Source organism: Pleurodeles waltl, chromosome 5 (genome assembly GCF_031143425.1).
Source record: "Pleurodeles waltl isolate 20211129_DDA chromosome 5, aPleWal1.hap1.20221129, whole genome shotgun sequence".
Classification (NCBI taxonomy): domain Eukaryota; kingdom Metazoa; phylum Chordata; class Amphibia; order Caudata; family Salamandridae; genus Pleurodeles; species Pleurodeles waltl.
Window position 1 is genome coordinate 354923847 of NC_090444.1, and position 144179 is coordinate 355068025.

General features: G+C 47.7%; 1 long non-coding RNA gene across 1 annotated transcript; it reads right to left on the reverse strand.

Moving 5' to 3' along the window:
- Positions 1 to 50447: 50447 nt before the first annotated feature.
- LOC138297254 (uncharacterized) lies at positions 50448 to 113404 on the reverse strand. The gene is made up of 2 exons (XR_011203975.1): positions 113308 to 113404; positions 50448 to 51524 (listed from the first exon to the last, which is right to left on the reverse strand). It is a non-coding gene; the product is annotated as an uncharacterized lncRNA (long non-coding RNA).
- Between the last annotated feature and the right edge of the window lie 30775 nt (positions 113405 to 144179).

A 144179-nucleotide genomic window follows, 5' to 3' on the forward strand; every position in this document is an offset into this window, starting at 1 on the left:
TGCCTTGTTTGTAGTGACCCAGTCTGAATCAGTTCACCCTCGGTCTGAATAAGTGCACCCCTGTTGACAAATCATTGCTACCGCATGCTGCAGTGGAGAAGCTAGAGGTGGAGGTAGACCTTACTGCTCTCAGCAGGTCAGGAGAGCCAGCAACAACAATGCCTGGCCTTCCTTGCAGTGATACGGGCCAGGCTCACTAATCTACTCGAGCACAGCCAAGCAATGAAACCAAAGGCACCCAAACAAACAGGCAGCAAGCACTGTTAGTCAACCTGCAAGCCTATTGAAGGCATGAATAGAACTATGTTCTGCGCACGCCCCCCAGCAGCTGTCTGATGCCACTGCAAGCTGAGATGCAGGCATACAAAAAGCCAGCCACAAATACAACCCTATCACTGAATGGCCATCCTTGTCCCATCCAGTCACAAGAGAAGGATAAGGAGATGCAGGAACAGGCCCAAGAGGACAACAATAAGTTGATCTAACATAACCTAAGGATAACCGCACTTGAGGGGGCCATGTTGGTAGCAAGCATGCAAATGCCACCATTCATGAAGGGATCTCCACCACAGGACCCCCGCAGGATTGCAAAATGGCTTCAGCGATGGAAACCAGGGTGGTTTGTAGCAGCAAACCCCATACAATGCTATAGTTTCCATAGAATGGATGGCATGGCCAATAGATGTTGACTAAGGGCCCACCACGTGCATAAATCAATGAGCCAAGAACTCTAATCCACAGAATCAGGCCCAGGGAAATGTAATGGCACCTTATACTCAGCCTAATGGAAATGAGTCCACTCCCACACTATCGAAGCTGGGTTCAGGTAGTTGGACCGGCGCATGGCATCAGCAGCCGCAACCGGAAAACTAGGCCCATCATGAATTGGGGACACAGCCATGACAGGGAGGGGTAGCTGTTTGGGAAGCAGTGCTTTCACGCAGACACAGAACGCAAATGTGCAGTAAGCCTTAGCACCCCTGGTACAAAGTATACATTTGAGCACACCTTAAAATTCAAATTAAAAAGCAAACGAGGATAACATTAGGGACTTCAACCTTTTACTTGTAATTGGGACATTCAGGGCTGTTGTGTGGCTATCTACTGGATGTCCTTGCTAGAGTCTGGAATCTAGGGTTGCCGTGTAGCTGTGGATCGGGAATCCTGGCCAAAGTTCATCATTTAGGGTGCCTGCCCAAGCCTAGGCCCCACTCCACTGCTGGTTCCCTAGGACAGGGCTAGTCATCTACACCCTGTGCTTTTGTCACATAGACCCAGCAGCAATATTGCCCTCAATGGCCCGAGCCAAATGTGGTCCCCATTTTTGTTCCTAAACTAAGCTGTCCTCCAGTGTTGGAAGCCAGGCCTCCTGTGCACTCGGGGTAGCGAAGACCACATAACGTTCACAATGCACACATGTATTCCAACGAGGCACCATATGGCGTTGAGTCAGTAGAAAGGGGGTTCACAAGGAAATCCAGTCACCCTAGTACATATTCATAAAGCTGGCAGAACTCCGACCTGGTCCTGGACTAGTTCCAGATCCTCCATGCTGCAATGTCTTTTGCCTCCTCATTTCCCTCACGGCTTCCTAACAGCAGCCTGTAACCGTAGGACCAGCGCCTTGAGACCCTCACGGGTGAGTAGTTGCGCTTTATAAATAGTGATTGGTTGATTGATTTATTGAAAAAGCTATGGTCCGAGGGAGAGCGGGGTGCTAGGGAAGGGAGTCCAAACATCCATTGCAGCCCCGAGCAGAATAGGATGCAGTAGTAAGTTTATCCCAGCAAAAGGTTCCGCAATAGGGTGAAACTCCAAACCTCACACCATTTCAAGAGAGCAACGATCCCAATATTGTGAAACACAGGGGCCACTGAACCACACTCCAACCCCCACCAGTACATGACAAGTAAATTCAGAGGTCCGGGGAAATGCCTAAGAACAAAACAGAGTGGGCCAAAGTTGGCCTAGAGGAAGCTGTGAGAGAAAGGATGTAGACAGAACAACAGACACAGAATGCACCAAGTGCTGGAACCAGAGGGGTGCACACGTGACCTCAAAGCATGTTGTGATTGCCAGCCAACGCCCAGCATCCAGTGTGAGGTGTCTCCTCTTTTATATCCTCCCACATGTGTAGGCCAGAAAACACCACCTGGCAAAGATGACCCCTCGGGCACATGCAAGAGCGCCAAAGGGCTAGCAAACAGAGCACCAACTAAAATTTAAAAACTACAATATGGAGCAATAATCACCCCATACAGCATTTTTACAAACATATACTTAGTTGAGCACGGAGAGGGGGGAGACCCAACAGGTGTAAAAATTAAATGCTTATAAAAAAATAACCTATATCTTTTAGGACCAGGTAGTCCAACTGGGGGCCACCGTCCGGTGCCTCACCAAAGCTCATGAAAACACAGAAATCTTCTAGGATGAATTGGCGACATACATATATACAATATTTTTCTTTCATAACGACCAAACATAGCTCTTGCTAAACAGCTCTGCAGTCAATTCGTTAAGTGCTCCACCTCTACAGTGGACCATCATCTTCTTGGCTGCTGCACCAGAATCCCCAGCAGGATCAAGAGCCAAAGTTTATTCCAAAGAACTCTTGTATCCACAGGATCAAGAGCCACAACAAACCCCAAGGACATTTACATCCATACCCTCAACAGAATCCTGTACCACACCTTGCTTCAAAAACCCCTTCCAAACTGTCTCCCAACAGCTTTACTCATCCACCAAGAAAACTACAAGACATCACAGCTGAAATCACCACAATAATTACAATAAAGTATAAGTTATGTGTTTTTTTTGCATTTATACATTCTCTCGTTGCATCCATGTATTTCCAAATAACAGTGTAATCTAGTGGAGTCTATTCGAGAATTGTCATGCTTGACAAGTCACCTTTAAATACATTGCACCCAACAATAGCATCCCACACGCACTACACAACGCCCTCTAACACAACACATGGTATCAGCACATGACCAACGTGGACTCTAAGACATCAGCTGGGTCATATTATGTCTGTTCCCTGATCCCACATGCAGTAGACATGTGTAGATTGTACTTATCCCAAGAGGTAGCTCCAGAAAAAGCAAAATGCCTCCCCTATCTGTACCTGTGTAGAATTAGGGCTACAATGCAACCTAATAGAGTAGAGCCCCATAGGGTAGTAGTAATTATGATCATTTATGAGATCAGCCCTACAGTACTGTACCTTGTCACTGAGTCTAACAACATCCAAACTGAGTTAGACAGGATGCGTAGGAAGGGAGCTATGAGGAGGATACCGTTTGTCCCTGGGATTTGTATGGTAGGCGAATCTTGGTGGATCCAGTGTTCACTGTGCCACTTGATTCAAGCTAGCCTGGCTTATGAGGGTTGATACTTCAAAATATGTCCCAGGATGCTTGTTTCTGATCTAGGGAGGACTTGGCCTAGCAATTCAGGCTGGACTGTTCCCATGGACAGCAGGGTAAAAACTGATCTGAATATGACATGGTGCAAATTAAGATGGTGACGTGAGCAAACAAAATGGATTAAATCCAGCTCTGTGATTGGGGGTGAATGTTTGCATTGTTCAGCATTCCAACCATCATCTGTTCTTTTTGTTTTTTTTACCATAAGTGAGAACGATATGCCCAGACCTGGGACCGGTGCTCACTGTGCTACTGGATTCAAGCTAGCCTGGCTGGTGAGGGGTGATACCCTGAAACAGTTCCCAGGATGCTTGTTTCCGGTCCAGGGAGGGCCTGGCCTGGCAGTTCGGGCTGGACTGTTCCCATGGGGAGCAGTGTCAAGACTGATTTGCATATGGGGTGGCATGGTGAGAAAAAAAAATAATGGATAGATCTGTAACTGCAGGTGAATGTTTGCATTGTTCAGCATTCCCCCCCATCATCTGTTCTTAAGGCTTCTATCTGCCAGTCCAAGCACAGCTTTTGACTCTGAAGATCCCCAGGTGGTCTTCCAACTGCGAGTGGTTGTAGTCCAATAGTGGGTGGTTGAGGAAGTGCGCAAGAGGATGGAGACCATAGCGGCCACCCTAGATGGTGTCTAAGTCCCAATAAGGGTATGGCTAAGGCTATTACAGACACCTAAACTTGGCTCCATTCGATTGATGAGTCCCTAGCTGACATTGCTGGTGTCATAATAAAGAGGGAACTACACCAGCCCTCCGCTTCTGACACCAGTGAAGTAACCATGCAGCTGGGGGCCATCCGTAACACCATGGAATCCATGGAGCACAAGTTGGACTCCTATATAACAACAATAGGTGACCTCAATTGCAATGTTGTTGCTTAGATGGCAAGCCGCCAGACCCTTGTCAGAGATTTTCTGGCTGTCTTAATGCCACAGACAAGTGCTGATGGGGAAAAGGGAACCACATCTTCTGCTTAACTTCCCTAATGGCAATTTGTATATTCTCACTGAAATTCTCAACACCTCTACATGTCTCATGACATGTCTCCCAAATGGACTCAGTGTGGACATTCTTTGTTGACTATCAATTTTTGTGTTGTTGCCTCAAACACATGTAAAAATGCTCATGGTGAACAAATCACACATGTAAATACATTCACTCATATAAACTTGAGTTTTTGATGTCTGTTCCTGAAATTACTACTCATACCATGGTACATGTGTACATACACAAGCTACGTTTTAGCATCTCAAGGAGATTGAGCTACAGACACTATCATCTGCCCTTGCTGTATTTGTCCAAACATATTGCACATCCACTGCAACTGCATTATATGGAATGTCTTGCCTACCAATTGAAAGTCATGGTCTGAAAAAAAGCCTGATTTACAGGACTGGCACACAGTGAAAAGGCCTGACTAAATGAAACAAATGTGTACATGGTGAAAATGGGGCCTGTGAGGGATGTAAGCCATTGAAAATGTCTATCTCATCCATACATTTTATAGCTATGTGAACATTACAACGTCAACAAGCACATATGATAGCCTCAATGCTTACCATGAAGAGATCCTAAAGAACTTTAAATATTTTTGCACTGATAATATGCAGATACTCATGGCCAAACTCCTTCTGAATTAGCTTCATACCAATGATGCACAAGGATGTACAAGTTAAGTCCAACATCTTGTATGCCAGTATACATGAAATGCAAAATCATGTCATGAGATGTCCATTTACTAATAATAAATGGTATTCAAAGGTCCACTGGATATGTAAGAGAAATATGTTCCTCTGTCCCTGAGAGGACTCACATGTATTGAGTGTGAGAGTAATCACACATGACATCAGTAGTACAATATAGACACATATTACTGCTTTGGAGACCCAGAAAAAAGCAACACCTCCCCAGTCTAAGAGGAAATGGTGTACTTATGAGTTCAAAATATTGCAAATAATTGCACAAAGTTAATGCATGCAGTGCCATACTAAGCAAGTACTCAATGCCAAGGATTATTGCGGTTCTCCAGGCATCTGGAGGCCACATATATGTTTTTAACCAGCTACCAACAAGTACCTATGTGCTGAATGGTTCAACGGGGTGTGTGTGTTAGTAGCAAGCACTAGTGTGTCCCAGCACAGCCCGTATTCTATATTATGTTCTCACAAAACCATCCAAATTATACATGGTGAATCTCTTTCACACACAGTGCTACAGTGGGTGAGTATCTGTGTTGAGCTGTGTGTCAAATCACACTAAGAAGACCAGTCCAGGCAGTGTGGCTTAGTATCGCATATCCCATCTGGAGTATCACAAGGCTGCACTCATTGCTGGCTTCACTTACTCTGTGTCATATAGTTAATAAATGGATAAGGGGTTGTTGTGTACCTCCTGTAGCCCATGATTGATGAACATTACTAACATTTACCCTAAGAAATTGTACAGAAATATAACAATTATCTCTTGCTTTAGACTTGTAGAGAAAATCATGAGGAGTCATACTTAAACACACACATCATCCCAAGGCTGAATTCAGATGCATACATCATAAATTGTACATACCATCTCAGCAGTGTGTGTATGCCTGCCTGACTACTCATCTGGCCTAAAAACTGTTTGGGTATGATGCATGGACGACTGCACCATGACTCTGAGGGAGGCTCAATTATGACTGAGCTGGATTACAACAGACATGCCTCGTGGTAGACTAACACATAGAAGATCTAAGGCCCTCATTATAAGATTGGTGGCAAATGCCGTCTACCACCACGGTGACAGCCGCCAACATACCGTCGCCGTGGCTACCAGCCATCCATGGCATTATGACTGTAGCTGGAATTCCGCCAGAAGGCTGGCGGAATTTGGGCTACGGACATGGCGGTGGACGGCGGTAAGGTGGTGCTGCTGCTACCACACCAGCAAAACACCGCCTACCGTATCATGTTTCATGATACGGCCTTGCGGTGTTTTGCTGATAGACGCTGCTGCTGGCAGCAGCGCTGTGTCCAATCTCCTGCTGGAGGACCCCCTGCAAGCAGTTAAGTCGGGTTCTCCGACAGCAGAGGGGGTGGAGGGTGTTGTGTGCATGTGTGGGAGTGTGTGTGACTGTGTTTGAATGGGTGCATGCATGTGTAATGCATGTGTGCATGAGTGGGTGTGTATGTACGTGCATGTTGTGTGATGTGATTGCGTGTGAGCCTGGATGTATGTTTGTGATTGTTGCTGTGAGTGTGTATGAATGTATGCATGCGTGGGTGAATGTGTATATGTGTGTGTGTGTATGGGTGTGTATGTATGTACGTGTATGTGTGTATATGGGGGGTCGGGAGGGGAGGGGGAGAGTGGGGGTGGAATATGGTGCGGGGAAGTGGGAGGGTGGCAGGAGACCCCTATCAGTGCCAGGGAAGAAATTCCCTGGCACTGATAGTTCCTACCGCCTTGGGTTCCGTGGCGGTAAAAGAAACCACGGAAACCATGTTGGTGGGCAGGGTCACAATTCCATGGGCGGCCTAGTGACGGCTGCCAGGCTAGAGACTGTGGTCTCCAGCCCGGCAGTCGTTACCACCTTGGCGGTCAGTGTGCTAACTTGGTGGTTTGGCTTTGGAGGTATGACCGCCAGCCTGTTGGCAGTAATACCGCCACTATTACACCGACCGCCGGGGTCATAATGACCCTCTATATGTCTATCCAATAATGAACAAACACATGAACAGACACACATGTAGACATGTCATTGGTTGTTTGTCATGGCCCAAAGGCATTATTTATGAAGATATAGGTCCATCACAAAAAACATATGCTGCAACTATTATTTTGAAATTTGGTTAGATTGTAATGGAAACCCGGATGCCACTGTCATAAATGATTAGACATTTCTGCTTTAGTTGTGTCATACTGATACAGGGACATTTCTGTTTTCAACAAACATATTATATTTCCCCCCTTTGTGGTCAGTAAAACTGAAATGTCTTATCTGGAGAGAGCTAAACCACGCAACATGTCTGAACCCATTATGCTGCATGTTGATAGAACATACGTTATATACTCACACAGTGTGTGAATCTGATTCCATGATACCTATCATGTCCATGCTTGGTAACACTGCCTGTGTATAGATATTGCACATCATCTTCCCCTGCATCATGCTCAAATTTGGACATATGCAACTGATTTCTGCCCAGACATGCTTAGCAACACACAAGTCACTGTGCTATGGCACTGTGCTACGGCATACATTGACTCAAGATTTGTTGTACAAGTAGAACTGGGCTCCTGGAAGGATTCCACCTCTGCCGTTGTCAATGGAAGATGTCTGCCTAGGAGACATGAATGAGAACATAGCATTGTAAATATTGCTTTCCCATATGTTTGCATTTTACAAACCAAACTATGCTATCCCAGTATTTCAGAAGTACACAACAGTTTAAACACACATATATCAATATGACCAGATTATATCATGCATCTAGTCCACTTGCAAGCCTCAGCTGGCTGGATGCTGAAGTTCAGATGTACCTATCATGACATGCCTGAAGCATGCCTCAAGTATGTGATCTATTTAGTAATACAATGCTTGGTAGCATATTTGCCAGATTCCAGTGTACCATGACAAATGGGCAACATGATTGCCCCTCAGAGTAACTAAGTGTAGTTCGATGAAAAAGGACAGGCATACACCATATGTAACATCATAGAAGCCACATAAGGGTGTACTGGCACAAAAAGTGCTGGGTAGTGTTAAGCTGTTGCATCTTCCAAATTTGTGTAAGGCTGGGTGGCTTGTCAGCATGTATAATGTTGTTTATTTGCACTGAAAAACAGAGTTCTGCAGATGTAGAGATGCATAAGGCATATCAATCTGTGTATATGTACAGTACAATGCAGCACGCATTGAGGAGTACACATACAAGCTTTACAGAAATAAATCTGCAGCTTAGCCTTCAACATTGGGTGTTCTGGGAATTGTAGGCATCCCCTGGATATTTCAGTAGGTTACCTAAGGAAATACCCTTAAATCTTGGTATTTCAGTTATATGTACAACCCACTAACTATTGTATAGCCCCTTGTGGAAGGTTATGGGAATTGTGCAATTTAACCTGTGCTTGCATTACGTTTGATTGATGTAGGCACTCTGAGGCTCACTAAGTTCCCTTAAGTTACATAATATCCTTATTCAAACTTATCCTGATATACATCTTACACATTACAATATGGAAACAAAATCGCAAATGAACTGCAATCCATGTTAATTTTTAGGCATTACTCATAAAGATACATCACAAAATGCAGATAGAACGTGCATACATACCTACGGGTTCACCGATCTCTAGTCCAAGGAAGTCCATAACATAGGCCTCCCGCGCTATCACATTAGCTCATCAGTGCTTCATCTGTACAGTGGTTCTGGCAATTTTAAAGTTTTTCTGAAGGTGCCAGCGCACACGCTCCCATCTATCATTAGTCCCCCTGTCAGGGTAGCCCTGGTTCACCCTGTTGCCAGCCAACAGCATCATTGGCAGATAAGGAACTATCAGCCATATCTAACCTCCCAGTTCGGGCTCTGAGACATTCCTACCCCTCCCAGACACTTTACAAACCCTCCCAAAATACTACACCCAAAAATAACCCCCTACAAACTCTAACTACCCCAACAAACAAACCCTAAAATGACCAAGTCCCAACAATACAATGACAACAATTTCTGTTAAACAAAGATAGAGGACCAAATATGTATGGCATAGGGACAAAATATCGACAGAACACTCACTAACAAGACTGACATGCTAGATAATCTCTTACACACTCTCCAAACACCTCCAACACCAAGGGCAGACTAACAGAGAGTAGGAGAAAGTAGCTTCACACTTCCTAGTTTGCAGCCTGCCACACCCATTCCGTCACTTCTGTTTGTTTGTTTTACAAATACTTTGTTTTTTTACGATGCATCAGTACAGAAATTGCCACTGCATGATTAACGTACATCACATTAGCCACAATGCATTGTTCTCAAAGCATTGGAGTCGAGGTGCACCTTACAACCTGTGCAACGGGTGTAACACGACTCGCAAATGGGTGTATGCGTGGGTTCTGACCCACACAACTGGCCTGTTGTATGGGATACACTGTAGGCAACTATGCAAAGCAGGAAAACACATCTTGGCCTCACTTTCCTTGCTCCTCTTTTCTCACCTGACAGGTTTAAAGTTTTCAGATGTGTGATTTTTGAGGGGTCATAGTGTGCCTATAGGAGAGTTTTTACCTCCTTAGCGGTGACATATGTAGTGACAAATTAGTTATTTGTAAAACCTGTGGTCATTGAAATGTGTAGAGACATTTCCAAGTTTGTGTTAATGTGGCTGTTTGCAGTATGCATGGGCCAACAGTAGGCATATTTTTGTCAAATATATTATGTTACTATGCCTCTGAGCAACACTTTTGTATTCCCTATTTTGCACAATGTCTACATTCAGGCCATGTGTCTAGATTTCTGCCATAAGATGTGTTATGAACCAATACACACTCAGGGAAGCACTGAGACTAGCTGGTTCAGCCAGTCTACAGTTCATGTGGCATCCAGCTTACAGATTAACTAGATGAATATGAAAGATGTGGTGTAAGACCAATATGACTCCTGTGATTGTCTGGCAGCTATTTATTTTCACCCTAACAAAGCAATTTCCACCATGTAATGTTGTGGTACAGCCCCATCTGCAGTCTGGGCTATACGTCTGAAACAATATGCATGGGGCATGTGTGCTGCTTTACTCTTCAGAATATTAAAACTATGCACTTCAGGATATTTTAAGGCACAATGTAAAGCAATCACTCTCAAACACCTTCGTAAGTAGAATAATCAAGTTTATTTAAGGGGCAAGTTCTCAGCTAGCAAAACTAAACCACACTAATATATATATATATACATCAGGAGAATAACATGAGAATAATGATAAAGATATAAGCACTCTGTGAATAATTGCAAGAGTAAGTGCATATAATACAAGCACACACAATATACCTCAATGCTCAATAGCATGAAAATGACTGCAAGAATAAGTGCATATTATGCGCGCACACACAATATACTTCAATGCTCAATAGCATGAAAATGACTGCAAGAATAAGTACACATTACGCGCGCACACACAATACACTTAATAAATTGAAAAGCTTCACCGAAAAGAGCGCCTGCATCCCTCCGCCGTACACAAAGCTGGGGAACCCAAATCAGCTAGCACAGGGAGCCTCTGTTCGGGACAATCAGTCCTCCTGGCGTTGCGTCCAACCCAGAAGAGAGTTCCTAAACCAGCCCATCCAGGCCCCCAACTTTTATAGTATTTACTAACGCCCAGGAGTCTTTTCTAGAAAAAGACCCCCTCCTTTACAAATTGTGCAATCGGCGGTACCTTGTTCACCCTTCGAGACGTCTCCTCAGAACGGGCCAAGTTCCCAGGAGAGGACTCCAAGGTGAAGCTTGCATTCCTCCTTGTGTACAGGCGCATCCCCCTGTTGTTCTAACTGATAGCTCGTGGAATGTAAATAGCGCCCTTCGTACCAGGCAGATGGAGCGAAGTTGAGCAGAAAAACACCCCACCCTTCAGCTTGCCGAAGCTTGTGGAAAAACACAGAACAGTGCCTTACGCACCGAACCAGACTCGACAAAATGGAGTCGTGAACCAAAATGGAAGCGAAGGCCAATGAAAGCAGAGGCCAATGGTCCACACTCTGCACCACTGTTTACCTTGCACGTAGTGCTGCCGCATGCACGTAGTGTATGTAGCAATACATTTCCACCCTTGGACCATTTGGCCAACTTACAACTAAGTATATCCTATAAGCTGAAATGGCAATGCTCTTGGGCGAAACTGAGATAGAAGGTTAGGCACACACTGAATACAACAACATAATGAAATTAAAATAACGGTTATGATAATGATTACACCAAAGATATAACGCAGTTGGCCTAAATTAGGCAGCCATCCAAAAGCCCAATCCCACCACCCCTTGTCAACATCCTGCTGTACCCCCTTCACCAACTTATGCAGGGCCTCTATGTGGGAGTTGATTGATATGGAGTGGTCGGATAAATTGAAGCAACATAATCCTTCAAAATCACTGCAGCCATGGTTGTATTTAAGCAGTAAATAATCAATAGCAGCGCGATTCTGCAAAGCAGCTCTTCTAATTCCTTGTACATCTAATAACAGCTCAGCTAAGGCAGCTGATGTATAGTTAATATTCTTGACTACTAAACATGCAAGTTTATTAATAACTCTGGTATTATATACTGCAAGTCCTGGCACCCCTACGATAGAACCAGCTAAACTAACATATTCTGTTTTGGACAGCAATGAAATTTCAGAATCACAGTCCGTAGGTAATTGAATAGTGTCTCTGGTATAGCGAGGGTGTAGAGCAGTATCCATAGGAAACATGAGAAAGCCTAAGCGTGACCAGGCACAAGGCCCTCCGGTTAGATTGGCTGGAATATAAGTAAAAGAAAGATTACCACAAGAAAAGAGCCAACCTTTAGGCAACTTAACATTTTGAATGTGGCTGGCAGCAGGCACCACATGTTGGCAAAACATCGAATTATTTACATTCAAACAGGTTAGGTCAGTCCGTGAGTGGCACAACGTCCGTTGTGCAGCAGTTAAGTTTTTGTCTCTTTTCTCCAATTTGAGCTGAGCACATTTACCTATTTTCATAGGATCACAGGTCAATGAATAGCACACATCCCCATTTGAGATGTTAAACGTGAGTATAGATGTCATGTTCCTCCACAACCGCCTGCCCACCTCCGGGCAATGACGGCAGTACTCATAGAGTGACAGATGGGAGCGAACGTCACTCACATCCACCATTCCATCCTGGTTTGTATTGTTAAAGATGTGTAATAATACAGCAGCAGGAGTGGGCACTGCCACTAGACAAGTGGTAATCAAATCTTGAACGCTTTGCATGTTACTCATACAGAAGTGAGATATATTCAGCACTTTCTGCGCTAGATGAATCCAAACATTGTTCGGTTGATGCAGCAGCGTTGGCATCTGCGGCTGACGGTTGAATTTTTGGGCTATGAGCCCCTCCCGCTCCCCGGTGGAGTCTCCCGAACGGGCTCCATACACCACACTCATGGCACAGGCACTCCACAGGATGATCTGAAAAGAACAAAGGACAAAACACGTATTATCATTCTCGCAGATAGCATTTGTCAGCGGGAACATGTTCCCATTTGTCTTGACCAGGTCGCATAACTACCAGGACATTGTCTGGTCCAGTGGCGATGACATCAGCGGGTTGAGGAGGGTTATTTGGGGATTCAATCCACACCTTGGCCCCTGGGTTCTTGTCAGTAGATCCGAACCCTCCTTTGCCTCTCACAGTGAGAAGAGCTGGGGTGCTCCCCTTCTTAACAACACCTCCATAAACCGGCATAATGACAATTTGGGCAACGCGATCACCAGGTTGCACCACTAGGTCTGTGTCACCACTGTTCAAGAGAATGACTTTCAACTCGCCTTGGTAGTCTGCATCTATCACGCCTCCTAAAACTTGGATGCCCCTCAAGGCAAGCCCAGATCGAGGGGCGATCAGACCGTAATGCTCAGGGGGAATCTGAATTCCCACCCCAGTTTCAATCAGAGTGATGTCTCTAGGTTTCAATCGATGCATGTGTAAAGCATGTAAGTCAAGTCCTGCAGATTCTGGTGTAGCTCGATATGGGGCCAAAGCTCCTGGAGCTGTTTCCCAATACACAATGGTATTGCTCGTTGTAAACGGATTAATCTGTAAAGCAGGTGTCAGCATTCTCATGAGAGGTGTCTCGGCATTTGTTAGGGGTCGGTTGTTCAAAATTTGCAAAGCATCATACAAATTATCCCTCCACCCCTTCAGTGTCCCATCATTCAGTTTACGCAATTGTTCTTTTAGCAACCCATTCATTCTCTCAATCAGTCCCGCTGCTTGTGGGTAGTAAGGTATGTGAAAAATCCACTCAATATTGCGTTGTGCACAATACTCCTGCACTAGTCTGCCCTTGAAGTGGCTGGCGTTATCACTTTGAATCTGGAGTGGCACCCCATAGTACAGAATCAACAGATCTAGTGTTTTCAGGGTGCTCTGCTGAGTTGCGCGCTTGCAGGGAAAGGCTATGAGATAACCAGAGTAAGTGTCTACCACAGTGCAGGCATACTGACACCCTCTGCTCACTGGCATTGGTCCAATGTAATCAATCTGCCAAATCTGTCCTGGCAATTTACCTCTACCTAGCTGGCCTCTCACCACCTGTGGGACCGGTCTGTGCTGTGCATGCTGACAAATGGGACATTCAATGATCGCTGTTTTAATCAAATCTAGGGGAAGATGCATCCCTCTAATCTCAGCCCACCTGTGAGTAGCCTTTTCTCCAAGATGTCCGCATTTCTGGTGTGCCCATTTAGCCATTCCCACCAAATCAGAACTCTGCGCCTCCACTTCAGCCTCTTGAATCTTGGCTCGATCGTCTGCAAGACAATTGAACCATCGGTCTAATGAATCAGTTGGACAGTGAGCGTCCACATGATAGACAGTCACGGTGCTTTGAGGTAACATTTCCCAGATCTCCTGCCATAACTCCTTCCCCCATACCTCTTTGTTATGGATTTTGTACTGATGTGCATGCCATGTGGGAAGCCAAGTAGCGAACCCATTGGCGGTAGACCAGGAATCTGTATAAATGTGACATTTTCCGGGTAGCTCCTGTTTTAAAGCCTGATACACGGCATAAAGCTCTGCATACTGGCTACTTTTTCCCTGTCCTGTAGTTGTCAAAAGCTTCTTGGTAACAGGATTATAGGACACTGCCTTCCAGTGCCTTTTCGCTCCAACATATTTTGCTGAACCATCTGTGAACCACACATGTTTTTTGTCATCTGCAGACAAGTCTGCGAACGGCTGGCCCCACCCTACTGGGGATTCACACACTGAAGGTACATCATGCAACATTTCGGAATTCTCCACTGGAGCCTGCGCTACCTGCTCATGCAAAACGGCGGTCCCTTTTGGACCCGCTCGTGCCCTGTCCTGGACATACCATTTCCATTTTATAATGCTGGCTTCTTGCGCATGTCCAATTCTATGAGTTTTTGGGGAACTCATCACCCACTGCATGATGGGAATTTCAGGCCTTAAAATCATGTTGTGTCCCAGTGTAATTTGCTCAGTATCAACCAGGGCCCAATAGCAGGCCAGCAGCTGCTTCTCAAAGGGAGTATACCGCTCTCCTGCCTCAGGTAACTTCTTTGTCCAAAATCCCAGGGGCACCCTCTTTCTTCCTTGTTTTTGCCATAAACTCCAATTGGCATACTGCCCCTGGACTGTCACATTCAACTCAATGTCTCCCTCTCGAATCGAAAAGTGGGGCTATGTAAATACCCCATGGGTAATCTACAGAAGGTGTACTGATGCCCCGCCCACTGGAATGCCAGCTGAGGCTGGCTCTCAGTAGCTATTGGTATCGTAAAGAAGGCATTGGCAATATCAATGGTTGCATACCAAGTCCCACTGTGTTTCTGTATGTTCTCAATCAAGGTAATGGTGTCTGGGACCGCTGCAGTCAGAGGAGGTGTATGTTTATTCAATTGGCGATAATCAATGCAAATCCTCCAACTGTTATCGCTTTTACGAACAGGCCAGATGGCATTATTCCACGCAGTGGTGATGGGAACTATTACCCCGGCCTCTAGTAAATCATGTATAGTCTGGCTAATCTCCTCATGTCCTCCCGTTATTCTGTACTGTTTCATTTGAATCACCTTAGTAGCTTGGGGAAGTGTTACCGGAGGAATCTTCAACAGCCCCACCCTTGCGGCGGCTATTGATATAAATCTTTTGGAACCAAATTGATAACATCCATCTTCCAAATGTAGGGTCATCCCTTTCAAAATGTCAATTCCAATAATGTATTCGGGAATGGGCACAATCAGGACAGTGTATTCTCTCTTTGGAAGTGCCCCTATTTTCATGGGAACCACTATCTGCACTGCCGGGGTTTCTTTTCCGCCCAATCCCGTAATGGTGAAGTACTGTCCCCTGAATTTTCTTGGATTACCATGAATCAAAGTGGCCTCCGCTCCGGTGTCAACGAGGGCTCGAACCTTTTGAACATTTCCACGTTTCCAATAAATTTCTACTTTGACATGAGGTCTGTTATCTTTGCGAGCCCATCCCTGCACCGGAGTTTGGCCTGTTTCCTAATCTATTTTCACTCTGCGCACATCAGAGTCTGCCCAAGTCAAATCTGGATACAGTTTGCGGTAATTCTCAGGGAACTCCTCCTCCCTGTCTCTGCTTCGCAACCTCTCTGAGCTTACCAGCTCCCTCTCCCACTCTCTTCCTCGAGTTTTCCCAGAACCTGTCAGTTCCCGGTCTCTCTCCCTGCTCCGGGTTCCCTCTGCGCTTCGGTGCTCTTCCTCCCAATTTCCGTCCTCTGGGGATCTCTCTCTACGGTGGGGTTCTCTCCCTCTCTCTCCCTTTTCACCCTCACGCTCCTCCCCTCCTGCCTTTCTCTGATTCACCACTTTGTTATCCTTCTTGTTCCCTTTCCTGCTCCCCTCCTTTTTATCCAAACCGCGTTTGCGGTACATTTCCCACAGGTCCTTGGTGCTTATCCCATCAATTTCATTCCTGGTCACCCCATCTCGCATCAAGGCCTGAAACATGTCTCGTCTTGTCACCCTGTTGTTATCAGTACGATTCTCAGACCGTGAATTCCTCTCTGGCTTAGCCCATTCTCCTAAATCACTTAACTCACGCACCGCTTCTACCACCTGAGACAATGGGTTACCCGTCTGATTAATTAACAAAGTCATGATGACATGCTTATATGCAGGAGGAGCGGCCCTAATCAGCCGGTTTCGCACAGACACACTTAAAATTCCATTCATCAAATCATGGGCATTACCCATAAAGATAGCTGTTTTCATCCCTTCTTCCTTCAATCTCTGTACTGCATCTCTCAAAGTATACCAAGGTTTATCATTAGGCGGCCAGTCTGACTCTGTCGGATACTTCTGAGCACACCCTTGCGCAGCTAGCTCTAACAAATTGGTCATGGGACCATTCCCTGGATAGGTTCTAAACTCATTTTGAATAACCGGGTCCGTACTTAACATACAAAGCCTCGGGGCGTCGCCGTGATCCAATTGGACCCCCTGGCCCCCCATATCGTGCACCCGCACCAACCACGTAAGCAATGTTTCCCCAGACCTCTGTCGAAATCTGTCTATCACATCACTTAGTTCTTGCTGTGTATAATCCTCCAGGGCATCCAACATCACCCCTCCAGGATTAGCTGGGCTATGCTGTAACTTTCGCCGATATATGGGCTGCGCACGGACAACATTCCTGCGCTCTGTCTTCTCCTGTCTAACATCTTGGCAGTCATCGCCCCCGGACCCATCTGAAAAATCAGATGTATCCCAGATGTTTCCATCCCAAAATTCAGGGTCAAAGGCTAATCCTGCCTGAGAGATAGCTAAATGCACCTTCTTTTTATTAACTTTCCCTCTTCGTTTCTTGTGTTTATATTTAGCTACGCTAACGGCCGTTCTCTCTGCAACCAGTTGGTACATTTCCAACTTATCACTTAATAATTTATTTTGACAAGCTAGCATGGTAGAGGAATTTCGGGCTTCTACTAACTCCTTCCCCAGCTGCTCGTGGTCTTTTTGTAACTGTAAACATTTTTCATACAACTTTCGGTACGCAGAAAGCAAGATCCAGCCTCGCCTCCCCAACGCACAAACCTCCCTTCCCTTGTCAATTGAAACTTTCCGTAAACATATAAGAAGATCTTCAGGTTCCACATTCAACATACACGCATTCCAATTTTCACACAAACCAGCACAACGTGACCATTCCTGAGCTAAAAGTTTATACGGGGCAGTTTCCCATCCCGGTATTTCTATGTCTGGATTTGCTACATGAGAACCTGCTTTTGAGCTCGCTTTGATCTTATTAAGCATTTTCCCTTTTTTTTTTTTTTCGAATCCTGCAAACGACTACGCCAATTTGTGCTGCTTTACTCTTCAGAATATTAAAACTATGCACTTCAGGATATTTTAAGGCACAATGTAAAGCAATCACTCTCAAACACCTTCGTAAGTAGAATAATCAAGTTTATTTAAGGGGCAAGTTCTCAGCTAGCAAAACTAAACCACACTAATATATATATATATACATCAGGAGAATAACATGAGAATAATGATAAAGATATAAGCACTCTGTGAATAATTGCAAGAGTAAGTGCATATAATACAAGCACACACAATATACCTCAATGCTCAATAGCATGAAAATGACTGCAAGAATAAGTGCATATTACGCGCGCACACACAATATACTTCAATGCTCAATAGCATGAAAATGACTGCAAGAATAAGTACACATTACGCGCGCACACACAATACACTTAATAAATTGAAAAGCTTCACCGAAAAGAGCGTCTGCATCCCTCCGCCGTACACAAAGCTGGGGAACCCAAATCAGCTAGCACAGGGAGCCTCTGTTCGGGACAATCAGTCCTCCTGGCGTTGCGTCCAACCCAGAAGAGAGTTCCTAAACCAGCCCATCCAGGCCCCCAACTTTTATAGTATTTACTAACGCCCAGGAGTCTTTTCTAGAAAAAGACCCCCTCCTTTACAAATTGTGCAATCGGCGGTACCTTGTTCACCCTTCGAGACGTCTCCTCAGAACGGGCCAAGTTCCCAGGAGAGGACTCCAAGGTGAAGCTTGCATTCCTCCTTGTGTACAGGCGCATCCCCCTGTTGTTCTAACTGATAGCTCGTGGAATGTAAATAGCGCCCTTCATACCAGGCAGATGGAGCGAAGTTGAGCAGAAAAACACCCCACCCTTCAGCTTGCCGAAGCTTGTGGAAAATCACAGAACAGTGCCTTACGCACCGAACCAGACTCGACAAAATGGAGTCGTGAACCAAAATGGAAGCGAAGGCCAATGAAAGCAGAGGCCAATGGTCCACACTCTGCACCACTGTTTACCTTGCACGTAGTGCTGCCGCATGCACGTAGTGTATGTAGCAATACAGCATGCAATATGCACTTTGGTAAATATGTTTAGCAAATTTGTTTGCTTATAGTTTGAACATAACAAGTCCAGCTTGAGTAGACCAGACAAGTGTGATTAATCACGAGTCCCACAATATATAGCAAACCACTACATAGCATTACTCTGCACCAGACAGAAGTTCCATAACCTTTGCATGTGGGTAGCCATTCACATTAGAAGGTAATATATGGATTTAGAAACAGACGACACCAGGCAAACCTGCAAATGCGTCTGTAAGTAGTACCTTCCCAGGAGTGACATTACATGGAGTTAGACCTTAACATCTTCTCGTTACTTTAACTTTCTTTGTATCATGTGTACAGCAGCGCACATAGATGGAGCACTATGGCTCACAGCATCTATTGTTTAGCAGTGAGATGCATCATCACAGTTACATACATTCCTGCATGTAAGAGTTGCTTCCTTGCCTCATGGTGCAAGTGTGCCTGCATTTGGTTTAAGCAGCCAATCCAGCACCATCACTGTGCAATAAGCAAGATTCTGAAGTGTTTTGTTAGGTGCAGTAAATTTCTTGTAATTTGTTTGCAAACATAGCTGTGACGGAGGGGGACTATGGCCCTCATTACAACCCTGGCAGTCGGTGATAAAGCGCCGGTAACACCGCCAACAGGCCGGCGGTAAAAAAGAATGGAATTATGACCACGGCGGAAACCGCTCACACAGACAGCCACTTTAACACACCAACCGCCACGGCGTTAGCAACAAGCACCACGGCGGTAACCGCCACCAGCCAGGCGTAAGACAATGTACCACCCACAAGAATATGACACATCTATCTGCCACCTTTTCCGGGGCAGTACCAATGACATCAAAAGCACGGCGGAAACAAAACACAGAAGGGAAACAACTCACTTCTGGACACTGACCAGGGAAGAACCACGCCGCCATGGAGCCTGAGTTTCAGGTGTTCCCCATGCTGGTCTACCTCCTTCTTTACCATGAAGACCAACGCCGGCAAAGACGACCACGGTGAGTACTGCCACCTAGCACACAAGGGAGGGGAGAGGAAAAAGAGAGTGACACACACAAGCAACACCCCCACCACCATGCACACAGACAGATGCAATAACATTACATATCCACCCTGTCCCCATCATGAATAATGCAAGGACAAAAGGAATTGATTAAAGTGAGTGTAATAAGATAAAATACTAGAAAAACGTCCTTCAAAATCAAAACAGTATATACATATATACAAATGGAGGGACATTGCCCAGTCCACAATGTCCGTGGGCCACAGGGCCAAATCACAGAGGCCAAGGCCCCACTTGACTCCAGCATCAACACGGAGAGAACACTGCAGCGGCATCAGGTAAAAAAATATGCAGGCACCTCAGGGGACAGGGAATGGGGGGGCACCTCAGCCGGAAGATGTTACAACAACACTGATCCTTGAGGGGCCATCATGCCCGTTACTCTGTCCTGGGGAGTGCAAAGCCACAGTCTCTTAAGTGGGTGGTTTGCCCACTGCTTGGGCCTGGGGAGTGCAAAGCCACAGTCTCTCAAGTGGGCCGTCTGCCCACTGCTTGGTCCTGGGGAGTGCAAGGCCACAGTTCTCCACTGGTTCTGGAGGGGGCATAGTGCCAAGTGAGCTTCATCCTGTAGAGGATGGGGTGAGTGGATGCCTTCTTCCACTGGTTCTGGAGGGGGCTTAGTGCCCAGTGTGCTTCATCCTGGCGAGGAGGGGGTGAGTGGATGCCTCCTTCCACTGGTTCTGGAGGGGGCTTTGGGCCCAGTGTGCTTCATCCAGTAGAGGATGGGGTGAGTGGATGCCTCCTTCCACTGGTTCTGGGGGTGCTTTGTGCCCAGTGTGCTTCATTCTGTAGGGGATGGGGTGAGTGGATGCCTTCTTCCACTGGTTCTGGAGGGGGCTTTGTGCCCAGTGTGCTTCATCCTGGCAAGGAGGGGGTGAGTGGATGCCTTCTTCCACTCGTTCTGGAGGGGGTTTTGTGCCCAGTGTGCTTCATCCTGGCAAGGAGGGGGTGAGTGGATGACTTCTTCCACTGGTTCTGGAGGGGGCATTGTGCCCTGTGATGCAGATCTTGGGGAATGCAAGGTCACAGTCTCTCACCTGGGTGTCAGACCCACAGGTTTTGCAGGGGTCATACAGTCCATGAAGGCAGGACTACACACTGCCTGCCGGCAGCGACGGCTGCTCAGTGATAGCAGTAGCAGTGCTGGTGTCGGGATTGTCAGTGGTGGGGGGAGGCTCTAGCCCATCCCCTGCAGCCTCAGATGGCTGCCCACTGGGGCTGCTGCTGCTGGCAGTGGTGTTGGTGGTGGTGCAGGTGGTGGTGCTGGTGGTTGTGCTAGCAGTGGTAGGGGAAGCTCCAGCCCACCCCCTGCAGCCTTGGACAGCTGCCCACTGGGGCTGCTGCTGCTGGCACTGCTGCAGGCAGTGATGTTGGTGATGGTGCTGGTGGCAGGGGGAGGCTACAGCCCTTCCCCTGCAGCCTCGGACGGCTGCCCACTTGGGCTGCTGCTACTGGCACTGCTGCAGGCAGTGATGCTGGTGGCGGTGCTGGTGGCAGGGATGCCAGTGGGTGGGGAGGCTCCAGCCCTTCCCCTGCAGCCTCGGATGGCTTAACCGCCATAGTTGGTGGTGGGGGCTCTGAATCAGTCCAGCACCAGGCCTCCTGTCCTTTCTGCCTGCAGGTGCAGGCCCTTTGCCCCTCCCCTTGGCAGCTGGTGGTGCCTCCTTGCCCTTCCCCTTGGCAGCTGGTGGTGCCTCCTTGCCCTAGCTAGCCTGGGTTCTGACCACCCTGGCCCGACGGGAAGCACGGGGGAGGGATCAACAGTGGAGAGGAAAAGCTTTGTAGAGACACTGGGGCGGTAAGAGGGTGAAGGTTTGGGAGTGGAGGAAGAGGGAGTGGTTGTTGGAGGTGTCTGTCTGCTGTCTTTGGGTGCAGGTGCATGGGCTGGATGCTGTTGTGAGGTGGATGGCTGTTGGGTGTCTGAGTGCCTGCATTTGTGTACTTTGGGAGTAGGGGGCACAGACACAGTGGGAGAGGACACAGGGGACGTGTGCATGGATGTGGGGCTGGTGACTGCCAGTGAGGGGTGTGTACTGATCGGCGTGCTGGTGCTGGAGGTAGTGGATGAGGATGTAGTGCATGCAGGTGTGAGTGAAGACACTACTGGGATGGAGGTGGACGATGAGGAGGAGGGGGACACAGTGGAGTCAGTGGATGCTGATGTGTCTGCATCTGGATAGCATTTGTGTGAGTACCTGTGGGATGATGTGTGGTGCTTGTGTTTGCCTGAGCCACTCCTGTGTGTTGTCTTGGGTGCATGCTGGTCTGAATGTGTGCTTGAGATAGGTTGGGGTTCAGAGGAATGGGACTTACAGAGGAGATGCCCACCCTCCTGGGTGAGCAGGCACGGGAAACTCGCTGAGGGGCTGCTGGGAGGGCGGTGCTGATACCGGGGGTGGTGGCTGTACTTGTAGTTGGGGTGGGCACAGAGGTGTCCACCACCACCAGGGAGCTTCCATCGGAGGAGGTATCACTGTCATAACTGTCCCCTCCTGTCTCTGCTGTGGTGCTCGCCTCACCCTCCATCCCACTGGTGCCCTCACTGTCGGTGGATTCGGCTTCCTGGGCCCTGTGGGATGCAGCTCCCTCCATCGCCGGTACCTCTGCTCCTCTGCCAGATTATGCTAATGCACATAAGAACAGGGTGACAAAAAAAAAGGGAGGGGGAGAGGCAGAGGATACACTTGGTCAATGGCAGCAACAACACCACCGTTGGCCTACATGACACACACACACACAGGGAACATCCCTACACACTAGGCAATGCACTACCAGTCACAATGCTAGTCGCCAGGCCATGGACAGGAATACCTAACGCCAATTGCAGCATACCTGAGACCCACAGAGCCCTTCCAGAGTAGTGGATGCCTACTAGCTTGTTTGGAGGTGGTGTTCATCAGCCCCTGCCCAACATGGAACCTACCCTGCAATGTCCGACCTGGCCTAGGGGTACCCACAGGCCCACATCCCCCACCTGAAGACCACTCCACCATGCACAAGTAGTATAATGTGAAACTGTACTCACCCCAGTGTGGCTGCTGTGATGCCCTCAAGCGTCCATCCATCTCCGGATAGGCCACCACCAGTGTGCGCAACATCAGGGTGGTCAGGGTTCGACGGGCACCCCTTCCTCGTTGGGAGTCCATCCCCAGCTGGGCCTCCACTGTTTTCCGTGCCCAGCGTCTCAGGTCCTCCCACCGTTTGCAACAGTGGGTGCTCTGCCAGCCATAGACCCTCAGGGTCTGCACATCCTTGGCGATGGCACACCATATACTCTTTATCTGATGGGCGCTGACCTGCAGAGAAATAAACATAGAAAAAAGGTATCAGTCATACCGTCCGGCCTGTTACACTCATGGCCCACTATATCCCTCACATTACGCACAGACATTGCCCACCATACATGCAGCATGCTGCCCAGGACCCTTCCACCCCCCCTTAAACGAGGCCCTCACACACAGCACTGCATGCATTCATGCCCCATCCATCGTGCTCACAGTGTACTCACCTGTTGGTCTGGAGGCCCATACAGCATTAGGTACTGGCATAGGACCCCATCCACCAGTCTCTCCAACTCCGCAACGGTGAAGGCAGGGGCCCTTTCTCCAGTGACACGAGCCATGGTCAGTTCCAGACATAGGTCACAGCAGCACTTGCAGTGTAGGTCCTCTCCTGTTGAAGGTCAGGTAGCAAGTGAGTGAACAGATAGAAAATAGCAGTCACGTCCACGGCGGTGCGTAACGTCACTGCCGACGCACATCACCATTGACCATTGTAACCCATAGGGCCCAATGACCACCAATGAGGACTTGAATGGCGGTACTTGATCGCCTCCTGCAACAGTGCACAACGTCAGCGGCATTACCTCATTTCCACCTGTCCATCCACACGGGACAGGCAGACGCCATCTCGGGGGGGGGGGGCAGGCGATGGCACCTAACTGGGTCACAGCACACATAGGCACCATATGGGCATATCCAACAACATACTGTTTCAGTCACAACATGCAATGCAGTGTACATTCTGAAATGTGGAATACTGACAAGATGCTCATCATTTTGTCCCCTAGATTGCAACCGCTGTAAATGCATAGGAGATGGAGGCATCCTGCCGTGTACAGGCCCCTGGTAGACTTGGCAACAATGGAGGACAGGCACATCATCCTCACCTCCAGACTTGACAGGGCCACAATACAAGAGTTGTGTGCTCAATTGGAGCCAGACCTGATCTCTGCTATCGGTCACCCCACTGGGATCCCCCTCTCGTGCAAGTGCTATCTGTGCTCCATTTTTTGGCAACTGGTTCTTTCCAAGTGACAGTGGGCTTGGCAGCAGGAATGTCACAACCAATGTTCTCAATAGTGCTAACAAGAGTGTTGTTGACCCTGATGAAACACATGCGCAGCTACATTGTTTTCCCCCAGGTAGAGGATTTGGCCACAGTGAAAGCTGTCTTCTATGCAATGGGACATATCCCCAACATTATTGGGGCAATTGATGGTACACAGATTGCCTTTGTTCCTCCCCCCCCGGAGAAATGAACAGGTGTTCAGAAATCGAAAGCGCTTTCATTCTATGCATGATCAGATAGTGTGCCTGGCAGACCAGGTCATCTCCCATGTCAATGCTAAGTATTCTGGCTCTGTGCATGATGCCTTTATCCTGAGGAATAGCAGCATCCCATATGTGATGGCTCAACTCCAGAGGCACTGGGTGTGGCTAATAGGTGAGCCCATGGTTCCCACACAATATATGTTGGTGTATGGGTATGGGGTTGGTCCTAAGGGTTAGTGTTTGGCTAACAGGTATCCCTCGATTTTGCAGGTGACTCTGGTTACTCCAACCTCTCATGGCTACTGATCCCAGTGAGGAATCTCAGGATGAGGGCAGAGGAACGTTACAATGAGGCACATGGGCGAACAAGAAGAATTATAGAGAGGTAATTCGGCCTCCTGAAGGCCAAGTTTCGGTGCCTCCATCTAACAGGTGGGGTTCCCTGTGCTACTCACCCAAGAAGGTCTGTCAGATCATCGTGGCATGTTGTATATTGCACAACCTTGCCTTATGTCGCCAGGTGCCTTTTCTGCAGGAGGATGAGGCTGGAGATGGGAGTGTGGCAGAGGTGGAGCCTGTGGAGCCTGTGGACAGTGACGAAGAGGAGGCAGAGGAAGAGGATGTGGACAATAGAACAGCAATCATACGACAGTACTTCCAGTGACACACAGGTAAGACACTGTAACTTCACCTTCCGTTGACAGTTTTGTATTGGATATTGTCACTGGCAAGCTGATATTCCCACTACTATGGCCACTTACTGTACCCTTTGGCATGTCTATTTACAGATATATGTGCCCCACTCTGGCTCCTGGTGTGTTGTCTGCAGCAAACTACAGGTCACACCTTTGTATACATTACTGTACAGTTGAATTGCAATGTTTACAGCTTTTTAAACAAATACATAGTTCAATCAATTAACAGACTCAATACTTGTATTTTTTACAAGGGTGTTTATTTATGTGCTAAAAAGTGGATGGGGTATTGCTATGGGTTGGGGTGGTGGTGGAGGAGAGTCCAGGTTAAAGTTCCAGTCTATTTGTATCACAGGTGCAGTGTACAAGGGGGCATAGGAAGTGAAGCAATGGCAGTTCAAGGTGAACAGGGTGACATAGTGGGACACAAGGGTGACATTCAGGAGAGTCTTATTTCCTGGCGGGGGTCTTGGCAATAGTCCTTAGCTTCTGCCTGGATTGCAGGGACCGTTCACGTGGTGGTTCTCCTTCTGCAGGGGGAGGGGGGCTGATGGCCTGTTGTTCCTTTGGCGGGGCCAACTGTCCACTACCGTCAGCAGAGGTGGAAGGATGTTTATCGGTGTGGCTAGTGTCAGGGGCCCGGTGGTGTGCTACTGCGTCCCTCATGGGGTTGGCTATGTCTGCCAACACCCCTGCAATGGTGACCAGGGTGGTGTCCCTGATCCCCAGGTACAGTCCCTCCTGCAGCCATTGGGTCTCCTGTATTTTGGCCAGTATCTGGCCCATCGTGTCCTGGGATTGGTTGTATGCTCCCAGGATGTTGGTGAATGCCTCGTGGAGATTCGGTTCCCTGGGCCTGTCCTCCCCCTGTCGCACAGCAGTCCTCCCAGTTTCCCTGTTGTCCTTTGCCTCTGTCCCCTGAACCGTGTGCCCACTGCCACTTACCCCAGGTCCCTGATCATCCTGTGTTTGTTGGGTTGCCTGGGGTCCATGTAGTGGTGGACACACTGCTGATTGACGTGTTCTGGGGACAGAGGGATGGGCCCGCTGGGTGGGTGCTGTGGTGGTATTTCCTGTGGGGGGAGGCTCTGTGGTGGTATGGGACTGTGCCTGGGTAACCGACTGTCCGGAGGTTCCTGATTGGCCAGGTTGGTCATCCTGATCCAGGCATGCAGAGCTGCTGTCATCACTGTGGGCCTCTTTTGGGGGCGGGGACTGGATGTTGCTGGCACCTCCTCCCAGGTGACATTGTGTGGGTGACCTGTGGGGATGTAAATGCAGTGTTATTGTTTCTGCGTGTGCCATCTTGTGCATGGGTGTGTTTCCCTGTATGGTTGTTATTGCCCTGGCATCTTAGGCTTATGTGAGTGGTGATTTGGTGGGCTAGGTGATTGTCTCAAGTGTGCATGCTTTGGTGATGGGTATCCATGCAGGTCTGTGATGGGTGTCCATGCATTAGTGTTGCAAGCAGGGCTTGGTTGTGGGAGGGGTGGGTTGTGATGGTGGGGTGTGTGGGAGGTGGTGGAGTGATGGGAGTGAGGGTGAGGTTGAGGGTGGGTGATGGCATGCAGGGAGGGGGTGATAGTTATGGAGAGTTGACTTACCAGAGTCCAGTCCTCCTGCTACTTCTGCCAGGCCCTCAGGATGCATGATTGCCAAGACTTGCTCCTCCCATGTTGTCAGTTGTGGGGGAGGAGGTGGGGGCCCACCGCCAGTCCTCTGTACTGCTATCTGGTGTCTTGCTACCACAGAACGTACCTTCCCCTTTAGGTTGTTCCACCTCTTCCTGATGTCATCCCTTGTTCTTGGGTGCTGTCCCACGGCATTGACCCTGTTAACGTTCTTCCGCCATAGCTCCATCTTTCTGGCAATGGATGTCTGCTGCACCTGTGATCCAAATAGCTGTGACTCTACCCAAATTATTTCCTCAACCATGACCCTTAGCTCCTCCTCAGAGAATCTGGGGTGTCTTTGTGGTGCTATGGGTGTAGTGTGAGTGGTGTGTGTGAGGGTGTGTGGGGAGATGTGTTGGGGTGTGTGCTCTGAGGTGCGTGGATGGTGGTGGTATTCTGTGGCTCTGGTTCTGTGGGTGCTCTTGGTGTGTCTCTCCCTCAGTTGTCTCTTTTCTTGAGTCGTAAAGGTTTGTGGGTAGTGTGGGTGTGTGTTTTATAGTGGTGTGGCTATGTGGGTATGTGGGTATGGTGTGTGTATGTGTGTCAGGTGTGTGTAGTTTGAATTGTCCAAAGTGGTTTTGTTTTCTTTGAGTGTGTGACTTGTGGGTCATAATGCCATGGGCGTAGTTCTGCTGGCGCAACAGTGTGGGTTTTGCTACCGTCAGTTTTTCACTGACCTTTGGGCTGGCGGACTTGTGTGTGTGTCTGTATAGTGACGGATTGCTATGTGTGTCATAATATGGGTAGCAGTAAAGCGCTCCGGCGGCGGTATATTGGCGGCAGTCAGCATGGCGGTTAGCGGGACTTACCGCCAATGTCATAATGAGGGCCTATCTGTGGTGCACAGTGTAGCCATGCCTATTATATGCCCCTCTGTTTACAGACCCAGGACATTATGTAAACTATACTGTGATCCACATATGTAAGACGGAAACAAACATCATGACATGATGCACACACATTCAGTTATCGCACACTGTTTGGAACTACACTCCCTTTGGACTATGGTAGAGTGTCTGAAGCAGAACACACTGTAGCAGTGCACACACTCTCAGCATGTGCACACTGTTACACCTTGCAAACTTTATGTTGTGTATGTCTTGCACCGGCACATGTACCCTGCACATATTTCAGGAAACATGATGTAGGTCCGGGGTGAGTGTGTCACACAGCAACATATCTTTGGAATTAGCTGAATGAGACATTAGGCATCCCTGCAGTGAAACATGGTAAAATAGTCAATTTAACTTGTGATGTTCAATTAACATAATGCTGCCATACACACATGATCTCCATCTTACGCCTGTCAATGTTAGGAGCAGTACATCTACTCTGACAGCAGGACTTTGTATGTGCCCCGGTCCAAAGATACTGCATTCTCTGGCACAGGCATATGTAATGGCACATACTCAACTTACATTTCCCCTTTGGGATAAAGCAAGATTTGTGATCCACTCAACTATGCACTTCTACACTCAGGTGAGAGGTAAATAACTCTTGCAATGCAAAGGTTCATATTCAACTTCCTCCATCCGACCATGTGCAATGAGTGAGTGTCTATTGACATGCAGTTTTGTCTGGCTGTGGATCCAAGTGAAATCACACTCTTGACATCAACTGTTCAGATGTTAGCATAAAACATCTCCATTTTCATATTTCTCTGGCTAGTTACTCACTGTACAATGTAATGTGCTCATATTATTTTTTTTACTAGCCGTTGTTCCTAATTTTATTGCTGTGCAATGCATGATTATTGTGTCAATTATCTACTGTAGCATGAGGTGGTATTTGTAGCATTGTAGCCCGGGGTCACATGTGCTGTGTTCTGTGGAAAGCCACACATGCATGTATACATTCTTTACAAGTGAAAGACTATACATGTTCAGATGACACTAAGACTTTGCCCATGACAACTGTCACTCATTGTATCTGGTGGTATCTGCAACATCATCAGTTCATGCAAAATGAGCCATTCTGCATGCTGCTGTATTGGTGAAACACACTACAATGTGAGGTTTGTATCAGGTATGGTACTTGGTTTGTGCTCCAGACTTCACTGAGTGCCATCTGTAACGAACTTTGCTGATGCCGAACACTGCACAACTGCTAGCTCGGCACTGCATAAGTGCGTGAGGAACTATATATCTATTTGGTTTTAGTAATGTACCATTCCTGGCCTGTCCCTTTAATGCGCCCATCACACGCCATCACATTGCATTTCTGTTTGGATGGAATTGATTAATGAGAGGCATTGCCCCATGTTACTCAACGGGTCTGATGACCTGTTGAGCCCTAGTTGTAGATGATGAGATGTGCATGCTTTGATTTTTACTGTGACTGTAACATAAAAGCATACACAAAAATTGGCTTTTTTTTTTTTTTTCATGTTGAACATTTATCTTACTTTCAGATTTTTCGTCTGTCAAAGTTCAAGTATGTTATGAAAAAAAGCTTTTGCACTATGTGGTTGCATCACCGACTACCAGCCACTGTGTGTAGGATCTCCCCTCCATCATCCTCATTCTCATCCTCCTCCACTGGGTCCTGCTCATCAGGGTTGACATTCCATAAGACATTTGTCTTTACACAGATGATTTGGAGAATGGCACATGCTCGTATCATCTTGCAGACCATAGATGGTGAGTATAGAAATCTGCCCCCAGAAATGTGCAGACATCTGAACTGGGACTTCATCACACCAAAATTGTGCTCCACGATATCAGGGGTCTTGAACAGTGCTTGGTTGTGTCAAGCACTAACCTGTTCATCCCACAGAGACACAATGTTGACCAAGCTGCTTGTTCCCAATTCCACCTAAACGTTACATGCCTCCCACTTAAATACACATGATCGGCACCATCACGTCCTGGGGAAAGAGGATGGATGAGATAAGGAGAGAGACAATGGAGTCGCAGAGCTGGATTTGGACACTTAGGGGGTCATTCTGACCTCGGAGGTAAAAGGCTCTTACCGCCGGTCAGAAGACCGCCATCATACCGCCGCGGCCGCGGTAAACCACCACGGTCATTCTGACCCACAACTGCCAAATCGCCAAAAACCCGACATCCACTGAAGGCCGCCTCATCAGCGGTCAGCGATAAACTGGAGATGACCAAACCTCCACCGTCACGCCAACACAAACACGCCCATGCCATTACGACCCACGAATCCACGCGGCGGTCTTTCAACCGCGGTATTCCATTGGCGGTACACACCGCCGCGGTCAAAATACACACACATTTACAAAACACAACCACATTGGACAACTCGAAATACACACACCTGATACACATACATACACCACTCCCACACACCCATCACTATATAAAACACACACCCACAACACCCACAAACCCCCACAACTCGAAATTCAGAGACAAGGCGCAAAACAGAGAGAGAGAGCACAGGGAACGCAAAGCACAACACACACAGGAACCCAACATCATCACCCACACCACATCTACGCACAAAACACCACACACCACCACACTCATCACCACAAACACCACCCCACACCTCATCCACACCACCCCATGGCACCCCAAAGACACCCCAGGTTCTCGGACCAAGAACTCAGGGTCATGGTGGAGGAAATAATGAGGGTAGAGCCCCAGCTCTTCGGCACACAGGTGCAGCACACCACAATAGCCAGGAAGGCGGAGCTATGGCAAAGGATCGTCGACAGGATCAACGCTGTGGGACAGCATCCCAGAAATCAGGAAGACATCCGAAAGCGCTGGAACGACCTACGGGGGAAGGTGCGGTCGATGGTGTCAAGACACAACATCGCTGTGCAGAAGACTGGCGGCGGACCCCCACCCACTCCTCCCGAATTCACAGCATGGGAGCAAGAGGTCTTGAACATCCTGCATCCTGAGGGCCTCGCTGGAGTAGGCGGAGGAATGGACTCTGGTAAGTCTAATCTCAACTACTTCCCCCCCCAACCACCAGCATGCCAACCCACACCCCCACCCCCCCAGCACACATCCTCCCTGTTAATGTCTCACCAGCACAACCCACCCAACCCAACACCAACCCCTGAATGCCAACACAAACCATTGACACCCATCACCTAAGCATGACCACTGCACATACCCATCCCCCCCCCAAACCACCCTCACAACTCCTCCCACAAGGGACTGCCAGCACTGGGGGACAAGGGCACCCACAAATCGCACGCCATGGCACACACAAAAGCAATAACCATACTCTTTTACCCCTGCAGGGCCCGAACGCCAACACACCAGCCAGGAGGGTCCAGATTTGTACATCCCACCCCCAGAACAGGCCCCCAGTGATGACAGCAGCTCTGTCGACCTAGAACCTGATGACCAGCCCGGACCATCGGGGACTTCTGGACAGTCGGTTACCCTCAGTCAGCCACAGGCCACAGCAGACCTACCCCCCTCTGGAAACACCAGCACAGCACCCACCCAGCGGGCCCATGCTCCTGTCTCCAGGACAGGTCAAGCAGCGGTGTGTCTACCAGTACAGGGCACCCAGGGTAACCCAAAACCCCAACAACAACAACAGGGACCTGGGGGGCAGTGGTAGTGGGCACACCGTCCAGGGGACAGAGGCCCAGGAACAAAGGGGAACTGGGAGGGCTGCTGTGCGACAGAGGGAGGACAGGCCTAGGGAACCCACTGTCCAAGAGGCCCTCACCACCATCATGGGAGCGTACCACCACTCCCAAGAGACGATGGCGACGGTCCTGGCCAGGTTCCAGGAGATCCAGGCCATGCAGGAGGGCCAGTACATGGGGTTCCGGGAAGAAATGCGCAGCATCAGTTCCGCAATGGGTACAATCGTGGTGGCACTCAACCAGATTGTCACCACATTGCGGGACCATGTGGCCCCCCAAAGGGCCCCTGCCACTAGCATGGAGGAAGAACAGCCCACCACCTCCGCCGGCGCTAGTGGTCAGGAGGCCCGACACAACAGCAACGGCCCACCCGGACCCCACCCCCTGCAGAACAAGAATCACCCGCAAGAAAGGCCTGAGATCTAGGAAGAAGACAGAGTAGGATGTCAAGACCCCCGCCATGCACGAAATCCCCCGGATGTCATCCCACTGTCCCACTTGTTCACCCTGTCCAACCTTGAACTGCCCCTGCCCCTGCTCCACCTTCCACAGGCATATGGACAATGGACCTGTAGGAACGACAGTCTGGACACTGCCATGGACATGCCTCCACCATCACCCATCACCCTTTTAGAACTATACACCTATTTGAAAACTACAATAAACACATTTTTTGCACAAAAACAAACTGGATTCTGCTATCTATTTATTTAAACCAAATGTATTCGAGATAACCAACAAAACATTTCTATTAACATTGTGATGACAACATACCAGTGTCACACAGCGGTAGTCCATGGGGAAAAAAACCAGAGGGCACTCCGTGGGGATCAGATCACTGAAATAGGAAGTGAAATACACAACTAAGTTACCATACATTGGGGTGAAAGGTCAGACAGTAGAGAGCCTCTACAGTTACAGATATAATACAATGCAGGAGTTGACTCTTACCTGTGTGTCACTGGAAATACTGCAGTATCACTCTGTCCCTGTTGTCTGTGTCGTCCTCTTCGTCTTCCTCCTCTTCACTCTCCGCAGGCTCCACAGCGGCCACAACACCACCATCTGGACCATCCTCCTGCAGGAAAGGCACCTGGCGTCGCAAAGCCAGGTTGTGAAGCATGCAGCAGGCCACGATGATATGACACACCTTCTTTGGTGAGTACATTAGGGATCCACCAGTCATATGCAGGCACCTAAACCTGGCCTTCAGGAGGCCGAAGGTACGCTCAATCACCCTCCTAGTACGCCCATGGGCCTCATTGTACTGTTCCTCTGCCCAGGTCCTGGGATTCCTCACTGGGGTCAATAGCCAAGGCAGGTTAGGGTAATCAGAGTCACCAATTAGCCACACACGGTGTCTCTGTAGCTGTTCCATCACATAAGGGATGCTGCTATTTCGCATGATGTACGCGTCATGCACTGACCCTGGGAACTTGGCATTTAAATGGGAGATGTACTGGTCAGCCAAACAGACCACCTGGACATTCATCGAATGAATTTTTTTTCGGTTCCTGTACACCTGTTCATTGTCTTTTGGGGGAACCAAAGCCACATGGGTACCATCAATGGCACCAATGATATTGGGAATGTGTCCAAGGGCATAGAAATCACCCTTCACTGTAGGCAAGTCACCCACCTCAGGGAAAATGATGTAGCTCCGCATGTATTTCATCAGGGCAGACAACACTCTGGACAACACCTTTGAAAACATAGGCTGAGACATCCCAGATGAAATGGACTCTGTAGTTTGAAATGATCCACTGGCAAAAAAATGCAGTACTGACAGCACCTGCACTAGAGGCGGAATCCCTGTGGGTTGGCGGATGGGTGACATCAGGTCTGGCTCCAGCTGGGCACACAGTTCCTGTATAGTGGCACGGTTGAGTCTGTAGGTGAGTATGACGTGTCTTTCTTCCATTGTCGATAGGTCCACCAGCGGTCTGTACACGGGAGGATTCCTCCATCTCCTCGCAAGTCCCAGCGGACGGTGCCTAGGAAGGACAACATGGAGCACCGAGTCATGCAACCCACAGGTAAGTGCCCACAGCATGCACAGTACACGAATCTCTCGGGATTGAATGGCTAGTATGAATGTCGGTGCAAGGCTTAGCCATGTGTGACGCAGTAGGAATTAAGCCATTTGGGCCCTGGAAATGGCGGCTGCCTGACCTGTGAAGTGTGACAATGTGAAGTGAGGTCATTGCGCAAGCGTGGCACACCGTGGCTGTAGGCGGTCGCAGTCCGCGGCGCAAAGCCGCATTGGACAACATTGAACCCTATGGGTTTCAGGAGCCAATGGCGGTGAGCGCCGGCGGTCGCGGTACGCACCGCCGCGGCCGTAACCGCCATTTTCTCTATGCTTATTCACACGAGACCTGATCATCCACAGGAGAGGACCTATACTGCAAGTGCTGCTGTGACCTCGGTCTGGAAGTGACAATGGCTGCTGCGACTGGGGAAAGGGCCCCCGCCTTCAGTTCCGAGGAGTTGGAGAAGCTCGTGGACGGGGTCCTCCCCCAGTATGTGCTACTCTACGGGCCTCCAGACCAACAGGTGAGTACACGGGGGCAATGCATAGTGCCCAATGCCTGGGTTGAGTGGGGAGGATGTACGATTGAGGCGAGGGCAGCGAATGACGAATGCATGGCACAACAGATGAGAGCATGTGCCACATGGCAAGGTTGGGGAGGGGGGGCCACTCACATCGAGCATGCAGAAAAGTGATGATGTTTCTCTTCCCCCCCTGTACATGTCACATAGGTCAGCGCCCATCAGAAGATCGACATTTGGCGTGCCATCGCCAAGGACGTCCGGGCCCTGGGGGTCCACAACAGAAGGGGCACCCACTGCCGCAAAAGGTGGGAGGACATCCGCCGCGGGAGCAGGAAGACCGCGGAGGCTCTGCTGGGGATGGCCTTCCAACCTAGGAGGGGTGCCAGTCGTACCTTGACCCCCCTGATGTCCCGGATCCTGGCGGTGGCCTACCCCGATTTAGATGGGCGCTTGAGGACATCACAGCAGACACAAGGGGGTGAGTACCAGCACATTCGGCTATTTAGCGCGCAGTGGAGGTGCCTGGGGGGGGGGGGAGGGCTGTGGGTATCCCTAGGCCAGGGCGATTTCTGTAGGATAGGCCCGTCCGTGAGGTATGGTCCTGTGCCCCTGCCCCCCACCTCTGTAGGGTGCCTAGTAATGCGAATTATGGACCAGTGTATACTGTGTGGGCAGTTGTCGCCCATAGGCTTGTAGGGCATGTCCCAGTGAATGAGTAGTGTACCCCAAGTGCGCAGCGTAGTGCAGGGGGCTTCTGTGTCTGTCCTCTCCGCCAACGGTGTCCCCAATGCATGCACTCAACTTATCTTTATGTTTTCCACCACCCCCCCATTTTCTTAGTTTTTCTGTGAATGTGTGCATTAGCATCATCTGGCGGAGGAGAAGTGGCATCGGCGCAAGAGGGAGCTGCATCTCACATGGCCCCGGAGGGCCATGCAACTGACTTCGACATGACCAGTGAGACGGAGGGCGAGGGGGGCTCCACCACGGGGACCCGTGGAGACGTCAGCGACACCGACACGTCCTCGGAAGGGAGCTCCCTTGCGGTGGCAGAAACATCCGTGCCCACCGATCCTACAGGTACAGCCGCCACCCAGCGCACCAGCTCCGCCCTCCCAGCAGCCCCTCGGCCTTCGGCCCGTGCCCACAAGGCCAGGAAGCCGGCCATCTCCTTCGCCCCAGGCACCTCAGGCCCTGCCCCAGTCACCCCTGCTGCCCTCAGTGAGGAGGTCATTGACCTCCTGAGGACCATCATTGTTGGGCAGTCTACCATTTTGAATGGCAACCAGGGTGTGGAGAGGGAGGTGCATCAAAGCAATGCATACCTGGAGGGCCTTCATTCGGGTCAGGCTGCCCATCAACGATCGTTCAACGCTCTGGCCTCAGCACTGACGGCAGTGATTGTCCCTGTCTCCAGCCTCCCTCTTCTGACTCCCTCCACCCAGTCCCACTCCCCTGTTCCTCTGCCTATCCCAACCACACCTACAGACCAGCCTGCACACACCTCAACACCCAAGGGCAGCTCATCCAAACATAAGCACCACAGAACACACAAGCATTCACCTAAGCAACATCCAGATGCAGACATGCCAACAGTCACTACTTCCTCTGTGTCCCCCACCTCCTCGTCTCCCTCCTCCCTCCCTGTGACATCTCCACACACACCTGCAAGCACACCACCATCAGCCATTGCACCCATCACCAGCACACCCTCCAGTACAGTCCGCATACGTGCAGTCACCACCCCCACTGCCATGTACACGTCCCCTGTGTCCTCTCCCAGTGTGTCTGTCACCCCCGCTTCCCAACCACACAAACGCAGGCAGGCAGGCACCCAAACAACAGCCATCCACCTCACGTCAGCCTCCAGCCCAAGCACCTGCACCCAAAGACAGCACACTTGACTCTCCTACAACCACATCCTCTTCCTCCACTCCCATACCCACTCCAGCTACCCTTCCCATGGCTCCAAAGAAAATTTTCCTCTCTAAACATGACCTCTTTTCCTCACCTGACCCACCCCCTCCATCCCGTAAGAGTTCCACAAACACCTCAGCCACCACCAGCCCAGCAACTCCCAAGAACGTCGTGCCTGGTTTTTGGAGTCCGCCCTTTCCTTGGTCTGGGACATCGTCCAGCAGCAAAGGCACAGCCAGCCCCCCCCCCCTGGGAAGAGGAGCAAAAAACTCAAGGGCAGGCGCGACAGGCCTGATACGCCTGCCCCCAAGGAGGGTAGCCTTACACCGTCACCTGCCACATCGGGTAAGGGAGCCAAGGGCCACGGACAGTCTGCCAAGGAGGGCAAGGGCAGCAAGGAGCAAAAGGCAGGGAGCAGCCGACCTGGCCATGAGGGCCCCACCAGCCACATTCCGGGGGTATCGGAGGAGACACAGGGCCCGAGGGCTCCATCACAGGAGGGCCCCGCAACGGAGAGGTCCGATGCAGACTGAGCGGCAAGTATTGGCCAGGTGTGGTTCACTGGAAACACAAGACAGGCACCGCTGAACAGGGCACCGCCGTGAGAAGCACCGCTGAACAGGGCCCTGCCGTCTCAAGCACCGCTGAACAGGGCCCCGCCGTGAGAAGCACCGCTGAACAGGGCCCCGCCGTCTCAAGCACCGCTGAACAGGGCACCGCCGTCTCAAGCACCGCTGAACAGGGCACCGTCGTCTCAAGCACCGCTGAACTGGGCCCTTCCTGTCAAGCACCGCTGAACTGGGCCCTTCCTGTCAAGCACCGCTCCGCTGGGCCCTTCCTGTCAAGCACCGCTGAACTGGGCCCTTCCTGTCAAGCACCGCTCCGCTGGGCCCTTCCTGTCAAGCACCGCTCCGCTGGGCCCTTCTTGTCAAGCACCGCTCCGCTGGGCCCTTCCTGTCAAGCACCGCTCCACTGGGCCCTTCCTGTCAAGCACCGCTCCGCTGGGCCCTTCCTGTCAAGCACCGCTGGCCCATTGGCAGTCCCGGTTCTGTGTCGGGCAGGCCTTCACGACGCACTCTGCCCACCATGCCTCCTCCATGACCAGTGGTCTCTGTAATCCACCTGATGGACTGTGGCTTTGCACTCCCCAGGATGTAACAGTGGGCAAGCCACCCACTGTAGAGACTTGAGAGACTGTGGCTTTGCACTCCCCAGGATGTAACAGTGGGCAAGCCACCCACTGTAGAGACTTGAGAGACTGTGGCTTTGCACTCCCCAGGATGGCACAGTGGGCAAGCCACCCACTGTAGAGACTTGAGAGACTGTGGCTTTGCACTCCCCAGGATGGCACAGTGGGCAATCCACCCACTGTAGAGACTTGAGAGACTGTGGCTTTGCACTCCCCAGGATGGCACAGTGGGCAATCCACCCACTGTAGAGACTTGAGAGACTGTGGCTTTGCACTCCCCAGGATGGCACAGTGGGCATGGAGGCCCTTCGTGGATCTGGTGTCGTGGATTCATGTGGCTGAGGTGCCCCCCCTTCCCTTCCCCCTGAGGTGCCTGTTTTATCTTTTTGTGATGCCCCAGCAGTGTTCTCTCCAATGGACTCGTTCTCGTGTGTGGGCTTTGCCCATGTGTTGCTGCACATTGGCCCACGGACATTTGGACTTTGAAAGACTGGGCTGGACTTTTGCTACTTGTATGTATATAGTTCTAGATGTGTATTTATTATTCATATATTGCTAAGATTGCTATACTTTATTGTTGCAATAATATAGTTCTGCTTTTACATTCATTGCCTTTTGTCTTAGCTTTTGGGGGGGGGGTTTGGGGGTGTCACTCTGACTTTTTATATGCATAGGTGTGTAGGTATTTCGGTCAGGGTGAGGGTGGGGGTGGGTGTGTCGCGTATGTGTGTGCCCGTAACCTTTCCTCCTCCCCCCTCCCCTGTGTTGTAGGTGCAGTACTCACCGTTGTCGTCTGCGGCGAGGTTCGTGATCCTGGAAGAAGAGCAGGAAGGCAATGGCTGGGAGGATGTGGAGTTCGGGTTCCATGCTGTTCCGATTCCTCGTGGAGTGTGTCGAGGTAAGCGTTTTCCTTTTGAAATGTCTGTTTCCGCCGTGTTTTTATCGGCGGGGCTCCCGCCCCGGAAAAGGTGGCGTCTTGGTGAGTCGTGATAGGGTGGGCGGTACATTGTCTGCCGCCTGCCTGTTGGCGGTGACCGCCGCGCTGTTTGTTTGTACCGCTGTGGCGGTCGGAGTGTTAATGCGGCGGCCTGTGTTGGCGGTTCCCACCAGGGTCAGAATTCAATATTTTTCGCCGCCAGCCTGTTGGCGGGTTGGCCGCCGCTTTAACACTGACCGCCAGGGTCAGAATGACCCCCTTAGTGATGGTTCTTGAAGAGCCGGTCCTTCCTATGATAAATTACACATCCGTCAATAACTAGTATCTCACAACCCATGTTTTGGAAATGGCCTCTCTGCAGAGTCACCCCCAAATGTTTTTGCCTTCCTCCTCTACTTTTTCTGACCTAATTTTTGCTGGCTTTAGGACTCTCGACAATTAACTACACCTAACCAGTACTAAAGTGCATGTGCTCTCTCCCTTGAAACATGGTAACATTGGCTCATACCCAATTGGCATATGTAATTTACTTTTGTAAATCCCTAGCAAAGTGTACTATGTATGCACAGTGCCTGTCAAATGAATGCTACTAGTGGGCCTGCAGCACTGGTTGTGCCCCCCACATAAGCAGCCCCTTAACTATGTCCCAGGCCTGCCATTGCAAGACCAGTGTGTGCAGTTTCACTGCCAGTTTAACTTGACTTTTAAAAGTACTTGCCAAGCCTTAAACTCCCCTTTTTCCCCATATAAGTCACCCCTAAGGTAGGCCCTCGGCAACCCATAGGGCAGGGTGGTATGTAGATAAAAGTCAAGACCTATACCTGTGTTTTTAATATATATGTCCTGGTACTGGAAAACTCCCAAATTTATTTTTCACTAGAGCGACACCTGCTACTTTCATAAGCTAGCATAAGGGCTATCCTTATATACTGTTTGAGTGGTAGATTCTGATCAGAAAGGGGTAAACAGGTATATTTAGTATGGCCAGAATTGTAATAGAAAATCCTGCGTATTGGTGAGGTTGGATTTTATATTACTATTTTAGAAATTCCACTTTTAGAAAGTGAGCATTCCTCTGCATTTAAAATCCATCTGTGCCTTACAGTCTGTCTCCAATCAAAGTCTGGTCTGGGCTGATTGAAATCTTTCTTGTGCATTTCACCCAGACAACCACAAACACAGGATACTCAGTCACACCTGCACTCATCTGCATGCTGAATGGGGTTTTCTGGGCTGGAAGGGTGGAAGGCCCTGACACATTTCAAAGGCTAGTGGCCTGCCCTCACACAATGGACTGCCAAACCCCCTACTGGGACCTTGCAGACAGACCTGTACTTAAAGGAGACCTTGTGCACTTCAACACCACTCTTAGAAGTTTTTCACACTTAAAAGGCATTTTTGGGTATAAACTGGGTCACTGATCCCACCAAATCAGACACTTCTGGACCTGAACCTGCAACCTGTCAATAGGAACTGTCTGGCTGCCCAAAGGGCTCATCTGGACTGCTTTGCTGTGAAGGACTGCTGCCTTGCTGTTGCCCTGCTGCCTCGCTGGCTTCTGATTGTGCTGAGAAGTGTTCTTCAAGTGCTTGGATTGAGCTTGCCTCCTGTTTTCTGAAGTCTCAGGGACAAAAAGAATTATTTTCTTCAAGGAAATTCCTTGTGCGCCGAAAATCGCAACAGAGCCTGCAGGAAACAACGCACAGCCTGCCTTGCAATGAGAAAATCGCCGCACAGCTGAACCAGAACGGCGCAGCCCGACTTCCCGACTAATGATCCACGCAGCAGCTGCGCTGCACCCATTCGACACACATCCCTACCAGATCGATGCACAGCCGAGCCGGAACGACGCACCCCGACTTCCTGAGTGAAGAATCAATGCAGTGCCTGCCGTGCATCAGAAAATTCGATGCATCGCCTACCGGATCGACGCAACATCTGTGACTTCGTCCCGCACGCCCAAGATTTCCACGCATCGTCCCTGGGCATCAAAAGATCCCCGCACTGGGGTGAGGAACCAAGCCTGTGCACCAGAAATCCACAGAAGGCCTCTTGCGGCATGGAAAGAAAGAACACATTGTCTGTACCGCGTTGGAAAATCCAATCCACACCCTAGTTTTGGGCACATTTCCTCCTCTGCAGTCTCCGTGCATGTAATTTTTTTACCAGGAGACAACTGTTGATTTCTAAGATTTAAGACTCTTTTTAGTCACTAAGTTACTGTATGATTTATTGCACAAATACTTTACATATTGCCTTCTATGTTCAGCCTGACTGCTCAGTGTCAAGCTACCAGAGGGTGGGCACAGGATAATTTGGAATGTATGTGACTTACCCCAACTAGGATGGTGGTCCCTATTTGGACAAAGGTGAATACCTCTGCCAACTAGAGACACCATTTCTCACACCATGTATACTCTACTATTAAACTAAGATGTTCAAGCTAGCAGTACTTGTTGGGGTACTCTTTCCGGCTTTTGGTGTCTCTCCCTCCCTCTAAGAATTTATGGAAACAATATGGGTTACCTGTCATTAAATAAGAGCCTTGAACAGCCTATACTGCCTATAACTACTCCCACTGTGATCCCAGATTAGTCCCTCGTCACCTCAATTAGGCATACTTAGATGTTGCTTGACGTTCAGTGGATATCTTGATGTTTCACCTTGATGAGATTTCCCAAGATGCTGACTCACTCGACTCACAGGCATTTACGTAGGCAACAATAATAACAAACTTTCAGGGAATTCGATTTTTCAGATTTTCATGGGTTAATCGTGGTCTTATGCTAGAATTGCGAGGAACGCAACTCAGTGTTGAAATTACTGAAAACATAGGGTTAATATCAAGAATTATGGTTCATGTTATATTACTATGAAAACTTAGGGGTAAATCAATAGCATTCAACTCCATGAACAACCAACTTATCACTGTTACATCAAAGCGTAATTTTGAGCATGGCAAAGATAATCTTCAACTTTGTTTAAGTACCAAACAGAATGTTCAGCATCACCAGCAACAATTTGAAATAATGGAAATGCCACTTTGAACTCGGCGATAATAACCGTATTCACAGTACATCACATCGCTAACAACAACAGTAATGCCACATTAAACTCAGCAATAAGAAACGTATTCAAAGTATATCATTTTCATAATAATTGTTCAATAGAAACTCTTTTCAGTGCCTTGAGACCCTCACGGGTGAGTAGTGCACTTTATAAATGCTTTGATTGATTGATTGATTTCTTTGGTATAATGCAAGCAACTACAATAAGTGTTATAGCATGGCAAGCAGGGAACATCAGAATTACATTAAAACCTAAAGATGGCCCCTTTCAGGTGAACTGCATCCTGGAACAGTCGCTTATCATTTTTCAAACCAGCAAGTATCAAGTTTTAGCAATACATGTTCTTAAATCACGTGCAACACTTTACTGCCTTTTTAAGGGTTAATTCCCTCAGACTCTTCTTCTTCCAGAAGCGGCCTCCAAGATGCTGGACAGAACAGAACATGAAGATCAAAAGCGGAGGAGCAGAAATTCCTTCTCTGCACCTGGTCACCTTTACAGCAAGCAACTCACTCAGGCCGGGTGTGGTTTAAATACCTGCTGCATCCAGCCACACCCAGTCTGAGTCATAGGGAGCCACACCTAGTCTGTCATAGGGATGCTGGAGGCTTGTACAACACGTGTTCCAAAACAAGAACTGGTCTCTAACAAGCATTAATTCCAACAATCATTGGTTTCTGAAGACAAGCGTTGGTCTCTGTAAACAAGCATTTGTCCCTGCAAAGGCAAATGATCAACTCAGAAGTTTTGTACTGGGGCATATCCGGGTTTGCAGACCCGCAGTACACTTCTCCCAAGGCCCTACCAACTGGTTTCAGTTTGTCGTGGTATTGATGGTGGAATTGACAAACTTCCATCTGGAACTTCCATCTGGAACAAAACAACGACCCCAACACCGCCACCCTGCTCGATAACCTCGCCAACCTCGGCCTCAAACAACTGGTGAACACCGCCACCCACATCGCCGGACACACGCTTGACCCTATCTTCTCCGCCAGCAAACATGTCTTCTTCAGCCACACCTCCGCTCTACACTGGACTGACCACAGCTGTGTCCACTTCAAATTCCGACGCGACACCCGCCACCTCCGCACTCAACCCATCCCTCGTCGACAGTGGAACAAGATCCCCGAAGAGCAACTCTTCTCAGCACTCGCCGCCAACCAACCCACCCTCACCACCGACCCCAACGACGCAGCCCTCAGCCTCACAAACTGGATCTCCAACTGCGCAGACAACCTTGCTTCCCTCAAACGCACGCATCGACAGACCAACACCAAAAAACCTCTCTGGTTCTCTGACACCCTCAAAGAATCAAAGAAAACTAGTCGCGCCCTCGAGAAGGCCTGGCGCAAGGACCACACCGCTGACAACATGACCGCCCTCAAGAACGCTACCCGCGAACACCACCGCCTGATCCGCGCTGCTAAAAAGACCTTTTTCACCGACAGACTGGACAAAAACAGCCACAACAGCAAAGAACTCTTCAGCATCGTCAAGGAGTTCTCCAACCCCAAAGCCAACGCCAACGCCATCACGCCCTCAAAGGATTTGTGCGAATCCCTCGCCACTTTCTTCCATCGCAAGATCAGCGACCGCCACAACAGCTTCGGACACCAGACCCAACATAACACCACCGAACCCGCACCCCCGGCCATCACCCTCAACAACTGGACCCACATCAACACTGAATAAACCAAATCCATCATGAACTCTATCCACTCCGGCGCCCCTTCGGACCCCTGCCCTCACTTCATCTTTAACAAAGCCGACTACATCATCGCCCCGCACCTCCAGACCATCATCAACTCTTCTTTCTCTTCTGCTACCTTCCCCGAATGCTGGAAACACGCCAAAGTCAACGCCCTACTAAAGAAACCTACGGCTGACCCGACCGACCTGAAAAACTTCCGCCCCATCTCTCTTCTGCCTTTCCCAGCCAAGGTAATAGAGAAGACCGTCAACAAACAGCTGACCACCTTCCTGGAAAACAACAACCTGCTCGACCCTTCACAAACCGGGTTCAGAACCAACCACAGCACGGAAACCGCCCTCATCTCAGTCACTGACGACATCAGAACCCTGATGGACAACGGTGAAACAGTCGCCCTCATTCTCCTCGACCTATCGGCTGCTTTCGACACCGTCTGTCACTGCACCCTAATCACCCGCCTCCGCTCCACCGGGATCCAAGGCCAGGCCCTGGACTGGATCGCCTCCTTCCTCTCAAACCGTTCCCAAAGAGTTTACCTCCCTCCGTTTCGCTCAGAACCCACAAGATCATCTGCGGCGTACATCAAGGCTCATCGCTCAGCCCGACACTCTTCAATGTCTACATGAGCCCCCTCACCAACATCGTTCGCAAGCACGACATCATCATCACCTCCTACGCCGACGACACCCAACTTATACTCTCCCCCCCAAGACCAACCTACAAGAGGGTATGAAGGACGTCGCAGATTGGATGAGGCTCAGCCGCCTAAAGCTGAACTCTGAAAAAACGGAAGTCCTCATCCTCGGCAACACCCCGTCCGCCTGGGACGACTCCTGGTGGCCCACGGCCCTCGGCACCGCACCAACCCCCACAAACCACACCTGCAACCTCAGCTTCATCTTGGACCCTCTTCTCACCATGACCAAGCAAGTCAACGCCGTGTCCTCCGCCTGCTTCCTCACCCTCCGCATGCTCCGCAAGATCTTCCGCTGGATCCACGCCGACACTAGAAAAACCGTGACCCACGCCCTCGTCACGAGCCGCCTGGACTACGGCAACACCCTCTACGCCGGGACCACAGCCAAACTCCAAAATCGCCTGCAACGCATTCAAAACGCATCGGCACGCCTAATCCTCGACGTACCCCGCAACAGCCACATCTCCGCACACCTGAGACACCTGCATGTCATGACACCTGCACCTGCATGGCTCCCAGTCAGCAAAAGGATCACCTTTCGACTTCTCACCCAGGCACACAAAGCCCTCCACAACAAGGGACCGGAATACCTCAACCGACTCCTCAGCTTCTACGTCCCCACCCGCCTCCTCCGTTCCTCTGGTCTCGCACTCGCTGCCGTCCCTCGCATCCGCCGCTCCACGGCGGGTGGGAGATCTTTCTCCTTCCTGGCGGCCAAGACCTGGAACTCCCTCCCCACCAGCCTCAGGACCACCCAGGACCACTCCGCTTTCCGGAGACTCCTAAAAACCTGGCTATTCGAGCAGCAGTAACCCCCCTTTTCCCTAGCGCCTTCAGACCCGCACGGGTGAGTAGCGCGCTTTATAAATGTTAATGATTTGATTTGATTTGATTTGACAAACAAATCGGGGAGAGTGTATATGTGTCCTGCCATTTCCCATAAACTATCTTCCGGCCCATTACCTTTCCACTCCAATAAATATTAAAGTTTGTTACCTATTCATTTAGAGTCTAGTATGGCCCTGACCTTATACTCTGGTTGACCAGGGTTGGAAGAGGTCTTTTTGGGCAATGCATAGAGTCTGCTACCAGTTTTAATCAGGAGACGTGGAAAACTGGATGAATTGGTAGAGAAGTGGGAAGTTCTAGGACCCACAAACCTTAGACGAAACTTTCATGCACCTTGCAAATGTAAGTGTTTACTTGATAACCAAACCTTTTATCCTTCTTCATACTTTGGTCCCTGGCATCTTTTTTGTCTGCATATATTTTGTATGTTTGCTTTGCTAATTTTAGATTGTCTTGAGAATTTTTTTGAATGTCACTCAATTGTTGAAAAACTGTTGCACCATGTGAGTGGTTAACTAAGGTACTGCACTCAATTCCAACATTCGAGGGTGATATCCATAAGAACAGTAAAAAGATGAATATTCAGTGGATACATGGGTTATATTGTTATACACAAATTAAGATGCCCACAAGCACTCAGCCCAATCCACTTCTGAGCTTAGGAGATAACAACGTAAGTATTGTTCCATACACTAGTTAACTCTTTCGGTTTCTCCATCTGATTGTTGATGATGACTTGATGACAGTCAGACATCCATATCCAATTCCTGACAAACACATTTCCAAAATTTGGACACAAATTGTGGTCCTCTGTCGGACATGACTACAAAAGGAAGGCCATGTAAACGTACTATTGGTTGTAGGAATACATGGGCTAATTTTATAGCTGAAGGTAAGGCTTTTAGAGGACTAAAGTATGCCATCTTGGTCAAATGATCTACCACAAATTGAACAGTGGTGAACCCAGCTTGAAATTGTGGTAATTCTACTATGAATTCTAAAGATACCGTGTGCCACGGTGCAGGTGGTGTAATTAAGAGTTGCAAAAGACCAGCGGGCCTTGATGAGAATTCTTCTCTTGGGCACAGGTCACACAATTTGCTACAAAGGTCTTTGCTTCTTTGGATATGGATGGCCACCAAAAGTGTTGTTGAGGGATTTCTAGAGTTTTTTCTCCCCTGGGTGACCAGCAAGTTTACTAACATGGCACCACTCACAAGCTTTGTCTTCTAGTGTTTTTGTGGGCAGCTATAACTTTTGTGCTAGATACTTTAATCCCCCACAGCTAGTAATGTCAGTAGTGTGGTGTTGTAGAGTTTCTATGGCTACTGTACTTTCTTGCTCTTATTGCACTTCTTGCAAGAAGTTTGAATCAAGATTAGTTTCCCCAACTATCTTGTCTGATGAAATAATAAAGGGTGGCTCTTCGACTTGTTCTGTAATGGTGTTAGCTAGCCTAGAAAGTGTGTCAGCTTTTCGCTTCTTACAACCTGGTTAGAACTGGATAAGGAAGTCATAGTTATTAAAAAATTGGGACCATCTCAGCTGTCACGTAGACAAAGCATGTGTGGGCCTATGGAATTGTAAGTTCCTGTGATCTGTTAAAATGATGACTGTGTGTAAACCCTCTAAAAGGTAATGTATCCATTGTTCAAAGGCCTGTTTTATTGCTAGTAATTCTCGGTCTGCTACTGAGTAGTTAGTTTCAGCTGGGTTCAATTTGTGGGAGAAGTAAGCCACTGGTTGATGCTTGCAATATCCAGGGTCACTTTGAGACAAGACCCCACCCACTGCTACTTGAGAAGCATCCGCTTCTACCATAAATGGTTATGTAGGATCTGGGGGTCATAAAATGGGGATGGTACTAAACTTGTCTTTCAATTGATGAAAAGCCTTATCTGCGTCTTCTCCCCACTGAACTTTATTCCTTTACAAAGTAACTTCGTGATGGGAGCTACAATGGTGGAAAAGTGGTCAATAAAACATCCATGGAAGTTGGCAAACCCTAGGAAGCTTTGTTCCTCTTTGACACTTTCTGGAGCCTTCCACTGAGCGATGGCTTCAACCTTTCTAGGGTCCATTTGTACCCCATTTGGAGTTAAGATATACCTGAGGAATTATACTTCTTGAACATGGAAGCTACACATTTCTAGTTTTGCGAAGAGATGATTTTGTCACAAGGTTTGTAAAATGACCTAGACATGAGCCACATGTTCTTCACAGGAGTTGGAATAGATTAAAATGTCCTAAATATAGACAACATCACACTGATCTATAAAATCACGAAGTGCCTCCTTGATAAAATATTATAAGGCAGCAGGGGCATTGCAGAGTCCAAAAGGCATGACAAGGTACTCATATAAACCAAATTTGGTCCATAAAGCTGTTTTCCACTCGTCACCCTCTTGGACTCTCACAAGATGGTATGTCCCACGCAAATCCAATTTCATAGATATGCATGCATTTTTTACCTGATCTACAAGGGTTGAAATCAAAGCTAACAGATATCTGTTTTTGATCATAATCTTGTTTAGGGCTCTATAATCAATACAGAGCCTAAGTTCCCCTTCCTTCTTAGGAATGAAAAATAGTGGGGAAGAATGTCAGGAATCCCCAAGGTGCCTCCTGCTTTATCTGTCAGCATCCCCAGGGATCAGGGTTAAATCATATCTCTGTTCTTGGTTAAACCTTCATGTTTCTAAGTAAACATAATGTGCTGTGTTACACAATTGGTTTTATCAATGCTTGTTGTACCAATGCTTGTTTGCTAATGTGAGCAGGTGTAGACATGTGCTTCTAAATTGGGTGTGGTGTAGACATGTGCTTCTAATTGGGTGCGGTGGCTCATCCACACGTGGAAACTCAACTGATTTCCTGATTGGCTATAAATAGCAGCGTTTAGCATGCCTTCCTGTTTGGCTTTGTTTTGCTTCCTGATCTAAGCATCTGATTTGGCAGCCCAGTGCCTGCTGTCATCCTCGTATTCAGGACTTTTGAGGCAATTCTTTTCTTTGTTCCTGTACCAGCTGACACCAGGCATTCCTCCAGCGCTCCGGAAAAGACTGCAGCTAAGTGACTAGTATTCTCCAGGGAGTTTGTTCTTTGAGAACCGCGCTTTCCTAGAACAGCTGGTGTATTTCAGACCTCGTATTTTGGCAGAGTGCTTATCTTGAAGAGTCAAATGCATTTTTTAACATTCTACATTATTATTGTAGTTACTTGCATACATGTGCTTCAGGAATTCTGCTTGAGCTCAAGTACTACAAAAAGTGACAGTACAATTTTAAAAGAACATTTACGTGACTTTTCTTTCTCTAATAGCATAACTCTTGGATTTAATTTGTGTCATTTATGCCTGTGTTTCAGACTTGAAGAATTTGTTTTTGAAGGGTTTTTCACACACACAGTGAAACCAAACTGTGTCACCCTAACTGTTTAAACCCAGAGTGGACATTTGTATTTCTTGGATTGTTTTTGTTCCTTTTAGTTTAACCCTATGCATGCAGGAAAGTTATATGTGATATAATTAATGCCCTTTGTTTGTCTTTCTTGTGGATGATAAGTGCAACCACAGTTCCAATTGTAGAGTGCAACAGTGAATTTCTGTGAAGCCAGCCCTAGTGTTGCAGTACTTATTGTTACAGTACTCAGTTTGAGTTTTTGGTAATGCAGTGTTAGTAATTGTGCCAACAGTTATTATTATCCAAGAAAAGTGCTGGAGCATCCTGGTGTTCTTCTACCGCTCCTGTTCCCATATCAGAAAGAGAGATTCAGTTTCAAGGAAGTTGAGTGCACTAACTCTACTACACTAACTCTACTATCACTCTGTCAACAATGACCTGCCCCCCGAAGATACAGGGTGCCTGGCTGAACCGGCAAGACATGGCAGTGTTTTGTCTCTTTCTCTTCCACTCCCCCTTTCCTTTTGGGACACCTGCTAGGGTTTCCGTGTCTACCAGGAAGTGCCGAGAGGTGTTCCAGGAGGTCGTGGGCATACCATCGCCCCTGCAGACATCCTGCTTTTAAGGTGAGTGGCCCCGTCTTGACAAAGAATCTGGGTACCTAGAGAGTCTTATAAATCCTATGGGCATCATCTCATCTAAGCATTGGCGCAAATGGGAATTTTCTCTTTCTGTTAGAACGTAAATTCTACTACAAGGAATTTTGAACATGGCTGTATATCTATCCAACAGTCAAAGGGATGATGCAGTGGCAATGTAGTGGCCTTCCCTTTATCAGAGACATCTGCAAAATCTTGGTATACAAAATGTAACTCATGTTCTCCTTTTTCTGCATTAGATACGCTTAAAGCAATACCTTTATCTGGTAGGGCCTCCGCCCAATAGTGGTCTTTACAGAATTGAGACTGTAAGGTAACACTTTGTGTAACCCAGTTTATGGTGGGTTAATATTACTTTGATTTGAGGGGCACATATCAAATCGAATTGTATGATTTTACGATGATTGGAGTATAAGCACATTGTTAACTCACAAGTGGTTTTGGTAATGGGGCCTGAGCACAAAAGGCTACCATCGATAGTTTTAACTACCTCAGGACTGGTATTAAGCAGAAGCGGTATCCCAAGTTGTTTTGCAAAGGCAATATCCATGAAATTCCTGGTGACCCCTAAATCCTCCGAGAGGTTGAGTAGAACTGGGCAGTCTGAAGATAGCCATTCCATCTGTGCAGATATATATAAGTGATAACATTCTTTCTAGGAGCTAATTTGAAGCAAAACAATGGGAGACTTCCTGTTTTTTCAGACCCGAACAACTAGTCTCCACAGTAGTTGGGTGTTTCCCTCAAACTTTTCACTTTCAGAACTATTGACCCCTACGGACTGTTTCTTAGGCTTAACAGTACAATCCTTCAAAATGTGACCCTTTTTCCTCAATACAGACACAACATTTGGTTGTGGCTTCACTGTTGTTCTTCTTTAGTAAGTGGGCCCCTAATGGTACCTATTTGCATTGATTCACCTTCATTAGTGCCTTTGTTGGTGTCTTGCTTCTTATCACTAATCACCAACAACCTGTGGTAAGTGTGACCCTTGTCAATCTGTCTCTCCGACAACTGGTGAACCAATTTGGCCACTGAATCAATTAGTTCTTTGCAAGAGTTGGGTGGAATAACTACTTGAGTTAGAAGATCCTTAAGTTCATCTTTTAACCCTCTATAAAACAAGGACCCCCTCTTCTCTGTCGGACAATCAGCCTCAGCCACCAGTCTATTAAAGGCAGTTATGTATGTCTCCAAATCCCTATTACCTAGCTTTAGATTGAGCAGTTCTGAGTCTACTGCTTGGATAAATGTATGCTTAGTGAAAAAACAAATTCATTTCTGTTTTAAAGGCCTGATAGTCATACAATAATGGATCATCCTGTTCTACTAACAGAATAGACTATGAGACAGCAGTGCCAGCCAAACACAAGAGAACAAATGTCACCTTAGACTGCTCACCGGGAAAAGAGGTTGGTTGACATAAAACATGAAGGTGACATTGATTTAAAAATATAGCAAACTTAGCAGGATCCCCTGTATAGCACTCTGGGAGAGCTAATGGCACCAGAAATGGTGTAGTGACCTGAATTACTGCTGTATAATTCGGTGATTGTTCTCGAGCAGCCCCCACTTGAAATGGTTGAGGCCTTTCTCCAAAGAACACAGGTTTACTTAAAGGAGCGGTTTGGCTGCAAGTGTGGGCTGAGGAGCATCTAACTGCTGTGGCAATACCTGGGTTTTGCATTGCAAACTTCCTAGCATGTGGGCCAACTCAGCTAGTGAGACCTCTTGAGCCTCCATTGTGTCTGGGTGGGAACTTAAATGTGGGCTTTCTGTACTGTTAAGCTCTAATCTGTTTGTCCCACAATTTTGACCAAGCTGCTTGTTCTCAATTCCACCTAGAGGTTGCATGACTCCCACTTAAAGACACATGATCAGCACTGCAACGTCCAGAGGGAGAGGGGATGGATGAGAGAAAGAAAGATACACTGGAGTTGCAGGGCTGGATCCGGACGTCCAGTAATGGTTCTTGAAGAGCTGGTCTTTCCTATGATAAATTACACATTAGTCAATAACTAATATCTCATAACCCATATATTCTCTACTGTTAAACTATGATGTGCAAGCTAGATGTACCTGTTGGGGTCCCCTTTCCCGCTTTTGATGGCTCTCCCTCTCTCTAGGGATTTTCAGAAACAATGTGGATTACCTGTAATTAAATAAGAGCCTTGAACCTCTTATATTGTCTAACTACTCCAACTGTGATCCCAGATTAGTCCCTCATCACCACAATGAAGCCTACCTAGATGTTCCCTGATGTTCAGTGGATATCTTGCATGTTTCACCAAGATGCTGACTCACTCGACTCACAGACATTTACATAGGTAACAATTATAAAAATAAACTCTTAAGGAATAACATTCTCCAGATTTTTATGAGTTAATCATTGTACTGTGCTAGTATTGCGAGGAACACAATTCGGTGTTTAAATCACACTGAAAACATAAAGTTATTATCAAGGATTACAGTTCACGTTGTATTACTATGGAAAAATAGGGTTAATCAATAGCATTCAACTCCATGAACGACTGGATTATCACTGTTACATCACGGCTTAATTTTGAAAATGGCAAAGATAAGCTTCAACCTAATTTAAGCACCAAACACAAAATGTTCCTCATCACCAGCAACAATTTGAAATAATGCAAATGTCGCTTTGAACTCAGCGATAATAACCGTATTCACAGCGCATTGTATCGCTAACAACAAAAGTAATGTCACATTAAACTCAGCGACAAGAAACTTAGCATACTGTTTTCTTAATAATGTGATATAATGCAAGCAACTACAATAAGCATTATAGCATGACAAGCGGCGAACATCCCAATGACCTTAAAACCCAAAGATGTACCCTTTTAGGTGCATCTCATCCTGGAACATTTGCTTATCAAGTTTTAAGTGAGCAAGTATCAAGTTTTAGCAATAAATGTTCTTAAATCCCACTCAGAGCGTTACTCCTTTTTAAGGGTTAATTTCCTTGTTCTCTTCTTCTTCCAGTAGTGGCCTCCAAGATGCTGGTCAGAATAAAACGTGAAGATCAAAAGTGTAGGAGCAGAGATTCCTTTTCTGCAGCTGGTGACATGTAGAGCAGGCAATTAACTCAGGCCGAGTGTGGTTTAAATATCTGCTGCATCCAGCCACACCCAGTCTAAGTTATAGGGAGCCACACCCAGTCTGAGTCATCGGGCTGCTGGAGGTATGTGAAACATGTGTTCCTAAACAATCATTGGTCTCTAACAAGCATGAATTCCAAAAGCATTGGGGTCTGTAAACAAGCATTGGTCCCTGCAAAGGTAAATGATCAACTCAGAAGTTTTTCACTGGGGCATATCCAGGTTTGCAGGCACGACAGGTTGTACTGTTGTTCTGGATCAGTCTGGGAATGTGCTATTGGAGACACTGCCCATGGCTAAAGGCCATATCCTTGGTCAGCTGAAATTTAAAAAAAGAAATTACATATGTCAATTATATTGCTCTTGGTTTCAGCGACATTCCTGTCCATGTGTTTTCTGTGTATTGAATAACTGAGACATATTTCTTACAGTATTCCACAATAAGTGTTACATACAAAGTTGGACATAGGTTTACACATGTATGTTCTAGTCCTCTGTGTGATAACAAATGATGACCATGGCCTGATACTTGGGACACTTCTACATCCTTCATTTCATGTTTCTCAGTAGCTTAATGTGATGGATATTTAGAGATGTTCTTGATGACTCCATGTTATGTGCACACCCTACATGTGTTAACTGACAGACTATTGATCCGAGTTTTTGGACATTTGGTCTTCCCTAGGTAGGTGGTGACATCATCAACATGTTATACACTCACACATACATATGTCCACATCAAAAAAATTATGATGTTGGTGACCTACATGACATTGACACAGCAGTTTAATAGTTCACTTACTCTAACATGATTTTGGGGCATACATGTGGTGCAGTTCAAAAATGTAACACGTATTGTTATCCAATCTCTTGTCAGCCTTCTGCTATAGTTTTTGACTAAGAAGTTGTCATGGTGCACTTTTATTGACACATATGTCTTACAATGTGGGCCATCTTTATTTGGGACACAGTGATGTTACAAGTACCTGTCTACTACAAACCTAGACACAATACTTTGGTTTTCAATATGTTTGTGTATGACTCCAACTTGTAGGGGAATCTACACTTCTATGCTTTAACTCTGTTATCATTGCTGTGACCACTGAATGTTGACATTGGTATCCTAAGTACACTGTAATGCAGTTAACAGGTTGCATTTTAATCTATGTTCATGAATGATATATGACATTTTTGACAGCACTGTGTTAGACGTTGTGAGTTTCACATTGCTGTATTGATATGCAATAAATTTGGGCGACTTATACCACAAAACTGATGAAGTATCATGTTGCTCACATATGTCAATGAGGCTTAATCCCTATGTATTTGTGTGTGTGCCTGTATTGTCAGTAATGACGAGACATGGGTTAATTTAGTACGGTCGGTGTCACAAAGCTACACAGTATTTACATATAAACCTTTTTGTGGCCTACACTTATATTGCATGCCACACATGGACTTTGCACACACTTCTTCCAGTGTTGGTCCTGTAACTGTGGACAACATACAAGTATACTTGCATGTGTGACACATTTGTTCATTACTACAGTGTTTGCTATCACACCATTCAAAACATGGACATTTGACTGATACCAAGAGTAGGTTCATCATTGAGGAGACACTCATTGCACAGTTATCTATTGTGTAGCCTTTGTACTCATATGGACCTATGTGGCATACACATGATTCCTTAACTAGTGGTCAGTTCATTCACACAGAGTGGAGTGACACATTACTGTTCACAGATGTTCTGTAGCTACTGACAATGACAGATTAGTGTAGGAACGTCAGTATGTGAAATCATCAGCTACATGTTGCTGTACATTGTTCCCACTATGTGCACATAATACTAGGGGCCAGAAATTTAGGAAGGTGGCACAGTGCAGCGCATCAAGTCACCTATCTACACTGCACTGTGTCACTGGGATAGGGCAGTGTTGCACAGTATTTTGCCCAACACGCACTTTCCAGTCCTTTCACCCTGCACTGGCACACAATGGACTGCCTAGCACAAACATAGGCACCCTTGCACCATGGTGGCTGTGTTGCATTCAGGTTACTCTTTGTGCAGCAAAATACATGTTCCTGCACATATATAAGCCTTAGAGGCATAGTCAATGCGTGCCAGAGAATGCAGCACACATCTGAAGTGATATAGTGACTTCAGGAGCTACAGTTATTTATCCTTCTTGCACATCAGCTGGGGGACAATATTTTTGTACGCATTCCCTGGTTTCCCTTGTTTGGTATACATGACATATGTCATCAACCACGGTAGTTTAATGGAAACACCCACACAACACAAATGGGACATTTCCCTTGCTTACAGTGATGCAACACAGCATTTTGCACAGGGTTGCATTAGTCTTACATGCTTTGACATTGAACACCATCCAAAGGTGCTTTGTGTGCCTTCACATATTAGAGTTAGCGATTTACATTACACAAGTACCCTCATGCATGGTGCAAGTTTAAGGCACACCCCTCATACAGATGGCCCTAGCTCCATCAACAGACATAGAGATAGCTATTCTGTCATAGATTTCTACATTTTAGTTGATGTATTATACAATTCAGAATTACTTACCAACAGGTAGGCCATTCCCATAGAGCCTATTCTGAAAGCGCTCATTTATGATGCTGTGCCTGAAAATGTATGCATCATGTGCGTGCCCTGGTCATTTTGCTAGCACACTGGTGAACCTCCTCAGATAATCCACGATGTCCTGGACGTTGATGGAATGTGTGTGTTTCCTATTGGGGAATAGATGTGCTCTTTCTGCTGGGGGAACCAATCGCGCATGTGTCCAATCCGTAGCCCCAAGACATGTAAACACCCTGTTATGGCATAAAAGACTTACTTGGTCTTTATCTGTTGTTGTTCTGTATTAGGAAAGAGGAGGTACTGTGGTGTCAGGCGAATTATGACACTGAGTACAGTGAAACAAAAAAGCAGAAAAATATGCCTGTGATATTCCTACCACTCCTGCTGTTGTGACCTGGAATGTCCCAGAGGCCAGCATGTGTAGCACAGCCATCGGTTTCACCTTGTGAAGAATGTTGGTGGGCCTGGCAGTTGGTGGCAGCTTGCTTGGCCCAATCTTCTGCAGCAATTCTATAATGGACTCCCTCCTGAGACTATGGAATTTGAACACACGCTCCCTCTTCCTTTGCTGCCTATGTGGTGGACTCTTCACTACTCCTAGTTGCAGAATGACAACCGCCACAATGTAGCTGAGCTTGCCACTGTGTTTTTGGATTTTCAGGTTTATATATCACAGTCACTGTGTCATTTCCTATGCCTGAGTTAATGATGGTAAGAACATTCTGGTGCATTTGGGCTTTGCGTGCCGCTTCCATACGATGTGTTGTATATTGTCAAAGCCATAAATATTACTGTGTTAGTTTTCTGTGACTTTTTGCAGGGGAAACCCCTACTTTGCACATATTTATTTCTGCATGGCGCAGCCGGTTGAGATGCAGCTTTTAGACAATGTAACTCTAAAAAAGCAACACAATTGGGCCAATGCATTGTCTCATAGATTTGAAGTAGTGCTTGCACCGCCAATAAGTAGAAAAGTTTGCTGCAACAGTGACACAAGCATCTCATAAACATGCCTCTAAATCCCAAGGTAAAATTCCAGGCCAGGTTGAACTTGATTGGTGTATCTCACCTGCACTCCATTCTGGTAGGCATGAAATCATGCTGAGGTTCTGGACAACCACGGCCAGGTGACCCACTGTGGCACTTAGTGCTTTCTGAGCCTATTTTTACCTACATCTTCTAAAATTCATACCTCTGCTTCACCCTTTTAGATTTGTATTGTTTTGGTGTCATTTTGCTCATTAAATATCTGCTTTGTGCCATTGTTATCAGGGGTTGACGTTAGGTTTAAATTACTGAAACCTTTAACTGTATTTAACAAGATAGTACCTTTGTTACTTGTGGTAGAAGATAATGCCTTTTTTTACTTGTGGTAGACTTCAGTCCACCCCAGATAATAAACCAATTTCTTACACCGGCAATAATCCATGTCAGTGTTGTACAGTCATATGTCCATGATTAATTTATTTCAAATCATAGTTATTGTTTTTTAGTACATTGATTGTACAGTAATCATGTAGAGCAGCACAATACAGGAGTAAAGGAACAGTAGTATTTAACACAAATGTTCAATGTTAATGTAGCCCTGTGCATCTATATGGTATAACAGCTTTAAAACAAGAATATAAAACAACGGCCCTGAGCCTATCCTCCTCTAACACGAGAAAACGTGGGGGTGATCAAAGCACCCCCTTTAGCCATATAGAACTAAGGACGTGCCAGTCCACCATCCTGCAGCTATCTGACCACGGTATGCTAATAATACATCTTCTGGAATGAAGGTGCCCAACCACTACAGTGTAGGAGAGAACCTACTCCCAGGATACACTCAGAAGGACTTGGGGGAAGGAGGCAGGTTGAGGGGGCGATGCATCTATCCCCCTGGAGGAGGCCACCCACTACGTAGAGCTAACGTCACTCTCCACAGTTCTTTGTAGCTTCACTAGGAGCTAGTCCCCCTTGGAGGCAATGGGGTGTCTCCTCAGTCGCTCCACCTTTACCAGACGAAGTGCTGCCACTTCTACCTCACCCGATCCAGCCACTAACCCCACCACTGTACCATGTTCTGTTACGTAGTGGCTTTCAAATGCATCACAATTGTCCATCCGACAACTATCAATGCAATATCTATGAAGTGGTTAATGGCACTGGCCATATTTTTATGTGTGTAAAGGCCCAGGATCCAACTGGCCATGCTGTCTTAGGGCCAGCACTCTGGCGCTGATGGGGGATATATTCTCTGTAATCTGGCTGGTGTTATATAGGCTCTGTGCAATAAACTATACTGAATATATTGGAACTGGGCACTACAAGACAACTTACGTGGGTAGCCAAGTGCTCTGCTCCACTCCTTTGCGGAGAGTGCACAGCCAACATGCCATTCCCAGGTGTGCCATAGTGATGCCAGTGGATTGTGTGCTTTAAAGGAAATGGCTTTTGAGAGCCAGGAGATCAGTTGGCCTCCTTTTTACATGGTGTACAGTGTCTGTATCAGGGGTTGTGGGGTCGATTCTGTGTCCGTAATGCCCCACAGACACTCCATATCTGCCATGAGGGCCTATGTGTTAGGAACTGACCCTCCAGGATGTTTGTTTGCTCCAACAGTAAGTCAAACAGGATAATTGCTCCACCTTGGAAAAGACTGCACGCATACCCACCCCTACTCTCTCCCAAAGTTCTGCTCCCACTTGGCCCACTGCAGCCCAAAAGGCACACATCAAGTTAAGGGGTATTTTGATGGGCATACCCAGGAATCCCAGGTGACATCCTCAGTGCTCTGCTATGACTCCCGTGTGCCAGTGGGAGGAGGCAGTTTGAAATGACCAGCAATGGTGCACTGGGGAGAAAGAGTTCCTATATCTGGGTAAGCACCTCAACCTCTGTCTCTTCACCCTCCTCCCCTAGATTGGTGCATGCAAGCCTTCAGGACTCCCACTGGTGCTGGGCCACAAGGTAATAGTGCTCAAACACTGGACCACCAGTCCACCGTGCTCAGGCGGTAGTTGCAGTATGGAGAGAGCCATTCTGCACCTCCCCTTCTTCCAGCTCAATCTACTCAGCATCACATTAAAAATTCGGAAGGTGCCGTTGGAGATATGGAGCAGCAGATTCACAAAGTTATAGAAGAGGCTGGGTAACATCCCCATTTTTGCAAGCACCACCCGACCCTGTACTGTTAGGGGAAGGGCAATAGTGACCCAGCTCCTCAATGTCTGACTCGTTCTTCAAGGATTAAGATATGTACCCTGGAATGATGGATAAAGCTCGGGTCGAGGGTCTTCAGGTTGTCTTCCCTGTGGTTGCCTTTCCTGCTGTTGAACTTTAAAGAAATTAGCTGGTTACTATGGTGATCAGATGTAATGTTAACAAACTCCCCACCCTCTGTGATCTGTGTTTCCACCCCGAGGAGTACCTCTGATCAACCGGAAAGATCACTTCTAGAAGAATCAGATAAATCCTCTGAGTCCTTCTTGATTGGAAATGGTTTTCAAAAGAAATAGTCTACAAAGAAACACACACAAAAGTTACAACCTTGTACACACTTCCTATATTATACAAACACCGTTCAGTTTCATAAGCTTGCCTGAATATCTCACTTACAAGTAATTATATATGGTTGATGCTTTATTGCACCTGCCTTGGATGCTCTGATTACAGTTATAAACGTAACTGCCACAATGGTCTCTCGAAAAGTCACTGTCCTGATAACAGTATAAAACAACTGTTGCTGTGCTTTGTCAGTCGCCTTTTCTGATTCTGATGCAGTTTTTATGCTTGAAGAACACTCGTAAAGTTACCTTGTGTCAGTGTTTGTCTGAGTGCTGGTAAGCGCTTACTATTTTTTTTGTCTTTGTTTTTTCCTTTCCTCAGGATATCATGGACGAGGGAGCAGAGTTCAGGATGTCGTGTATGATGGAGCAGAGTTCCTGATGTGACAAGCACCAAACCCAAATGAGGCCCAATGAAGAACTACAACAGGAAACGAAGGTAGGTGTCTGTCCTTAGAGAGTCTTTACCACAAAGCACATATAGCTGCTTGGGAGCAGCTTAAAAAGGACTTGCCCAATATGGCCATCGGAATTTGCTGAAATCTCGCAGGACGTTGGTAAATCTTGCTGCAACAGTCCAGAAAGCGGTAACATTCCACATGCTTGCCACAAGTTCAAATAATTCCCAAAACAAGGTGATAATGTACTGAAGGTGGGGTGAGTTATGGGCTGTGATGAAAACCTGATATCATGGGTTGGGTAAGAATATGCAAATCATGTCACAATGCTGGAGGCTGATATATGTAAAACATGCCCATCAGGGCTGACAACTGTGCTGGGGGCTGAGATATGCCCAACATGCCCATCAGGGCAACAACTGGGGATTGACAACTAGATCACTGATACTTGTGCAGGGCATTCAGGATGTAACAGGAAAAGGAAGGTCTTGGCCCACTTAATGCCCAGCCCCCCAAGGCGGCTCGGGGGATATGTGCGATTTTGGCAATGCCTACACCCACATTCCCTGATGTGCACAAGGACATTGTCCATATATTGTGATATAGTGTGAAGCTGGCGTCCAACCAGTGTACACTAGGTGTGCCCAGACTGCCAAACCATTGCGCTAGTGCCTCCATCACCAGTGTGAAGAGCAGGACTAAGAGGAGGCAGCCCTGGCATGTGCCCTTACATATCGGAAATGGCTGTGAAATCCGTCGTCCTATCCTGACTCTTGCTGTTGGCTCGGTACAAAGGAGTTTAATCAACCAGTCACCTGCCTGGAATATCCATCCTCTGCAGCACCCCAAACCAGCAGTCCCAGTCCAGAGTGTTGAACACCTCCTCAATATCCAGGACGAGGCATGCTGAGTTGGGCAAGTGCAAAGAAGTCCCCTGCAGCAGCCTATACAATATCCAGATATTGAGTGTAGAAGACCTGTCCAGTATAAAACCGCTCTGGGTGTACCAATGGGGGTATGTGCTCCAGGAGACGTGCCACTAACATTTTGCTGAGGACTTTATAACCACTGCTCAACATGGAATGCTGTCTGTAAGAGGCAACCTCTGCTGGGCCACACTCGGGTTTCAGGAGCAACACTAGGAGCATCTCCCTCTTGTATGGTGCCAGATGCCCCACTGCTAGAGAGGTCAAGTAAAGTTCAGACAGCTTGTGGACTAGAAGGGACTCGTACGTTTTGTAGAATTTGATGGGAAGGCCATCAAGGTCCGGGGTTTTACAGGTAAGGAAGGCATAAGTGGCCTATCGTACCTCCTGCTCCATTGTGGGCCATCCAGGTTTTCCTTATGTTAGGCAGGGGTCCTTGGCAATGTTAACTTGGGTTAAAATTCACCTATTGCAGACCCACCGCTGAACAGGCACAGGGTTGTAGATGGCCTAATAGCTCATGGAAGGTGGAAGGTATCACCTTCTGACTAGTGGCGACTGAATCAGGGGAGATATGGATGCAGGTAATTGGGCTGATGTCCAAAGTACACCTTAACAGCCACACCAGCTGCAAGCCTGGTTCGTCTACCTCTGCATGCAACTTGGTTTGGTATGCCCTGTATTTTAGGCAGTACAATGACTCGAGCAGCTGGCTGTGGTGATCTTGTGTATTCAACAGTGCCACTTGCGTATTGCCATCTGACAGCAACACCCTCTCGAGGCCACCCAAAGAAATGTCTTAATAAGTTCCTGGCTGATGTTGCCCCGTATGCCAATAACTGAGTGAATGCAATGGCTGTGGATCACTGCTTTTAGTGCCTCCCACTCCACCAGGCATGTGGAGCTGTGTTACTATTGTCAGTAATGATTTACTGAATGTCTTACAAACGATTTCACAGAAAACCTGGTCCTCAAGGCTGGGCTGCAGGCACCATGTAGGCAGCAGCGGGACAAGGTCCCCTCATGCAGTGTATAGTAATAGTGGGTTGTGATCCAACAGAGATTTGCCTAGTTATTCTGCCCCTGTTACCTTAAGCTGCTTTGCAGGATGGCAAAGGATGCGGTCGAGCTGGACATAAAGGTCATGGGTCAGGGAATAGTAATAGTGGGTTGTGATCCAACAGGGTCTTGCCTAGTTATTCTGCCCCTGTTACCTTAAACTGCTTTGCAGGACGGCAAAGGATGCGGTCAAGCTGGACATAAAGGTCATGGGTAAGGGAATAAGAAAGATTATTCTTTGGTAATCGGATTCAAGGTTCTCTAGCTACCCACCAGTGATTATTGTGTAATCCATTGTGTAAAGTGTGCTGCTGCGTGTGCTATGGGGGAAACGGGAGAAGGGGTAGGACCAATCAAGGACTGGGCCCAATACGCAGATAAAGTCTCCCCCCAGTGATTCATGGCAGGTGGGACCACATTGTCAGCAGTGATGAAAATGCATGACGGGAACTGTGATTGGGACACATTGGCTGCATACATTCTGCCCAGTAACACCGCCCATCCATCCAGCTTCCCTTCCACAAAGACATAGGCCCTCATTTCAACCCTACAGTCTGTGACCTCCAGGGCAATAGTGGCGATAGTACCGCCAACAGGCTGGCAGTACTCATCACCTTATTTGGACCGTGGCTGTTCGGCTACGGTAACACTGCCGGCACCGGCGGTATACCGCCATGGCCGTCCCGGTGGTCGTAATCACCCAGGGAAGCGCTGCAAGCAGTGCTGCCCTGGGGATTTCGGCTCCCCTTACCGCCAGCCTGTCCGTGGCGGTAAACACCGTCATGGAAAAGCTGTCGGGAAGGGAACTCGGGGTGCCCCTGGGGGCCCCTGCACTGCCCATGCACTCGGCATGGGCAGTGCAGGGGCCCCCAGGCACAGCCCCATCACGCATTTCACTGCCTGATGTTTGAGCAGTGAAATGCGCGAAGGGTGGCACGGCACCCGCTGCACATCAACAGTGCTCTATTACGAGCTGGGTGCAATGTGGATGTGACTTTTCCGCTGGGCCAGCGGACGGTAACCGTCCGCTGGCCCAGAGGAAAGGTCGAAATAGGGAGCCAGTCATACCACCAGCACTGGCTGTATACTGGCACCCGCAGCCTCAGCGGTCTCTGGGAAAGACTGCCAAGGTTGTAATGAGGCCCACAGTAGCCCTTTGGGTCCACCTCCATCCCCATCCTTTGGAAAGGCACCAAAGGCCATATCCTCATTAACACTCCCCGGGGAAAGCCCAAATAGGTTGTGGCAATGCATATTATCCCTTCTACACTTCTGCAGTCGCTGATCCACCGCTGAAGCAATGTGTGTTTCTTTCAAAAACACTATGGGCATCATTTCGACCTCAGTGGTCTTTTTACAAGACCACCGAGGTACCGCCGTGCTGAGACGGCCAGTGCAGGCGGTTTTCCGCACAGCGTTTTATGACTGCTCGCAGCCCTCCACCCTTTTTTGGACTAGAGCCGCCAGCAGCCATACTGGCGGTCGGCGATGAAGTGGAGGCTGCTCCACCTCCACCACCTCCACCACCATGTCATCAGAACACCGCCCACCGAATCACAACCCATGATTCCGCGTGGCGGTGTTCTGGTGACGGGGTGCTGGAGGCGGAGCAGCCCCCATGGATCCCGTTCCCTCCCGCAGGATCACCGGAACAGGTAAGGTGATTGTCCGTTAGGGGAGGGGGTGGAGGGGTGTTGTGTGCGTGCATGAGGGTGTGTGTGTGACTGTGTAGAGGGGGTGTCTGAGTGCGTGTATGCATGCGGGGTGTGTTGTGTGTATGGGAAATGTGTGTGCATATGTCTGTGTGTATGTCTGCGTGTATGTGTGCATGTTTGTGGAGTTGATGTGTGAGTGTGCATGTAGGGGGTGGGGGAGGTGTGTATGTCAATGTGGGGGGAGGTGTGTATGTCAATGTGGGGGGGTTGGGGAGGGGGTCCTGCCACCTTTGGGGGGTGGTAGAGGGGATGTGAGTGTGGGAGGAGGACTCTGGGGAGGGGGGGAAGGGAGACCCCCATCAGTGCCAGGGAAGGAATTCCCTGGCACTGATAGTGCCTAGCGCCATGGATTGCGTGGTGGTACAGAACCCCACGAAATCCATGGCGGTATGCAGGATCATGATACTGCCCGCAGTGTAGTCACGGCCGCCGGGCTGGAGACCGAAGTCTCCAGCCCAGTGGTCGTTACCACCCTGGCGGTCGGAGTGGAGAAGTGGCCGTTTGGCATGGCGGTCACCGCCATGCTTGTAATGTCATTTTTTTTTACCGCCGGCCTATTGCCGGTATTACAGCCACTTCTCTGCCGACTGCCAGGGTTGTAATGAGGGCCTATGTGGGCCCATTGTCACCAAATGTATTGGTGGACAGCTTGGAGCCTCCTGGCAGTGCCCATGCCCTGCATATTCTGGAAATTATACTCTACACATAGTGATGTACCCAGTAATGGGAGGGGCAGAGGGCAGAAGGTGGAACCCTGACCCCTATTAGCTGTGGGCTGGAGGGCAGTCACAGATATAACAATAAAACAACTTTCCCATCTCCTGACCCCAGGGCGGTAGAGCAACATCTGGCTGCCCAAACAATTAACATAATACATCAGGATTATGGGACCTGTGCAATGGCAGATCAAAAGCCAGACGCTTCCCAAAGTGTGGGGCATAAGCTAACCAGAACAGTCAGGCCCATATTTATACTTTTTTAGCTCCGCATCTGTGTCATTTTTTGACACAAAAGCGGCGCAAACTTACAAAATACAATTGTATTTTGTAAGTTTGCGACGCTTTTGCATTGAAAAGTGGTGCAAATGCAGCACTAAAAAAGTATAAATATGGGCCTCAGTGTTTAAGCATGGCAATGTCTATTGGGGGGGCAACTACAGTGGAGTGCAGTGGCTTTCCTCAGCTTTGATCTCACCATCTTTACCCCTGGTAGCCCCACCAACTCGTACGGGGAAGGGTCAAGGTGTCCTCACCCTTTAGGGGAGGAAAACGTGAATGAACCTGAATCAGACCCACCATTTCCAAGTGCCGTGCACCATACAGATGAGCCAGGAAGGCATGAGCAGCCTTGTGTAATCCTGTTGTGGCAATCCTTGCAAGCGTCGGTCTCACAGGTCCTCCGTCCACAGGACTGGCTGGCTGCTAGGACTGTCTGTTGATGCAGGTGACTGGTCAGGGCCAAGTCGCTGTAGTGCACACTCACTGACCTTGGCCCAGGATGCACCCTCGCTGTATATGTGTGGGCCCACCCCTCTTGCCCACGATTTCCCCACTATTACGGAGACAGAGGGGTACCCCCTTCCTCTGTAGCCCCAACACCAATTACTGGCTCCACTGTGCATTGGGAGGGGCAGGGCTTGGCCCACAGCGTCAACTACCCTCAGGGATGGCTGCCTTCCAGGTCCTCCACGGCTCTCCCCCTGTGCACTGTTCTGACAGCCCCAGACTTACCTGTCACCAAATGTGTGGAAAGACAGAGAAGATGGATCCCTTGCCATCAGCCTGCTCTTGTGTAGGCCAGGGGCTGGTACGTTTCAGGTCAGTGATAAGGACCTCTCCAGTGCGGCATGCAGTCCTCGGTGCTGCCTAAGCACTCCTGCTGCTTCAGAGGGCACCCCCATGGCTGCTGACAGCCCCAGGCAGACACAGGGCTCAACGATGCCAATGGATTAATGGGCTCCCTATTCTGGACCCTTGGTCATGTCGGCCATCTTCTAGCACATAGCCACACCATGACATGTGTCCATGATAGTATCAATATCAATGTCTGTTTCACTATGTCAGTGTCTTTATCAGTGTCCTAATATCAATATCCCAGTGTTATAGTTTCTTTATCAATAACCACAGCCCAGTAGCCCAGTACTCTGTCTTCCAATGAGTGTCCTTTTGTTACCGTGCCTATGTTATGCCACTGTTCTAATATTATGTCCAAGCATCAGATCTATTAGATCTTAAAACCATAATTGTTGCAGCCATTTTCTTCTCAATGCCAGGCAGGTATTTAAGTTGTCCTATCTACAGCTTCTATAGTCCTATTTCAGGACTGTCACTGGACAATAGAAATGTATGATAGGTTGCTCATTGGCTGGAGCTTACAAAATTGTATTTAAAGATTAAGAAAGAGTTTCTCATGACTTACGAACCCTGCACATGTGTAATTCCTTTGTTTCCGTTTCATCACATGACCTCCACTGGAGACTGTGTATAAAAATGTATAAACATATATCTTATATTTACTGGTGCAACTGATGCTCTGTTAGGATGTCGGATGACCCCTCGTCACTTACATATTTTTAATTTGTAAACATTTGTTAAACATTTTTAAACTTTGCATTGGCAAGTGGGCAGATTTTCTTTAACAGACCTGACATGTTTGACTGAGAAGTGCCGCCCCTTGACCAGAAGACAAGAGTGGAGCTGGACCAGACTTCACATGACAACCCATGGCGCTAAAATTAAGTCAAAGGACTTTCCAAGGGGAATTTGGGTGGAGAACAGTCCAGCGTTCAAGTTACTGATCTAGCCCAAACAGCTCTAGTGCACTTCTAATAATTAATGTAATGCAAAGTCTATACTAACTGTAAGGGTTGAAGAGAATTTTGAGAACTGTCATCTGGGTGGGTGAGGATGGGAAAAAACAGACAGGCAAGGTATGGTGATTCCAAGGATACTAGGAGTTAGATGTGTGTGTGTGTGAACTCCACACATAGAGCAGAAGGCTCTAAAAAGGGTACAAAAATGGAGCATAGGTAAATGCAAGGCTAGAACACCCTAGCACAGTTCCTATTGGATGATTGTGTGAATGATAGAGTGATGCTAATCCAACTACATTAGAACCCCTGTAATCCTTCACAGGCCATGACTAGGGCATTCTAAAAGCATGGGGGTTCACGTATAATAATGTGTGCAATGGAAAGTCCATACTACTTGTAAGGGTTGAAGAGAATTTTGAGAACTGTCATCTGGGTGGGTGATGATGGGAGAAACCAGTCTGGTTAGATGCAGCAAGTCCTAGGATACTAAGAGATGGAAGTGTGCTTAAACTCCACATATAGATCAGGAGGCTCTTAAAAGAGTGCAGAATGGGAGCAGAGCCAAAGGCATGTCTAGAGCTCCTAGCATGATATCTATTGGATGAATGCGTAAAAGATAGAGGGATTCTGATCTAACCACATTGGAATCCCTGTTAACCTTCATAGGCCATGACTAGGGCATTTTGAAAGCAAGAGGGGCAGCAGACAAACATAAAAGAACTCTCCTACCTCCCTCCATAAGAGCAGACAGTCAAGAGCTGTTAGTCCCACCCTGACTTTTTTCCCTCTACTCCACACTCTCTACAGCCTGATCTGAAGCGCAAGACTTGCAGACGCCTTAATGTTTTCCTGCTTGTGAATAAGTGTATAGTCAAGGAAATGGGGCAGACAAGCCCTAGTTAAAGGGACCCCCCGCAATGTAACCCTAACATCATTTAATCATCTGTAAGCAACAATGGGTAAGGCTCACTAATGAGGATGGAACTTGGTACCTTTAACGTAGAACATTTAACAAATCTTTGTTTTAAAAGATTTAAGAGAACCTAAAAGCAAGACAGATGTCAACCAATAGTTGATTTTCCTAAATTGTTATGAGGAAACTAGCAGACATAAACAAGAGTCTTAGATGTGGGCCATGAAACAAAAAGCATGAGAGTCTGAAATGCCAAATTACTCACTTGATAGATAGGGTCAAAGCTTGAGTATCAACTGCTCCATTTCCTAATTTATTTTCCAAAATGACATCATCGAAAGCAGAGTTAGCAGAAGGAAAGGAGGAGAAAATATTAGATGTTTTGTATCTATGCATTCAGGCTGATGACATGGGGATACACCAGTGGTAGTACATGGAAATGGAACAGTGCCAACAAGTCGGCTGATGGAAGAGGTAACAGAAAAATTGTGCAAGCGGATGAAGCAATTATGCAAAAAGTAGAGAAGCACAAGACGATGATGCAGCATACACAAGAATACTGACTGCATTTACAACATCGCCTCCACCTCTAGAGCTCATTTTCACTCTGTGCCTTATCGTTCTGATGCTCAGCATAGTAGCCATACGGCACAGCGCACAATTAGAGTCCATGATAGTGTGGGGTGTACAACTGAACAAAGAGCAAAAGAAATTTAAAGAAATTCCCACAACATTACCAAACCCATAATCAAGTGATATAAACATTGGCAATTACCAGAATGCACAATTTCATCCTACAGATACCCTCCGCCCCTTGAGAAAATGCCTCACTGATGATATCCTGTTTCTGTGAGAGTACTCTGACCCAGTGACAGAGGTATTATCACTATCCATGCCACAAACAATAGTTTCCTACTATTCACAATAACCCTCAGCAGTTCCAAAAAGAAGTACAAACTGCATTTGAATGTTATAACCCTAACTGGGATAAGGTGAATCAATTGCTACTTCTCATTGTGCCAAGTGAAGTCAAAGATTCCCTGCTGGAAAAGAGTGATAGATTTGACAGGCCTTGACTGTTTAAAAGCTGTGTTTGAATCATTCTGTTGTTTTCTGGGCTAATGAACCTGCTTAGGAAGGTGTTGGTCTCCACTGTGTGTATCCCAAAAGTGCAAGAACAGATTCACGCTATTTGCATTAGATAGCAAACCAAGGGGGTGATTCTGACCTCGGCGGTAAAATGCCCTTACCGCCGGTCATAAGACCGCCATAACACCGCCGCGGCCGCGGTCAACCGCCACGGTCATTCTGACCCACAACGGCCAAACCTCCAAAAATCCGTCCTCCACTGCAGCCCGCCACATCGGCGGGCAGCGATAAACTGGAGATGACCAAACCTCCACCGTCACGCCAACAGAAATACGCCCATGCCATTACGACCCACGAATCCACACGGCGGTCATTCAAACGCGGTATTCCACTGGCGGTACACACCGCCGCTGTCAGAATACACACACATCACCAAAACACAGCCACATTGGACAATTTGAAATACACACACCTGATACACATACACACACCACTCCCACACAATCAACCAACTATAAAACACACACCCACATCACCCACAAACCCCTGCGACCATAATTACTGAGAGAAGGAGAGAGAGACACAGCAGACAATCCATAGCAAGACACACTGAGGCACACTACACCATCACACACACCACATAGTAGCACAAAGGACCACACACCAACATACTCATCATCACATACACCACCCCACACCTCACCCACACCACCCCATGGCACCCCAAAGGCACCCACGCTTTTCGGACCAAGAACTCCGGGTCATGGTGGAGGAAATCCTAAGAGTGGAACCCCAGCTCTTCGGCTCGCAGGTGCAGCACACCAGTATAGCCAGGAAGGCGGAGCTATGGCAGCGGATCGTGGACAGGGTCAACGCGGTGGGACAGCATCCCAGGAATAGGGAGGACATCCGCAAAAGATGGAACGACCTACGGGGGAAGGTCCGATCGATGGTCTCCAGGCACAACATCGCGGTCCAGAAGACTGGCGGCGGACCCCCACCCACCCCTCCCGAATTTACATCGTGGGAGCAAGAGGTCTTGACCATCCTGCATCCTCAGGGCCTCGCTGGAGTAGCCGGAGGAATGGACTCTGGTAAGTCCCATCTCAACTACTATATCCCCCCCACCCCACCAGCATGCCAACCCACACCCCCACCCTCACCCCCAACCCCCCAGCACATATCCTCCCTGACAATGTCTCACCAGCACAACCCACCCATCCCAACACCAACTCCTGCATGCCAACACAAATCATGGGCACCCATCACCTATGCATGACCACTGCACTAACCCCTCCCCCCCACTAAATACCCTCACAACACCTCCCTCAAGGGAATGCCTGCACTGGGGAACAAGGGCACCCATAACACGCACGCTATTGCACACACAGAAACAATAACCAAACTCTCTTACCACATGCAGGACCCGAACGACAACACACCAGCCAGGAGGGTCCAGAAGTGTCCATCCCACCACCGGAACAGGCCCACACTGAGGATAGCAGCTCTGTCGACAGTGAACCTGATGACCAGCCCGGACCATCGGGGACCTCTGGGCAGTCGGTTCCCCTCAGGCAGCTACAGGCCACACCAGACCCGACCCCCTCTGCCGACACCAGCACAGCTCCCACCCAGCGGGCCCATGCCTCTGTCTCTAGGACAGCTCAATCAGCGGTGTGTCCGCCACTACAGGGCACCCAGGCTAACCCAACACCCCAACAACAACAGGGACCTGGGGGCAGTGGGAGCGGGCACACCGGCCAGGGGACAGAGGCCGGGGAAAACCGGGCAGCTCGGAGGGCTGCTGTGCGACAGGGGGGGGAGGAGAGGCCCAGGGAACCCACTCTCCAAGAGGCCCTCACCACCATCATGGCAGCCTACCACCACTCCCAAGAAACGATGGCGACGGTACTGGTCAGGTTCACTGGGATCCAGGCACAGCAGGAAGAACGCTACATGGGGTTCAGGGAGGAGCTGAGAATCATCGGGACCGCAATGGGGACCATCGTCCTGGCCCTCCACAGGATAGAGGACGCGTTGCGGGACCATGGTGCACCACACAGGGCCCCTGTCACTAGGCCGGACCAGGAACAGCCTACCACCTCCGCCGGCGCTAGTGGACAGGAGGTCCCAACACCTCGACAGCCCCCCAGAACCCCACCTCCTGCTGAAGAACAACCACCCCGTAAGAGGAGCCTGAGACCAAAGAAAAAGACAGAGTAGGATGTCAAGACCCCCGCCAGCAGGACATACCCCCTGAACTCTTCCCACTGTCCCACATTGCCACCATGTCCAACCATGAACTGCCTATGCTCCATCCTTCCCCAGGCAAAAGAACAATGCACCTGTGAGACTGAGAACTGGACTCTGCCATGGATATTCCTCCACCCCCACCCATCACCCTTAGAATCACATGTACCGATATCTAGCACTGTAAATAAATCACATTTTGCACAATAATCTGTTTTGAGTCATGCTGTCTTATTAACAAATGTATTACATATTACTGTTCAATTTCTGTTCTGTCAATTAGTCATGACAACATACCAATGTCAATACGCTGTATTTCATGGGCGAACCAAGCAGAAGTCAGGTACTGAGTCAGACAGCACTGAGAAGGGAAGGGAAGGGAAAGGCAAAAATTACTGAAAAACATCTGTGGGGAACTACAGAAAGTACAGATGCAGGAGGCTAGAAGCAATTGGGAAATGGCGTGGGTGATTCTTACCTGGGTGTCACTGGAAATACTGTTGTATCACTCTATCCCTATTGTCTGTGTCGTCCTCTGAGTCTTCCTCCTCTTCACTCTCCACAGGCTCCACGGCTTCTACAACACCACCATCTGGACCATCCTCCTGCAGGAAAGGCACCTGGCGTCGCAAAGCCAGGTTGTGAAGCATACAGCAGGCCACGATGATATGGCACACCTTCTTTGGTGAGTACATTAGGGATCCACCAGTCATATGCAGGCACCTAAACCTGGCCTTCAGGAGTCCAAAGGTTCGCTCAATCACCCTCCTAGTACGCCCATGGGCCTCATTGTAGCGTTCCTCTGCCCTTGTCCGGGGATTCCTTACTGGGGTCAGTAGCCACGGCAGGTTGGGGTAACCAGAGTCACCTATTAGCCACACACGTTGTCTCTGTAGCTGCTCCATCACATAGGGGATGCTGCTATTTCGCATCACATACGCGTCATGCACTGACCCTGGGAACTTGGCATTTACATGGGAGATGTACTGGTCAGCCAAACAGACCACCTGGATATTCATTGAATGGTAATTCTTCCTGTTCCTGTACACCTGTTCATCGTCATTTGGGGGGACTAAAGCCACATGGGTCCCATCAATTGCACCAATGATGTTGGGGATGTGTCCAAGGGCATAGAAATCACCCTTCACTGTAGGCAAGTCACCCTCCTCAGGGAAAATGATGTAGCTCCGCATGAGTTTCATCAGGGCAGACAACACTCTGCTCAAAATCTTAGAAAACATAGGCTGAGACATTCCAGATGACATGGCCACTGTGGTCTGGAATGACCCACTGGCCAAAAAATGGAGGACTGACAAAACCTGCACCAGAGGGGGAATCCCTGTGGGTTGGCGGATGGGGGACATCAGGGCTGGCTCCAGCTGGGCACACAGTTCATGGATAGTGGCACGGTCAAGTCTGTATCGAAGTATTATATGGCGTTCTTCCATTGTCGACAGGTCCACCAGCGGTCGGTACACGCGAGGATTCCTCCTTCTCATCGCAAGTCCCAGCGGACGGTGCCTAGGAAGGACAACATGGAGCACAGAGTCAGCCAAAACACAGGTACGTACAGACAGCTTGCACAGTTAAAGAATGGCAATGGGTTGAAAGGCGTGTATGTGTGGCAATGCAAGGCCTAGGCCTGTGTGTCGCAGTCAAAATTAAGCCATGTGGGCCCTTGAAATGGCGGCTGCCTGACCTGTGAAGTGGGACAATGGGATGTGAGGTCAATGCGCTGGCGGGGCACACCGTGGCGGTAGGCGGTCGCAGACCGCGGCGCAAAGCCGCATTGGTTAACATTGAAGCCTATGGGTTTCAGGAGCCAATAAAGAAGTGCGCCGGCGGTCGCGGTACGCACCGCCGCGGACGTGACCGCCATTTTCTATCTGCTTAATCACTCGAGACCTGATCATCCACAGGAGAGGACCTATACTGCAAGTGCTGCTGTGACCTCGGTCTGGAAGATACAATGGCTGCTGCGACTGGGGAAAGGGCCCCTGCCTTCACGTCTGAAGAGTTGGACAAGCTCGTGGATGGGGTCCTACCCCAGTATGCGCTACTCTACGGTCCTCCAGACCAACAAGTGAGTACACCGGGTGCTAATGGAATGGGCTATGCCTGTGTGGATTGGGGTGGATGTAAGTTGGTGGGGTGGGGGGCGAATGAGGAGTGCAACGCCCGACAGATGAGAGCATGTGCCATATGGCAAAGTGGGTGGGGGGGGCCAATTACATCTAACATGCAGGTCATTGATGAGTTCCTCCTTTCCACCCTGTACATGTCTAATAGGTCAGCGCCCATCAGAAGATCGACATTTGGCGTGCCATCGCCAAGGAAGTCCGGACCTTGGGGGTCCACAACAGACGGGGCACCCACTGCCGCAAGAGGTGGGAGGACATCCGCCGCGGAACAAGGAAGACCGCAGAAACACTGCTGGGGATGGCCTCCCAACCTAGGAGGGGTGCCAGTCGCACCATGACCCCCCTGATGTCCCGGATCCTAGCGGTGGCCTACCCTGAATTGGATGGGCGCTTTAAGACATCACAGCAGACACAAGGGGGTGAGTATCAGCACATTCTCCTATCTTTCTGCGCAGTGGAGGCGTCTGGGTGGGGGAGGAGGGCTGTGGGTGACATTAGGCCAGGGCGCTTTCTGTAGTGTAGTCCTCTCCCTTAGGCATGGCCCTGTGCCCCCGGCCCCCACCTCGGTAGGGTGACAAGTACAGCCATTGAAGGTCCAGCATCTCCCATGTGCGCGTTTGACGTCTCTTGGCCTGTTGTCTTAGTCAGTAGTACTGAGTAGTGTACCCCAAATGCGCGGCTTAGCGCATTAGGCACCTGTGTCTGTCCTCTCCGCCAACGGTGTTGACATTGCATGCACTCAACCTGGTCTTCTTTTTTCTCCCCCCACCCTTTCTCTTCATCTTCTTGTGCATGTGTGCATTAGCATCATCAGGCGAAGGAGATATGGCATCGGAGCACGAGGGAGCTGCAGGACACAAGTCCCCGGTGGGCCCAGGAACAGACACCGAGGGCACCAGTGATCCGGAGGGCGAGGGGAGCACCACGACGGGGGCCGCTGGTGAGAGCAGCGAAAGCGACACGTCCTCGGATGGGAGCTCCCTAGGGGTGGCGGCAACATCCGTGCCCCCCGCCTCTACAGGTACAGCCGCCACCCAGCGCACCAGCCCCGCCCTCCCAGCAGCCCCTCAGTCTTCGCTCCGTGCCGGTTCGCCCAGGAAGGCGCGCGTCTCCTTCGCCCCAGGCACCTCAGCCCCTGCCCCTGTTGCCCCTGCTGCCCTCAGTGCGGAGCTCATTGACCTGGTAAGGACGCTCATTGTTGGGCAGACGACCCTTTTGAATGCCATCCAGGGTGTGCAAAGGGAGGTGCAACAGAGCAATGCGTACCTGGAGGGCATTCATTCGGGTCAGGCTGCCCATCAACGAGCGTTCACTGCTCTGGCCTCAGCACTGACGGCAGCCATTGTCCCTGTTTCCAGCCTCCCTCATCTGACTGCCTCCAGCCTGTCTCTGTCTCCTGTTCCTCAGCCTATCCCATCCACACCATCAGACCAGCCTGCACACACCTCAACACCCAAGAGCAGCTCATCCAAACACAAGCACCACAGATCCCGCAAACACTCACCCGAGCAACACCCAGATGCAGACATGCCAACAGCCACTGCCACCCCTGTGTCCCCCTCCTCCTCGTCTCCCTCCTCCCTCCCTGTGACGTCTACACTCACACCTGCATGCACCCCAACATCAGCCAGTGCTTCCATCACCACCTCACCCTCCAGTACAGTCCACACTCGTGCAGTCACCACCCCCACTGCCATGTACACGTCCCCTGTGTCCTCTCCCACTGTGTCTGTCACCCCCTCTTCCAAGACACACAAACGCAGGCAGCCACCCACCCAACAGCCATCCACCTCACGACAGCCTACAGCACCAGCACCTTCACCCAATGACAGCACACCTGACTCTCCTACAACCACCTCCTCTACCTCCACTTCCATCTCCACTTCTCCTACCCTTTACCTTGGCCCTAAAACACTTTTCCTGGCTAACCTTAACCTCTTTCCCCCCGATGACCTCCCCCATCCATCTTCAAAGAGTCCCAAGAGCACCGCAGCCACCACCAGCCCAGCTTCGGGTGTCACTGTTGTGCCTGGGTTCTGGAGCCCACCCTTTGCCAGCAGTGACACATCGAGCTGCAGCAAGGACACGTCCAGCCCCCCCCCCGGCAAGAGGACCCGCAAAACCAAGGACCGCCGTGCGAGGACCGACAGGGCTGCCCCCAAGGAGCAATGTGCGGCCACTTCACCACCCACACCATCTGGGGGAGGCAAGGGCCCGAGAGCCCCATCAAAGGAGCGGAAGGGCAGCAGGAGCGCGGAGAAGGTGGACCCCACATGCCACATCCCAGCTGGGAAGGAGGACACTAAGGAGGCCAGGAGTCCGTCCCCGAAGGGTCCAGAAACGTCACGGTCCGAGGGCGACTGAGCAGGGAGTCGAGGCCAGGTCTGGCTCCCTTGACCTGCTGGATGAGCACCGCTGAACAGGGCCCGCGGTGCAGAAGAGCACCGCTGAACAGGGCCCCGCCGTGGAGAAGAGCACCGCTGAACAGGGCCCGCCGTGGAGAAGAGCACCGCTGAACAGGGCCCGCCGTGGAGAAGAGCACCTCTGAACAGGGCCCGCCGTGGAGAAGAGCACCGCTGAACAGGGCCCGCGGTGCAGAAGAGCACCGCTGAACAGGGCCCCGCCGTGGAGATAGGCACCGCTGAACAGGGCCCGCGGTGGAGAAGAGCACCGCTGAACAGGGCCCGCCGTGGAGAAGAGCACCGCTGAACAGGGCCCGCCGTGGAGAAGAGCACCGCTGAACAGGGCCCGCCGTGGAGAAGAGCACCGCTGAACAGGGCCCGCCGTGGAGAAGAGCACCGCTGAACAGGGCCCCGCCGTGGAGAAGAGCACAGCTGAACAGGGCCCGCCGTGGAGAAGAGCACCGCTGAACAGGGCCCGCCGTGGAGAAGAGCACTGCTGAACAGGGCCCGCGGTGCAGAAGAGCACCGCTGAACAGGGCCCGCCGTGGAGAAGAGCACCGCTGAACAGGGGCCGCCGTGGAGAAGAGCACCGCTGAACAGGGCCCGCCGTGGAGAAGAGCACCGCTGAACAGGGCCCGCGGTGCAGAAGAGCACCGCTGAACAGGGCCCCGCCGTGGAGATAGGCACCGCTGAACAGGGCCCGCGGTGGAGAAGAGCACCGCTGAACAGGGCCCGCCGTGGAGAAGAGCACCGCTGAACAGGGCCCCGCCGTCTCAAGCACTGCTCCGCTGGGCACCGCCATCTCAAGCACCGCTCCGCTGGGCCCTTCTTCTCAAGCACCGCTCCGCTGGGCCCCGCCGTCTCAAGCACCGCTCCGCTGGGCCCTTCTTCTCAAGCACCGCTCCGCTGGGCCCCGCCGTCTCAAGCACCGCTCCGCTGGGCCCTTCTTCTCAAGCACCGCTCCGCTGGGCCCTTCTTCTCAAGCACCGCTCTGCTGGGCCCCGCCGTCTCAAGCACCGCTCCGCTGGGCCCTTCTTCTCAAGCACCGCTCCGCTGGGCCCCGCCGTCTCAAGCACCGCTCCGCTGGGCCCTTCTTCTCAAGCACCGCTCCGCTGGGCCCTTCATCTCAAGCACCGCTCCGCTGGGCCCTTCTTCTCAAGCACCGCTCCGCTGGGCCCTTCTTCTCAAGCACCGCTCCGCTGGGCCCCGCCGTCTCAAGCGCCGCTCCGCTGGGCCCTTCTTCTCAAGCACCGCTCCGCTGGGCCCCGCCGTCTCAAGCACCGCTCCGCTGGGCCCTTCTTCTCAAGCACCGCTCCGCTGGGCCCTTCTTCTCAAGCACCGCTCCGCTGGGCCCTTCTTCTCAAGCACCGCTCCGCTGGGCCCTTCTTCTCAAGCACCGCTCCGCTGGGCCCTTCCTCTCAAGCACCGCTCCGCTGGGCACCGCCGTCGCAAGCACCGTTTATGGTTCACTGTGCCCACCATGCCTCCTCCTTGACCAGTGGAGACTGTCATCCACCTGATGGACTGTGGCTTTGCACTCCCCAGGATGGTCCAGTGGGCAGCCCACCCACTGTAGAGACATTGAGAGACTGTGGCTTTGCACTCCCCAGGATGGCCCAGTGGGCAGCCCACCCACTGTAGAGACATTGAGAGACTGTGGCTTTGCACTCCCCAGGATGGCCCAGTGGGCAGCCCACCCACTGTAGAGACATTGAGAGACTGTGGCTTTGCACTCCCCAGGATGGCCCAGTGGGCAGCCCACCCACTGTAGAGACATTGAGAGACTGTGGCTTTGCACTCCCCAGGATGGTCCAGTGGGCAATCCACCCACTGCAGAGACTTGAGAGACTGTGGCTTTGCACTCCCCAGGATGGTCCAGTGGGCATGGTGGCTCCTCGTGGATCTGGCGTCGTGGACTCATGTGGCTGTGGTGCCCCCCCTTCCCTTCTCCCTGAGGTGCCTGTAGTTTTTACATCTGATGCCCCTGCAGTGTTCTCTCCAAAGGACTCAGGTCTCCTGTGTGGGCTTTGCCCTTGTTTCTCAAGACTTTGGCCCACGGACATGCTGAAATCGTAGGTTGTGCAGGACTTGGTACTTCAGTTATACACTGATGTGTGTGTCATTAGTTTTGTTGTGGATATCTTTCATGGTTGTACGCTAATTTTCTGGAGCTTTTTGGTACATAAATATTTATTCAAAATATGATTATGTCCTAGCATTTTTCAGGGGTGTTTGGGTGGTGTCACTGTGACTTGGTGCGCTGCATTGGTGAGTACATAGTTGGGGGGGGGGTGTCGCATATGTGTGTGCCCGTAACCTTTCGTCCTCCCCCTCCCGTGTGTCGTAGGTGCAGTACTCACCGTTGTCGTCTGCGCCGGACTTCGTACTCGTGGTAGATGAGAAGGTAGACGAGAGCAGGTAGGATGTTTAATTCGGATTCCATGCTGTCCTCCTTCCTCCTGGAGTGCGTAGTGGTGAGCGTTTTCCCGTCCGTAGTCTGTTTCCGCCGTGTTTTTATCGGCGGTGCTCCCGCCCCGGAAAAGGTGGCGGATTGGTGAGTTGGAATAGTGTGGGCGGTACATTGTCTGCCGCCTGTCTGTTGGCGGTGACCGCCGCGCTGTTTGTTTGTACCGCCGTGGCGGTCGGAGTGTTAAGGTGGCTGTCTGTGTTGGCGGTTCCCGCCAGGCTCAGAATCCCATATTTTTTACCGCCAGCCTGTTGGCGGGTTGGCCGCCGCTTTAACACCGACCGCCAGGGTTAGAATCACCCCCCAAGTGTCTTGAAAAAATAGCTGACACTGCTAATCACTGTGCTGCAGTGTGGGAAATACAAAGAAGTCAAATTAACTAAATTTTATGCCTTTATGAAAGTATCTGTTTGAAGAAACTGTCAAACGGAAGGACAGGGGAGGAATGGGGAGAAAGGACTTTCAGATAGGCCGAGAAGAAGGGCATGTACTTCAGGCCCAAGGCACAGAGTTTCTGTTTAACCTCCATATACAATTTTCCTTTGCGCTTGGACCATTTGAATATGGGTTTAGCATGATTGTGTGATTTTTTAACTGTTTCTGCATGGCTGATCTTGCTACCTTGAGAATGTCATCTCTGTTTCTGTAGTAAAGACTATGAGCAACCAGAGCTCTCAGCTGGGTGCTGGGGAAAGTGGTGGGTGCCACGAGTGTTTGGTGCGCTATTCCCACCGCAAATAGGGCCAGTAAGCCCGGGTGACTGAGTTCACATTTAATCCAGTCCTCAAGAAACTTTTCAACAGCAGCTCCCTCAACTTGCTCCAGGAACCAAAACAGTCAAAGATTGTTCTGCCAGAAGCATGTTTCACAATCATCGGATTAGTCTTTAAGAGCTGTGGCAGCCATAGTGAGGCATGCGACCTGCCCCCTCAAGGTTTTCATTTCAGCTTGCAGCTCTGTCACTGAGCTCTCCACCACCTTCACCCTTTCAACCATCTGGTAGCTTGGTACAGAGCAGGCAGGCTTAACTTAAGGGGCAATGTGTAAAGTATTTGTGCAACACTTAAAACAGTAAAACAGTGAAAACACCACATAAAAATAATCCAAAACATGTAAGAACAATGATCTTAATTTAATGAAAAAAAAGACCAAACTAACGAAACTCCAATAGGTAGAAGTCTAGATATGATTTTTTAAAGAATACCTGCCAAGGTAGTGTTCAGAAACTTAAAGTGCCAACTGGGGCTATCTGGTCACGCTTTACTGATGTAAATCCATTGTTCAGGCCAAACGTGATGGAGTGCAGGCAAGCTACAGGGACCAACCGTGTCCCACTGAAACAGTACCTTGTGTGAAGGGTTGTGTTGACAACGAGGATCTGATGCGGGGAGCAGAGGAGACGATGAGGAGGCGATGCGGCGGTTTGGATCCACTGAGTTGGGGAGGCTTATTCGTATAGCTGTGCAGTCATCAATGTTCTCAGTGCGGCCTCAAACTCCTCTGCAATTAAATCGATGCATCATCGTCAAGCTGCACAGCCGAGGATGCAAAAGTGATGATCTAGGGCTGATGGTGATGCGTCGATCCTGTGCCATGCAACTGGCGATACAAAGTCCTTGTCCTCAGCGGCAGGGGTGATGTGTGGGCGGAGAGGCGAGATGCAGCAGTTCCGTGCCAGAAATTGTAGCAGAGGTGAGTGAAGTCTTTGATGTTCCTGAGACTAAGAGAGCAGGAAGCAAGCCTTTGGAGTCATTTTGATTCTAGGGATGTATAGAATCAGGCCTAGTCTTTCTCACTCCCAGGCAAGGAGGGCAGCAGGGCAGGCACAACAAAGCAGGAGTCCAGCAAAGTCCAGCAAAGTCCAGCAGAATTCCAGCAGAATGACAGTTCATTTAGCAGCACAAAAGTCCTTCTTCTTGGCAGGATGTCGTCCAGAAGTGTACTGATTTGGTGGGGTTTGGTGTCCAGTACTTATACCTAGTTATGCCTTAGAAGTGGGGAAAGCTTCAAAGAGAGGCTTTTGAAGTGCACAAATTCCCTGTATCCTTTCCTGGCTTCAGACACACTACCAGGGGTTATACAGCCTCATGTGAAGCCTCAGGACCCAGCCTATTCAGGTGTGTCAGTTCCTTCCTCCCACCCTACCCAGGATGACCCATCAAGATGTTAATGGCCCATCAAGATGTGGATGGTCCATCAGGAACACCTATGCTCCCTTTGTGTGTGACTGTCCAGAGGGAATGCACAAGAGCCTAGCTGTCACTTACCCAGATGTGTATTCTGATACAGGAAGAGCCACAGAATGGTTAAGGTGGCATTTTCATACTTGCAATCCGACTTTACCATAAGTTGTGATTTTAAATTGTGAGTCCAGAGATACCAAACTTGGAACACCTATCTGGTCCCAATTGGAAATTACACTTATAAAATGTAATAAGACAATCCTAATGTTAACCTATGGGAGCAATAGGTCTTGCAGTAGTGAAAAATGAATTTAAGAGTTTTTCACTACCAGGACATGTAAAACTTAAAGTATATGCCCAACTATTAAATACACAGCACCCATTCTTGGGGCTGTCTAGGGCCTATCTTAGGGGTGGCTTATATGTATTAAAAAAAGTTTAGGCCTGTCAAGAGGGTTAAACTGGCCAGGTCGACATGGCCTGCAAAACTGCACACACAGGCTCCACAATGTCAGGCCTGAGCCATGTTTGATGGGCTACCGAAGTAGGTGGCACAATCAGTGCTGCAGGCCCACCATTAGCATTTAATATACAGGACCTGGGCACATGTAGTGCAGTTTACTAGGGACCTATAAGTAAATTAAATATGCCAATTGTGGATAAGCCAATATTACCATGTTTAGGGAAAAGCACTTGTACTTTAGCATTGGTCAGCGGGGGTAAAATGTCCAGAATCCTAAAGCCAGCAAAAATGAAGTCAGCAAAACAGGAGGTCAGAAGGCAACAAACTGAGGGATAACCAAGGATGCCAGGTCTAACATCTGCCCAGGATGGCCAGCACGAGCTTTGCCCTGGAGGGATCGCCACGTGTTATTCATGCTCCGGTTCCATTTGCGACTCTGTGTGCTATTTGGTTTACTGGGGGAGAGCCTCGGAAGGGGTATATTGTGTTATGGTGCTCTCCTATGGTCCTGGCACATTCTTCTGGGCCCGGAGAGGGTGTTTGAAAGATGTGTTTGCCCAGTCCTTGCCTTTATCAAACGACTTCATCAATGCAGGCCAGTTCGAGGGTGACACAGTCCTGTGGTCTCTACCACAGCAAGCTGCTACATGGGACTCCCCCGATCTGGAGAGGCTTTGTCCTCAGAGCCCAGGGTCTCAGGACCCTGGGCCTCATTACAACCCTGGTGGCCGGCGGTAAGCTGGCGGTAACACCGCAAACAGGCTGGCGGTGTTCCGCCAGCTATTATGATCGTGGTGCTATAGCCACGGCCATACCGCTGGCCCCTCCACTATACCGCAAGGCTTTTGTCTGGCATTCATAATCCCCAACCGCCAGCCTGGCCACAGCAGTAAATACCGCCATGGAAAGGCTGGTGGTAAGGGGGACTTGGAGTGCCCCTGGGGGCCCCTGCACTGCCCATGCATTTGGCATAGCCCCATCACGCATTTCACTGCCCAAATTTCGGGCAGTGAAATGCGCGACAGGTGCTACTGCACCCGCTGCACATCAGCATTGCTGCTGGCTCTATTACGAGCCGGCAGCAGTGTTGATGTGACTTTTCCGCTGGCGCACCAGAAAAGTCAAAATAGGGAGCCAGGAATACCACCAGCACTGGCGGTATTCTGGCGCCCAATGCCTCGGCGGTCTTCTAAGAAGACCGCCAAAGTAGAAATGAGGGCCTCAGACTCCTCCAACTGGCCACACACCGAACTTCAGCTGGCAACATCCAGTCAGGGCCAATCCATTATGCACCTTCAGACTCCACTGTATCACTGCAGGAGGCCTTACCAGGTCAGCATGGTGTCCCGTTTTTGTTCCCTGACCACTTTCCTAAGCCGGCCTGGGCCTGCTGCCTCTCCTCCATGAGATGGGTCCCCCACGCCTCAGCCATACCAGGCTCCACTTATCGGCTGCTTCACTGGCACTGAAGTGCTCAAATGTTGCATCTGTTGCCAAAATTTGCGTGTGAAACAAACTCACAATTTTTCACTGCTGAGGGGGACCTGTAGGCATGATATAAGCCATACTCGTCCTGGTGTCTTCTACCTTTATGATCACCCTGCAGAAGGGTGTCTGCCAGGCCTCTCATATCAACAGTTCAGCATCTACTTTCTCCAGTTCTCAGCTGTAGTTTTGCTGGGACTCCGCGGGCAGGCAGTAAAATAGTATAAGCTGCATCCAAAGAATCGCATGTACCCAGCTCTCCTCCTCAGTCAACACACTGTACAACTGGACCACTGGCTTAAGCCAGGGCAATTATTGCCTCCTGATGCGCGCAACTGATGGAGACATGGAGTCCCCCAGGATGTTTCACAGCAAAGGGGGCTCTCAGGAAACAGCAGAGCTTGTCGCCAGCTGAGAAGAGGGATTTGAAGCAAAGATGATGGTGTTTGCAGTGCTGTGAGAACTCTGGATGATATGGGGCTCACCCCACAGCAGTTCTGGCAACCCCACAACAGGTTTTTGGGGCAGCCACAGAGGTCTGCCTCCTACTTTTACAGCACCCCCACTGTACCAATGTCAGGCTGGTTCTTTCATTGCCACAGCCTGTGGGTGGGCACCTGGGACATGCCTACCTCTTTTGAAGGGAGACCTTCTAATACTAAATAGCCTGGTCTCAGCAGCTCCTCATGGCCCATCAGCTAATCTCAGTTGTGGCCTGCTCCTGGCTGCAACAATATGACTACAGGCTTCTCCCCCTAGCAGGGCTCAATTTGGCCGGTAGAGAGTAACTTCCTCAGACTCATGTCTAGAGCCCTTCAAGAGGGCTGATTGGCCCCAATCTCATCACTGAGCAGTTGTACCACCATTTTGGGTCTACCTTCCTACAGGATGCCGTGTGGTATAGTCTGGGGCTGGCGGAGCTTTGTGCATTACCACCATACGCCATCATGCCTCTTGACAATATTTTCATCTGCAACTTTTTGTCACAATTGCAGATTTACAAAAGCAATATACCATTACGTCCGCTAGTCCCTTTTGGCTGCAGGGATATATAGGGTTTGTAGATTATTCAAGAACCTGAGGTACCCAGAGCTAACAGCTCAGCTACAGCTTACCATGGTTTACCTTGTGAACCAAGTACAGACCTATTTCTGTGAGGAAAAATCTGGAATCTCTGATAATCCACAAATTTCCTAAAACTCCCAAGTGTCCCAATAAAACTGCAACCTCACTTGTATGGGTAGGCCTAGTGCCCACGACATGAAATGGCTCCAAACACATGACCGCACAACATTTTTGCACTGAAAACTAACCCTTTTCATGGAATGTGGGTAACAGTGGATTTTAGACCAGAACTCAGCTGCCACCTAGAGAAACTTAGCAAACCTGCACATTTTTTTTAACTAGACAACCAGGGAAGTCCAGGGGTGCATGGATTGTGTGGGCTTCACAATATAATTTCACCCAGAAGTCTTTGCAAAGCTCAAACCTTGACTAAAAACACCCATAATTTTCCTCACATTTCGGTGAGAAAAAGTTCTGAAATCTGTGGGGAGCCACAAATTTCCTACCACCCTGAGTTCTCCCGATAAGAAAGTTACCCTACTTACCGCTGCACAAAAGGCACTTAAGAGCTGCATGGAGAGATTGGTGGTGGAAGGAGCTGGAGTATTTGGAGTTGTACTCGACAACCACCCATGAAAACCCAGCAACCACATACATTTTTGAAAAGTAAACACTCAGGAGATTCCAGGGCTGTGTGCATTACATGAACCCCACAAGGTTCTCCTACCAGCAAAGCCCTGGTAACCTTAAACTTTGCCTAAAATCATGCATTTTCATTACATTTCTGTGATGTAAACTTCCAGAGTCTGCAGGAACCCACAAAAGTCCTACCAGCCAGCTTTATGCCACTTGTGCCAATAAAAAAACTGCCCATCATATGTGGCTGGCCCTCGTGCCTGTGACAGGAACGGATCAAACCCAGGTCAATGGGAGTCCCCTCACAAGGGCCATCAAAATTAGGTGGGCTGACATAGAGGTCAGCGTCCACTGGCCCTTAATCCATTGGAGGGGTGTAACCATGCCAGAGATGGAGTAGTCTTCTCCATGGTTACACCACTGGTCTGCCCGAAGATCAATCGGGCAGACGGACCACTACCTTGACGGTAAAGGTACTCCATTCTTCCTGACTGCCACAAACATAAATCTGGAACTAAGGGCCTGGTTTAGATGTTGGCATTAACGGCAATTCTGTTGAGTTTTTGGCTAAAAACCCGTCCACTGCTGTGATGGTCCTCCCCTCTGTATTTAGATGTTGGTGGCCCCATAGGTAAAAGCCGGCATTTCAACTGCCACCTCCACCAAGAAACACCAGCAGGGGCGATAGGGAAAAGTGGCTCAGCAACCCTTGCCGCCGTGTATATTTGGATGTCCCCTACTGCCAAGCAAAAAGTGGCGGTCTGACCTCCACTTCTGAGTTGGCAGATTGGGGGGAGGTTTGAAAACTCTTTTTCCCCAGTTCCACTTCCGTTCTTTACTGGACACAACTGGACAACACCTGCTGTCACTGCTGCCACTGACCCACAGAGAAAACACAACACCCCCATTGCCGGGCACAAAGGTATGGATGCCACATTGCCAGGGTATGTTGGATGGACACTGCACAGGGGGTCGGGATCACTGCAGGCATGTGCATTCACAGTAATTTTTTTAAATCACTCTGACATGCATATGTGGGGGAGACAGTTGTGTCACACATGGCTGGGGACACACTGGCACAACACGCATACCGCACACATACCTATGTCATTATCATGTTATTATTCATTGCCAAATGAATGCTGGCACCACAATGACGGTACAATGGTGTCCATGTTTGTGGATTGCAAGGGGACCTGCACTGGTAGGTTTGTGCTATCTGTTGTGTATGTGAGTCTGTACATGTATCTGTGTGTGGGTGGATTCGCTGGTTGAGGTAGAAGGAGCTGGAGTGGGTAGTCTGGTTGTATCTGCATGCGTGTCACATGCATGTGAGACTGATGTTGTTGCCTATGCTGTGTTGCCGTGTGGCACACTCAGGGTAGTGCTGTTGTTGTGCAGTGAACATTGTTGTGATGAGTGTAGGTATGCTTGTGTGTGAATTTCTTTGTGTAGCTGAGTGTGAAGTTGTATTGGTTGTTGTGGTTGTGTCATGTGTGGGTGCAGTGTCAATGGTGTGTGTGTGTTGTGTCATTGATGTATGTAAAAGGGTGTTTTCTGCATGTACGAATTGTGCAATGTTGGAATTGTAATGAATGATGGTGTGTATGTGAGGTGTTGTGTAATGTGTAGTGTAAGGGGAAACATATAGCTAAGGGACAGTGTGTGTGTGTGTCACTTACCTCTTTTCCATAACAACTGCCATTGTACAAAGTCCGTTGGGTCCCGCCGCCGTCTCCCTCCATCAGCAATCTGTAACCAGTCAACTGCTTGTACTGTAACATCTAAATAAATAAACCTGGTGGAACATCATTGACTTGACAGTCTTTTCGGATCCGCTGCAGATGTGGCTTGGCTGTAGCACAAGATCTAAATCAAGATCTAAATCAGCCCTTAGTTTTTGAAGTTAATCCACCACTTACACTAGTTGGTTTTGGCACCTCCAGAAATGTTAGCTTAAAAAATAATTACTAAACACAGGGGCATATTTATACTCTGTTTGCTCCGAATGTGCGTCAAAACCTTTTGACCCATAATCGGCGCAAACCATGCACCATATTTAAACTTTGACTCCTGCGCCCGCGAATGCCAAAATCCCACCGTGTGCATCATTTTCTGGATGCGGGAAACCACCTTATGTTAATGACATGCAAGGTCCTGTCCGAAAAATGACTTAAACACCCATGCGCCTTATTTATGCTACCGCGCAAAAATTACGCACAGCCGGGAGGCAGAGGCGGAAAATGACGCACAATCCAATTTGCGTAAAAAAATAACACCTGGGTCAAGGCAGGCATTAAAATGGGGCAAACACACCTGTATTTAATGAAAACATACAGAAGCAACAGCAGAGCTCCAAAAGGCAGACATGGAGGTGCTTTTCATCCAGCAAGCACGCAGACGCAGAGCACAAGACCAACAACAGCAGCTTCCACAACACCAGCAGGGACCCCAAAGGCAACGCAGAAGGCAGGAGAGGATATTCCGCACCAAGACAACCCTTATGAGACTCTTCCAACAAGACATCATTCCGCGGTACAGGCTTAACTGGCAAGCCATTCAGCAGCTGCTGCGCAACAGTGAGCCACAGTTGGCACCCAGCTTGCAGACAACCCGTACCATTCCACCAGAAACTAAGCTGCTAGCTGTACTACACATGTTGGCAAGTGGCTCCTTTCAAACCACTGGCGCCCTGGTTGCTGGGATCTCACAGCCATCATTATCCGCCATCCTCCCCAAGGTACTGGATGCCATCATCTCCCTCACACCCCGCCACATCAGCTTCCCCAACACACAGCAGAAGCAGCAGGGGACAGAACAGGGGTTTTACCAAATTAATGGCTTCCTACATGTCCTTGGTGCCATTGACTGCACACATGTATGCATTGTGCCACCTGCAGCAACCGAACATTTATACTGCAACAGGAAGCGCACACACTCCATCAATGTGCAGGCCATTATCGATCACCGGGATTTGATCACCAACATCTTGGCAAAGTATCCTGGGAGTGTACATGATTCATTCATCATCAGTCACTGCACCATCAATCAACACTTTAAGGATGGAAAATATGGAAATGGCCTACTTGTTGGTAAGTACAGAAACCTACTTATATACACACTGCACAACAACCCTCTAGGACACACAACACATACACCACAACATCAACATGTGGACAGGAACACACTGAGGTTGTGACACTGCTAGGCATGTTTGATATCCTCACCCAATGGTAGACACACATAGGGACAAATGACCGTTCCAAATAACAACTGATGCCACTCCACAGACACAAGGGAAAAATGTAAAACAACACAATGACAAACACATGGCCCCAACTGGCAGTACATCTGGGTAGATCAAACTTTCAATATCACATCAATAACACTCAATCCAACACCCTTCAAACCAATACATACTGTGTAAGAGGTGTTGAATGTTTTTTGCTGCAGGTCAAACACCATGACACACATAGCATGATGATGACTACAATGAAGGTCACGTGCAATCATTGAGGCCGTACCAATATCTCACATCACTCCTGCTCTCACATTGTCCACTACCAAAAAGCAAGTGGACTGTGCGAAGAACACATCATGATGGGACAATATTGAAAGTGCACATTCCTACACATACACATTGTGACAAATTAACACACACACAACAGATGTACTGCCATACGGACCGTCTGAAACTCTAAATGACAACCTCACAACCAAGTTAGCCATCGGAACCTGAACATGTTCAGCAGTATAGGAACACGTTACAACCGGAGTCGACCTGGCAAGGGCAGAGAAATAGGTCTGCAGTGAACTTGTCACAAATGTGAAATTAGTGTATAGTCAATTGTTAACAAGTCAGTGTACACAACGTACGGAGATGTTTTGCACATTGTCACCTTGCAAAATCTAAGGGTCTCACTGATGCTTAAATTAATCTATTGCATATGTCAAATTGTATGGGATATCCAGGGTACATAGATACAACCATGTTACCGCCAATGTCAAATTAATTCTGTGTATTGAAGTATCATCTCACCTCCAGTTAAGACACAGGGACATCTGTTTCACAAGTCACAATGCAAGGGAGTACACACTGTACTGCAACTCTCCAAAAATACTGCTGACATCCGGTCAACAGCCAAACACCCGTTCAGATAAGGAAACAACCCAATGCTGATGGTACATCCTAGAAGCCTAGGAATCCACAAAATAACACAAACACCAATGAGTCACAGACAACACAAGAGAACTACTGCCATGCAAAGTCATATTTATGGAGCAAGCTACATCAACATGTTCTCACTCATTTTCTCTTTCAGCTGACCAGGGGTATGGGATCCAGCCATGGATTATGACCCCATTTGCAAACCCAAGCACTGCAGCAGAGCGTGCCTATCATGAGGTACATAGGAGGACACGAACCATAGTCGAGAGGACCTTTGGCATCCTGAAGTCAAGATTCAGGTGCCTCGACATCACCGGAGGCAGCCTCCTATACTCACCTGAAATGATGTGCAAAAAAAAGTTTACCTGTGCCATCCTGCACAACATATGTGTAAGAAGGAACATTCCCCTATATGAACCCGACCCACAAATTCCTGAAGAGGAGGGAGAGGATGCTGGCCATCAACATGAGGGGGACCATCCAAACACAGCTGCAGGATTGCGACGGAGACAACATATTGACCAAACTTTCTCTTAACTCTACTCCCATCACCACTGTCTTACCATATGTAAATAAACACCTATACTAATCACCATATCATGGTCTGGATAATCATTTTTGCATAACATTATCTCTAACTATCAGAAACAGAGTGTAGCCTCATGGAGCATTGCTGAAATACCGATTCCTTCCCTGGCACTGATAGGGGTCTCCCCGCCCCTCCCCCACCCTGAGTCCTCCCCCCACCCTGAGTCCTCCCCCCACACCACCCACCCCCCTGCCACCTCCCAAAAGTGTCAGGACCCCCCACTCCCAACATGCACATACACACACCCCTACACGCACACATACACTACAACAACACATACCCGCACACATACAAACAGACACGCACACAGACTGACCCGCACACATTTCCCATACACACAACACACCCCATACATGCATACACGTACTCACACACCTCCTCTACATACTCACACACACACACCCATGCACGCACACAACACATGACACCCCCCACCCCGTCCCCTAACGGACGATCAACTTACCTTGTCCGTTGATCCTCTGGGAGGGGACGGGATCCATGGGGGCTGCTCTGCCGCCAGCACCCCGTCACCAGAGCACCACCACACCGAATCATGGGACGTGATTCGGTGGGCGATGTTCTGATGACGGGCGGTGGAGGTGGAGCAGCCTCCACTTCCCCGCCGACCGCCAGTATGGCTGCTGGCGGCTCTCCATCCAAAAAAGGACAGAAGGCCTGCTGCAGTCATAATACGCTGCGTGGAAAACTGCCTGCACTGGTGGTATTCAGCACAGCAGTACCTCGGTGGTCTTTAAAAAAGACCACAGAGGTCAAAATGAGGGCCTAACTTTGTCAGAACACCAAGGTTTCCCTGCTGACAGTCTCATAACATGTCTGCAGTGACAGGGTTGGACCATCCCCATGTGTGTTCTCAAATCCCCATTGGCTTTCCTTCTATTGATCTGCGAAGGATACTTTGTAGATACAGGAAATAACTCCACAGACTCATGACTAGACCTGCACGTAACTGTGACAACATAGACCCCAATAATTATACAGGCTAAACATTGGCCCACACACATGAACCAGACACCTCTGTGCATTTTACCACTGGAAATATGTGAACACGTGCTGCTTGGTCTGCTGGTCCTTCACTGCCACAGGAGAGCCATGACTCATTTATATGACTCCAAATGTGGTGTAACATTACAATTGTGTATTATATTTGGGACTCTGTGTCACAAACACGGTACCCACATAGTATGATCCCAAGCCTGACTCATGGTGGGTTAACAAACAAGTACCTACGAAGTAGCATCCAACATTCCAGGACATGTCATGGCTAAGGTTTGGAACATTGACATGAACAACCGTCTGCTATCTATCCAGTGCATGCTTTGTCATTGGTGGTGTTTATGTTCCAAAAAAGCTAGGAAGTGCATACAGCACTTCTTGCTATGTGTATGACAAACACATGTCCTCTCTCATTTCCACACTGACTTGAATCTGGGGGGACACATTGACTCCACATGCATACCAGCCGATTAGCAAAATTGCATCTTGTGATGTTCACACAGTGGGACAAAAACAACAGTGGTAGTCAAATCACACACATTGACCCATATACTTTGAGTTATTGTAGTGAGTTGTGTTGCCTTGCTATCCTCTCTTGACGCAAAACAAGCCCAAACTGGGTAATACATAATTGTATCCCACATGTTTGGCCATCTATTGTGTCAGTGATGCGTGAAAATATGGTACACCAAGTAGAGGATCATGGTCCGCAGTAGTATGATCTGTCACATGTGCCCATACTCCGTAATGCCCAATGTGGGTGCAATCAGCCTATCTCTGTATTTTCACAACTGTCATGTCCTATTCAAAATGAGAAATGACCCAAACCCTGTTAATGACAGAAATTCTAATGCATATGTGTCAAAAAAGGACGCACATGCGTCTAAAAATTACGCATGTGCGTCGAAATATGATGCACAATGCCCTGAAACATCCATTGGCCCTGAGCGGTAATTCCCACACTGTCCCCCCGGAAATTGGTTAAGTATAACACATATTTAACAATATGGATACGGGTTATTTATTATCATGTGTGTCAAAAATAATGATGCACAGACTGTAAGCGTCCTTCTATTTTGATGCATTACAAGAAAAATGCACCGCATTTGAGGCAGGAAGTGATATAATAGGATATCCTGTTCACAGAATTGGTACAGTAGGTGTACTTTCACTTTCACTTTGCAGTCTGCGATATTTCCTGACTGTGTGGCTGTGTATAGACCTGTCTCTTTGTGCATTTTGTGAAGTGGTAGTTTGTGTATAGTTGGGCTTTGTTTGTAGTTTTTTTGCATTTTCCTGTCCTACTTTCCCTCTATTCTCCTTTGTTCCCCCTTATCCCCTCTTTATTTTTGGTACAATAATGTTGGGTAGGCCTCGTCTTGGCAGGATGGGAGAGGAGGAGCTGGGTGGGTTTATTTGGCTGGTGTGCCACTTCCTACCCCTGATGATAGAGGCAGGTGGTCGTGTGATCCAAGGCTATCACACAGAGGCAAGGAGGCTCCGGTAGGCAAAGGTGTTGTACCATCTGCAGAGAATATACAACACACTGCGAAATGACCACCATCTGAAGCACCGCTGGGCTGACCTTGTAGCCAGGGAGCAAGATCTGCTGGTCCATCTGGGATTATAATTGGTGGCCCTGTTGGTGAGTACAAAACAGAGTAATGTGCATGTTTAAATGCTCTGTAGTGACAGTAGCTGATTTGTTCACATTCTGCCGGAAATGGTTTTGAACACGTGGAATGCTAGTGAAACATACAGGGCCATATTTCTAGTTTGTTAGCACCGAAATTGCAACCTGTTTTGAAGCAAGAGCGGCGCAAACTTACAAAATACAATTGTATTTTGGAAGTTTGCGCCGCCTTTGTGTCAAACAACAACACAAAAGCGCTGCAAATTAGGTATAGATTGAAGCCACAGTTGCCTGTGAGGTATACAGCTTTCCTACACATTACCGTCATTTGTTGACGCAACAGATAGACTAACTTTCTAAACACAACAGGAGCCTGAAAATTAGTGCTGGCTTCACGTCAATTGATGATGGCAATGTGGCTCAAACATATGTTTCAGGTGTGGTCGGTGAGTGTATCAGGAAACATATATTGGAAATCAATCATTTTTAACTAAATGTTGTGTCCCTCAATTGTTTTCAGATACATGACTGAACTGGATTCTGACACATACGTAACAAGTAATTACTTACCTCAAGTAACATCTTAGACTGATATTTTGAGTTTGTAGTGCCACTTTTCATTAGGGATGGCTGGCAAAAGGTATGCACACAGGTCCATATCTCTATGGTTGGTGCAACTCACCATAGCTGTGGCACATAAAATAAAGAAAATGATACAAATTGAGGGCTCACAACTGTCCCTGGCCCTCTGTACATTGTACCTGTGTCTCTAAAATTGGTCTTAGCCAAATGTCTGGGTGACTGGTATTGCAGTCCTCACGGAAAGTGGCTTTGCATGTCTCTCTTGGATACACATGATGAGAGGAATACACTCTATGATTTTGTCTGCTCACCAATGAAGGAGCATGTTTGCCACCACATGATAGTTAGGGCCACTGCATGTGTGCAGATTTGTGTGTATCACTCACCGGAGTCCTCGGATCTGTACATGTTTGCAGTGGTATGTAGGATGCAGTATCATCATGTCTGAGAGGCTTTGCTTTCTGAGTTAATATTACACATAGTATTTGTATTTTGAAGTGTTGGACAGTGCACAGACATTGAGCACATTTCTCCCTTCCATGCCTTACAGGTGGACTTGCAGCCTACACTATTGGAGAGGTGGCTCGATTTGCGGACCCAGACATCTCCAGTAAGTGTTGATATTTCTGTTCTGTGTTGTGTTTGCTGATGATGTGTGATTGACCCCTGTGTGTTGGACACATAGCAAGGTGTGATGCGCTGGTCAATCATCTGTTTTTTTCCTTGAGTGGAGTATCATTATATCACCATCTTTGATTTGGGAAATCCTTATCCTATTGGCATATTTTGGGATCCTAGGTCAGTCCTGTAGGCACAGCAATGTGAATAGGGATGAGTTATGTGGATAAAACTTGAAATCATAAAATGTAGCAGTGTATCATATTAGTTAATTAGTCAGCAAGTCAGACCCTGATTTTCACAGAATAGCGATGCCAAAGTCTTACCCACAGTCTTCAGCTTCCATAATCACTAATGAACATGTTGGACTGTATGTTTAATTTCCTAGCTGCATGTAGCTCCACATGTTGTGCTACGAGTATGAGGCACTTGAGTACAATGGCCTAGGTGTGCATGCAGCTCATGGCCGGAAGTGTGCTTGCATCTATCTGTTTGTTGTAAGTCATGGCTTACTTGTAGGAAATGATGTAGACAATGGTCTGCATTTCCAAAGATAAGTATTGATGGGATTGTCCAAGGTTTGGGTATATCCTATATGGAGTTCCTCGTTACCTGGGGTGTGTTGGCCAAACCCATGTCCAGCTTTCCAAAGCTTCCTGGGTGTCCTTGTTGTTAGAACTAATTAGTTGCATGTCCACCCCCCACCCCAGACACAAGCGTAGGGTTGTGAATAGTGTACCTAGGACTGATGATCCAAGTTTGGTACACAGACATGTAAATCAGTAAATCACTTGTCCAAACCTAGGATACCCACTCATGATTAGCACATGCATTCTATACTGGCAAGTCCATTTAAAACTCGCAGATCTTGTGGCCCTAGATTGCCATCCAGAACATAGAAATTTGTAGGCCTATCAGTGGTGGAGGATATGCAGCATGATTTGTACCTGACAACTGGCAGAACTATGATGCCAAAGTCATTCCAGTTGTTACCGATCTTGTAGGGTTTGGATGTGCTATTTGATGATAGGACATTTGTAGGCTGGCTTGCCATGTACTTACTCAGGGACTATCAGTGATCTGTATGATGGTATGGGCTGTTACAGGTACATTTGGATGTATTGCCTGATTTACCTTTTGAGCCATTTCACACAATGCAGTACCTAATGTTTGGTTTTCTATTTGTCTTAACAGCAGCCAATATGACTCCCATCCAGCTTCGAGAGTTTCAACGCAGGGCAATGCGTTACCACCACATTCTGGATGTGGAGTCTGGGTAACGCAACATGGCAAGACGATGTCGCCATGAGAGAGCCTCTGGAGTGTGGAGGGCATTTGCACACGGGTGCCCTTCCGTGTCCACCACAGCCACCACCACCAGCACCACCACTACCACCCAGGTGGCCCCAACAGCAGCTGGGACTTTTGCTGGACTATCTACAGCAACAGCTCCAGGACCAGTCACAGCAACACCTGCACCTCAGCCTACAGACATGGCACCAACAAGGGCCCATACTTCATCGACCCCAGACCACCCCTGCTGCAGCCATAGACCCTGCAACTTTCGCTCAGATGCAAAGGAACTTGGACCATGTCCTACGGAAAATTACCAGACTGCAGCAGGAGGTGGCACAAGTCAACCGGAAGGTGCGTGCCATTAAAAAGACCCTGAGGAGGGCCAACTTGTAGGCTTCGACTCCAACATGATTCCCTCCCCTCCCTCCTCTTTCCTGGTTCTTTAACTTAGTGGGTTTAGGGGGCTTAATGTTAGGTTAGTACAGGCTGTTAGTTTACTTAGTGGTAGTGGGTGGGGGTTTCATACTTTTTTCAACTGTCTTTTATTATGTGTGTTGAGCAATGTTGGGATTTTGGTGTTTGAAAAAAAAAGGAATAACCCCAAAAATATATATATATATATCTTTGTTTACTATAAGAGAGTATGTGTTTAGGTTAGTATCTGTTGTCCTCCATTTGTCATGTCTTATAAGGGGGGGGTTCGGGGGTTGATGTTTAGATTGTTTCGTTAAATGTGATAAGTAAGTTTAGCTTAGGTTAGTTTGGGACAGTTGTGGGTAATGTGTGGTTAGAGTAGAATAGGTTAGGTTAGGTGTTTCCCCTGGTTTTAGCTTCTGTTTTTACTGTTTAATAAATATCTAGGTAACCCTTCACAGTATGTGTCACATGCTTGTAGATCAGGGCTTTGCCATCAGTGAACAGTTTCTCTTTGGTATTTGCTTTTGTGTCCCATGCTGCAACCATATCCCAACTGAGCTGTTACATTGGCAGCTACACCAAAGCTACTTAGCTAAGATTCGGCCATCCATTGTACCCACCACTCACGGTTACTATGGATCCCAAAGTGTGGTTATTTTGTGCTGTATGTTTTCAAGGTTGCATACTTTGCTACCACATTTTGTATTGGGGACACTGTGTAAAGTCTGCCTGCAGCCTAATGTCCCAGCAAATCCTTATAAGGTGAGTGGTAGTATGCTCTCATGTAGTATGGTATACATAACTCACACCTATCATTTGTTACAATGTTCAGCACGGTTACTTATTTGTATGGAAGCTCATACATATCCCTTCATGCTGTTTGGTGTGTGTTAGGTAAAATGTGGCAAATATGTCACATACGTAAGTTTTGACTTTCAGTAACAATCGAAGGGACTTTTTTCTGGCTTAGACATCCCTTGAGGAGGCGTTATTCTATACAACACAGCATTTTGGTGCATAGTTTCTATTTTGCTATGAAATAACCCTCAGGGAAGGCAGATGATGGTACAATCCAGGCCACTGTGCATAGTTATCAGCCAAGAATCGTTCAGGTCAGGTGTCTAGACAATCAATGCTCATTGACCTCAGGTTAACATCACTGATGGCCATCACGGTTGATGTGTCACATTACACAGAGACAAATTTGTTATGTAAGTGCTATTTATTTAAAAGTGCTCTAGTGCTATATGTACATTGTCCATGATTGTGAGTCCATTAGTGTGACATCTTCCATTGTGATGCTACATAAGTGCAAAAGGACATGTCATTGGACATGCTGGGGTGAAGTGTGAGACAGTGCAGAGGGACAGGATTTGCCAATCAGTTAGTGTAAGACATTCACAGGGCAGGCTGACAAGATAAACAGTGGGTTTAAGAATAGTGCTTGAGTACAGTTGTTGCAAGACTGGCATGTTACAAAGCACAGGACCTTGGTAATTGGTGGCCATGTGGCAGGGACTAGTGTTACCGGGTACTCTTACGGGTGAAGGTGATCTGCTCCACGTCTTCATCTTCTGATGTGTGTGTTGTCTCCTCTGCCCTTGGTGGTGGTGGTTGTAAAGGGGCAACACACACCTCAGTGTTTGAAGACGTGGAGTCAGACATCCCGGTAGCTGCTAACTGTGGGGCTCTCAAGGGCAGTACTGCAGCAAGGAGGAGCTGCTGGTTCTTAAGAATAGCAGCCACATCACGGTGGTAGGCAGCCAGGTCAGCCCTGAGGGGTTCAATATTGCATTTGTGCACGAGTTGACAGGATTGTTGTTGTAGGTGTTGGGTCAACTCTATTACAGCTGTGCTGATTTCCTTCAACCTTTTTTCAAGTTCCTGCAAGATTGTTGTTCACCCTTGAATAGCTGCTGCCTGTTCTTCAGTTGACATCATGCACGAACGCACCCCCTCTAGGCTGGCTGCCATAGTTTGCATCCCCACCCACACATCCTTGGCCAGCTCCCGCTATACCCCAACTACAGTTCTCTAAAAGCTGGTGCCATCGTCGTCAGAGTTCTCAGCTGTGTTGGAGCTGGCAGGTCGTACAATTAGGGTGGTGGGTGGGTCCTCTGTGATGGCTGCTAGTAGAAGGGTCACGCACGGATTGGCAGCCGTCTATGAGAAGCAATTGGTTGAGAAAGTGGGTGAAAGAAATTCTGGGATTAAAAGTCACTTCCTGATTTGATTTTGAATAGCAAAAAGGTCAAAAAGATGACATTTTTCAAAGCTTTAAAGAGTGCCTTAAGGGGAGATACGTACATTACGACGAGTATAGGCGAGGCTACACCGCCAGAAGGTACACCAGCTTACATTGTAATGGAAGAGAAGGGTGTCGTGCCCTGTCTTTGGCTAAAGCAATGGTGCAAAGTGACAGAGAAGGATGGGAACTTAGCATTTCCTACAAATGGGACGTTCAATTTGAGGATTTTGTAACATTTAAGGATGGTGCTTTATGAATCGAAGTCCCTTCCGAGACCAGCACAGTTTGATGCATTAGCGATTTGGGAGCTAGTAGCCAGACAGCAACAGCAACAGAAATTCGAGAGGAGAATGAAAAAGGCAGAAAAGACTTTAGCAGAGGCTAGGTGGGACATTGATCAGAGAGTTTGGAGGATGGAGACTTTGCACGGAATTAAGTTGTTTCTGGCAATTATGCAGGACAATGAAAAGGAAGAAAGGAAAGCTACTAGATCAGAAGTCCATCCGAAAATAGGGACGTTAGAAAGTCTTCAACAGTGGAGGAAGAGTCGGATGATAATGAGTTTATTACACAGTTATTGAGAAATCACCCACCACCATATACAGCACATGAGAGTGGGCAGAGCACCACTGGTGATCCGACAGCTCTGACACAGGTTAATGGGACAATGAGTCCGATGCAGGTTAATGCTAGCCTGACACAGAATGCGATGCAGAGTGGTCTTAATGTGCCTACTACTCCTGTAGTACAAAATGAGATGCAACCGCCACAGGTTCAGAGAATATACCCTGATGTGCCCATCATGGAAACAACTTCGAACTTTAGACTGAACCAACTCCACTTTTGCTGCCCCAAGTGCATGCAATGCAATTAATTGTGTTTGACAAATGACTTTGTGTTTCACCACTGCGTATATTAGTTGCTCAATGTTCACCAGTACCACGTTACATGTATTCAGTTTAGCTGCCTATTGGCTTTAACATGGCATTAGCTATTACATTCTGTATTCAGTTTAGCTGCCTATTGGCTTTAACGTGGAGTTAGACATTACATTTGGTATTTAGGTTAGCTGCCTATTAGCTTTAACGTGGAGTTAGAAATTGCAGTTGAGACATTGCAGATGAGCTGTGTTTTTCCACATGATAGACCAAGCTGTGTTTTTCACACCAAAGTCTAGCTGATAAGAGAGCGTACATTTGGTGTTTTCCTTTCTGCTCAGCCTTGGGAAGAGGAGGGATCTAGGTGATCTGGCCAGTCTCCAAAGGCTTGCCTTCTTTTCCCACGTCTGAGAGGAGGGGGCACGTTTTTGGAACGATGGCCCTGTGCAACAACTGAAAGGAGAAATATCTTGACTTCAGACAGGAACGGACGTCAGTTTCCTGTCCCCGTTTAGGTAGAAAATCTCTTTCTCGCAGTTGTACCGAAGTCATCAACTTGCAGGTCCCAGAAAGATGAAGCAGTGATGGGTCCTACGGTGATGCAATTTTGACTTTTATGCTTTGCTTTGAAGTTATGCTATAATATAATCACATGGCTTTGCTGTGTGCATTGCAACTGAGAAGTACTTTGATATATTTTGCTTTCATTGCTGCAACTACTTTTGAACGTGTGCTTCCAATCTACTGTTTCGTCTTCCAGGAACCTCGTGATGAAGTAATAATAATAATAAATGTCTTCTTTAAACTAAGAAGTGCATTCCAGAGAGGTTTTGTAAGCTCGGTCATAAGATAAGAGAAGGAAAGCAGAAGATTTTGTTGTTAGTCGGCAGTCTTGGAAGTCGGAGTTGGAGATTGGAAGTGCACTATTTAAAAGTGTAATTGTTTTTTGTTGTTTAGAGAATTAAAGAAGCACGGCAGACCATGTTTGAAAATGCATGTGAAGTTAAACTGCCTTATGGTGCTGTGAGAAACATGTTTTCTTGTTTATCGAGACTGTGTGAGTCTTGGGATGAGTGCTGTGATAAAGCAGATTTAGAAAATGTGCCTTTTGAAAGAAATAATGTTCCTTTTGTTCTTGACAGAAGGGTCTGGATACTTTTGTCTGCTTACAGAAAAATGCAGGAGAGTTGTAGGCAGTTAGAACATGAAAATAAGAATTTACGTGAGCAAATTAGCCAGAACAAATTATTGCAAGATAATGCTGAAATCAATAAAATTGCTGTTTTAGAAGAATCTGGCTTTTCCCATTCCAGTAATGAGGAGGTTAAAACAGTTGTGGGCCAGCCTCAGTGTGAGCAGACCGTAGCGCAGAGCAGCCCACAGTTTTTGGCAGTTGAAGTGCATTCCTTAACAGATAACACTGAGAACAGAGCTCAGAATGTGATTTTCAGACCGCTTTTGCAAAGTACGATGTTTAAAATTAATTCAGACAAGGCAGAAGTACTGTCGCAAAATGTGCAGTTACTGGGAATTCAGTGGAACCCAGAAAATAGACAGATGTTGTCACAAGTAAAACAATTGTTTTTAGAGTTTCTTACTATTTGCACTAAGCAAGAGACACCGAGTTTCATGAGCTTGTTTGATTTTTGGAAACAGTACAGCCCTCATCTAAGTGAAATCTTAACACATTGGTGCAAAGTAACTAGGAAAAAACATGAGCAGCTGCGCGCATTTGATTTGGCAAATGAAATAATTCAGACTTTAGGTTTCTGCACAGTGCAAGAGGCAAACACTGATTTACATGTAAATCAGGAACAGGGGAAGACAAAAGTGCCCCTGGAACCTTGGAGTAAGCTTTTGACTTGTTATTGGGCTCTAGTGAATACTGATCAAATGACATTAAATGATAATGTAATTCTTAAACCTGAAATATCAAGCATGCAGTGGGTGATGAGTTCACCTAAATCTCACAGTTTAGGACAGGCACAAGAGGCTAGTATCATAACCTGGATCTGGTACATGCAAGAGAGGGCTAGAGTCACTGCAGCCCTACATGAACAGGTGTCACAAGCCCCTTTTCAGGATGAGGAGAGGGTCCAGGGAGTACCACAGGTAAAAGAGTCACCAGTGAAATTGAATGCACCATTTGAATTTGTGTCCCCTGAGGATAAAAAGCATGTTTGTTTGACTAATGATTCATTGACTGAAAAGTTGTTTTCTAGAACAGGAGAGGGAACAGCGTTGTACAATGTGTGTCAGACTTTAAAGCAAGAGCTGCTTGAGATGTGTCATTTTTACACTGATTCTTGGTTCACTGCCAATGGTTTAGCCATTTGGTTTTCTACATGGCTTGTGCATAACTGGTTAAATTTCCTTGCAGATGTTAAAGAGAAAAAGTCAGAGTCTGAAGTGTCCACTCAGAATTCTGACTTAGTGGGGATGGCTAAGTGGGTGCACTAGAAATGTGGACATCTGGGAGAAAAAGCCACTTACAGGTGGGCAGAGATTAGAGATATGCACATTCCCCTAGATTTGATAACAACTGTGATTTTGCAGTGTCCTATTTGTCAGCACGCACAACAGAGATCTGTCCCACAAACCGTAAAAGATCAGTTGGGGAGAGGAAAGTTACCAGGACAGATATGGCAATTTGATCAGGTTTTAGGGGGAGTGATTGCTGCAGATTATCAAGTAGAAATCAAAATGATGCTGATAACTAGAAGATAATCTGATTTATTCATACAGATTGGAGACAGAATTGCCCAACTTGTCACAAGTGCAGTGAATGGAGGTTTGGTAAAGAAGGAGTCTGCCCCAGCCCTTCTGACAGTGCAAGGAAAGGGAAGCTGTGGTGCAGCAGATAAAAACCTCAGTGCAATGGGGTGGGTTGAAGCCCCAAATGACCCTCCAGAACCTGCAGAAATTATAACAAAGGGCCCCGAAAATGCCCTGATGATTATAAAACAAGGAAAAGAGAAAGGAGGGCACATTTCAGATGACAAATGTTATTTGCAAGAAAAGTCATACTTTTTTCTTTTGCGGATCCTACCACGACTCGCCACTGACCATGAGTGTGCTGTGTGGTCTACCTTCGGGTGTGTGCGTGTGGGGTCGGGGGAGGGACCGAACTCCCAACCTGAACCTGACTGATTAAAGTACAAACCATATGGATCCATTTTGCGCAACTGGCGCCTTCAGTTCAAGTTCTACCTGGGATCAATCTGTGTTTTTTCGTGTGGAACTCAGACTTTCGCTTACATTCCAGCAAACCTTTCAGGTGGACCGTGTACCTTTACATGAGTTGAACTCATGCTACATCCACTCGCTGTTTTAGAGACACTGTTCAATCAGTTATTATCCCAATCACAGTACATAAGCTTCAGTCTTTTTATTGTAGATGTATCGATGTGAAAGGTTATGAGATCAATATGTTAATCCACTTCCATTGCTTTACAGTGATTGCTTTTATCATTCAAATCTGATTTGCTTATGTTTTTGTTTTTTGTTTTGGTTTGAAATAAGAGGTATGTAAACAAAAATTCATTGGTCAGAGGGTGGAGTGTGATGCTATTAATTGTGTTTGACCAATTACTTTGTGTTTTACCACTGCGCATATTAGTTGCTCAATGTTCACCAGTAGCACATTACATGTTGTATTCAGTTTAGCTGCCTATTGGCTTTAACATGGCATTAGCCATTACATTCTGTATTCAGTTTAGCTGCCTATTGGCTTTAACGTGGAGTTAGACATTACATTTGGTATTTAGGTTAGCTGCCTATTGGCTTTAACATGGAGTTAGACATTGCAGTTGAGACATTGCCGATGAGCTATGTTTCTCCAAGCTGTGTTTTTCCACATGATAAACCAAGCTGTGTTTTTCACACCAAAGTCTAGCTGATAAGAGAGCGTACATTTGGTGTTTTCCTTTCTGCTCAGCCTTGGGAAGAGGAGGGGTCTAGGAGATCTGGCCAGTCTCCAAAGGCTTGCCTTCCTTTCCCGAGCCTGAGAGGAGGGGACACGTTTTTGGAACAATGGCCCTGGGCAACAACTGAGAGGAGAAATATCTTGACTTCAGACAGGAACGGACATCAGTTGCTTGTCCCCGTTTGGGTAGAAAATCTCTTTCTCGCAGTTGAACCGGAGTCATCAACTTGCAGGTCCCAGAAAGATTAAGCAGTGATAGGCCCTACGGTGATGCAATTTTGACTTTTATGCTTTGCTTTGAAGTTATGCTATAATATAATCACATGTATTTGATGTGTCCATTGCAACTGAGAAGTACTTTGATAAATGTTTCTTTCATTGCTGCGACTACTTTTGAACGTGTGCTTCCAATCTACTAATTTCATCTTCCAGGAACCTCGTGGTGAAGTAATAATAACAATAAATGTCTTCTTTAAACTAAGAAGTACATTCCAGAGAGGTTTTGTAAGCTCGGTCATAAGATAAGAGAAGGAAAGCAGAACAGTGCAGCCACAGGTAATGCCAAGATTCACTCCAGTAACAGGGACACAGTCAGATATATCTTCAATGATAAATCAGAACATGAGAGTCTTTCACAGAGTGTAAGTGCAAGACCAACCCCGGACAGTATATCGCTACCTATTACTGTTGGTCCAGCCGTACCCTTATTTGCACAGAAGAAACCTACTGTAGGTGAACAGGGAGCAATGTCCCAGAGTATAACGAGGGGAGGACATAATGAAAATGCTCGAGTAGTCTCTCCTCGGGGACAGACTTTTGATGGGTCAAGAGCATTCTTAGACCTTAGTCCATTTGTAGCACTTCCAGATACTACAGCAGGGTCAAACGTAAGCCAGAGATTGAAAGTATTGACACTGCAGACCCCGAATGCAGTTACACAACAGGTGCCACCAATCCAAGCAGGTAACATTTTGCTACAAGGTTTGACAGCTCAGCAGTTGACTGAATGGTTAGACAAGCTGAATACCCCTCAGAGAGCTCCTAAGGGAGAGGAGTGTTTGAATGATGCTAGGCTAAGCATAGTAGCGGGTGAACTCATTGAGGGAACGATGGGGGTGAACACGTTAGAATCCTACACAGAGCCAAAATTGAGATAGATTACAAGGGAAGTGAGCAATGAGCATTAGAAACTAGCAGACCTGGCAGAGAATTATGGCATAGAAATAGAGAAAACAAAGCATTTGAAAAGGAGTTACAGATTAGATTTTGAGGCTGAAGATTTTGAACACATGAGATCTGCCGGAATTAAGGCACAACTGAAGGAATTGCTTCAAAGTACTCAAACCTGGGGAGCTTTAGACAAATGGGAAGGCAGAAGGGTAAAGAAAAGAGACATACGAAAAAGAGATTCTGTGGAGCTAACTGCAAATGTGCAGCAGGATAAAGATCCAGTGAAAATTTTACCAATGAGAGAGATTCCAGGGGGGTATTTTGTTCATGTCCCTTGGAGCAGAAGTGACATTCTATCATTTACAAATGATAATCCAAGTTTGAGAGAGAAGCCAGTAGAGTGGTATCAGCAGACAGAAAGGTTTGTGAAACTTGTGAAGTGCCTGTGGGAAGACTTGAACACGTTGTTAGAGATAGTGTTTCCAGCTGGTCTGTGGATCGAGTGTAAGAGGAGCGTAGATTGGCCAACAAGCGAACCAGAGAGAGACAAAAATACAGGTGCACCGTCTCCTGAGGTAATGAAATATTACTATAAGGTTATTGAATTTTTGAAAACAAGAATTTCGCCCAAGATTATTGATTGGCAGAGGATCGTCAGGACAGCTCAGGAAGCAAAGGAGTCAATACATGCATATTATGAGAGATTATTGCAGGTGTTCAAGCATTACAGTGGTACAGAGACAATTGAGGCGAGAGACATCATTCAATTTGTGTTCAGATTTGTGGAAGGATCGAGACCAGAAATTATCCAGATGATTAAGAGTCATTTGATTTGCTGGCAAGCAAAGCCAATTGATGAGGTGTTTCAGTATGCGAAATACTGTAGTGATGAGATTAAGTTGAAGCAGAAAAAGTTGAAAGAGAAGGCAATGGTGATGCAGATTAAAGCAGCCCAAACAGGAATGCAAGGGAATTTTCCACAACAGTTACCACAGCAGCAGCAGGGAAACATGATGTTTCAGCCCCAGATGAGAGGTAGAGGTCGTGGAGGAAATATGACTCAGGGTCCAGACTTAGGTACTGTAGGGGCTCAGAATGATGCGCAGGGAATGAAGAAATTATTGCCATGTCATGTTTGCAGAGCCTTTGGACATTGGAAACGAGAGTGTCCAATGATGGTGCAGGAAGGTGTCATTCAGCAAAGCAATTATATCAATTTGTTCTAGAATATGAGAGGACCAAGAGTGAGAGGTCCTAATCCAAATTTTCAAAATAATATGAATCAAGTGCAGAATTTTTAGCCCATACAGCAGGTACAAATGCCTCGTATACAGATGACACAGCTGCAGCCAATGCAACAGCAAGTTCCCATGGTACCTAGACAGCAAATTCAAATACCTCAAGCCCCAATGGAACAGCAACAGATGATGCTTTCTCAACAGGTCACAGGTCAGAGGCTTAACCAAAGTAATAACACAATGCACCAATCCCCGTTACACAGTGAGAACCGAATAAATGATGATTGGATGAGCGACAGTTCAGATGAGGAGCCATGTGTGCTTCAACTTCCTTAGAAGTGGATCAAAAAGGTCCCTATAGGAAGGGAAAGGTAATGGGTCACAAAGTTTCATTCTTGGTTGTCACGGGAGCTACACGCTCTACAGTGAGAAGTGCAGAAGTTCCAAACAGTTCAGAATGTAGGAGTAGCGAATCAGTGTTTGACCAATCCAATTACAGAACCAGTTCAGGTTAAAATTGGCAACTTTCAGGGATTGCACAAATTTGTAGTCTGCGATTCAAGTCTGGTATCCCTACTGGGAAGAGATTTGGTGTGTAAAATGAAATATTCGATTACTCGTTCGGATTCAGAGGAATAGTGATGATGAAGACGACGAAGTCCCAGAGACAGAAGGTGAAATTACAAACGAGGAGCACCCGCAGATTGAATTTTTCCCGATGTTCACAGTGAAGGAGCTTCATCCTGATTTGCAGGGAAAGGTTAATGAGAAAGTGTGGGATTTGACAGGAAAAAAAGTAGGGCAGATAAAGGGAGTTGAGCCAGTTAAAGTTATTGTAAAATCGAATGCAGTTTTTCCTCAGCTTCCGCAGTAACACATGCCACAAGATGTCCTTATGAAGGTTGCCCAGATAATTTCAAACTTTGTAAAGCAAGGGGTTTGGAAGGAAGTTTTGAGCATTCCATGTAATTCACTGATTATGGGTTTGCAAAAGCCTTGTGGGAAAGTTCGAATTGTCCAGGACTTGAGAAAAATAAATGAGATTGTGGTCAAATGTTGTCCCAGAGTGCAAAATCCAGCTGTGATAAAGTTTCAGATTCCATGTGACGCTGAGTAGTTTACTGTCATTTATTTGTCGCAAGCCTTCTTTTCTGTGCCTCTTTATGAGGATAGCCAATTTCTCTTTTGTTTCAAATTTCTGGATCAAGTTTATTGTTGGTGCAGAATTCCTCAAGGGTTTTCAGAGTCACCTTCCATATTCAATCAGATCTTGAAGAAGAATTTGTTGTTGGAATTGCCTTTCGAATCAACCTTGGTGCAGTACATTGATGACTTTTTGATTGCGTCCAAAACAAGGGACGGGTGCAAGTATAATACGATTGCCCTATTGAACCACTTGGGAAAGAATGGTCACAAAGTGCCTCCGCTTAAATAGCAATACTGTCAAAAAGTTGTGAAATACTTGGGTCACCAGATTAAGAAGGGATCAAGGAAGATATCCAGAGAAAGGATTACAGCCATATTGCAGATAAATCCCCGACCACACCGAGAGATGTCAGGATGTTTTTAGGGATAGTTGGCTACTGTCGCCAATGGATTCCACATTTTTAAGTCATTTCGAGACCATTGCAGAAGCTGACTCATAAGGAAGTCACTGATCCTATAGTGTTAGACCAGGCTGGAATGAAAGCAAGCGTTCACTGCATTGAGAGAGAGTCTGTGCAAGGCGCCAGTTTTGAGTATGCCTGATTACATGAGACCTTTCACATTGTTTTGTCATGAGCATGATGCATGTTCTTTGTCTGTCTTGACACAGGCCCATGAAGATGTAAACTGCCCAGTAGCATATATTTTTTTGGGACCCAGTTGCAGCAGCCATACCTGGTTGTTTGCGTATAGTTGCAGCAGTTGGGCAAAGCCTTACACAGTGTGAAGGCATTGTGATGGGACATCCCCTGACTGTAATGGTCCCTCACTCTACTGAGTTCTACTTACAAGGACAAAAACCCAATATTTGACTGGTGCAAGGTTGACCAGATATGAAACGAGTATAGGGTCACCAAATGTGTCATTGAAAAGATGTACAGTGCTGAACCCGGCAACCTTACTCCCGAAAGGAAAATGTTGAAATTGAGCAGATGGAAGATGGTGAGCATTATTGTCTTAGAAGTAACTGACTTGTGCACAAAACCGAGACCTGACATTAGAGACACACGATTGGAAGAAAATGATCAAATTATCCTTGTTGATGGTTCCTGTCTGAGAGACAATGCATGGACACTGAGAGCAGGGTATGCTGTGTGCACAATTACTGGTATTTTGGAAGCTTTGTGGCTTTGAGGAGTGTATTCTGCCCAAGTAGCGGAACTGGTAGCCCTTACTAGAGAGTGCCATGTTTCTGCTCAGCTGAAAGTTACAATCTATAAGGATAGTCAGTATAGATTTGGAATAGTCCACGATTTTGGCCAGTAGTGGTCTCAGGGAGGTTTAATGACCTCTTCTGGTTCACCAATGAGAAATGGTGAAAGGATTAAAGAACTGTTACATGCTAATCAAATGCCTGAAAAGATTGCTGTGGTAAAATGCAGTGCACATCTGAAGTCGCAGGACTTTGTATCATTGGGAAATGGATATGCGGATCAAGTCGCAAGCTTTTGTGCATTGAACTGTATATCGTTCAAAGACAAGTGGGAACTGTTACCTGAAGAAGATGAGATATGTCCAAGTTTTGCATTGAAAGAAATTGATACTTTGGAGGAATTGAAAATGATGCAGAATAATGCTGACAGGGAGGAAAAACGTTAATGGAGTAAAATAAAAAATGTGTACAATGACAAGATGAATTGTGGGTTTCAGAAGAGGGTCAATTGGGTTTGCCAAACAGTCTGTTGTCTCAAATGGCTAGGTACTATCATGGTCAAGCACATATTGGGAGGGATGCAATTATTTGATTGTTCAAACATGATTGGTTCAACCCAAGGTTTAGATAGGTTGCTGAAGCAGTTTGCCATCGTTGTGTCATTTTCCAACAACTGAACACAGGAAAAGGGACAGTGGTTCATTTGAGCCACATTGGAAAAGTGGGAGGTCCATTCAGCAGAATACAGATGGATTTTATTGAGATGCCCGTGTGTGGAGATTTGAAACATGTGTTGGTGATTGTCTGCATTTTTAATCACTAGATTGAAGCTTACACTACATGAAGAAATGATAGCCTCACAGTAGCGAAACTGCTGCTTAGGGAACTGATACCGTGTTTCGGGTTTCTGATCTCTTTAGAATCAGATAGTGGAAGTCACTTCAAAAATGAAGTAATTAAATTCCTGTGTGCAGCATTGAACATTGAGCAGAAGTTGCATTGTAGTTACCGCCCTGAAGCATCAGGACAGGTGGAACAGATTAATGGTACCTTGAAGTTAAGGGTTGCAAAAATTGTGCGTCAACGAATTTGAAATGGCCCGACGCATTGCCTTTAGTTTTGATGTCAATGAGAAACACACCCGACAGGAAGACAGGATTGTCGCCGCATGAGATCCTTATGGCCCGAGCTATGAGGTTGCCAGCTGTGCCTGCAAATGCACCTGTCAACATTACAGATGATATGGTGTTGGATTATTGCAAAGGTCTGGCTGATGTGGTTCACTCTTTCTCTCAGCAGGTGGAAGCCACCACACTGCCTCCGATCCATGACCCAGGGCACAACCTGAGAGCCGGAGACTGGTTTGGGGTCTGGAGACACGTGAGGAAAACGTGTTTGGAGCCTCGTTGGAAAGGTCCATTCCAGGTAGTTCTAACAACTACCACAGCTGTGAAGTGCGCTGGAATTCAGAATTGGATTTATGCCAGTCACACAAAAAAAGTGGCATGTCTACTCGATCATGAAGAAGAAGAGTTGTTGAGAGTACCAACAACAGTGAAACAAGTCTCAGTGCCGAAAAAAGAACAAAGGGGAACGGAGACCGGATCTGAGCCCATTGAGGACGGTTCAGTCACTCCTGTGAGAGATGAAGGAGAAGAGCTCCAGGAGGGTGACAAAAAGCCTATCTCAATTGAGGCAGCAGGAGAGCCTAGTCAGAGAAGGGCTTTCCCAGAAGCACACGATCTTGAGAGACAAACAGAGCACTTGCCAGACCTAGAGGGGAAAGGAGTTGAGGTGGATCAAAGTCATTGTGATCTAACTCCTCCTGAACCTATTGTAGGTCCGTCAAGAGAAAACACCACAGAACAAGGGGAAGTTTTGAGTTCGACTCTGAAGAGAACACTGACAAAAGGTCCACTGAAGGGAGATAAGTGGCTGGAGTCGCAAGGAAAAGGAAAGGAAGTCGTTCTTGAGGCAACAATTGAGGAAGAAGTAAATACAACAAGGAGAGAAGATCTAAGTGCAGGATAATTGAATGGCGATCGAAAGTTGAAAAGAAAGAGAACAGCAAGTCGAAGATGCGCAGGTCCTGCATGGGCATATGTAACTACAAGTGAATGGCAGAAATATTTTTTGTCTTTTTGTTTTGATAGACATATTCCGGGTCAGTATTTTGGCACTTGAAGGAAGTTGATGAACTGAACTGTTGCAACAATCTGAGAGAAAACATTTTGAGAAAGAAACTGGCAAAAGTAACCGGAAGAGACATTGATAACCTGATTGACTTTTGAAACCTGATTTTGACAAGCTGCTTAGCGATTTTGACAAGGGATCCTGGAAGTGAGACTGAGAACTGTAAATAACTGCTGAAAGTTGTTGGTTTTGATTTTTGCTGCAGTTTTTTCTAAATTTTCTTCTGCTTTCTGAATCTTTATAGATCATGAGTAACATTAGCCAGCAGGGTAGAAATGCTAGGCGCTGTAAATATATGAGTATTTGTTTGGCAATTAGGTGTGGGATATTGTTTGTGGTGATGATTGTGGGTATGTCTGTTCTTGATAAGAGTGAATCCAACCATACTTCTGCTTTTGAGGCAACTACTGCACTAACGGCAATAGAGAGGTTTAGGTTAGATGAGAAATATTTGGATGGGGATACTAATGCGCAATGAGAACTTTCTTCTAATGTCTTCTATTGCTTATTGAGTGAGTACGATGAGACAATGGAATTGAGGAATTGTTATGTGTGTACGCAAATTCCTTCATCAGTTGAGGAAGGAGTTTCATATCATAGCTTGTCTTTAACATATGGAATAAGTTGTGGTCTGCTACTAACAAGATTTTATAACCAGGAGTACATTCAGTACTTTTATTCAATCTATGATGTGTTTTCATTTGTCCCTGTAATTAGGTATTGGAGTAGAGTAACTAGGGATAATGACAATGGGGGTCATTCTGACTTTGGCGGGCGGCGGAGGCCGCCCACCAAAGTACCGCCGTCAGAATACCGCTGCGCGGTCAAAAGACCGCTGCGGTAATTCTGAGTTTCCCGCTGGGCGGGCGGGCGACCGCCAGAAAGCCGCCCGCCCGCCCAGCTGGAATCCCCCTTCCACGAGGATGCCAGCTCCGAATGGAGCCAGCGGAGTGGAAAGGGTGCGACGGGTGCAGTTGCACCCGTCGCGATTTTCATTGTCTGCTATGCAGACACTGAAAATCTTGGTGGGGCCCTGTTAGGGGGCCCCATGACACCCGTTACCGCCAGCCAGGTTCTGGCGGTCAAAACCGCCAGAACCAGGCTGGCGGTAAGGGGGTCGGAATCCCCATGGCGGCGCTGCCTGCAGCGCCGCCATGGAGGATTCCTCAGGCCAGGGGAAACCGGCGGGAAACCGCTGGTTTCCCTTTTCTGACCGCGGCAGAACTGGCCTAGATGCACCACCAGCCTGTTGGCGGTGCATCCACGGTCCCCGGCCCTGGCGGTCCATGACCGCCAGGGTCGGAATGACCCCCATAGTAATAGTTAGAGGTTTCTTTGAACCTACAATGATGTTTGGCACAGCTTATGCGCACAGGAATAATCTGACATGCTTGCATACACCTTTAAAGAAAAGCTTCTTAGAAAACACAGATGACAGGAGAAAGGCATTGAAGGAGAAGTTAGAAAAAGGCTTAGAGAAAAGGGCTTACAGGAATGATTATGCTTATAGTACAAATTAAAACATAAGGGAAATTAGCTTCAGATGCACAACACGTAGGGAAACTTTGTATATACATGCCTAAATCACACACTGACACTTTATTTGTGGGAACGAGTGAATGTAAGCATGAGTTTTTGTTTCAGAGTTAATGGACGTTTATGTTGAATGGACAGGACCCGGTGATTCCTGGAATTTATTATATCTGTTGTCTTAATGCTTATTACTGTCTTCCAAGAGGATGGTATGGGACATGTTATTTGGGGATAGTTTTCCCAAAGATTTATCAAATGGATGATTTGAAGAAGTTTCCGAAAGTGACTGAATTACATCATATGAGACAGAGGAGGAGGGGGTCCTCTTCTGGTATAGTGGGAGATATATTTGGAGTAGTGATTCCTTCAATAGGAGTCATTCTGAATTTGAGTCTTGCTTTAGACATTCTTTTAGCGAAGGATGGTGGAGTCTGTAGAATGATTAATTCTAGGCATTGTTGTTCGTATATTCCTGATAATAGAAAGGAAATTAAAAGCTTACTTACTAACTTGACTAGTGAAAGTGCTGATTTGAAAAAATTGAAAGAACCAGATGTTTTGGAAAAGATTGCCAAAGGTTTTGCTTCAGTGGGAAATTGGCTCAGCAACATTTGGAATTGGGTTCTATTGAAAATCTTGCAGGGAATATTAATTATTGTGGTTTGCCTAATTGGAATATGGCGAAAGTATGCAAAAGAATTCAATTGAAAAGGTAAAAGAATAATCAAAGGAGGGAAGAAAAGAAAAGGGAACAAATGTACAGGGAAAACTCAAAAGGGAACAAAAGTATGAAGGGATTGAATTGACAGAATTTTAGCTGATGCAAAAAGTTGTCAGTGGTAATTAGTGTGATGACACATTTAGTCATCAGAGGAGGAATTGCTAGTGCAGGTGTTTTAATAAAAGTTATTAATGAGTGTTCATGTATTCTGAATAATGGATTTGTATGGAAAATGTAATAACGTAGAAAAATAATGCACGCATTTGAAAATGTGATGAGTGACAGCCAATGTTCATGAAGTGTACTTATTAATATTCTAATACTGTGAAATATTGAGCATATGTTTGATTAATGTAGTAATATGACCTATTAATGGTTATGCATTAGGTAGTAGTTTATTAGTTGTAGGCCTCACTTACCAAAGGTCTTGGCCTATTTGCCAGGCCTCATTCAAAGCTGTATTACTTAACATTTAAATAAATGGCTGTCCTAGAGACTTAAACTGTGATTTTCCATTGTATTGGTTAAAAAACGTGCTCGTAGCTGAGAAGTTTCTCATGAGAACCGACTGCTAGAAGATGCTGTTCTTGCTAATGTAACATTTTGTGTGTAATGTGTGTGAGACTGACTTTCTCAGGAGGAGAACAATGAAGACACTGACTGGAGTAGAAGTGTCTTGACAAGAGGCGTGCTTAACTTTAATGCTTAAAAACTTTGCGCTATTTGAACTTTGATGCGGAATTCTGATGCCTTGCTGATCGACTGATGTCCTGAGGACGAAGTCTGACCCTGCTTGCTGATCCACACTGAGGATAGGTATTATGAATTAGAATATTGATTATCATGTATATTTGCTTTTTCTTTCTAGGTACCAACTACACTGTTTTGATAGAGCCATAGTTAGATGTTTTTCCAATTTTGTGTTACTAAATTGTTTTGCATGAACCCCAACATGCTGATGCTAATCTGATGTTAGGATCCTCACTAATGAAATGTTGCTAATAGGGAATAATACTTGATGAATTTCTCTGCTGAACTCAAATGTTTGTAATCACTTTGTTGCAGTTGACTTTATTATTAATTTGTGCCATAACCTCAGAATGTCTTCTAGTTCTAGATTTGATTAGATTACGTTTCTTCCGCCACCTTGGACAGCCAGTATTGTTTCTGTATGTGTTTCATTTGATATTGAGATTAAGCTACATGTCCTTAGCATTGTTAATATAGGGAAATAAATCTTCTAACTCTTACTAAAAGGTGTGGTTGTTCATGACTGAAAGGTCATGGTGTGTGACAATTACTGACTCCAATGATTATTACTGTTATTGATTGTTGATTATTGATATTGTGTAATGGTTATTTATTATTGATCTGCATGTACTGGAGTTATGGTAAGAACATCTTAATTGCGATTCAAAAGGTTAATCGACCTATTTGCGTCCCCTTGAAAGTTTACTTATTAAGGTCAGAGATGCTAACATCACTATGAAGAGATAATTATCTTCATGACAGAAAAAAAGAAATGAGGAATGCTAGGACATCCCCGCCCTACCCCCTGCCTCTGGTAGTACATAAGCTGTACTCACCCAGCATTCCGCCTGTTATTTTTTCTGTCTTCCGACAGGAAAAGGACATGAGGATGTCGCCCATGCTTGGCTTGGACGACTAGCTTTGCCAGGTGCACTGCCTTCCAGTCTGCCGGGTCTGCTGGGGTAGGGATGCTGTTTGCCTCGCTATGGCCGCTGGGCAGGCCCTTGTTTCTGGTGTGCCAAGGAGGTCTGGTGTTTGCACGTCTCCCGGCCAGCAGGGCAGCTGGGAGCCATGTGGAGGAAGCAGGAAGCCAGGGTCTTGCCTGAATTCCTCCTTGGACACAGTTGTTGCCGAGCATGCACAGGAGGCACGTCTTTTGCCTTGGCTGCTGGCGTTTTGCTGTTCCTATGGTGCGGTGAGTACCACTTGGCAGCCTTTGGTTTTTTTCTTCTTCCTCTGTGGGTCCTCAGCTTGGCTGTCTCCCTCCTGCAAAGACGGCTGGTGCCCGCCAGTGCCTGTACGACTGCCCTTTCCTCCCAAGCAAGCCCAAGGCAAGGGCTTCCCTGAGCGAAGGTAGGGCCGAGACGGGCATGCGGCTACCCCTGTCCAGCAGGTGCACTCGTATTGGGTGGAGGTACATGCATGGTTTCCTGTGCCTGGTGACAAGGCCGAGTCGGTGGTGCTGCCTTTTTGGCAAGTTTGTCCTGGTGGCTGACTGGTCTGTGGTGGGGCGGTTACGGTCAGAGGCACTCACACTGTTCTGTTTCTGGTGTGTCTGTAGTGGTGCCTCGCCTTTACTTATATATACATGTTTTGGCGTCACGCTTGCTTATACTGGGGTCTTCTTCATGATACCCTGTTGACAACTGGTGGTGTGGCAGGGTATCACTTTCCTTGACCTTTGGTAGTGATCCATGGTCTAGTGGTCTCATTCTCAAGCCCTTGGATGGTGGTGTGTATATTCTGTTCCACGTCTGTTTGTTGACATTCCCCTCTTTTCCTCGCAGACCGCTGTCTCACACTGTCAGCCAAGTGTAGCACTGACATTTTTTTGAGTCTCCAGTATTATTTCAGTTTTGTTGTTGCAGTCTTTCCTGCCCTGCGAATCCAGCCCTGGTCTGTTCTGGCTCTCGGACCCTCACTATGCAGGGTGGGGAGTTCTATTCAGCCCGGGTCTGCTCTTCTTTTGCTCCTTTTTTTTGGAGTTTTCAGTGGCATTCTGGATGTGCCACTGATTGTGAGGTGCGAGTTCTTTTCCAGGTGGTTCTGCAGTCTTTCTCTTCTTTTGTACATTTTTTTCTCCATTCCATAGTGAGCTCCATCCCGGACTTTCACTCTACAATAGGATTGTTCTATTTCAGTTTGGTTTTTCTTAGCTCCCCACTTTTGTGATGGTGGCTAGGTCCTGGGGCTCTTCAGGGCCTTTTGGACCCTTCAACTGTTTCTCCAGGGTGGCACCTGATGTAGTCTGCTCTCAGCAGTTTCTGAAGGTCAGACCAGGTTGGTCCAGAAATGAGGCGCCGCCTGTGACTGCCATGGGCTGTTGGTTTCCCACTGTCTCTTTGGGAGTCACCTATGGCCTGATGGTGGTTATCCCCGTCTCTTCTGCTGTGAGTTTGGGTTCTACCCCATGTGTATTTTTACATTTGTCTCTTTTGCAGCATTTCTCCTTCCCTTTCCTATGGCCACCCTTTCTTCTGGTGGGATGTGCTCTCTGGGAATGGTGTGCTCCCATTTGGGTTTTTGCTTTCTGGCTAGCTCTGGTGTGGTCAGTCTGGTGGAGCTTACTTCTTGGTTTTCCCTATGGGGGTCACAGACGTTTGTCTTTGGGTTCTCTCCTCCCTGTCTGCTTCAAGGCGGTACTTGGTGTGTGCTCCTGATCTGTGTCCTGTTCATAGTGGTAGTGTGCTGTCGCCCCTGTGCCTGCGTTCCTGCCCCCGGCACGGGGTTTCTGTCTATCTGTTGGGGCATGTACAGGCTGAGGGGTCATCTTGGGTTGTTCCCCTGCCTGGATATGGTCTCTTTCAGGTGTGTGGGCCCTTCCTGGGTCCTTGATGGCCCTTCCGCATGGTGTTCTTCCCTTCTGTGGGCTCCTGCTGTTGAGGGTTGCCCGCTTTGGTTTGGAGTCTGGTGCCTATTCTTTCTGGGGTCATGGTTGTCAATGTTTTTTTGCCTGTGGTACGGTTTTGACAGCTCTGGGCTTGTTTGCTGTGTCCATTTCAGGATAGGAGTCTTACACATTTTTCTTCTCCTGCTGCTGTGGGGCTCTTCCGTGGGGGTTTGTACACTAGATAGGTGTATTGAAGAGGAGATATGGTGCACCAAGGAAATTTTTCACAGTAATTCTAAATTAACCAAATTATATGCAACGGTGCACTACCTTGGGGAAACACCCTAACCCCAATATACTGATTGACAACAATCAGCCTAACTATATGCACGCAGTGGCACCTGTTGCCCTAGAGTAAATTGCCTGTATTATAAATCCTCATAAGCTGGTGTATTTTTCCCACATGCATCACCTATTTAACTAATACGAACAAATGAATATATACAGAATAAGCAAAACAAATGACCTTAAATCATATATTTTAAATGTCTAATTAATGTCCATACCACATTCAACAAAATTCCTGTTACAAACCAAAATGAATTGAAGTCCAATTTCATCAGTCCATCTCCTTAAGAGTAAACTGGAAACATGAGAGTTGTTCCATGTATTACCACAGTCCATGAAGTTTGCACTTAAATAGATGCCTTTGCATTTCAAGGTTGTTTAACGTTTCGGTAGAAATCCAAATTAAATCTACAAATCCCCTTTCTTTACAACGACTGCTCAGCCAACACGTGTTTCGTCATTTGACTTCTTCAGGGCTGGGTTATAGTCGCGTCTCTTATTATGAAGTTCTGGGAACCAAGAGCCATTCAAAGGAAAACACAAACTTTTAATATAAAATTATTAAGTAAATTTGCCAATCCATAGTGGCTTAGTGTCATCATGAAAGTTCCTCTCCCATAGGCACTGCGAGAGTAGGTGTGCTAAGTGACTCAGATCATTTTGAGAATGTTTTATTCCTGATAATAACATGCAACCAATCCGTGACTTTCCCTATTACATGCATTAAAGATCACCACGTAGTGAATTAGGAAGAAAACAATACAGAATACATAAGCGCTCCAAACGTCTTAAAATGTAGGGAAGAGGAAAAGGGAAAAAAAGTGTATAAGAACAGAGAGTTAAAGTTAACCCTCACAAGTAATTACTCCTCCATATTGTTGTCACAACACCAATAAATAGGCAGAACCGTGCACCATAGGTACCTGATATGACCCCGGGAATGGGAGCCCGGTCTGTAATTACCCCACGGTAATCCAATACACGTTCTAAGAGAAGTTACTATTCAGTAACTCTTCCACTGTCACCATAAGTATATAGCTGCCGTCTTGAAACTGCTTATTTATTCATTTCCAAAGAATATTCTGTAATAAAATACTTATTTGGAAATTATCTGAACAATGATAAAAATTATCATCATTCTTATTTTATGCTGAATCCACAAATCTTGTTCGTGGCTACACTGACTGAGTCAATCCCAACATCAGGTTACAACAAACATGGACATAGCTCATCCAATGAACTCTCGTCTATTTCTCCAAAAGAGACATTAAAGTACCGGTTACAACACAAAATCGTGCTTAACAAATTAGTGACACAGCACGAATAACTGCTGTGTTCTCCCTTTCCCAAATTGGCTGATCTGCCTCATATCACCACTTACACTCGGAAAAAAACTCCGAGCTGTTCAATTATATCGGATTCGTTCGCTGCTTACCTCCAAAACTCCACAAACGTGGACCGTCTGTTACAATACATCGGTGTTCTTCCTCACACCACCAGACGTTGAAATAACCACCGAGATCGGCGTTGACTTCCTCCATTAATGGAGGCAGCACCTTCATCGACATAGTAAAGGGACTAATCTCCTAACATTTCGCTAAAAATAGATAACGGACTCTAACCTTTGCAATAATTATTCACTCTATTGCCATAATGACGGTACGACATATGATGAAAGACCCCCTTCTCCGAAAATAAGAAATAAAGATATAAAACGCTCTCCCCTTCCTACCAGGCAGATAATTTAAAATAATATTCTTACTCAGGTGTAACTTCACAAATCCCCAATACAATGCAGTATGTATAAACTATCAGATATTTAACTGAAAATATTCAGAAGATAGACTCGCCCACTCATTGGTGTTGCGACAACAAACTATTATTACTTGGAACTGTGAGAATTAGTTAATGTAACGTATTGAACAGTCAAAAGGAGAAAATGTGCAAGAAAAGGAGAAAATTAGAGAATTAATGCCTGTTATATCATTTCACCACCTAGAAAATTTCAAATGCTGTCCAACATAGTAAAGAGCAAATGTCACAATAAAACCCAATTCATAATAAAAAAAAATTATAAACAGAACATTCAAAGAAACCTCACCACACAGGATATGTATTTAGAAAGTTTCAAATTGTGTCCAACCACGTGACAACATTCTTATCTCCCTATAATGTTCATGTAAATCACCCCCCAATCAAATGCCCTATTTACAACATTTATTATATAATAGAATTCCAACAGTCCGCACTCCTTTAAAGTAATACATTCAGTCACCCAGAAAATATTCTAATTCCCTATCTGTGTTCAATCCATCTTCTACTGCCCTTAATCTCATTATCCACATTGCTTCCCTTCTACGTAATGTTAATTCCCTATTCCCACCTCTCACATCTTCCATGGTGGGCTGGTGGCAGGGTGCATACTTTTGGGTATCCCTCTTTCTGTTTCTGCTCTCCACCATGTGTGTCCCAGGGTGTGGTGGCTCCAATGGTGGTTCTCCTTCTTCTTTAGGAGTGTCTCTTGTGGCCTTCTTTGGCCGATTGGCTCCTTCGTGGACTGTCTCGTGTGCTCCTTTAGCGGTCCCTTTGATTTGTGGGTGGCTTTTGGGCCTGGTGCCTGTTGGTACCTTTTTCCAGATCTGCCTTTTGTTGGGGTCGGCTTTTCACATGGTTCCCCACACAGGGTTGGTGCCTCCGTTTTGGGCTTTAGGGATTTCTGGCCAGGGTCTTGTTGCTAACGCTGTTTTTTTGGCTGTTGGTATGCTTCCTTTTTGCCCTCTGTGGGTTCTTCTGTTACTTTTTAGGGTCCTCGCTCTGGGCATTTCGTCTTGCTGTTTCTGGTTTCTCCAGAGACCTGGAATGTCTTGTTGGGGCTGTTCGGCCTTTTAAGTTGCTGGGGTTCCCTTGCTTCCGGTCCCGCCCTCGCTTCCCTCTATGGTTGCCTGTTCCTTGGATTGGGGGGGCACCTTCAGAGCTTTCTCCTTTAGGGCCCACTGCTCCTTTCGGCTGGGCCATCTCTTGGATGCCATCTGAGGGTGTTGGTCATGCTTTCTGGTGGTTTTTGTCCCTGTATGGTGGTTTCCCTCTGGTGGTTTGCTCTGCCTATTGGGTGACAGTGTTTTTTTTTTTGATGTTCACGGGCTGTTCATTTTCTGGTCCCCCCTCTGGTTGTTTTCCTCTGTTCATTGGGGGGGGGGGCGAGGGTGTTGTCTCTCTCTCTCTCTCTCTCTCTTTGTGGTACAGTTGCCAGAAGTTGTCAGAGGGATGCCCTCTGCCAGGTGTTTCCTTCTTCCGGGCACTGTTGTTTTCACTGCAGCTGTGCCCTGGCTAGTGTACGGATGCTGTGGTATTCCCTTACTCACTCTACTTGCTTCCTCTCTCCAGGGACTGCTTCCCCTCTTTGTATCTACTGTTCACAGGTGGGTTCGTGGGGAGTGGAGTACCAGTCAGTCCCCTGGCCCTGGTGTCTGTTGCTCTTCTTTACTCTGGTGGCGTTGTTGCCCTGTTTCTGCCTCACTTCCAGTACGAGCTTCGGTGGTTCTTAGTAGTCAATTTGGCTCTGGAGGTTGTGGTTCCCATTCCCAAGGGGTTGCATGTTGGTGGACCTTGTTTGTTTCGTTTTCCTGTCCTTTTCCTTTTGCTCTGGTTCTGTGGAGGCTATCGGTTTGTTCATGGTAGGGCTGGGTCCACTGTGCTGGGGCTTTCCCGGTTTCTGGCAATCGCTGTGCGATGCTTGGTCACCGGCTGTTTGTCCCCCTTCCAATTGCCACAGTTCTTTTTTTGTGGGTCCTGGTGGGTGCCTGTAGGGGTTTTTCTGTTGGATTGGTCTCTGTGCAGTGTCCCTGGGTTTTGGTGGTGGCTTTTGTGTGGTGTTGGCGATGTCAGGGGGCTGCAAGTTCAGCTTTCCTGTCTCTTTGAGGCTTTTTCCAGGCAGGTTTATTTTGCCGGAGTTTTCTCTGTTTCCTCTGGTGTCCCAGCCTGTTGATTCCCCTTTTCTGAGACTTGCGGTTGCTTCTATGGGCCTTTGGCTTCGGCTTCCTTGTGTCTCTGGAGAGGGCTGTTATTCCGCTTTTCTCCTTGTCAGTGGACTTTTTGTTGGCCCTCTCGTAGGTTGGGCATCTGGGGGAGCCTGAGTGTTCATATGGCTTGGGTGCCCTTCTTGTCTTTTTCAGAGTATGGGGTGAATTTGTGTTTCTCCTCTTCCTTTATTCCTGTGGCTTCCCGGGTTTGTTGCTTGCAACACATTATTTCCCAGCCTTAGGCTCTCATGGCATGGATGTCTCAGGGTCAGCCTCTTCCTTCCTGGCTTTGCCTAGGGCTTTGCGGTTGTGGTTGGCTCATGCCCAAAGGGTTTTTGGTGGTCAGAGTTCCTCTTTGTGATCGTCTCTCACGTGGTTTCTTGTACTGGCCTTTTTTTGTGTGTCTGGTGGTCCTCCTCCGGCGGGGGTTTTGGGCAGGTCTCCGCAGGCGGTTGCCGTTGCCTGGGATGCGTCTTGGTGTGTTCCCGTTCTTGTGCTCAGCCGCGCTGCTGACTGGGCTTCCTCTGCTCCTTTGGCCTGGCATTGTCGCTTCCTTCCTGGTTTGCGCTCTGCCACTGGCTTGGCCTGGAAATCCTCAGTGGGATCTGTTTTTGTTTTTCTTCCTCACTACTTGTTTTGCATATCTGTATTGCTTGTCTGGTATTCCTCCTTGTGGTTTCATGTTGATTCTGTTCAGTTCTCAGAAGGCCGGTTTTGCCTGCCTTGGTATTCTCCACATAGTGATGAATGGACGAGGACTAGAGGGACCTGGTGGTAATGTTCTATTACTTCTGGTAATCTTCATTACTCATCCCATTCTTCACACCCCTCCCTCCCTCCCATACATCCTGCCTTCTGTTGGGGGCTTGGTAGTGCAGGTGGAATGCAGGATGAGTACAGCTTATGTACTACCAGAGGAAGGGTGTGTGGAGGGGATGTCCCAGCATTCCTCATGTTTCTGTCATGGAGGTAGTTGTCTCCACATAGTGATGAATGCGATGAGGACAACAGGACCAGGAGTAATGAATATTACCAGTACGTAATAGACCATTCACTACTAGTGTATATAACAATCAACAGAAAATCACAAGAGTGGAGCCCCAACAGACATCCATAAGAGCGAGCTGTCACTCTGTTCCAGGCCCTGATTTTGCCACCTCTGAAGCCCGGGGACGCAAAGGCAACGCCAGGGGTCACAAGGGACAAGCGACCCCTAGACGACGTCCATGATATAGATAGTCCCCCAGCTTTCAGTCGGTTTCATTAAGACTATTCACACCTATCTTTGTTTTTTCATTACCCACAATTACCTGTTTTGTCCTTTTTTCCCCATTGGTTCTATTCTCGGGCAGAACAATTGCACCTGGATGGTTCTCTAAATTTTCTTCCAACAGGTAATTTAGAACAACCAACTGTTTCTTTTTTCATTTCCTAGTTTTGGGGCCTATGCCTTTCCCACTGGACTACCCTGCCTATAATTGTACAATTTTCCCTTATAGGTTCTTCTAGAGCTCTTCTCCTTGGACCTTAGAATCAAATCATTACCAGATTAATCCTGCATTTCCAGTGCTTACAGATCTGTTGCTGTTCCTGGTTCGCCTCTTTTAAGAATTTTTTTTTAGGTAAACCTAATCCCTTTTTCTTTCCCTTTTGATTTCAGTCTTTTAAATTTCTCCTCCACACTATGGGGGATCAACGTCCGCTTTTTCTTGTTTCTTTTAAGGTTGTTTTACCTAAGTGTTATTTAGACATATTTCCCGATGATGACCCCGGTTAAGTAAATCAATGGGGTTTGAAAAGTTGACAATTACCCCTTCACAAGACGTCTACCATTATTTGTAATATTGTAATATTGTGAAAAATCATAAACATTGTGTTTTTTATATGTAATGATATAGAATAATTAAATGTATTTTTATATGATGAATGCAGCCTTTTGTTGATGCTAAAGTTTCTAACTCTTTTTCAATATAAATTGAGTCGGCACTGCACAGTCACAACTAAAGCACTATGCCGTTATATTATTTTTTACTTTTTGAATAGTAGTTTGGCTATTAATTTCATGTATTTTTCTTTACATGTGTGGGTTACCATTTATAAATAATGTTGACGTTTGCTTTTCTTCCTACTCCCCAATAACCTCCGAGTGAAAACCATTGTTGTTTTCTATATGCTGCACTTACCCATGTTTTTATGGTCACCGGACCTGCCTTGTTGGTTGTTATATATTAAGAATATCATTGGTCAGGCCCAAGGGACTAGCATCCCCTGAGTGTTTCATCGAATGTACAATAGACAGTATTCCCAAGTAAGAGACATTAATCTTTAATCCAGCTGAGCAAAATTCAGAATTATATTTCATTCATTACTCTTCAATAACGTTATAATTACTGGTATCCCGTTCTTTCTGCCCCATACAACCTGATTCAGTCAACTGACTAAGGTGGTCATTGCAACCCTGGCGGTCGGTGTTAAAGTGGCGGTAAGACCGCCAACAGGCCGGTGGTAAAAATATTGCAATTACGACCGTGGCGGATACCGCCAACATAGACAGCCAATTTAACACACCGACCGCCACGGCGGTACAAACAAACAGCTCAGCGGTCACCGCCAACAGTCAGGCAGAGGACAAAGTACCGCCCACAGTATCACAACAGGCCAATCCGCCACCTTTTCCGAGGTGGACTCACCGCGGATAAAAACACGGCAGAAACAGGATTCCGAAGGGAAAACGCTCACCTCTACACAACCCACGAGGAACTAGGACACCATGGAGCCGGAACTCCAAATTCTCCCTGCGATAGTCTTCCTGCTCCTCTACCAGGAGCACGAACGCCGGCGGCGAAGAGCACGAACGCCGGCGGCGAAGACCACGTGAGTACTGCACCTACGACACAGGGGAGGGGGGAGGCAAAAAACAGGGACACACACACGCAACACCCCCACCCTCACCCACCACAACACGCACACTAATCCATATTGTTACATCACAGTTACATCCCCCAAACCCCCCCCGGAAGAATGCAAAGACAAAAGAAAATGAGTGTAACCATTGTAAGCTATTGAAATCAAGTAGGCAAAAATATATATATACACCAATAACAAAATATACACCAAGCATAGTAGTCCAGGTAGTGCTCCAATTAAGTCAGTGGAACACTGGGCCCACACGGTATGGGCAAGGCCCACACAAGATCCCCGACCATGACGGAGAGAACACTGCAGGGGCATCAGAGAGCAAGAAAACAGGCACCTCAGGGGGAGGGAAAGGGGGGGCACCTCAGCCAGTTGAGTGCATGATGCCAAATCCACGAGGGGGCCACATGCCCACTGTTCAATCCTGGGGAGTGCAAAGCCACAGTCTCTACAATGGGTGGGTTGCCCACTGTTCAATCCTGGGGAGTGCAAAGCCACAGTCTCACAAGTCTCTACAGTGGGTGGGTTGCCCACTGTTCAATCCTGGGGAGTGCAAAGCCACAGTCTCTCAAGTCTCTACAGTGGGTGGGTTGCCCACTGCTATATCATGGGGAGTGCAAAGCCACAGTCTCTCAAGTCTCTACAGTGGGTGGGTTGCCCACTGTTCAATCCTGGGGAGTGCAAAGCCACAGTCTCTCAAGTCTCTCCAGTGGGTGGGTTGCCCACTGCTATATCCTGGGGAGTGCAAAGCCACAGTCTCTCAAGTCTCTACAGTTGGTGGGTTGCCCACTGTTCAATCGTGGGGAGTGCAAAGCCACAGTCTCTCAAGTCTATACAGTGGGTGGTTGGCCCACTGTTCAATCCTGGGGAGTGCAAATCCACTGTCGCTCAAGTCTCTATAGTGGGTGGGTTGCCTACTGCTATATCCCGGGGAGTGCAAAGCCACAGTCTCTCAAGTGAATGACAGTCTCCACTGGTTCTGGAGGGGGCATGGTGCCCAGAGTGCTTCATCCTGCTAAGGACAGAGGTGTTGGATGGATCTCTCCACTGGTTCTGGAGGGGGCATGGTGCCCAGAGTGCTTCATTCTGCCCGTGATGGACTCAGTAGCGTCAGTGCCCTTGGCGCTCATGGGCCAGCGTTGCTTGAGACGGTCGGTGCCCTGTTCAGCGGTGCTTGAGACGGCGGTGCCCTGTTCAGAAGTGCTTGAGACGGCGGTGCCCTGTTCAGCGGTGCTTGGAGCGGCGGGCTCCTTTGCAGTGACTCAGCTGCTGGCGGTCCTTCATGGCCCAGCGGGGCTTGTGCTGGCGGTCCTCTCTGTCCCAGTGGGGATGACAGCTGTGGCCTCCTGGGCAGCAGGGCTTGTGCTTGCGGTCCTCTCTAGCCCAGCGGGGCTTGTGCTGGCAGTCCTTCATGGCCCAGCGGGGCCTGGGCTGGCGGTCCTCTCTGTCCCAACGGGGATGACGGCTGTGGCCTCCTGGGCAGCAGGGCTGGTGCTGGCGGTGGCCTCCTGGGCAGCAGGGCTGGTGCTGGCGGTGGCCTCCTGGGCAGCTGGGCTGGCGGTGGCCTCCTGGGCAGCAGGGCTGGTGCTGGTGGTGGCCTCCTGGGCAGCAGGGCTGGTGGCGGTGGCCTCCTGGGCAGCTGGGCTGGCGCTGGAGGTGGCCTCCTGGGCAGCTGGGCTGGCGCTGGAGGTGGCCTCCTGGGCAGCTGGGCTGGTGCTGGCGGTGGCCTACTAGGCAGCTGGGCTGGTGCTGGCCTCCTGGGCAGCGGGGATGATGGCGGTCTTCTCCGCCGTGCTGCTCTTCCCAGACTTGCCGAGTTTCTTGTGCCCCTTCCCCACCTTTGAAGGTGTTGCAGCTGACTCCACACTCCCACCTGTACCCCTGGGAGTGGTTTTGGTTGCTGGAGTCTTCCCCATCTCCCGCCAGGCACTGGCCAACTTCTGATGCTTGACAGGTGGGGGACTGTCTGTGCTGTGGCTCCGTGCCACACTGGCTGCCCTGGTGGCCGGTGCACTCCAGATTCCGGTGACTACAGGCACCACTGGTCCCAGAGATGTTGTGGCTGAGGTGCTAGTTTGGGACCTAGGAGACGGATGGGGTGGGGGAGGTGTGGGAAAGAGGTCAAGGTTGGACAGGAAAAGTTTCTTGGAGATACTAGGACAGGTAGCTGGAGGGGGTTTGGGAGTGGAGGAAGAGGTTGTGGTTGTAGGAGGTGTTCGTTTGCTGACTTTGGGTGAAGGTGCATGCGCTGGAGGCTGTCGTGAGGTGGATGGCTGTTGGGTGGGTGTGTGCCTTCGTTTGTGTATCTTGGGAGGGGGCGTCACAGACACAATGGGAGAGGACACAGGGGACATGTGAATGGTAGTGGGGGTGGTGACTGCACGTGAGGGGGTGTGGTGGTGGGTGTGCTGGTGATGGTAGTAGTGGCTGTAGAGGTAGTGCATGCAGGTGTGAGTGTAGACGAGACTGGGAGGGAGGAGGGAGATGAGGAGGAGGGGGACACAGTGGAGTCAGTGGATGTTGGTGTGTCTGCATGTGTGTGTTGCTTGCGTGAGTGCCTGTGGGATGTGTGGTGCTTATGTTTGCCTGAGCTTCCCTTGTGTGCTGACGTGTGTGCATGCTGGTCTGAAGGTGTGCTTGGGATAGGCTGGGGTACAGGGGATTGGGTCTGGGTGGAGGAAGTTGGAGGGGGGAGGCTAGAGACAGGGACAATGGCTGCCATCAGTGCTGAGGCCAGAGTCTGAAAAGCTCGCTGAAGGGCCGCCTGACCAGAATGAATGCCCTCCAGGAATGCATTGGTTTGTTACAACTGCCTTTCTACACCCTGGATGGCATTCAAAATGGTAGACTGCCCAACAGTGAGGGACCTGAGGAGGTCAATGGCCTCCTCACTGAGGGCAGCAGGGGTGACTGGGGCAGGGCCTGAGGTGCCTGGGGCGAAGGTGATGCCCACCCTCCTGGGTGAGCGGAAATGGGGCAAAGGATGAGGGGCTGCTGGGAGGGCGGTGCTGGAAGGGGGGTGGCGGCTGTACCTGTAGATGGGGGGGCACAGATGTTGCCACCACCACAAGGGAGCTCCCATCATAGGACGAGTCTGTGTCACTTGTCTCAGCTCCTGTCCCCGTCGTGGAGATCCCCTCGCCCTCCATCCCACTGGTGAAGTCCGATTCCGTAGTGTGGCCCTCCATGGCCATGTGGAATGCAGCCCCCTCGTGCTCCGGTGCCACTGCTCCTCTGCCTGATGATGCTAATGCACACAAGAACAGGGAGACCACAAAAAGGGGGGGGGGACAGAAGAAAGACATGTTTAGTGCATGCATTACCGCTACAGTTGGTGGACACAACAGACACAGAAGCCCCCTGCACTACGCTGCGCTCTTGGGTTTCACTGTTCAATTCCTGGGAAATGGCCTAATAGGCTATGGACGACATCTGCACACATGGCTGACACAGGGGCATGACTAGGTGTAGTTGGCACTCTACAGAGGTGCGGTTGGGTGCCACATGGCCTGCCTTACGGAGGGACCTTGCCTACGGAACTCTCCCTGGCCTAGGGAAACCCACAGCCCACCTCCCCCACCCAGACCCCTCCACTGCATGCAAAATCAGCAGAATGAGAGTGTACTCACCCCCTTGTGGCTGCTGTGATGCCCTGAAGCACCGATCCAACTCCGGGTACGCCACCGCCAGGATCCTGAACATCAGGGGGTCATGGTGCGACGGGCACCCCTCCCACGTTGGGAGGCCATCCCCCGCTGAGCCTCCGCCGTCTTCTTGCTCCAGCAGCGAATGTCCTCCCATCTTTTCCGGCAGTGGGTGCTACGTCTGTGGTACACCCACAGGGTCCGGACGTTCTTGGCGATGGCACGCCAAATATATTTTTTCTGTTGGGCCCTGACCTACATGATTTGTAAAGGGGGAAGAGAAACTTATTACCAACTGCAACGTCACAGTCATTGACCCCCATCCCTACCCTTGGCATGTGGCACATGCACTCAGCATTGTTTCATGCACGCCGCACCCTCCCCCCTTCCTTCTTACATCCACCCTCTCCACACAGGCATAGCCCATACAGCATGCTCCCTGTGTACTTACCTGTTTGTCTGGAGGACCGTAGAGTAGCGTGTACTGGGGGAGGACCCCATCCACGAGTTTCTCCAACTCCTCCGATGTGAAGGCAGAAGCCCTTTCCCCAGACACTCGAGCCATTGTCTCTTCCAGACCGAGGTCACAGCAGCACTTGCAGTGTAGGTCCTCTCCTATCGAAGATCAGGTATCGAGTGATAGAAAATGGCGGTCACGTCCGCGGCAGTGCGTACCGTCACCGCCGACGAACATCATCATTGGCTCCTGGGACCCATAGGCTCCAATGTTAACCAATGCAGCATTGTGCGGCGGTCTTCGACCGCCTACCGCGACGGTGTACAACGCCAGCGCAGTTACCTCACATCCCATTGTCCCACTTTGCAGGTCAGGCAGCCGCCATTTCAGGGGCCCACATAGCTTCATTTTCAACTGCGTCACACATACCTAGGCCTAGACTCAACACACATACAGGCCACTTTTTAGATTATGATTGGTGTTCTGTGTAAGCTGGGGATACGTACCTCTGAGTAGTTTGACTCTGTGCTCGCTGTTGTCCTTCATAGGCACCGTCCTCTGGGACATGTGAGGAGATGGCAGCATCCTCCGGTGTACCGACTGTTGGTGGACCTGTCGACAATGGAGGAAAGACATGTGATCATCACATACAGGCTTGACCGTGCCACAATCCAGGAACTGTGTACCCAGTTGGAGCCAGACCTGATGTCAGCTATCCGCCATCCCACAGGAATCCCCAATCAAGTGAAGGTTCTGTCAGTGCTCCATTTCCTTGCAAGTGGGTCATTTCAAACAACAGTGGCCATAGCATCAGGGATGTCCCAGCCTATGTTTTCCAACGTGTTGTCCAAAGTGTTGTCTGCCCTGCTGAAACACATGCGGAGCTACATCGTTTTCCCTCAGGTAGAGGATTTGCCTACAGTGAAAGGTGATTTCTATGCCCTGGGACATATCCCCAACATCATAGGTGCAATTGATGGGACACATGTGGCTTTGGTCCCGCCCACAGGAGTGAACAGGTGTACAGAAACCGGAAGAGTTATCATAAGATGAATGTACAGATGATATGTTTGGCCGACCAGTACATCTCCCATGTGAATGCCAAGTTCCCTGGCTCAGTGCATGACGCCTACATCCTGCGGAATAGCAGCATCCCTTATGTGATGGGTCAACTCCAGAGGCACCGTGTGTGGCTATTAGATGAGCACCTGGAAGCTAATCAGTGGGAATGGTTGTCTGGGTCTGGGGATATCCCTCCAGGTTAGTGTGTGTGTGTCTAACAGTTGTCCCTCACCATTTGCAGGTGACTCTGGGTACCCCAACCTGTCATGGCTACTGACCCCAGTGAGGAATCCCAGGACAAGGGTAGAGGAACGCTACAATGAGGCCCATGGGCGAACTAGGAGGGTGATTGAGCGTACTTTCGGCCTCCTGAAGGCCAGGTTCAGGTGCCTCCATATGACAGGTACATCCCTATTCTACTCTCCAAAGAAGGTGTGCCAGATCATCGTGGCCTGCTGTATGCTTCAAAACTTGGCTTTGCGATGACAGGTGCCTTTTCTGCAGGAGGATGGTCCAAATGGCGGTGTTGTTGCAGCTGTGGAGCCTGTGGACAGTGAAGACAAGGAGGCAGAAGAAGAAGACATGGACAACAGGGACTCAGTGATCCAGAAATATTTCCCGTGAAACACAGGTAAGAATACTAACCGGCCTACTACATGTACTTAAACTCTACTACCTCTCTACTGTCTGTCGTTTTCACCCAGTGTATGGTCACTGAGTTGTCACTTTCCCTTACGATTTCACAGATGTGGGTCCCACTGTGTGACATCTGCTTTGATTCCTCATGGACTAGAGCTGTGTGACATAGGTATGTTGACATTACAAATGAAAGAGCTTTTTGCCACAGTAATTGCTAATACAGTATTAAGAGATCACAGACTGGATCCAGATTGTTTTGTGCTTTAAGGGTGTTTATTTTAGTGCTCAAAATTGGAGGGGGTAGCAAAATGGTGAGGGGTGATGGCAAAGAAATGTCCATGGCAGAGTCCAGTCTATTAGTCTCAAAGGTGCATTGCCCAAATGGGCATTGGAAGAAGAGCTGGGGCAGTTTAAGGATGGACAGGGTAACAAAGTGGGACAGTAGGATGACAATCAGGGTGGTCTCATTTCTTGGTGGGGGTCTTGGCATCGTTCTCTGTCTTTGTCCTGTATCTCAGGGACCGCTTGCGGGGTAGTTCTCCCTCTGCGGGGGGTGGGGTGCTGGTGTGGTGGTCCTGTGGCGGTGCCTCCTGTCCACTAGCGCTGGCGAAGGTGGTGGGCAGTTCATTGTCCAGGCTAGTGTCAGGGGCCCCTTGTAGTGCCACGGTGTCCCTCCTGGTGTTGAGTACTTCCTTCAGCACCCCTACGATGGTGCCCAGGGTGGAATTGATGGATCTGAGTTCCTCCCTGAAGCCCAAATACTGTTCCTCCTGCAAGCGCTGGGTCTCCTGAAACTTGGCCAGTACCGTTGCCATCGTCTCCTGGGAGTGGTGGTATGCTCCTATGATGTTGGAGAGGGCCTCGTGGAGAGTGGGTTCACTGGGCCTGTTTGCCCCCTGTCGCACAGCAGCCCTCCCAGTTCCCCTGTGTTCCTGGGCCTCCGTCCCCTGGACCGTGTGCCCACTACCACTGCCCCCAGGTCCCTGTTGTTGTTGGGGTGGTGGGTTAGCCTGGGTTCCCTGTAGTGGTGGACACACAGCTGATTGACGTGTCCTCGGGACGGATGTATGGGCCCGCTGGGTGGGTGCTTTGCTGGTGTTTCCAGAGGGGGGAAGCTCTGTGGTGGCCTGTGACTGGGTGAGGGGAACCGACTGTCTCGAGATCCCCGATGGGCCGGGCTGGTCATCTAGATCCAGTTGGACAGAGGTGCTGTCATCACTGTGGGCCTCTTCTGTTGGTGGTGTGGACATGTGTGGACCCTCCTGTCCGGTGACATTGGGTAGGGGTCCTGCAGGGGTATAAAAAGATGTTTATTCCATCTGTGTGTGCCATGGTGTGCAATGGGTGGGTGACCGTGTACCCCAGTGCTTGCATTCCTGTGTGGCACCTTGTGTGATGTTGGTTTAGGGGGGTGTATGGGTATGTGTAGTGGGCATGCTTTAGTGATGGGTGTCCATGCTTTGTTGTTGCATGCAGGGCTTGGGGTTAGGATGTGTGGTTTGTGATATTGGGACATTTGTGAGGAGTTAGAGTGATGGGGGTGAGGGTGAGGGTGGGGGTGGGGGTATGTGCTGGCATGCAGGTAGGGTGGGGGATGTAATAGTTAAGATTTGACTTGCCAGAGTCCATTCTTCCACCTACTACTGCGAGGCCCTCAGGATGCAGAATCGCCTAGACCTGCTCCTCCCATGTTGTTAGTTGTGGGGGAGGAGGTGGGGGTTCGCCGCCAGTCCGCTGAATCGCAAGGTGGTGTCTTGAGACCACGGAACGCACCTTTCCCCGTAGGTCGTTCCACCTCTTCCTGATGTCCTCCCAATTTCTTGGTTGCTGTCCCACTGCGTTGACCCTGTCCACTATTCTTCGCCATAGCTCCATCTTCCTTGCAATTGAGGTGTGCTGCACCTGTGATCCGAATAGCTGTGGCTCTGCCTGGACGATTTCCTCCACCATGACCCTGAGCTCCTCCTCCGAGAACCTTGGGTGTCTTTGCCATGCCATGGGGTGGTGTAGGTGATGTGTGGGGTGTTGTGTGGGGTGATAAGTGTGCTGATATGTAGTGGTGTGTAGTGTGAGGTGCGTGGAAGTTATGTGGGTGATGGTGTTGTGTGCCTGTGGATGCTGGTATTGTTGATGGTGGTGTCTCTCTCAGGCCTTCGTTTGTGATTTTTGGTCATAGGGGTTTGTGGGTGATGTGGGTGTGTGTTTTATATTGTATTGGGTGTGTGGGAGTGGTGTGTGTATGTGTATCAGGTGTGTGTATTTCGAATTGTCCAATGTGGTAGTGTTTTGTATATGTGTGTGTATTTTGAGTGCAGCGGTGTGTACCGCCAATGGAATACCGCAGTTGAAAGACCGCCTCGTGGATTCGTGTGTCGTGATAGTGTGGCCGTATTTCTGTTGCCGTGACGGTGGAGGTTTTGTTTTCGCCAGTTTATCACTGACCAAAGGCGTGGCGGACTTGTTTGGGTGTCTGAATTTTGGCAGATTCCGTGCTGTTGGTCATAATAGCTGTGGCGATTTTCCGCGGCCGCGGCTGTGTGTTGGCGGTCTTCTGCACAGCGGAAAGCGGCTTTTACCGCCAATGTTGTAATGACCCCCTAAATTTCTTCTCATTGGGGTAGACAATTACGCTTAGGATTTCTTTTATAATTCCAATTTTGTTTTATGCTTAAATACATTCTTAAACCTTCCCACTAATTACATTTTCCAAGAAGGATTCTATTACTTCTCACAAACATTCAGTAGAAGTGCCACTATATAATTATTTATATATTTTTTACTTTGCAGGGTCATTAGAAAATATCAAAAATATTAATGTTTCATACTAATAATACTCTAGTCAATTAGGTACTATGATTTGCCTTTTCACCTAACGGGATGAGTCTAAGTTACTAAAGTGCGAACCATAACCATGCATGATGTTACCACACAGCATAACTGAATTTACAATGCGTTCTCATCGAGAGTAGGACATTTATTATTACAACACATCTATCTATCTATTTATCTAATCACATAGTGGCTGCGTAGTCAGTCAGGTCACAGATTTCATACGCATTTTTACAGTTGAGCCGGTGCGTGCATGCGCTAGCGCATGCCTCTTGCTTGCCAGACTCTGTTGTGTACAGTAAAGGGCTTGGAGCCCGCCTGTCGCTTACCATTTGTTGGCTTGCGTGACACTCTTCTATCCAGCCTCGTAATTCGTCACTGCAAGTCAGGCATCATTTCCGTTCCTCTGTGTGGAACAGGGACCAAGCACTGGTTGATTCAACTTAATCAGTGCCTGTCCACTGCGCCAGATGTGATTGAGATACTATTTTGCTCTTTGTAATTATTTTTAAATTCTAGTGCCCTGCAAATAGAAGGCTAGTGACTAGCAAAAACGTGCCCAGCAGGACAAACAAAATTGCAAAGTTGTATTGTTTATACCTAACTTTCTTTTTTTTATTTTTTTTTACCAAGTCATCTTTTATCACTTTGCACTCATGTTTTATTTAGTTTTTGCTCCTGGGTGCTGTTCTCAAAAGATGACGATTATCTTGTTCTAAATATTGCAAATAAACATTGCTTCTTAATTATGTATAATTTCGGAAGTGATGTTTTAACACATAATCGTGCAGTACACCCTAATCCACTCCACTCCAATTCGCCCCACAACATTCCACCCCAATCTACCCCACCTCATCCCATGCCAATCCACCCCACTCCAACCAAACCACTCACCCCAATCTAATCCACTCCAAACCCACCCCACTACAAATCACCAAACCCACTCCAATCTAATCTGCTCCACTCCAATTCACCCCACTCCAATCCAAAACAATCTGCCCCACTCCAATCCGAATCAATATGCTCCAGCTCAATCCAGAACAATATGCCCCACTCCCATCTACCCCACTTCAATCTGCTTCATTCCAATCCAAAACAACCTACACCACTCCAATCTGCCCCAATCCGAAACTATCTGCCCCACTGCAATCTGCTGCACTCCAATCCAAACAATCTGCCCCACTCCAATCTGCCCCACTTTAATACAAAACACTCTGCCCCATTTCCATCTGCCTCACTTCAATCCAAATTAACCTGCTTTACTCCAATCTGCCTCACTTTAATCCAAAACAATCTGCCCTACTCCATTTTGCCCCACGCCAATCCACCTCACCCCAATCCAATCCACCCCACTCCATCCTAATTCATCCCACTCCAATCTGCATCAATCCACCCCACTACAATCCAGTCCACCCACACCAGTCTAATCCACCCCAACCCAATCCAGTCCAATCTACTCCACTCCAATTTAATACACCTCACCCTAATCCCATCCACCCTACTCCAGTCCAATCCAATCCACCCCACTGCAGTCCTATCCACCCCACTCCAGTCTGATCCACCCCACTCCATTCTGATCCACCCCACTCCATTCCAACCCACCCCACCCCACTGCAATCTAACCCACCCCACTCCAGCCCACCCTAGTCCAATTCATCCCACCCACCCATATCAGTACATCCTAATCCAATCCATCACAGTCAATCCAATCCACCCGACCCCACCCTAAACCACCCCTCCCCACTCAACCCTAACCCCCCACTCAATCCAATCCACCTCACTCCAATCCAATCCACCTCATGCCACCCCACTCCAATCCAACCACTCCAGTTCACCCCACTCAAGTCCACCACACTCCAATCCAACCCATGCCAATCCAATCACCTCACTCAATGCAATCCACCCACTCAAAACCATCCTACCCCAATCCAACCCTCCCCACCCAATCCAGTTCACCCCACCTCACTCCAATCCACCGCACGCCAGTCCATCCCAGTTCAGCCCACCACACTCCAATCCATCCAGCCTACCCTACTCCAATCCTCCCCAATCCAATCCACCCACCCCTTGCCAATCCAAGCCACTCAACCCCACTCCAATCCACCCACCTCCACCCCAATCCAATCTACCCCACCCCAGTCCACCCCACTCCAATCCACCTCGATTAAATCCACCTCACTCCAATCCACCCACTCCAATCTAATCCAACACACTCCAATCTAATCCATCCAGCTCAGCCCACCACACCACAATCCAAGCTACTCCACTCCAATCCACCCCACTCCAATCCAATCCACCCACTCACTCCAATCAGCCTCGCTCTACTCCAATCCACCCCACTCTACCCCAGACAAAACCACACCACCCCATCCTAGTTCAGTCCACCCCACTCCAATCCAATCCATCCATCTCACCCTTACTCCAATCCACCTCACCTCACTCCAGTCCAATCTACCCCACTACTATCCACCCCACCCACTCCAATCCAACCATCCCCATTTCAGTCCAGTCTAATCCACTCAACCCCACTCCAATCCAATCCACCCCATCCCAATCCACCCCAGCCCTATCACTCCAATCCAAACCAACCACTCCAATCCAATCTAATACACCTCACTCAAATCCACCCCATTCAAATGCACCTCACCCCATTTCAATCCATCCCAGTTCAATACAATCCACCCCACTTCTACTCAATCCATCCTACTCTACCCCAATCCACTCCATCCTACTCTACTCCAATTCAATCCACCCCAATATCTCAATCCACTCCAACTCACTCCACCCTATTCCACCCCATTCCACAACACTCTTCTGCTGAACCACTGAACTCTAAACCCCTTTACTCAACTCTAAACACCTTACTCCCTCTCCTTCACTCTATGACACTCCACCAAATTCTCTCTACAACAATCTACTCCCCCACTCCTCGCTGACACTCCACGCCACTAACCTTTAGCCATGCTGAACAGCAGCCACACTGGTAGACAACATGGCAAAATCGCTCTTGTGTAGGCGAGACCTACCAGCTTTGCCAATGCTTGTTTGTTTTGCTAACATCTTATTTGCCATTTGATGAATCAGTTTGAACCTTTTTATTTATTTTTTTATCATCCACCCTAGCTCCTTGCTGGAATGTTTTATGAATATCCGTTAAGTGGAGAACAAAAAACATTGCTTTCACATGTTATTTCCCATAGGAAATGTTGCTCTTCCATATAGAAAAACAGCTAAAATAAATGACACCACATTTTGCAAAAGTTATTACTATACTTAATAAGTAATTTGGTGTAAATTTTTTCAACCATTTTCAAGAAATTTATATTTAACGAGGTGCTTGGGTTTGACTTGCAAGGGATAAAAAGCTAGGTATATCTGGATGGTTCATCCCCTGGGAGTCATGCAGTACTGAAAATTTAAAAATAGGGCCATTTGACTAGCCAAAGAATTTACCATTTTGGTACTGTGGGTCTGGACCGGTCCCGCTGTGCCGAGACATCTGATGGGCTAATTGGATGAAAATGTTACAGCTGCCACTACAATATTTGGAGACTCATTCCCCTTGTCCTGAAAATGTTTTGAAAATAATGTATAAGGAGACAAGGTAGGGAGTCCCTGAGTTTCTGGCACTCATGTGAGGGACCAAGAAGGATACCCCAGGGACCAAAATGTAAAAAAACTATATTTTTTGTACCTCTTTACAATGGTAAAACAGAAAGACCCAGAGCAGCCCTCCCCTGATGTACTCTGGTACTCCTTTGGACACTACCTTTCAAGCTTCACCCCCATTGCACCGCAGTACACTACAAGCTCCTTAAGGATGCTCACACATTATTGCGGTATCATGGGAGTGAAGCTTGACTGTTTGTACTGAGGAACCCATGAAAAATAGTTTAAAAAAAATAAACGTGGGTTGGGCGTCCACAGAAGCATGGACATTCATAGTGGATGGGCACCGGGCCTGGCCGGCGGCACAGGGCCTGACCAAAAGACATGCCCAGTAGGGAGTTGGCTAAATAAGATTAAAAATCACCAGAAATCCACTGAGAAAAGGAAGCTTAAATTGATGTTCTAGTTAGGTTTTGTAGAAGATAAAAACAAACTTTTAACAACAGAGAAATTACTGAAATGCACAAGTTATAATTTATTGAGCTAAATATAACATTTGACTTTACATAATACATCACTGATGACATGTTAAGTGACATCATTGATGACATCACTGTTGACGTGTTGAATGATACCATTGACAACATCATTAATTCATTGTGACACCATTGTTTAGGGTTTCTGGAATTGAAGTAATTCAGGGCACTACAACTGTGGACAATTTTCTACTCTCCTTAATGAGCTTACCTCTTTAAAGACTTCAAACAGGTATATATTTGCTAATATAAAAAGGTAAAAAGACACCTATCAAGCCCTAAGCACACCCCTCTGAAGTGTAGTAAAATGCACCATGGACACAATAGCTTACAACCTTAGAGCAATGCTTACAATACCAGTGTGAGATAAACCTCCCCTAGGTGACACCCCCCTCATACTACTACAATCTGCAAGCCTCAAAATCTACAGTGAAGTTCTGAAAATAAACATCCTCACCTTATAAACATCCTCATTACATAGAATTTTTTGTCACTGTATTACAACTATTTAACATGGGCACATGCCCAGATATCCAATGGTGCAGACTTTGACTTTGGCTTTAAGCCCCAATCTACTTTCAAACATACATACTTCAAACCACATAAGGCTTACTTAAAATGTCGTAATAGTTGTACCACAAACTTTAGTGATCTGAACACGGTGCATCATACAACTTTTAACATGCACAGCCATATTTACTTCCAAGACATATGCCATTTTCAGGGTATGGACCAACAAGTGAACACTCTATGGTGTATATGACTATACTACCATCAGTAATGTCACCAATGAAGTCATTTGAGATGGCATCAGTGATTTCATCAGTGATCTCATTTAATTTGTCATGTGTGGGGGGCGTGGCTTGACTTGGCCACCGAAGATGGTGGACACAGAGTAGGGGAGCTCTGAGCCCGGATTTATCCTGTCATTCCCTTTCTGGAGCTAGAGGCTTCCCACTGCACCACTGGCACTGTGGGGAGTACAAGCCTGCCTGGGGTTGCGCTGCTGTCGCTTGTGGAGGGAGTGCCACCGGGCCACAAAGAGACTTTACTGTGGAGCAGAGACAGGTGACGCTGCTTCTTCAGTTGCTATGGCTCACTGCTTGCTGGGGTCAAGAGCCAGTTTGATGAGTGCCCCCTAAGGTTGTGTCTTACGGGTATGAACCTGGCCATGGGTGAGCGAGAGCTGGGCCCCACTAAGTGATCGGCCCGTCTGGGGCTGCTGAGCTGGTTCTATGCAGTCTCCCTGAGGAAGTGGGTTCAGGCCTCAGGGCAGATGTCAGACCCCAGTGATCAATGCCTGGCAGCTGCACCAACAAACTATAATAGGGCAGCATAGCAAGCGCTGAAGGCATTAAACTCACCATTGGTAGTCTCTCCGACTGTTTTGCTCAGCGGGGCTGGCCCAGACTTTGCATGCCAAAGCCTGGGAGACTTCACCTGCTGGTCACTCACATTGGGTGTGGGGCCAAGTGCCAGGCTTTAATTACTTTTTTTGGACCCATGAGTGGACTTCAGCTGCTCCAAGCGCAGAGGAGCTCAAGGAAAGCTGTAACTGTGAGGGAATAGTGCCCTGGGGGAAGCCAGGCAGACCTGAAATAATTTATCAGAACACTAGCTCATTGCCTAGCCCTGGGAGAAAGACAGTGTGATCCTGTGGAGGACGGAACAGACATCAGAAGCATCATGTCTGGGTCCATGGTTCCTTGATGAGTGGCGGTGTGTGTTGGGCATGCCGGGGAACCACTAAAAGCCCTTATTAGTGGTCCTAGGATGAGATCTGGACGTGGACTCATATTGACAAAGTTATTGGTGAGGCTGTTCATGCCCCCGCAATGCGGTGGGTGAGGCAGGCCTCGCAGATTCTCTCCAGACACAACACGATAACTCTGGTCATACCAACTACCCTGCACTAAAATGGGCAAATTGAAGAACAAGCACAAAGTCTCAAGGTAACAGCTTTCCATGACGGATCACAGTTCCCTCCACTCCCAACTATACTCACAGCAGACCAACAAGACTTCTAACTCAGGAACATTACAGGAGAGCCCCGCCCAGACTGGGATGGACAACCCCCCGGACAAATTAGACAAAATTCTGGTAGCCATCACAAATTTACAACAAGCTTTTGAAGCCAATTTTGATATGTTAACTAATGTCTTGGCAATTCTCAGGAAAAACCAACACAAGCTGTTGTACAGGAGAACTACAAACGCTAAAGCTACTGACAAATCCCTCCCTTGTATGACCATTCTTACTAAGCAGATAAGTTTTTTCTCTGAACAGTGGCTTATTGTGAACAAAAACTGGAGATGCAGAGGGCAGCTTTTGCCACAATAATGTCTGCATTGTGGGTCTGGACAAAGGAGCGGAAAGAAAGAACCCTTCTGCATTCCTGGAAACCTGGTGGAGACAGTATATTGATCCAGTTGCTGTCTCACCTAACTTTGTGATTGAGTGTGCTCACTGAGTACCAGCTAAACAGCCACCTCTGGGAGCACCACCTAGACTAACGGTAGCAAGGGTTCTGAACTACAGAGAACGGAATGCCATTCTGATGGCAGCCTAAGAAAAGGGTGTTATTACCTACAGTAAAGCAAAAGTAATGTTTTTCCACATATCATTACACACTGGCAGTCCAGAGGAAAATGAGACTTGGAGCCTGATTACAACTTTGGAGGAGGGTGTTAATCCATCCCAAATTTGACGGATATACCACCAGCTATATTACGAGTCCATTATATCCTATGGAACTCGTAATACGGCTGGTGGTATATCCGTCACATTTGGGACGGATTAACACCCTCCTCCAAAGATGTAATCATGTCCTTGGTTCTGAAATATGCTTTATTGTTCCCATAGAAGCTACACATTTCTGATGGGCATCGCTCACACTTCTTTACACATCCTGGGGCAGCATAGGATTGGATTGAATTGAAATGTCTGACTGTAGCTCCATCAGCAGGTGCCCCTCTCTCTCTCAGTCAACACCATACATGGTAGATCCCCCCTCATGATCTTGCATGATGCTGTGCTCTCTTGCAGGATAGTCCATACTTCTCACGACATGGAGATCCTCTTTGTGGCCCCACAGCCTGGAAGATTCTCAAAGACGAGGACATCGGCTTCATGTGCAGTACTGGTTTTTCAGCGGGATAGGGTTCTTTCTCTGCTCTGGACACACCCCTTCTATCTACTCTTTGGCATCCATGCTTGGGAGAGTAAATTGTTTTTGTTATCTTTTCTTACTTATGTGTTATAGTTGGAGGGGTTCTCACCTCATTTTTATTTTTTGGATAAAAAAGTTGGAGTATGTCCAGAGGGGCTAGGTACTCTCACACAGTTGGTTTACAATGGATGTCTCTGTCCACCACACTCCTGGTTACATCTCACCCTAAGGTGTCTCCCATTGCTTTCTATTCTACTTTTTACCTTCCTTATCTCCCCATGTAGCACTTAATACTCACTCAGTTCACTATGCACTCTACTTACTGCATAAAATTCAGGGGCTGAACTCCATACATAAGTTCACATGCTGCCACATCCAGACTGCCTTTTTACAGGGGACTCACTTAGTTGGGTCAGAGTTTACTAAATTGCAGACAAAATGGTAGGACCAGGTTTATGGCACTGGTTTATTGGCCTATACTAGGTGTGTAGCCTTATGGATTAGGGCAAGGGTCTTTTAAAACAGAAGAAGTACAAAGTGACACTGAAGCCCAGTTTGCCCTAGTAAAAGACATACTAAAGTGTACGTCTCTTAATCTATGGGTGGTTTATGCCCCATACACAGATCAACTAGCCTTCTGGTCCCGATTGTCAACCTTTATAGTAGATTGAGACACCACTACTTGGATTACAGGTATGGACTTTAACTGTGTCCTAGATATTGTTAAAGACAGATCCACACCTTGATTACCACACTCCATCACATGCCTCAATGCTTCTCACTTTAGACAATGGCTCACACAATGGGATTTTGAGGTAAGGGCTGCTTGAAACATCCTACTTGCCTTGAATTTTCCTTTTAGTCTCCTATCCACAAAATGTATTCATGATTAGATATAATACTATTTACCCGAAGCCTTTACAGTTAGATAACATCTATTTCATGCAAACCTAGGACAATCTCTAATCATAATCGATTGATCATGGAAGTGGCGTGGCTGACGTAGGTTCCCTGATGCCCACTTGGAGACTCTCAGTCTTAATTCTGGAAGACACAATATTTAGCCAGGGAATGCTTCACCAAATAGATACATTCTTCCAAGAAAATGCAGGGTCTGCCTCCTGCGCTAAAGTGGGGTGGAATGCGTTTAAAGAAGTGACAAGGGGGCTATCTATTGAAACAACCGTGGGGGTTTGGAAGACCTTATTGGCAGACTGAACAAAAGCAGAAATATCTATTCTTGCATTGGAAGGTGAGATCTTGACCTCGTAAGATAAGGCAGGTGACTTACACATGGCGAAAGCTACATCTTCTGACACAATGGAGACACTTGGATACCATGACTACTCAACTTACTGAGGATGTACACATAATGAAGCTGAGAAGTCCAGTCGCCTGCCAGCTCAGATTATCACTTCTCACCCAGTGGGAACTGCCTCCCTCCCAAGAACATTACTGATAGGGGAAATTGCCTGCACACAATCAGCCATCAATGACGCCTTTCATGACTATTATAGAGCATGTTACAGAGGGCCATTCTCACCCACCGAATCAGCCATTGGTAACTTTGTTGGCCTACAAAGTTACATCAGATTGCCCCAGAAACACAGCTCTCCTTAGATGCCCCAATAGCTCAACATGAGATTGCTTCCATAATAGTTTAGTCCCAGGGGAAATCAATGGGAACTGACAGCTACCCCACATTGTATAAGCCCAACAGCTGGCACCCATGATTCATACAGGTAACACTGTATGAATCGGTTTTCTGTTCTGGTTTTCTTCCATCTACCTTCAACAAAGCCTTCACCACCACGCTGTTGACATTTAACAAAGATCCTTTTGATGTAGAATCCTATAGTCTGATATCTATATTGAACACAGATCATACAATCTTAACCAAACTTCTAGCATGAAGGTTGTTTCTGGAGCTGCTGGAAATTACTCATGAGGACAAAGCGGGATTTATTTCCAACCATAATACCTCTAATAACATTCGCTAACTTCATATATTAAGGAAGAATCAGCTGATCTATACCCAAAGGCAGCATGCATTGTGCTAGACTTAGAAAAAGCATTTGATTGTCTGCACTGGGAATATATGCATAAGATTCTACAATTATTCGGGGTGGGCCCCTGCTGGTGTAAATCAATGTGAATCCTTTATTCACGCCCTATGGATCGAGTGAAAACAGAAAAACGCATTTGGGCTTTCTGGCATGTGGAAAAAGGCACAAAAAAATGGCTGCCCCCTTTCATCCTTGTTGTTTGCAATGGCAATGGAACGCCTGCCAGCTAGTTAACATCCTTGGAAATACACTGTGATGTACAGCTACAATGCACATTCATGCCATAGCCTTAAATACTGATGATACCCTACTATATGTAAAGGATGACACTGGTGACTTGTCCAGCATAGTTCACATGCTTGATGACCCTGCTGTTATTCCTGGCCTAAATGTCAATTGGAGTAAATCATGTACTATTTATCTACACCTAGGTTTAGAGTTTCCCCTCCACATCTCCTTAGACACCAGACTTCAAAGAGAAACAGTCACATTTTGGTGCTTGGGCTAAAATATCTATAACTCTGCTGCTGATATGTGAGACAGGAATCTGGACAGAGTGTTCTGTGCCTTTAAGACATAGTTCGCCTTCTGGTCATTGCTTCTGCTGTCAGTAATGGGTTTGGTGACAGTAGTGAAAATGGCTATATTGCCTGGCCTACTGTATTATTTTGTTTATTTACTTATGCTGGTCCCTTGTTCCTTTTTCAAACAACTAGACACAGCTTTTATTGCATTTATTTGGGGAATGGGAGGGTGCTGGGTTGCCCTTGCTACAGTGAAGCATCCTGTGACAGCAGGTGGACTAGCTTTCCCTGGTTTCGAATGCCACTATATATCCTCGCAGCTGCGATGACTGGCCCGCTGGTTAGCTGGATGTACTCTCCATGAAACAGGGTTTACTTAAAATTACGTTAAGGAAGGGCTGTTAAATTATTCCTTATGCACCCCTGTTCATACAGGTAGGCGTCCAACTGGTTTAATCCGAATAGCCTTGCCCATCCTTATCCTCACTGATCAAGACTGGAAAATTGACTTAAATAGAGAGGGCTATGCCCTTGCTGGTCCTTCACACGAATACAGGGTGACTTTGCCTCGGGCAGCTGAGATCATGGGTGACAGCAGGAATCCATACGACAGGAAATTTATACCCATGTGGAGAGCTTCTAGATTTCCAGACTCGTGTGGAAGATTATAACTTTTCTGCTGGACAATTCCTCACGCATGAACAGATCAGGAAACCCATATATACACTCTTCTACACTCACCAGTTGGTGTCACCCACATATGAAGTGTATCAAACACTCATAGGGATTCAGAGGCAGATTGATTAAATGTATCTATACGACTTTCCTACAACAAACTGACTTTTCAAGACATACTAAACCGGGCTGATCTCACATCAACCCAGGACAATAAAATGTTCATAGGAGCTGCAGAGGTCTGTCCGTGTTGTACGTGCAAGATGCTGACCTCCTCCATATGCTATGGGCTTGCCCGTGCCTCCATTCCTACTGGGTCGACATACTCAAAGTACTGTGAACTGGTACCGGCCAAGTGCTGACCAACTCCCTGGAAGTGGTCGTGTTAGGCTTATTCCCCCAGCCCAAACAAGAAGTACACACTAATAGGTTCCTGGACCTGGCTTTGCTGTTAATGAAGTGCAATATCATGCTTCATTGGAAAAGCTCCACCCTCCATACTATGATCACTTGAACCAAATTTGCACTTGCTTGGTTTAACTGCATGAAGAAAAGTCAGCAGGACTGAGGAAGCACTTCATCGCTCAAGCATGGGATGCACTAGTGGAAATCTTTAAAACGGCCACTACAAATGACTCTTTTCCACCACAAACCACCCCTGACAGTGGCATGTATGTTAACCGCATCACTTTAATCAAGACTGATAAGGACACAACTAATGTTTCTGCATGGGGAGACAGGGAATCTTAGCCAGACTAAGCTAATCATTCACAAAAGTAGAATTTTGAGGGGAAGATGCCATTGTTTAGGTGGAAAGGTTACTGGTGTATTGCACAGGAAGTGGGCAAGATGGGGAGGGCTAGGGATGGCATTATTAAGGGTACATTTGTTTCTACCTTTCACTCACAAAAAATAGATCAGTAAGTATGTAATGTCTCTACTGATGCACTATACATGATGCATATGTGAAAGTATTAAATATTGTGTAATAGCTGTATGAAGCTGCAAAGCATATCCATATGCTGCTTATGCACATGTACAATAAAAACAGAAAAAATATCATGTGATGAAAGATGTACTATGTGAGATCATAAGCAGTTAATGTCAGGAGCACAAGACATAGGGCCTGATATAGAGTTTGGCAGAGGGGGTTACTCTGTCACAGATGTGCCAAAAATCCTGTCCACTGTATTACGATTCCATTATAGCCTATGGAGCTTGTAATACAGCGGATGGTCTACTTGCCACATTGGTGACAGAGTAACCCCTACGCCAAACTCGAAATCAGGCCCTTAGTTGGCTCAGTAAACTATAACTGGTGAATTTCAGTAGTTTTCCTTTTTTGGTTTTCAAACAATAGTTTTTATCCTATTTAAACACCTCACTATAATGTCACTGGGAAAGTAGGAGACAGTGATAGACTTTTCACACCCTTGGTGTGGTAGCCCCCCAAACGTTTTGCCTTCATTACTCCTGTTTGCTGAATTTGTTTTTGTTAGCTTTAGAACTTTGCGCACTTTACCACCGTTAACCAGTACTAAAGTGCTTGTGCTCTCTCCCTAAAACATGGCTAAATTGACTTTCACCTAATCGCCACATTTTATTTTGTTGTAAAAACCTAACAAATAGTGCGACATGTACCCAGGGACTGTAGATTAAGTGCTACTAGTGGACCTGCAACATTTAATGTACAAACAACTTAAGTAGCCCCTTAAATCATGCCACAGGCCTGCCTCAGCGGAGTGTAGTGAAGTATTAAACTGCAGTTTCGACATGGCAAAATAATCCTTTGCCAGGCCTTAACGTTCCTTTTCAATACATATAAGTTACGTCAAAGGTAGGCCCAAAATGGCCATGGGGCAGGGTGGATTGTATTTAAAAAGTAGGACATGTGGGTTTAAATTTTACATGTCCTGGTAGTGAAAAACTCCTGAAGTCGTTTTTCACTACCGTAAGGCCTATTTCTGCCATTAATTAACATGGGGTTACCTTATTTCATTTAATACATGATAACTTTTGATTGGGAGCAGACAGCGATATGGGGCCTCATTACAAGTGTGGCGGTCTTCAGACCGCATTAAAACCCTGGAGGTCAGACCGCCAGGGTTCCGCCAGCGGCCTGGGGTGGCAGAGATCATTGTCTGCCAGAGTAGCGCTGCATGCAGCGCTACCTTGCGGATTACGACCTTGTCCCCTGCCAGCCTTTTCATGGTGGTAACATCGCCATGGAAAGGCTGGTGGAGAACAGGTGCACGGGGCACAGGGGGGGGCCCTGCACTGCCCTTGCACTTGGCATGGGCAGTGCAGGGGCTTCCATGCTCACCACCTTCGCAATGTTCAGTGTCTGCTTTGCAGACAGTGAACATTGCGAGGGTGCTGGTGCACCCTGCAGGCTACAGCATTGCTGCTGACTAGATTACAAGCCAGAGACAATGCTGTAGCCTGTTTCCCGCTAGGTGGGAGGGTGAAAACTGAGGTTTCTGCCCGCAGACCTATCGGGAAACTCTTAATAACTCTGATGGGGTGGTTGCCATGAAGGCAGCAGCCACCCTGTCGGGAGTTTGGCAGACGGGCTTTTCGCCAACTGGAAATGAACTGGGTAAAGGCCGCAAAAGACAAAACTAGGAAGTCAATGCACATACACTACACAAACCACAAGAGGGTACAAGGTGGAAAACAATCAATAAGCTGTTATAAATTATAGTTTGTATGCCCTTGGATAGGGATATTTCAGTGGGGCACAATAATGTGAGGAACAGTTAATCTCACAGAGTCTGTGTAAACACCCATGTTTTCCTATGGAAGAAGAGCACTGGGACATTCTCTGTGCCAGAGGCACCAAGCCTCAAAATCTCACTGCCCCCATGGTAACACTAGTCCAGGTTTTGACACAGACCCAAGTAAGGAATAAAGGGAATGAAGCAAGAAACCTTGAATTCAAAACTGTGCTCAAGGAAAAACAGGACTGGAAACAGGCACAGGCTTGGACTAGAAATAAGGGGCCTGATTACAACTTTGGAGGACGGTGTTAAACCGTCCCAAAAGTGACGGATATACCACCTACTGTATTACGAGTTCCATAGGAAATAATGGACTCGTAATACGGTAGGTGGTATATCCGCCACTTTTGGGACGGTTTAACACCGTCCTCCAAAGTTGTAATCAGGCCCAAGGTCTCATAACTATAGATGCTGGAATTAAGACTGGGAATTCTACACCCTAGGTCAGGATGGAAGTATGGAGGCAACACAAGGAACACCAGAACAAAACTCAAATAGTCTGCTTACAACAAGGCAGATAACAAAGTGTACAGCATGACATAGAAATAAGACAACCACAGGAGCAGTGAGGCCGAATAGCAAGCAGATAAGACTATTAGCGTAAATAGGAAAATGGGAACAAGAAATAAGGTAAACCAAAGTACACAGAATCAGAGTGCGAGCCTCGAAGTGGAGCGATAGGACAGTGTTGGATCACAAAGAGCCTTGCGAGCTATTGTGCACTGAGTTCAGGACCTAAATAGCTTTAATGTTAATGGAAGAACACAGGTGCATGAAGACAGCAAGGTGCAGGTGCTAGGAATCAGGGATCCACCAATGAAGTGAAGGCTAAACTGGAATTAGGAAAAGAGAAGTCCAGATCAACCAGAATGCATAAAAAGAGAAACAAGATACCTGAAACGGAGAGCGTACCGGAGATAAGAAAGAAAAGTCCAGAATACATTCATGAAAAGGACATTATATCCATGGGATCCAGCAGCAAAGAGACAGAACATACACCACTGGGATGTGATCTAGGAAGGGATCGGTGACTGAAGAAACTGAGAGACCAGTATGAAACAGGAAGGTGGTGTGGAAACCTGAACAAGGTTGTGATAGGGAGAAGGAAATGCAGGGTTTAAGAAAGTGTTCTGTCATTTATGGTGTAAAAACTAGACCTCACAGGGCTCTCACAAGAGTCCCCTAGTAAGTGGATGGTGGAATCCAGACAGACACTGCCTTCTTTCTCACATAAGGTGCCACATCTCCAGGCCAAGTGGTACTGGCTCCCATTTTGTCAGTTTGGCTAGGCAATGAAGGAGTGCACACATGCAAATAGAATGGTCCAAGCACAGTAAGCCACCTCCGTGTACAGCTCACTTTTGTGCAAGTCTATACTTGCATTTGTTAGCACATTAAAGCTAGACCAATTGGGTAGCCATTGGTTACCATACTCCTCTGTGATTATTTTCAACTTTTAATACATGTAAAAACTGCATCTACACAGGGAACTGTGTTTGTGGATCACTTACAATGTTTTCTGCTGCCACACAAACACTGTGCTGTGGGAAGACCTTTAAGTGTCATTTAGTCTGTTATAAATTCCACTCCACTGACAGAGTTTTGGGCACTCTGCGTTGCGAATGTAACATGGATTTGTGATCAAATTCTGTCAACTGGTATGCGTCTGAGTTTTTTTACGTGTGCAGCTAGCCAACAGTAATTTGGTGAGCGCAAATGAGATTTGGCATCCCCCAGTGTGATTTATGGTCAATAGGAGGGCACCCAACAAGATTTCCCCAACACAGGCAGTCACAACCATTCGTTGTCAGAAAGCTGCCATTCGAGTAGAAAATCTAAGCGAGCGGCAGCAAAATCAACTTGAGGAGCAGCGCCCTCTGGTGTGCCATGTGGTGCTGTTTGCACTGATTTTCCAGCGTGGAACAATCTCCTGTCCCTAAAAATCAGCATGAGCAGTGTGACATGTCTAATTCTGCCCCTTCGTGGAATCTCACCGAGTTTTCACGTAACTCAACAGAGTGAAACACCACGAGTTCCACACCTCCTATTCTTTAGCACCCTTTTACTTCACTTCCTTATTACAAGTTGAGATAATGGGTGTAATTATTGTGAAGGTCTCATTGTAATTATTTACAGATAACCAGAGCTGACAGGAAGAGAGAGGAGGCACCCATCGTTAAGTGTTTGGCATTTTCAGTGGCATTTGGAGAAACTTATAATGAAAAATGCCAGAACTGCTGCAGCCCTGAAATATTGAAATACTTGCTGATTTTACAGGACATGACTACATGGATTGGCATTAGTCACGAGACTGCTGCCTTCAGGTATGGAAATAATATGGGCATGAGACGGAGATGAACAGGCTTAACTAATTTGTTTCATGAAAAGACATTCGCATATTTCCACAACAACAATGAGTTTTCATGCTGAAAGCGCGCCGATTACAATGACAGTATGAATATGCCCAGAATCACTACTGCAACTGGGACTTTTAAACTATAAACAACACATGTTAAAATGGCAGTGCTCTGACCAGAGTGATTTATGGATGAATTGAAGTCCTTTCTCACTGATGACTAATATCGAAACTAACAATGAAGGGAAACTATTTAACCCCTTCTGTGCCGAGGACGTAGTGGTTACGTCCTTCGGCACAGTGCTGCTGTGCCAAGGACGTAACCACTACGTCCTCGGCACACAGCCCAGAGGGAGCGCTCTCGCTCCCTCTGTGTGCTTCCCCCCACCCCCAAAAGTCAGGGATGGAAGGGGAAGCCCTTCCCCTTCCACCCCCGACCCCCCTCACCCCTCCATAATGACGTCAGCACGCGATCGCGCGCTGACTTCATTATGCGGATATCGCCGCACAGGAAGCCATTTGCTTCCTGTGCGGCGTTGAGAGAAGAGGTGAGTTCCTCTTCCCGGTGGGTGGGGGGTTTGGGCCAAAGAGGCACCGGGGGAAAGGAAAGGCTTTTCCTTTCCCCCGGTGTCTCTTTGAGCATTCCTGCTGCCCGATCGCATTGCGATCGGGCAGCAGGAATGCCCACTAGACACCAGGGATTTTATTTTTTTTGTATTTATTTTACTCTGTGGCACGCGGGGAGCAGCTCCTTGGGCAAGGGTCGCTCCCCTTTAGGGGGCAATTATGTACGTCGTTTCTGCCCCCCTTGGGGGCAGATTGGCCTACTTTTTAGCCAGATCTGCCCCCAAGGGGGGCAGAAAACACTAGATCACCAGGGATTTTTATTTTTATGTGTATTTATGTGCGGGGGGGTGCCCCCTTGGGCAAGGGGTGGCCCCCCCAAGGGGGCAGAGATCTGTTGGCCTTTTCTGCCCCCTTGGGGGCAGATCGGCCTATTTTTTTAGGTCCATCTGCCCCCAAGGG